Raw genomic sequence first — 138087 nt, forward strand, 5'->3', positions numbered from 1 at the left:
GTCTCTCTGTCTCAGAAATAAACATTAAAAATAAATAAATGCTTCCAAAATGAGCACTTCACGTGTCTTTTGACTTCAAGCCAGGTTTCTTTCAATAACAACAGCAGCAGCAATAAGTTAAACAGTTGTGGAGGACTTATGATGTGCCATGCACTGTTCTAAACAAGTTACATACATTAAGGAGTGTAATCCACAGCTCTATGGCCTAGATGCTGTTATTATTCCCATTTTACAGTAGAAGAAATGGAGGCACAGAGAGGATAAATAACTTCCCCAGGGCCACAGAACTGGAAAGTGGCAGAGTCCGGATTCAAACTCAGGCAGTCTGTCTCCAAAATCTAGACTCTGGGAGGTAATTAGTGTTGGATGCAGTCACGATGGGGGGACCCACTGATGGAATGAATGTTCTTAAAAGAGACACCAGAGAGCTTCTCTCTCTCCCCCTCCAGGTGCAGAAGAGGTCATGAGCACACAGCAAGATGGCAGCTTTCTAGAAGCCAAGAGGAGGCCTCAGAAGGAAACCTACCTCTCCTGCAACTTTGTCTGATTTCCCTGTTTCCAGAAATGAGAAATTAAATTCTATTGCTTAAGCCATTTAGTCTCTGGTATTGTTATGGTAGCCTGAGCTGATTAAAACGTGCTGAAATTAAATAGTGTAGGAGCAAGGGTTTGGATTTAGGTCTGCCTATCCTTTCTACTACAAGTATCTATATTAAATGTATAGGGTAAATGGGAGAACAACTTAACATCACCAGCTGGGGAACACAATGTTTCTAATGAGCTCAGTCTGCAGGTGAACAAATGCTTAAGAAAGAACCAATAAATAAAAAGTAAGTTGTTTAGGAAGACACTGATGTAATGAGTTTTTTACCAATCTTCAGACATTGGTACTGTTACAGTGCTTTACACATGGTAGGTAATCACCAAAAATATATTAAACAAAAATTATTTTGGGGTGCCTGGATGGCTCAGTTGGTTGATCGCCTGACTTTGGCTCAGGTCACGATCTCACAGCTCGTGGGTTCGAGCCCTGTGTCAGGCTCCGTGCTGACGGCTGAGAGCCTGGAGCCTGCTTCAGATTCTGTCTCTCTCTCTCTCTCTCTCTGCCCCTCCCCTGCTCATGCTCTCTCTCTCTCTCTCTCTCTCAAAAATAAATAAAAATTTAAAAAAATTTTAAATTAAACAATTTCATAGAAGTATGAAAATTAGAAAAATGAAAGTTGAGTTTAGTGCTTGGTTACATATCTGGTGATATAATTCATGTCTAACATGAAAGTCAACTTCTAAGTAGGACTTTCTGATATCAATCCCTGTCTCAGCAAACAGCTACTGAGACCTGAGAGAAGATTCTATTTTATCCTGTGCATATGCACACAGAAGATACAACTGGTTACCTACCCAATATCCTTTCACTGCTAGTCCTGGCCCCGAGCCTTCCTTCTTAACTCATAACTTTAATTTTGTCTAAGTATTGTGTGCCCCCACAAAGCTGTGTGCTCTAAGAGGTGCCACCCAGTCACTCACCATACCCTAGGGGCAAATCGCGATTAGCTAAGACAATCTCTGTGGCCTTTTTCCCTTTGATGCTAACTGGTTTGCCAGTAAATGGGTCTGCCAGCCAATTCTGGCCATGAGACAGGAAGATACAAACTGAGTTAAGGATCTGAATACCAATTCTGCTTTAAATGCCATTCTGCTCCACATCAGTCATTGTCATAGGTTTCGACTGTCAAACTCATAAGTTACCTTAGGCTTTATTCTAATACTTCATTTTTTGACTTTACAGAGGGATACAAACAGGAAGACAACTGCACAGTAAGGCTCAGGGACTATCCAAGTGTTCAGCTACTCATATACAACTGCTAAGGAAGTTCAAGGTGCGTAGGTTCACTTGACTGATTATCTGGGTCCCAATTTACCACTCGTCCTGTGCAGGTACAGTTCTGCAGACTGGGATTTCACAGCAAACAAGGCAGCCAGCAGTCAGCACAGAGCATTGCTCTCTAGCTTAACTTGGTAGTTGTGAAGGAAATAGTGCTGTGAGAAGGCAGATCCAAGGTCACTCTCCCAGGTAGGCTTAAATCAGTTCTGAGACCCAGACCCTTACAGGACATTGCATGGAGGCTTCAAAGGAAAGGTTTCCAGGCTATTAAGAGACGCAGAAGAAGATAAAGTCTTATTCCTCTGGGCATTTTTGTGTCTGAAGTTGATGCTCAGAACTACATTTTCCTGGTCCATTTAGTTTCCCAAGCTCCACTCTAAGACATCTCTTTTCCCAATTCCTCCACTTTACTCAAACCTCTTCCACTGTTATTTCCAATTGATTTCTTGCTTCCTATTTAGCTGAGAAGACAGAAGCAATCAGAAGAGAGCTTTTACACATCCCCAGCACCTACCAAACATTACTTTTTTTTTTTACCCACCCATCGTCCACCTCCCCTCTTCTTACAATGGAAATATTGTCCACACTCCACTGCAAGGCCACCCCCTCCACTTATGCTTCAGACTCTGTCCCCACTCATCCATTCAAGGACATCACTGTAGCAACTGTAAACCCTCCCATTCCCTGGTTACTTCCATCAGCATACAGCCTTTAGTATTTTCTATTTTAAAAAGTCTCCCTCACTTGATCCTAAACCCTAGTGCAGCTATGGCCCATTTCTCTACTGCCCATTGTTATCAATACTTCCCAAGAGTTTTCTAGGTCTGTTGTCTCCAACTCTTCTAGTCTTTTCTAATTGAGTTTCCTATTACTTGTAACCCAAGCCACCTTAAATATTATAACTTCATACACTCAGTAAATTATTTTTCCATTGAATAATGGTAGTTACTATGACTCAAGATTATTAAATTGGGAGAGAAGAGTCCTTCAATGAGAAATCCATTGAAATAGCAATGGATGGAATAAACTTCAAATATGATTAAACGGATTAAACAAACACATCCAAACTTGAATAGAGCAAACACTTGAGAAGAGCCAAGGACTGAATAATGGCAAAATGGAAGAAAATGGACAGAAATGAGAACTTCTTAGGCATTAAAACCAAAGTTGAGAGGCAGGTATTAAGGATGAGTCTGAAATTTCATTTGTACAATCAGGTCAAAGGATGGTGCTGTTCACCTGGGATGAGCCTACAAGAGGACCAGATTTGGGGAAAGGAGGAACGTGGATTTGGTTTTTAATATGTTGGGTTTGAGGTGTTCTTGTAATACCAGTCAAAGACAGTAAAGCCCAGAGAAGAGAATTGGCCTGAAGACACACATACGTGATACAAACATCTGAACTGTGGTTGGTAGCTTCATACTGTTATATCATTGACCAATGTGATCGTTACTCTGATCTATTTTGTCCATTTGCAAAGATCCCAGCCTGGAATTAAATAAGATAGGGTTTCATACAAACATCTGCTATCAAATTTACTACCCCCTTCCAAAGGTAGCGCCCCTCCCACCTTATTCTGAGAATATTTGACAGATTAAGAATTAAGGTTCAAGAAGGTAAAAGTATGTGGCATCCCATAAGCTCCACCTCCCATTCATTCCTTTGTTTAATTCCTTCCCACACACGGGCAGGACCTGACTTGCCTTTAGCCAATAGAATATGCCAAAGTAATGGATGCTGCTCTGTGATTACAGTATTTTGTATTGAGACTCAGCCTGGCCACCTGACTGGAGCTACAGATTCCCCTTGCTGGTCTGATAAAGTTAAGTGAGCATGCTGAAGGATCCCATGAGGCAAGGAACTACGAGTGACCATTAGTTGCTGAGGGAAGACTCTAGCCAACTGCCCAGCAAGAAACTGAAGCCATCAGTTCTAAAGCTATAAAGACATGAATTCCACCATCAATGTGAATGAGCTTTGGAAGCCGGTTCTCCCCCCTCCCCCCCCGCCCCCCAGAGGAGCCTGCAGATGAGAACACAGCCTGGCAGAACCCTGATCGCAGCCTTGTGATCCGGAGCAGAGGACCCTGTTAAGCTGTGTCCAGACTCCTGACCCAAAGACTGTGAGACGATGTGTGTAGTTTTTAAGTTGCTAAATTTGTGGTAATTTGTAATGTGGTACAGAAACCTAAGTAATACTTAAGCTTTTATTCAGCGCATCCTACTTTTAAACATGCTGACAGAAAGTGCACCCGAAGGCCACCACAGCAACTAACTGGCATCTGTCTCACCGTCTCTGTGATGAGGAAACAAGCTGTTTGACAGGGGCCGGAGAAGCATGAAATGTCACAGAGAAAGTGAAAAAACTTTAAGTGAGGAGCCACAAAATGGCAAGCTTCACCACTATACATATTTCTCTAGATTTAGAGAATAAATTTGTATATGTATGTACTTATTTATTTATTTGAGTAAATCTAGAATTAAAAGCCAGAACTGGAAAATGAGAAGTAAACCCGATATTAGAAATTCATGTGCTTACACCCTCATAGGTGGAAAAATGTAATTATAGAGTGGTCTTGTGTTGCAGTGAGTGAAATCAAAAGTAGTATGTAATTGTACCAAGGTCAGTGTGTAAAAGTTTTTTCAAGCTAAAACAACTGGTCACAATTGCTTATGGTGTGTATGGAGAAAACCTCTGTCTAGACAAAATTAGTTAATTTGCAGGAAGGGAAACCACATCTTAAGATAGATATATGTGTCACACCTTAATGTTTTCCCTCTGGCTTAATTTGCATTTTGAAAGATTACAGAAAATCCTAAAGTTTCTGAGTTGTAGACAGAAAAATTGGAACCATCACTTCTCTTCAGGGTTTCTGGTAGAGAGGCAAGTCAATAATCCACTAAGGGGGCAATCTGATAAAATAACGTGCATTAAAAAACACACACCTTTCAAATGATATCATGCAATTAAAGAATATTTTCGGATACTTATCTTCTATTTGGTTAGCAGGGCAGATTTCTGCATCAACAGAATGTCTCATTAAAGCAGTTCTGAAATGAATTAAGTTTTTATTTTCCAAAAGACAGTAGGAAATCGATTTAAAGCTCACAGGTTTCTCAGTTTTCCCTTTAGTTCCAAGGCTCAAATTTGCTCTGGGTTAAGATTACCACACAGTGCACTGAACATTAAAGATTCCTTCCTTACCACTAAAGACTGAGTTGCCCAAAGCCTCAGCTCTTGGCTGCCTTCTCTCTACACTCATCCCCTGCAAGAACTTATCCTGCTGGATGGACTTAAATATCATCCATATGCTATTTTTGCAGTCCTAATGAACTCCAAATTTCTCTATCCATCTGATACAACCCTTCTACTTGTGTAAATCTATCTACCTGTGTGTCTCAGATTTAGCAAGCCTCAGAACACAATTCTGGATCAGCACTCGGAACCGGCTCCTCCAGTGTTCTTGAGCTCAGCAAGAGCCACCACCTTTCTCTGGGGGTTACTCTTGACTTCTCTTACGCCCCTGCTCCCCACACATGCAATTCAACAAGTCCTCTCAGCCCGACCTGTAAAACATATGCCCAATCCTACCGCTTTAGATACCTCCACTCCTACCATGTAGCCTGAACTACATCTGCTCTTGCTTAGACAGGGGCAACGGTCTCCTCCCACAGGCAGTTTGCGACAGAACGTAATCTACGAACCAGAAGTCAGACCTGATCACTCCTCTGGCTTCCCATCAAACTCAGAAGAAAATGCAAACTCCTTTCCGGAAGCCACACAGCACTTGACACTGTCTTAGGTACTTGTTTACTGCCGTTGACTCCTCCATGATGTAAGTTATATGGGAAAGGGACTTCGCCTTATTCACTGCTATATCCCCAGTGCCTGCAGAGGTACCCAGCACGTTACACACTCAAATTCACTGAATTTTGCTCTAATGGTACAGATTTTTGGTTTTAATGAGCATTATGCGGCCCTTACCTGGCCGCAACAAAACTTTGAAACTTAAGGCTTTGATATTCTATCAGCAGAATTTCAGACTAGTAACTTAAACCTGTCAAATGTGAGTAGTTACTTTAGCTCTTATAGTAACTTTGGGTGATTATTCTTTTCTTTCAGAGGCGCTAGAGGTATACGCCACACTTGAATAAAATTTCAAGCCATCAGGACAAATGTGTGTTGCACTTTATGACAAATGCTCCACTACTGTAGCTCTCTGTACATGGAAACTGTCTTTACTGAGTGGGCTCGCACATGGGCGGGGGAGAGAACATGTGCAAAAGCACAGTTAGAAATGAAAAAGCAGCAAATATCTTTGTGTGATTGTAAAATATACTCAAAGGGAAATTTAGCGAGCAGCGGAGTACAGAGGGGCTTATCCACCTGGCTAAGGGCTGTGACAGTAGACAACTGTGGTCTTTTCTCCATTTTGGAAAGTGTAAAAGAGAGGATGGTGGGAGCGAGGGGTAGAGAGGCAACAACCAGCCTGGAGGCAGACACTTTAGGAGGCTCTAGAAGGAATCCAGGCAAAAAAAACCTGTGGCTACAGTTAGGAAGATATCCCTTTGGGCTCCAGTCTAAACTGCTACGAAGCCTCCACGCATCTTCTCTACTCCGGGCCTGCCTGAATGACTGAATTTTGGTAAACGATCACTGATTTTGCAGAGGTTTCTTTCTGAAGATCTTTGGTATTGTTATCTATAGGAGTCTTATTCATACTCCTGACCTATTTTTCTTTATCCTTGTAACAAAAGCGTAAAATACAGTCATTAACCATTTGTTCATTTCGTGGTGTCAACTTTAGGAAGATTTTATGGTCCAGTAATAGTCATGTGGTTCTCGGATGGCAAGGGGTAAGAAGCACAGTGGGGCCCTCTCAGGTGCTCTGTATCACACAGCCATCTCCCTTTTCAGGACACAGGAAGACACTTCTCCTCTTTCAAAAGTCTGTGCCCCTCAGTGTACTGCTCAAACTATTCCTGAGGTCAGGAGGCAGATGAATCACGTTATCCCCCAACTCTTGCCGTCTTGCCTTTAAGTAAACCTCCTTCTTTAAATGGAAATCATTGCAAAGAACTCCATTGATCAATTTAGAAATATCCAAACCCTTCTCCAACCTCTTCTGCTTCTGCTTCAATTAGTACCTCCAGTTTTACAGAATCCTCATTAGTTCTGAACAGTAAGACTCCTCAGTTATAACGTACTTTTAGTAAGAGAATTCCTCTTACCACTTCCACCTGCTTCAACTTTTATTAAGAATAAAATACTTTCCTCAAAATCTAAAAAAGGGAACCATGACCAGGGATTAAGTGAACATAGTATCTATTTTTATTATGAAACATTAAATTTTGACACATTGCTTCATTTGCTTTTTAAAAATCTATTATCTGACTTAAACCTATTCAGCAAAAATGCCAATAAATTATATAAATCATAGTTTGGGTCTTTTTAAAACTAGGACCATACTATGTTTTATGATAATCAGACAACAATACTAAATCTGAGTTGTATGAGCTGTTATTTTGTAATGTTTTAAAGTTTAGCTTAAAATAAAACCCAACCCAACCCAATGGCATGCTAATACACTGTTGCAAAACGTTCTGAGAAACACCCTCCTCATCTGTGAGTGTCCTTCGGTGTCTTCCCTGAAAAACAATACAGAGTGCAGCCATATCAGGTGTCAAGGCACTCATTCTAAACGGTCCTATCCTGCCCATCTTAGGAGTCACACTGGATGGAGGGCTGACGATCTATATTATGCCCCAGCCCATGCTATCTTGCCTTTCAGTAAATCCATTTCTTTAAAGGGAAATCATTACCTAAGAAGCCCAATGCTGAATTTAGAAACAATGATTCCAATACACATTAAATCAAATGTGTTAGTACTTAAAGTCACGTATTCTGAAAAGTGAAAATAATAGACTAATACAGAACATAGGTAAACAACCAATAAACTAAGGCAAATAGCACTGCCACCACATGCTTTAAAATGGTGTATTTTTAGTGTCTGAAGCTCTTCGCAAATTATCATTCGGAACAATTCAGATGAATTTCAATAAAAGATGTGTGTTCTGCAGGAAGTTAGTTTTAGGGTGTTCAACATGGGTGGCATCATTAAAAAATACATCAATAGTCTTATTAGTGAGTATTTGCCATTTGGGTTTCTAAATCTTTATTTTCTGTGGAGGCAAACCAAAGCACTGTCTTAAGACTCCATCTTCAAAGTTACAATATAGTCTCTACCATTCCTAGAGATTTAAAGCTAGATAGGACCCTGGTCCTTGCCATTATCTTCATCTTCGTCTTCCTCATCATCCTGGTCTCCGGATTCAAGTTCATCCTCTTCTTCAACCTAAAGGGAATATGTACATTTGAACACTGTTAAGATTTGTTCACTTCATTTTCAACATGTAATGACACGTACCACTTGATAAATTCTTTATTCCAGTAACTGTAGCAGATTACAAGCCATCTGATTTCCTTGATGATGATAATATGAGAGGAGATATACAGCTTAACAGGTCATACCTGTCTACACACAAATCTGGACCAAACATGACAAAAGAGAATGGCACATCTGGATAATGAGAGTCTTATGACCACAGGACCAAATCAATTCATTACTAGGCTCAAAGCCCAAAAGAGAGCCAGTTAACAAATACTGGAAACTGTGCCTGTATGGTTTACATCAATTCACTGAACACCATGAAAGCAATGCACATGATACCTCATTCGTGTACCTACATATTTACGCCTGTAATAATGGATATCTAGGCACAACACTTCCATGCTACAGTACAATTTTTAAAAATATAGGGGCACCTAGGTGGCACAGTCAGTTAAGCATCCGACTATTGATTTCGGCTCAGGTCATGATCTCACAGTTTGTGAGTTCAAGCCCTGCATCAGGCTCTGTGCTGATAGTGTGGCGCCTGCCTGGGGATTCTGTCTCTCCTCTCTGCCCTTCCCCTGCTTGTACATGGTCTCTCTCTCTCTCTCAGAATAAACTTAAAAAAACACATACATATATACATATGTATGTACAGATATAATTTTTGGAAAGATTTCAATCTTACCGGGTGACCAAGTTCCTTGAGTTTATTCTTTAATGAAAATATTTTCTGATCCTGATCAGCCAACAGCACCAACAGATCATCTTGCTCTTTTTTAGAATCTGTAACATCCACCTCAAGTTTGTTTTTCTCATTTTGTAAAATGGCAATGGTGCTGTTAGATGCATCCAGCTGCTCTTTAATAGCAGCTCTTTCCTCAGACAAAGCTTTAATTTCATTCTGGGAAAAGAAAGGTGAAAATCAACTGATCTAAGATTAGCATTCATTCTCACAGGATTTTTAACAAATAGGCTCATTCTTTTTCTTTTTTTAGGTTCATTCTTTCTGTGATGATCTGAGGAGTTTGGCGGTGGAGGTTTTAGGAATAGAACACACACACACACACTCATCCAGTAACAAGAGAATTTATGTTAGGCTATATACATCAAAGATGGTTATTATGAAAAGATACAGTTTAATATCCAAAAACTAGTTTTAATGAGCTATTTTTCAAAAATCCTAAGAGATAATACCATTTCAGATAACTGTAAGAATAAAGACACAAAACATTTTACAGCAGAGGCCTGATCAGCATCAGAAATTAGAACTCGGGTTAAAATTTTTTTTAGCCCAACTTCATGCATACAATCTACAGCTTAAAGATAAAGTAATTTGATCACTATCCAAAAGGCACAATCACACATTACCTTCCCTTTTGCATTTTTTTATATGAATAAAAAATTCCCTTTTAGTTTTATTATTTCTACCTCATTCCTCTCTTTATGTTATTTATTCTGATTTCTCTGTCACACTAAATAGGCTGGCAGGATTTAATGTGCCCGTGTCCTTAGCTTGAAGAGAAGCCCACATGTGGCTTGGGTTTTAGCCCAAGCTGTGCTCTTTATTTCTTATTGTGATTAGACATTGACAAGAAAACTAAACTTTAAATGATTTCCACTTTCAAAGTACATCATATACAGTCTTACTTTATATATATGATGTCATCATTTGAAATGGCATTTAAAAAGGCTTCACTTGTGCCATCTTTACTCATCCAAATAGCAATGGCCATGCTGTGAGATAAAATTATACCCCATTAGCTTTCCTCATAAATCGAAGAATTGGGGACGTTAAATGAAATACAATCAAATTTCCTGGAGTCATTTCCTAGAATACGCAACAAGCAAGAGTTTCACCAAAAAGCAACCTTTAATTCTTTCGTTTCCTGTAATAATGCTGATAGTCTTCCTTCCACGTCCGTCGTCTTTGCAGCTGCTACAGCTTCACTCTCTCCTGGTACAGGGGCTGGTTTTGCCTGAAGGTAGAAATTGGCGGGGGGGGGGGGGGGGGGGAGTTCCTTTAAAGTTACAGGCAACAGGCAATTCCAAAGGTTATTGAATTTTCTCACTATTTGGAAACTATGCCCAATAGCAGAAATACAATTCCTGTACTGCAGAACTGTAGAATTCCTTATGTATACTGACACGCACTGAAGCGCTCTCCCCGGAAAGACGGGCAGTCCCTACAGCAGAGCAGGAGGCTGGGTCAGGATCGGGTGCAGCATTGGACCTCCATGGAGCATGAGGAGAGCTGGGTTAAGCAGCCTCAAGGTCAGACTACAGCTATAACATAGCATTTAATAGGCAGAGAAAAATTTTCAAAGCCCTTTCCTCAGGAAATTTCTAGAACTTAAGTCCACATTATCTTCTCAGAGAGACAGGTGAGGAAAGAGAGCTAAATGACATAAATTGATAAAATGCTAAGATTTTCTTAAGTGCTAATAGGAAGTGTTCTTAAATCATAATGTTTTTTTTTTAGTGTTTATTTATTTATTTTTGAGAGGTAGAGCAGGGGTCGGGGCAGAGAGAGAATCCCAAGCAGGCTCTGTGCTGTGGGGCTGTCACCCATGAACCATGAGATCATGACTCACGACCTGAGCCTAAATCAAGAGTCGGATGCTTAACCAACTGAGCCACCCAGGCGCCCCATTAAATGATAGTTTTCTAATCTTTCGCCACCTTTTTTTTTTTTTTTTTTTAAAGTACTGGGAAGGAGGGTGCTGATGTAACAAATACCTGAAAAATGTGGAAGGGTCTTCAGAACTGGTAGCAGCTAGAAGAGTTTTGAGATGCATGTCAGACAAAGCCTAAACTGCCCCAAAGAGACTGTCACTAGAAATATGGACATTAAGGGCAATTCTGGTGAGGGCTCAGAAAGAAAGGGGAGCTAGAGAGAAAGCTTCTATGGCCTTGGAGAAAACATCATTGTGAAGAGAATATTGGTAGAAATACGGATGGAAAGGTTGTTTGCCTGAGATGGAAATGAAGAACATGTTACTGGAAAGTAGAAGAAAGAGATCCTTGTTATAAAGTGTCAAAGAAACTGGCTGAATTATGTTTTAGTGCTTTGTAGAAAGTAGAATTTGTAAGTGATGAACTTGGATATTTCATGGAGATTTCTAAGCAAAGTGTTAAAGAAAGGCATGGCCTGGTTTCTCCTTGCTGCTTACAATAAAATGTGACAGGAGATACATTTTTTTTTTAATCTTAGAGAATATGCAAGCAGGGGAGAGGGGCAGTGGGGTGGGGCGGGGGGGGGGGGAGAGAGGGAGAGGGAGAGGGGGCGGGGGAGAGAGACAGAGAGAGAGAGAGAGAGAGAGAGAGAGAGAGAACGAGCCTGACATGGGGCTTGATCCCACAATTCTGGGATCATGGTCTGAGCCCAAATCAAGAGTCAATTGACTAAGCCACCCAGGCTCCCTGAGAGAGATACATTTCAGAAGGAACTGTTAAGCAAAAGGGATCAGAACATGAAGATTTAGAAAATAGCCTATTCCTATTGTAATAAATGACAAAGTGTGTTGTGCTGAAATATCAAGGATGTGGCTGGACTCCCATTTGTAAAGAAGTTACTTTTGTGACTCATGGACGCAATCAACCATTTGAGTAGAAGCTGAAATAGAGATGCGATTATCTAGGAAAGATCCAGAGGGCCTTCTTATCCAATGGCTTGGATCCCTGTGTATTGCATGGGGTTTTTAAGAATTTTATACCAGCAGAAAACCTGTCAGCTTGGACTGAAGGGGACACAGATGGGATAAAATATAAAATACCAGCAAAATGAACCATCAAATAATGGATTATACTGATATGGTGAGTCTGACTCTAATATGGCTGTCACCATGGCCAAGAAGCTTATGTGACCAGAACTCTGGCTAGTAAGCAACCTAAAAGGGAAGGTGCAGTCTGACACATTTGCTTCTTTTACATAGTGGCTGAGAAATAACATCCTAACCTTGTGTTAACTATTTTTCAGGGAAAAAAAAGTAATAATTAACTCACAAACGTTTCTGTTTTCTGTAACAGCTCCTGCTTTTCTGTCTGCAGTTTGGTGATCTCCACAGATTGTGAGTTTAACTGAGACTTTAATGTTGCCAGTTCCTAAGAGACAAAAATAGTTGAGTTGTAACATTAAATAGCATTAATTGCATCAAGGAAATATCTAGTTACAGGAAGAAATTTAAAATTATTTCCTTTCTTGACCTTTCTAAAATCACAACTTCCAAGTTTGAAAATCTAATTCTAAAAAACCATTCCTGAACTTTGGCGTCAAGCTAGAGAATTAAGCAAGTTTGTGATACATATTCACCTCTGACTTCTCCTGAGAGTCCATGTAAAAAATCACAAAGTAGGGGATGAAGGGAAAGAGGAAGGAAGGGAGGGAGGAAGGAAGGATGGATAAAAGGAAGAGAGAGAGGGAGGGAGAAACCCACAAGGTGAAAGAGAATGAAAGAAAAAAGAGCAATAAAATTGAGGAATTTCAGTAAACAAATGACAGCGGTAACTGAGACAGCACACCTGAGAAAGACAACTTAACTGACACTTGAGAAAGCCCAGCTGCTACCTGACTTACAAGGCACAACTGTTAAAGGCTTGGGAACTGGTACCATCAGATATCTCTGAAAGTGTGGGTAAAAATGGGGTCAAAACCAGCAGGGCTGGTCGAGGCGTGCCTGGGTGGCTCACTTTGGTTGAGTGTCCAACTTTGGCTCCGGTCGTGACATAGAGGTTCTTGAGTTTGAGCCCCGCGTCGGGTTCTGTGCTGACAGCTTGGAGCCTGAAGCCTGCTTTGGATTCAGTGTCTCCCTCTCTCTCTGCCCTTCCCCTGTGCTCTCTCTCTCAAAAAATGAATAGACATTAAAAACAAAACAAAAAACAAAAAACCAAACAGCAGGACTGGTTCAAAGTCTGCTTAGGAAGACCACCAGATCCCTGTCCCAATCTCATGTATCAAGCAACTGTTCTTCTCTTGGCCAAAGACTGGGGTTTATTATTTGCAAAGGGAAAATAGGATATTTTTAGACCCCAGACCACAAAAGATAGATGAAAGAAGTCAGTACTGTAGTGAAAAGGAGGGAATTAATTCAAAGTTTACATGTCATTAATAATGAAATTCCCAACTTTCTTGCCCTCTCCCCACCAGAAATGCACAGGGAAAGAAAGGCGATTATAACCATGGTTCTCAATGAAGGGAATCCCCCTCACAATATTTGGCAACACCTGTAGACGTTGGGTAAGTGGTGGGATGCTGTCATGTAAAAAGCTAATTTATTCTCTTAAACCTTTCTATCATGTACATATGTGGCTTTCCTTGGATTTTTTTTTTTTCAGTTAAATGAGTTACATAGACACTAAGATTATGGACAATTTTAGTTTTCTTTTTATACAGTATTTTACTATGTAAGAAACAAAACTGTCAAAAAAAGAAACAAAACTATAATTTAAAATACATCTTTTAAAAATATGTATCCTTTTTAACAATGTAAAATTGAAAAAGAAAATAAATTGCAGAAAGGGGGTGCCTGGGTGGCTCAGTCGGTTAAGTGTCCAACTCTTGATTTTGGCTCAGGTCATGGTCTCATGGTTCGTGAAATTGAACCCCACGTCAGGCTCTGTGCCAACAACGCACAGAAATATCTAGCTAAAGTTTCACTGGGAAACACAAAGAGTAAAAATTTTTACTTGGGATTTATAAACTAAGATCATTTATTAATAACTAATTCCCTTTAATTTTAATATAGCTCTAGTGTAGGTAGACTTAATAAAACCCAAACAGTATATTAATTTTCCTCACAAGAATAAAACACTGTGGACAAATATTGTAAATATTGTAAATCCTTAATGACAAATTATTATTATTATTTTTAAAGCCTGACTGTAGAATCTACTCTGGGGTACATGGATTTTATCAAAATATGACACAGTTTCTCTGTGTACGGTCACTCCTCTCTTGGATCAGCCATGTCAGTGGGCTAGGACCAGATGACTAGAAGAGGAGAAGGAAGTGAATTTAGGTTGTCTGGGCCGTTGACTTCTTCCTTTAGTATTACTTTTTGTTTTTTAAAAGAAAAAAACATACATTCTTTTTATAAGAAAGGAAGGAAGAAGGGTAGGATAGAATAAAAAAGAGGAAAGAAAGAAAAATTTAAAAGGAAAAAACTCAACTTGTTTAGGGATAGTATACTAAGGAGCAATCTGATACTTTTCTAGACTTTTCTTCCAATATTTAATTCTATACATAAGTAATTCCTTTCTCCCTTTTCTAGTTCTTATTAAACAAATACATTTAATATTATATATTCTATTAATAAAGTTAGATCTGCATACCTACTTTCATTTTTTTTTTTAAGTTTATTTATTTTGAGAGAGAGTGTGTGTGCACAAGTAGGGGAGGGGCAGAGAAAGAGGGAGAGAGAGAATCCCTAGCAGGCTCCTGGCTGGAGCCCAAAAAGAGGCTCGATCTCACGAACCATGAGATCAGGACCTAAGCCAAAATCAAGAACTAGATGCTTAACCAACTGAGCCACCCAGGCGCCCCTACACTAGAATTATAAATATTATGATAACCAAGTAGGAAAAAGTTTAATTTGCTCTTCTAGATATTATAAATTACTCTAGCAGAAAATTTTTGTTTTTCTTTTTTTTAGCTAGTCATCTGAGATATACACAAGTTTATTCCCTTTCCAACTCTAAAAACCAACATTTTTCTGGAGAAAATGGTCTAAACACTGAATACATTCAAGTATGCAATTGTCATGGTCAATAGTAAATGAAAATTGGGCATAAGATTTTATATCTTCATATTTGCAGCTTATAAATATACTTAAATTTTCCTTAATTGTTAGTTCACTGATCATCTACAAATAACCGGGGTGAGATATTCAGATCTGTTAAAAAGAACACAATTAAAAAATAAAAATACTTAACAAAAAGCAAAATACCATTACCATACAATGTTTTTTACCTTTATTTATTTATTTTGAGACAGAAAGAGCTGGGGAGGGGCAGAGAGAGAGGGAGACAGAGAATCCTAAGCAGGCTCCATGCTATCAGTGCAGAGCCTGACACGGAGCTTGATCTCATGATCTCACGAACCGTGAGAAATCAAGCTGAAATTAAGACTTAGATGCTTGACTGAGCCACCCAGGTGCCCCCAATTACCATATAATTTAAAAAGCTCTTGGACTTTCAAATAACTATCTTCACTATCAAATTTTGCTTGGGGCGCCTGGGTGGCTCAGTCGGTTAAGCGTCCGACCTCGGCTCAGGTCACGATCTCACAGTCCGTGAGTTCGAGCCCTGCGCCAGGCTCTGGGCTGATGGCTCAGAGCCTGGAGCCTGTTTCCGATTCTGTGTCTCCCTCTCTCTCTGCCCCTCCCCCGTTCATGCTCTGTCTCTCTCTGTCTCAAAAATAAATAAACGTTAAAAAAAAAAAAAATTTTGCTTACATTAGCAAAAGTAGTTCCAGATTAGTGAAACTACAGAGCTGTTACTCTATTATAATTAAAACAACACAAAATAGAACTTGGATCAAGCCAGAAAATTACCTGTTTTAATTCTGCAATTTGTTCAGAATCTTGAGCAGAAGCTGTTGCTGAAGACTGTTCATTTGTGCCAGGTGATGCTTGGGAAGATTTCTACAAATATCATAGAAATAAACTATGAAATAAATTTAGTCTAAAGAGATAGGAAACAAAACAGAACTATACACGTATAAGCTATGCCTTACAGAGGCTTACCAAAAATTTCACATCAACATTTTAGTTTTTATATCCAAGATAAAATTTCAACATAGCACACGCTGTCTACAATAGCTAATAAATTTATACTTATACCAAGTATTTATTAAATCTAAGCACTTATCTGAAGTTATATGGAGAAAGAGCATAAACCCAAGTATTTATTAAGTGATTTCCATGTATTAAAAGAGTTTTATACACAGTAGCTCATTTAATCCTCTCAACACCAAAACAGATATGACCACTACCAATTTACAGATCAGTAAAAAAGTTTAAAGAGGTTAACTAAGTTGCTTAACTTCAACGAGCTGGGGAGTGTTGAAGCTTTAGGCAGTTTGACACCAAAGCTCATAATCTAATTTTTTAAACGTAAACTCTATGCTGAATGTGGGGCTCAAACTCATGGCTCTGAGAGCATGTTCTACGAACTGAGCCAGCCAGGAACCCTCCCAAAGCTCATATTCTAAAGCCTTATGATGATATTTTGGCTTAAAGGATCCAGAAAAATAAACAAACAGGATAATGAGAATTGCTCTTGACCTCTTAAAATTTTTTTAACATTTACTCACCAAATTTTCAATCAGAGAGTCCTTTTCAGCCAGCTGGCTTTGTAAAAGCTCCTGATTACTTTTTAATTCTTCTATCTCTTCTCGTAACCTCCCAACTTCTTCTGGCTGAATGCCATTCATCTGAGTCGCGTCACTGTAAGAACCTTGATGCGGATTATCTTTTCCTATTAAAACAGGAATAAAGTTTGAAAAGCCAGCATGAAACTTAGGTTTTTCATTTCTTGAATGAGAAGATTTAAATATAAAAATATAAAATTTCCTTAATTCAATTACTTTGGTGGCACTTTTGTAATAAGCACATTTCATTTTTGCAGAACAGTGTACTGATAAAAATAGTAAAGTGATGATATTTTCAGGTTTCTGGGGAGAAACACAGCATAGTCTTATTAAGACTAAACTGCATGGTTTGGTGATCTACAATTAAGAATTACAGTAGTTTCAATTCCAATTTGGTCAATTAATATAAGAAAACAAAATCCCTTTTAAAATCTTCGCAAAGGAATAGTATTCTATGTGGACTACAATAACTGACAGATTATTGTTATAAATAAAGGAAGTAAAAGAGGTAATTTTTTCTGAAAATTTTAGTCACCTTCATATAAATAAAACAAACTGTATTTCTAAATAGCTAGCATTCCAATCATAAGCACTACAGGATGATGCTATTTTATAAGCATTTGACTTACCTGTGCCAGGCACTGAACTAGAATTCTATATATTAATTCATCTGATTCTCAGATGACACAGATGCTATTCTCAGTTCCATTGCGCAGATGAGGAAACAGAAAGATTAGAGCAGTCATGCTCAGTTGGCGATACATCAGAATCACCCAGGAAGCTTGTAATAATTATTAATGCTTGGCTCCAACCCAACTAATTAAAATCAAACATTTGAGTGGGGTCTCAGTATTGGTGGTATTAAAAAAAGAAAAAAAATATCTCAGGATATTCTAATGTGCAGCCAAGGCTGAGAATCAACGGAAAAGATACTGAAATAGGTAGCAAGAAACCTGTGCTATAAACTCTGATTTACACATTTGTTATAGTGATTAAGGTTAGAGAAAGACTAGTCCGCAAGAATAACCTGTTAGATTCAGTCCAGCTTTTGAGGACACAACAGTTACAACCAGTTATACCTACCTAGCTGTACTTTAAGAAGATTATACTGATCTTTGTGTTGCTGAATCTGAGATACTTGCTGTGTGACTGCTGTCTGGAGCTGTTCATTTTGACATTTTAACGTAGAAATTTGCTGCTTTAATTCCTCAAGCTGCAGATCCTGTAAAACAAAACATAATTCAAGTGTTTAAATTTATACTAATTAGCATTAAGAAGATGAGCAAACTAAAAATCAGAGATCATTCTGGGTCATGATGTTAAAGTACTCAACAATTCCAGAATCACTCAACCATTAATAATACATTAATGTATGCACAAAGGTCAACTAACATGTAGCAGAACCATAAAATTTCCAGTAAGGCCCCGTTAATAATAAGCACAATAGCACAGCCTGCAATCTCACTGCAATTACTGGAGTGGGGAATGGTCAGTTTTAAAAACTCCATTCTATGGTCCATCAAACCATTTAAGAAATTCATACCAAACTATTTAAGAAACTCAGTATATGTATACATGCATCTATATTACTTTTAACGTAAAAGATAATTTCTAGAATAGAACATTTAGAAAACCAAAAAAAAAAAAAGAACTTCCAACTCTCACCACCCTAATGTAACTAGTTGGATATGATCTGTTTCTTTACTTTCTTCTAATTTTTTTCCAATCCAAGTGTTTTAAACTTGTCACACTCAGTCCATATGTCATTCTGTAGCCTTTACTTACTATTCAATTGTAAGTCCCCATATTACTAGTTTTTTGCAATCATAACTTTTAATGTTTACTGAATATCAGTAGATGCAATATAATTTATATTCAAAAGCAACACCGAGGATGCTTTCCATTTTTCTAGATAATAATTATCATTACAATAAATATCATAGTCATATTTTCATTTCCCTGTATTCTGAAGAATTTCCTTAGGATGGATTCTCAAATGTCATTCAGTTTATATAAATATTTTATAGCTCTTAATGCTTATTGCCTAATTGTCAAATGGCATTTTAAATGATGAGAATATTTAAAATTAACATTTCTAAAGCACAGTCATTATAGTAATTGTGTCAAATCACTCTTTTCTTCTTCCAAATTAACCATATTTATCAGCCCCAAGTGTAGGCTGTAACATCACATTCCAAGTATTTATTTTCCATTGCTCTAAAGATATTACATCTTACCATCTGGAAGTGACTCCATATTTGTACTAAAATATAGATGAGAAACCCTAATAACCATGGGTGGGTTAATGATTTAAGTTTGAATCATCCAAAGAAGATTCTAATTTACTGATTGCTTATAAACTGAAAAGCTCAGACTGAGTGCTAAATATACCACTATATTTTTATTCTTTCTCAGAATTCCAATCTCAACAATATAGACTGTGGGGAAGAACACACAGCGGTTCTCGTTTAGAGGGCTCTACCCAAGCTTGCACTTGCCACACGGGCCTCAAACTGTGTACAATCAGCAGGGGGTGGAGGGCAGTGCAGGGCAGAGGGCACAACCTGCTTCACTGGACTGTCACCAGTATATTGTTTCTAAATGACACTGGCATTTTAATAACATCAGTACTGTCATCTTCCAGGTAATACTGCAGCACTGTTTAGGATTCCAATCAAGGTATATACCATGATGAGGAATTAAATGAGAGAAAGAAACAAGAAATACACTCTGAAGAAATGTAATAGAAAGTTTAAGGTGCTCAAGATAATGCAAGAGTGGAATTCTCTGGTGTTCTGAAGAGAAAATGTCAGCTGATGATTCTGAGAACGCAGTTTTGACTTTCATCATCACTCTCCACTCTCAATCAACTCCTTCTGCTATTCTCAGCATCATCTATTCAGATGTGAAAGGCAGAGCTCTAAGGATTGTATCCGACCCTTTATGCTCCCTACACATACATCCAGTCAGTACCAGGTCCTGCCAGTTTCATCTGCTTTGGTCACCACATTTCTCAGATCTGCCCCCTCTACACTACATAGCATGAGTTTTAGGGTCCCAGTAACACACATGTTTTTGAATTCTGTTCCACCAATCACTGAGTGACTCTGGAGAAGTTTAAATTCTGTAAGTGTTAGATTCCTCATTGATTTTTATATGAAGGTATTAATTATGTTGTAGGGACGACATGAAAATTAAGCAAAACAGTGTTTAAAATGTGCTTTGTGAGCACCCAAAACACAATAAACAAAAAACAGCAGCCATTATCATCACTGGCACCATCAATGCCCCAATATCCTCCCCAATGCCTGCCATACCACCTCCCTCTCTCCAACTTTGCCTTTCAAGTTTCTACTTGGTGCAGCCACTAAGTGTCCCAAGTACATATAATAACACGTCCTGCCCCTCTCCCCTATTTCTCCTTTTGCCCAGCTTATTCCTAGTTATGCTTTTAGGACTCATGTTCTGTTTTCTCCAAGGCCCTGCTCTCACCTAGCTAAATGAGGTGCCTCTCAGTGCTGCCACATACCTTCAATTATCTGTATCACTAGACTTAATACGTTATGTATGTCACAAAAACCTATTTATAGTTCTCTCTCCCCATGAGACTGTGACAGGGGAACGTGCCTGATTTATGCCTTCATCCACAACATCCTGCACAATCTTAACATGAGCTCTCAATTTGTTGAATACTCAGGTAGTTCTAGATTATTTAGGAAAATAATGAGCTCTACTTTCTGTATCTTCTTGTATATGAAATGCCAGGAAAAACTCTTCCTCAAAGTAGAAAAGTATCAGTGCCCTAGAAAGTGTTTACAATCTGTCAATACATACTTGCTCTCGAATCATGTTTTTGTAGTGAGTCACAATACTGTCATGCTGTTCTAATGTTTTCTTCACTTCTTCTTCTTTTTTATCCTCTTCACTGGACTTATAAATAGCCTTAGTTATCACACCTATAAAAGAAAGCTTATTAAAAAAATATTTTAAAAATTTAAAATGTTATTTTATTAAGACTTAATCAGTAAAAACATATGGCCTAAATGCATGACAGAGAAGATATAGTCTTTCCAATCTTACTGAATGCCAAAAGTCCTTCAATGAACTATAGACCAAGAGCTAGGAGGAAGCCCCTACTTTTAGGCTTACCATGTAATCTACATGTGTCCAGAATATACGTATACAAAATAATCATAGGCACTTTCTAATGAAAATCAATATAAACTTTGTCTTACCTTCAAGTTCTTTTACCAGCTTCGTAAACTCATGATCAAATATCATGTATTCTGGACTGGGGAAGTTTGGCTGCGGTTTCTGAGATGCTCTGGAATACAACTCATGTTTGCTAATAAATCCTAGTTTCTCTATGAAGTTTTCTTTGCCAATCCTCTTCTCTATTAGTTGTTTTAGTTTCTCTCTACAGAGACAAGGACATTGAGATGCTTTTAAAAAAAGTCATAACAAGGGGCGCCTGAGTGGCTCAGTCAGTATAGCATCCGACTCTTGATTTCAGCTCAGGTCATGATCTCACGGTTTATGAGACTGAGCCCCATGTGGCTCAGGATTCTCTCTCTGCCTCTCCCTTGCACACCTGTGCACACACACACACACACACACACTCTCTCTCTCTCTCTCAAAATAAATAAATAAATAAACATTTTTTAAAAAGTCATAACAAAACACAAAAGCTTGGTCTACATTATGTTTTGGCAGAAAAAAATGTATCATTATCACTTGATGCATTAGCAGTCATTTTCCCCTAGCATCTTCCCCCCACTTACTTCATGTAGCTCTCAAGTGAGTTATCATTGAAGTAAATCGAAATGCCCAACAGAAGGGCACATAAGCCTTGTACCAACTGCTCTTCCTCACCAAGATTTTCTGCAATTTGTCCCGTAAGCTGAAATTTTTGTTAAGGAAACTAATGGTTCATAATATCTAGCGTATTTTATTTTACAGTTTGAATTTGACATACATTTCATGTAAGAATTTCTACAAAAATTCTATGTATAGTCTAGGCAAGCATAAAACAAACAATGGTACACACACACACACACACACACACACACACACACACACAGACACACAGATACACAGCATAAGCAAGCATCATTACCACCATAACAGTTTGAAAAGCTGCAACACAGCTGAAGAGAATTCAAATATTTAGAACACAGAGCTACCTCTAATGCAGAGGAAGAAATAAGCATACTTACATGTATCTTACTAAAATATAAAGGATACAAATGGAACATTGGCTGAATTGTGAAGAAAATGCGTTACAGCAATGGGGCAGTTGCTTAACCAGGTACAAAGCAACATTAGTAACCCAACTCTTGTCTGTATTTTGCTTCCCTGCAATAGACAAGTTGGCAGAAATCTCATTTACTTCTTTTAAACTTAATGTTGCCCTAAGACCCCCTCCACTTGCATTAAAAGATCTTTAACATCTTATAAAAGATGTATTAAGAATTTAGACATAAAAAAAAAAAACACCTGAACAAGAGAATTCATTCTTTTGTCCTTTATGGGTCATATTTCCCAAAATGAACAGAAGGCAGAAATTAGAATTGATTCAGGTTCATAAACATATACCAGGTTATCCAAAATACTATCAGTGGAAAAACCTGATCTGCTAAGGAAGATGCATGATGTGAATGTTTGAAAAAATTTATCAGTCTGAAACACTTTATAATAACATAAACTTGCCAGGCAAATTTATGATGTTCCAATTAGAATTTTAGAAACAAGTTTCTGATGAGAGGACAATTTCTACCTTCTTCAAAAATATTAGGAAAAATAAAAAGAAATCATCTCCTGAATTATTTAGTCAAATTCCATTAGAATAATAAACCATGTTGCAAACTCACTGACAACATGCCAAATAATGAGAATCACAAACATAACGAAGAAGAAAAAGATTTATTTAAATTAGCTAACTGCCCCAAACCACTAATTATACTGCTGCCAACTACAGTTAGACAATATTGAAAACTAGCACATCCATCAAAATTACAGTTTCCTAGATTTTTATGCAACACATTTGTATCTCCTATGTGGGACAGTCTCTTAGCTTCTAATGTTGCCACTGCCCATATTACATTATATAACCTATATTTTTGTTTAAGAAAACAAAACTTGTTTGAAACAAGTGGAAATTAGCACAGTAATGCATTACTTTGAGATAGTCTCAGAAAATATCCAAAATACAATTATTCAAAGCTAGGCAAAGAATGGATTTAAAGTAACCATCATTATGTTTTGAAAAACCATTCAGACTATTCCAATTTCATGAACCTTGATGTCAGTACCCTGGCCTTTTTATAATCTATTTTCAAGTATATTTAATATTTAATTAAACAAATTCAAAATAGACTTCTTCAAAGTGATTTGCCACCAAAGAAGCATTAATTAGCATGAATCTGGCTTTTACATGATGCATTATTCTTATGCTTTCCTTGCTCTATGTCATTACCATGCTCATGATGTATCTTCATGTTACCCAAGTAAATTTAAAAGTTAAAAAATATAGTTAATCTCAATCGACTATGTGCCACAGAGAACTTTAATTACTCAAGTAAATAAATGAAAATACTTCATTGACTGCCCCTAAGTATATATAAAAGATTTATTATTATTTGGAATACCATTTGCACGTACCAAATATACCTACGTTGTATATATAAGGGCATCCTATCAAATCACTGGCTCATATATGAATAAGCAAAAATGGAACTAGATTCAAATGTGGCTCTTCTAAACGTATATACCTTTTGGGGTCTAACTGAAGCATAAGAACAGCAAAGTTAAATAAAACTAGTTAGAATCAGATGGAACATCCCACTTAAACTATGGCAACAAAAGAAGATATTCAGGAATGAGCCTAACCAAAACTACAAAACCTAAAGGAGGAAAATTTAAAAGCACTTCAAAAGAGCACAAAAGTAGATCCAAATCAATAGAAAGACACCATGTCTTTAGACAGAAAAACCCAAGATCATAAAGACACTAACGCTATTTAAAATTTATTACATTATGGGGCGCCTGGGTGGCGCAGTCGGTTAAGCGTCTGACTTCAGCCAGGTCACGATCTCGCGGTCCGTGAGTTCGAGCCCCGCATCAGGCTCTGGGCTGATGGCTCGGAGCCTGGAGCCTGTTTCCGATTCTGTGTCTCCCTCTCTCTCTGCCCCTCCCCCGTTCATGCTCTGTCTCTCTCTGTCCCAAAAATAAATCAAAAACGTTGAAAAAAAAATTATTTTTTAAATAAAATTTATTACATTAATGTAATCCAAACAAAAATACCAGAAGGTTTTTCTCTCCACAGAACTAAAAAAATCTGGTTCTCAAGTTCATATGGAGAAATAAACAAGCAAGAATGACTAGAGACCCTGTAAATTAAAAAAAAAAAAAAAAAATGAAAAAGAGCAACAAGGAGATACTAGGTCATAAACAGACAGGAATCAAAGGATAGACAGAATGAAAAGTCCGGAGATGATCCATCTACAATTGGGAATTAGTTTATGAAAAAGATAGCATATAAGCATTAGTGGGATACAGGAGGACTTACAAAATGTTGGGACAACTAGGCAGCTATCTAAAAAAAAGATCAAAGGATCTATAACTCATACTGTTCATCAAGAAAAATGGAACAAAAATTTAAATGCAAAAAATGAAACCAGAAACTGTGAGATGAAAATATGGGTAAGTCTGTTAAAATCTTGAAGTGGGGAAGGCCTTTCTAAAAAGTATGATATAAAATGTAGAAGTGATAAAGGTCTCATTAAAAAAATCCAAAACAGGGGCGCCTGGGTGGCTCAGTCAGTTAAGCGTCTGACTTCGGCTCAGGTCATGATCTCACGGTTCGTGGGTTTGAGCCCTGCATCGGGCTCTGTGCTGACAGCTCAGAGCCTGGAGCCTGCTTTGGATTCTGTGTCTCCCTCTCTCTCTGCCCCTCCCCCAGTCATGCTCTGTCTCCCTCTGTCTCAAAAATAAACAAACATTAAAAAAAAATTTAGAAAAAAATCCAAAACAAAACACCAAGTCAAAAGACCAGGAAAAATGTATTTGTAACTTATCACAGATAAGGGTTGAATTCCTTAATAAAAAATGAGTTCCTATAAAATTAGAAATTATTTAACCCAATACAAAAATGGGCAGATGATATGAAATATAAAAAATGAGAATTCATGGGAAAACTTTAAGTGGTGTATAAATATACAGAAAGCTATTCAACCTTTTATAATCAGAAATGCAAATTAAAACTCACTAAGATAATATTTTTCACCTCTCAACCGACTGGCAAAAATACAAATCTGTTAATACACTGTTGGTGAGGCTGTGGGGAATATAGCTCACTGCAATCTTATTTTGCACTTTGCTAGTGGTTCAAAATGGGATTAGGTAGGGAAAAAACAAGGAACAGAACAGTGAATATGCATAAAAAACACCTAAAGACACCAGAAGAAATAAGAGGCAGGGACCCAGGACAGGGGTGAGGCCATGACTTCTTATTGTATACTTTTTATAACATTTGATTTCTAAATCATGTATATACGTATATATGTATTTTAAAGTGTGTGTACACACACACATACACACACACACACACTTTTAAAGGACTAAATTTAATTCTAATAGTGGCAGTGTGGTGTCAGTGAAAACATTTGGTTGAGAATTAGAAGAATCAAATCTTCTATTGTCCTACCTTGTGGAAGTTCAACATGCTATGTGGACCCCAATTTCCTCATTTAGTGAACCAAGGCCTTTGGACTAAATAATCTCAAACACAGAAGTTAAAAGGATAGGCTCTGAATACCAGGATTTGTATCTTGGTTCTAAAACTCAACATCCTGAAACTTTATCACTATCCTTCAATAGCAGTAATAATTAATACCCATTTCATAGAGTTGTGGAGTGGATTAAATGGGTTAATACACATTAAGAACTTAGAACAGCACATGGTACATAATAATAAGTGTTTCATGAGTGCTGTAAACTATGAACCATCCCTTCTAGTTATACAATTCTATGCTACCTACTACTGTATTAAAAGTAGAATAATGCACCAAATTTAAAATAGATGGCACAGGGGCGCCTGGGTGGCTCAGTCAGTTGAGCGTCTGACTGTGGCTCAGGTCATGATCTCACGGTTCGTGGGTTCAAGCCCCATGTTGGGCTCTGTGCTACCAGCTCGGAGCCTGGAGCCTGCTTAGGATTCTATGTCTCCCTCTCTCTCTCTCTGCCCCTCCCCTGCTCATATTCTCTCTCTCTCAAAAATAAAGATTTTTAAAAAATTTTTTTAAATAAAGTAGATGGCACAACAAAGTTTGAACTAGGAAAAGGAAAAAACAGTAAAATTGCTAGGATAAACTTTTTTTTAAACCTCAATGAAATACAGGTGGTCCTTACTTTTTTGCTAGGTTAATAGAAACCTATGAATATTGGAAACATGCACAGTGAGGACTGTGTAATAATACTTTTTTTGTGCAGACTGTATTATTATGATGTTCATCAAACCATGATTTATAATAAAGAAAATGGAAGATAATTAAGTATACAAAAATAAGGAGATGGTTAACTAACCAATGGTATATTTATTTGGTGAAATATTATGCAACCATATAAAGTTATATTTATTTAGTGTTTAAGAACATGGAAGATATCTGTAAGGAAAGAGGCAGCATACTCAATGGAATCTAATGTATGATCACCCCTATGTAAGTAAATAGTATAGAAGAAAAAAGACTGAAATTTAACCAATAGTTACTTTTGGGTAGAAGTCCCACTTTCTACTTTTTTATTTTTCTAAACTTTCCAAAATGAAAAGAAACTCAACAATTAATGAGTGTAAAAATGCTATAGTGTTTGTCCAGCGTACAATCACAAAATGTTAGTAAGATCAACCCAACAAAATCCTGATGAAGCTGCTCTATCATCCAAAAAATAAAATTAGAGATTAGACCTTAAAGGCTATCAAAACATTCTATGTCATTGCACTCTGATCTTCTGATGGATTCTTTAGAAGATAAAACACCAAGAATAGCTAAAAAAAAAAAAAAAAAAAAAAAAAAAGAAAAAAAAAAAGTCCACACTCCACTTCATAGAATAGTTTCATAGAACTCTTCATTTTGTTTATATGTTTATGTGTGTTTATGATTGTTTATAGGTTCAAGTCAAGAAAAAGTAAGTATCTCTTTAGCACTCCAGAGCATATGAACCACTGAGATGTGGAGAAACAAATGGATGCTGAAATTGTAATTTCAGAGCATTCTGAGGGTTTAGTTACTAGAAATCACAGATTTTACAGGCTGCAGTGGAACCACAAACAAAATAAATGAAGCTGAATTACCTTTAAGATAGACTATTATGTTTTCCTTATTATTTTCTATCTAAATAGTTCCTCTTGTTCCTACTTTGTGGATTTCAAGTGTAGTATTTTACACTGTGTATAGAAATATGACAAGCTAACATTTTAAATTTCTACTCTTCCAAGTACTGAAATGAGGTTCTAGAGTGTTATGATTAGACTCACTTTCAAGCAGTGGCCTCTGGCAATAGAGATTTAATAAGAAAGGGGCACGATGGAACTTTCTGAGATTACAAATATGTTTTATATCTTGTATTTGGGTGGTGATTACAGAAGTATATTAACCCATCAAAAATCATCAAATCGAACATTTAAAGTCTGTGAATTTTACTGTGTATAAAATTAGTGCGGTAATGCATTACTCTCAGGTGCCTCCAAAAACTCCTTTTTAAATGACTGACATGTATACTTTTAAAATATCTAGTATCAAAAATTCTGGAAGCTAAAACTGCTGAATATATCTGTGTTATTAACATGTGTCATATCATACTCATACACAAAGATATAACTCCTAACAGCACCTCAGTTATTACTAGCAATACTGCACAATTGAACATATGAACGTAAATATTAAGGTACACTCCCTTTTTGCCAAAGACTGCACAAAAAAAAATCAAAACCAATACAAATCACACTCCCCACACACATCAAAAACTAACCCCCAATGGTAATTGTACCATATGGGTTATATCCAGAATAACCCACAATATCCAATTTAAAAATTTTTCAAATTACAAAATTATACTTACTATTGTACATTTTCAATAATCTAAGTAATAAAAAAGTCATCACATTCTTTCATATACTGACTAAAGACAAACTTCTTAACCCTAAATTTTACTAGCTTTGAAATAGTTTCAGGGGGGATAGAGAAGCAAGCTTAGGTGAGGAGACACACAAAACCAACCAAAAAAACCCAAACCAAGCTATTCCAGAAAGTGCAAGCATACCCGGAGGAAGCACAGGTACAGCTTCAGACTTTCATTCCCACAGCTCTTAGTAACACCACTACATGGAGAAAATGCCCCATGGAGAAAAATTGGAGAGCCACTTATGATAGAGATAAACTTGCTGACACATGAAAGTGTGAGTAGAATGTAACTTCAAACAAGCAGTTAAAAAAACCATCAGCAAAACCCAAGACAAAGGAAAGCCTTGCTGTAAGAGGGAAATGCCTAAGCTTAAACAAGCGATACATACCCGTCTGTCGATCTTATCACCCTGTAAATTACACATTAAAAATTATTTATAAATATTACTGCTGTAGAAAAATTTAAATCCAGAAAAATCCCTCACAGATGGTCTCTCTACAAACCCACACCAATAATTTGGGACAGGATAGTTCTAATATTTTATTATGTAACATTATGTAATTATCTAATATTTTATTGTAACAGGATAGTTCTAATATTTTATTATGTAATATTTATTATGTAACATATATATTATGTAACATATTTTATTATGTATTTTATTATGTAACATAATATTATGCATATTATTAATATGCATTTTGGAGGAGAAAGGATCATTTTACAGCACTGTGCTGTGAGGGGGAAGACACCACTATCTTGAGAATTTCTCATAATGCATTAATTGTGACTACAATGTTAGAGCGAAGTCTCTGGTGGTGGTGGTCCGTTAACTGCTGTTTGGCTTAAGAAAAGCTATTTTCAACAAACAGCAACATGAGAATGAGAAGTATTAAACACACATGGATATGAATATTTAGGGGTAGTTTTTTCAAATCACTAAGAAATAAATGATAAAGATGCAACAAGCTTTCAATTTAAATAAACAGATTTTAAACAATAAAGAGAATGTCTGATCCCCTTTTCACTAGTTAATTTTTAACCGTAATTTATAACTTCCTATGGATGATGGCATTGATGTCTCTTTAAAAGCTCACAATAAAACAATTCAATGAGTGTGTCAAAATTAAAAATTAAGAAGGACACAACACATTATCACCGGGAGGGAGAGAGGAAAATTCTAGGGGACAGCACAATTTTAGACTTAAGTATATTTTTACTCTAAGTGACTCTGAATGTTAATGACTATAGTTTTGCTAAACAGTGAACCTGAACTGTTCAACAGCAACAGAAGTCCATGTGGACAAATCATCCAACTGTAAGTGACCTTCGTAAAGACCTTATCATCCACACTTCAGTGAAGCTTTGTTGTTCTCATTAGGTGTCTAGAGGAATGCAAACAGTTCCATTTTTGTCTGTATTACTAGATAAATTATATGCCTTGGGGTTTTGAGGGTTGGAGAGCTCTCAAACATCAAGGAGTACAATGTTTAGTAAGCGATGGACTGGTATTGTTTTCTGAAAGGAAAATCAACTGGTCTGGGAAGAGAAAGAGGGAGGTACATAGCTATGAACCACTTTATTCTATTCTCTCTCATAAACAGACCCAAATTCGGCTACTGAGCAGAAAGAGAAAAGGACATGCAAGAACACTGGATGATAGAAAAAGGAAACAGAAAGAGAAACAAAACACCTTTCTGTCCAGAAGATGTGTTTCATGAAGCAGATCTTACTATTTGGCAAAACCATTCTTGTAAGAGTATGTATTTCTTTCTCTCCACACCCTGTTTCAGGTTACAATGAGTTAATGAGCAGGTAAGTCCATGCCTCTTTCCTTTTTCATCTGCATCTACGAAGGATACCCTTAAATCTTTGTATCACTGACACAAAAACGTATAGCTGAGATTTTTTCCCCCTTAGAGCAGTTCCACTCGCCAGCCACGTTACCTGTGAAAGGATGTTGGTGCACTGTTGCAATAAAGAAACTGGAGGGTTGCCGATACTTGTAGCAAGTTGAACCCTGAGCAACTGTTCTTTCTGGGTAGCATTTTCTTGCAAAGCATGGGCAAGGGCCACAGCAGCACACCAGTTTGAAAGTGAATCAGTAGAAAATAAACCTCCGCATAATAACTGACCAGCTGAGACTGAATTACCTGTTGCTACAAAGATGGCAGGCAGATGATGATAAAAAATTAATTGTTGTTTTACACACACACAAAAATAGTATGAAATACGATTTTAAAATCTGTTAATTAGGGGTATTAAGTTACATTTTTAAAAGTCTGCTTTTCAAGACAAAAATGAAAGATGACAAAATGACCCTGGAAGAAGAGTAGCAGAACAAAGAAATAATTACATTTCAGGCATCAAATCGATGAGATAATATTCCAGAAAATTACTGTCGTAATTAAAAACTGCATTTCTAAAGCAAATCCAAGGAAATGCCATATTTTAAATATTCCACTACATCCAGGGTCTTTTATCATTTACAATATAACTTATCATTAAAAGCTGGAAAGACTATGTACTTCTCAGAACAGAAATTAGAACTAAATTATTTACCATCAATAGTGGAAGGTAGAAGCGTTGACACAATTTCTCCTTGTCCTTTTTGGTTTTTATATAAGAAACATTGGAAACAGTAGAGAACGGCACAGCGCAATACAAACGGCTGCCTTTCATTAACCATGGACATGAGAAGTACCACGATTGCCGGTCTGTTGCATTCAGAAAGAAAAGAGCAAAAGAAAAATTGCAACCCAAGGACACAGATCAGTAACTAGTCGCTTCTGCTGACTGAAACACCATAAGCAGAACACCAGCGAGGTAAGTATTCCACCTCCATTGCACAGGACAGACAACTGCCGCTCGGACAAGCAAGCGATCGGGTCTGCGTAAGGCACGGAGAAGTGCGAGGGTGATAGCTGAGCCCAAATACCGAAGCTCCAAGGACCACAGACTCTTTTAAAACACCAACATGTTTATCTTGTCAGATAATTTCTAGTTTCAAACATACGGGTGAACTTCTTAAAAGATGTGTACATGAGATATACTAAAAACCCAAAGTAAATTCTGACTTCCTCAGAGAAATAGCAGTATTTCCCTTTTCCTACCTTGGTGGGTTTGAAGGTGCATTTACAGAAGCAAAGTAGTCTTGGTTTACTTGGTAGCCTCGAATAACTTCTGACACAGTATTAATGGTCTATTTAGGGGGAAAAATAAAAATTGAGAGAGAGTAAGTCAAGGAAGAAAACCTGTTTTCAAAACAAAATGTTATATCCTTCTGTGGTTTGCTTTTAAATGCTAAAATTCAGATACCAAAAAATAGGAGTGACAGCATTATAATCCTGTTAACACTTTTTCAAAATAACGCTTTAAAACATTAAGCATAGGGCTCTAATTACAAATAACACTTGACCATAAGGATTTAAAAGTCTCAAAAAATTAAAATCAATAGTATCCTCTAAAATACAGAATCTATTTCTACAAAACAAGGGTGCTTCAAACTAAAATCAGCAAACACATTTAAAATATAACAAAATTAAAACTTCAATTTAAGGATGAAGTTGAAAATACCTCCAAGAAAATAGAATAAAAAGGCAAACTAGATACACAGAAAGTCTAACAAATCTATTAGTGGAGTTGCAGAAATAGAACATAAAAATAATTATCAAGAAAGATAAAAAACATTCTCAGGACTGAAGGACACAGGTCTACAGCTTGAAAGGGTCCAGTGGGTGTCAACAATAATTGGGGAGGGTTAAAAAAAAAAGAAAGTCTGTAGTACTGCACATTATCAGTATATTTCAGGAAACCAGAAAGGAAGAGAAGATCCCAAAAGTTTCTAGAGAAAAAAGTTACATGAAAAGGATTAAGATTAAAAATGGCTTCAGATTTCTTAACAGCAGCTCTGAAATAATGTTCAGAAAGTTGAGTGTTATGATTTCTAACCCTGAATCTATACCTAGCCAAACATTAGAGTAACTCTGAAAATAAAGGAATGACATGTAAAAGATAAAAACAAGTTCTCTTGCCATTTACTTTTTTTAGGAAGTGAAGTAAACTAAGATAATGAGTCAAAACGTGGGGAGTAAAGACATGGAATCCTGGTAACTAAGGGATTTAACTCCAGAGAGGAGTAAAGGGAGATCCTAGGAGGATGGTGAAAGTCCTGGGGCTAGAGATGTGCACAGAAGTAGACCAGCCTATATTGGAGCAGGAGGATGGAAGGGGCTTCTAGAAAAGAAGAAAAAATGTCTAGGAAAAAAATGTCTGGGATGGGAAATGGCATGTTAATCATATTGATAGTATTAATATGCAGATACACAGAAAAACAGTAAGATGAAAAGAGAATACTATTACAACTTAGGAAAGAGAGATATTTAAAAATGATACAGGGCTTTGGCTTGGCAGGGAACAGTATTTGTACAGTCATTAAATTATAAACCCTGATTACTGATTTAAATGCAAATTACTGGGGTGACAGGAGGAAGTAAAGTGAGAGGGTTATGCAGAGGGGAAGCAAGACTTAAGGCAAGGGAGGAGTGAGGCTGCAGATAGCTAGCTGCTTTTGTTACAAAACTTTTATTATTACCTATTCTTTTAATGTGCATGTGTTAATTTGAGAAAGATTTTATGAAAGTTTAAATAAACTAAACCTTTCTTTTCTTCAAACTAACCTCTTTTTCTTAATAGGTAGGAAACAAGAAACGCCAAACATCAGGGAAAAAGAATTTACTGTTCTAGGACTCTGTAAGACTACTTAAGTCTCAAGTCTTATTTGACTAAGTCATACTGTTCTCAACATTAAAAACTTAAATCATACTGTGCACTCCTGTTGAATACAATAAAATTAATGAAAGTCCTGTAAGCTTGAACAGTATTTATATATTATTAAACTTGAGGGATGAGTACACCTTTTGGAATTAATACTGTCATCATTATGCAAATTATATTTTAGTAGGATCAATAAGGAATTTAACATATAAAAATGGTTAACTATTACTGTTTTGCCTTCAGCTGACATCTAATTCTTCTTAGGATTCCTGATTTCAACTTCCGCAAGAGTAGCCTCTGCCTCCATTTGGTTTACCTCAGTCAGGATATCAGCAGGCACTCCAGTGGCCATTAGGATAGTGCAAAGTTGCTGCAGTAAGCCACACTGGAACATAGCTTTCTGGCAGCTACTGGTAGCACCCGGAGGGTTGGTGGGAGATACCAGCACACGAACCAGCTGTGAAAGAAAGAGAAAGCAAAAGTGGTCTTTTAAAGATGTGAAAAGTCTTGAGGCAAATTATCTGTATGAACAAGAACGTCTATATAAAGGATTCCCCTCACCTATTCAGCCAGATCTAGATGCTCTTTCCTTCACGCTCTCATGGCAATAGTTCTGTTATAGTACATAGCACATTACGCCAGTTTGTCTCCTTCAGGTGATTGTGAACTCCCAGAGTAGAAACTGCCTCAGTCATTTTTGTATTCCAAAGAAAAGGCCCAGTATTTATAACATAGTGTATAGTCAATAAATGAATGAATAAGTAACAGGGTGGTATATTTCTTACCAAAGTAAAGATGAACTACCTAATTATGGAGAAGGTCTGAAAATAGAATGGCTTGGGGTGAAATAAAGTCCCCCTAAACTGGAGATACTTAAAGAGAGACCAAAACTAACCCCTGAAGACATGGTAGAAGATTTATGCGTTAGGCAAGGGGCTGGCCTCATTGATTGTTAATGCTAATGAAACCTTTATGGTTCTGTGATTAGTCTGAACTTGAACATGAAGTCTGAGAAACATAAAAAATGTCATCCCAAACAAATGTTCAGCAGTTACGTCTTCAAAATAATTTCACATATAGCTTGTATTTTACAACTAGACTTACCAGTCTATGTGTGTACAAAACCTTGTATATTAAGATCAAATGGGATTTTATAATATTTTTATTAAGAGGGTTGATTAATACATTGATGTCACTAGAGAGAAGCTTTAGAATTACATAATGGCTCAAATCTTTAGACCTTTCTGGTTAGACCTCCATGGCTTTTTGTTTTGGTTTTTGTTTTATTCTCCTCTTATCCCTAATTGAAACATATATATATATATATATATATATATATATTTAAAGCAATACCAAGCTATTTGTCACTTCTCCCATAAATATTTCTACATATGCCTCTAACTAAAAAGAATTTTAAAAAACATGATCATCATGCCATTACTGTAGCTAACAAAATCAACAATAATTCCTTAGTATCATCTAATAGCAGTTGGGTATCTTTATTGATGAGGTAAATAAAGAAAAAGTAATTATCAATCTTCTAGATGACAGAGAAATAGGAAAAGGTGATTGAAGAAAGAGGGAATATTTATTATAAGGATAACAACATAAGGGAAGACTTAGTAACAACATTCAAATACGTAAAATACCGTAAGGAATGGACTTATATTTTCCCTGAGAGCAAAACAGGGGGAAGTTTGTAGAAGGCAGATTTTGACTCATTATATGAAGTTTTTAAGAGCTAGAATTACCCAACAATGAAAAGGATTCTCTCATAAGGTAATGAGCTTTCTGGGAACTGCTGGCAGTATCTGTCCAAAAAATGATATATAAGGGTATATTCCTATAGGAATAGGAGGCAGAACTAGTCATAACACTATCATTCCAAGAAAAATTAAAGTGTTTTAGGACTAAAAAACTTTTCAAAAAGATGCTTCCCCAAAATTTAATCTGTAAAATTTGAATGAATACCCTCAAACACATCGATTTCAATTTATAGAATTTTTAAAATCAATCATGATTTCAACACAATGATGAATAATTCCAGTTAGGAAGTTATCTGTCCAAATAGGACTGTTTATCCTCATTTTTGATGCATTTTCATTTGGTGCATAACAGAGAACTGGAAATACAAGCAACCCTAAATAAAGCTATAAGGAAACAGCACAGTAATAGGCTGAAAAGCAGAAGATAACCTGTGGCCTGCGAAGTCATGAATGCATTAACTACTCAATCTTTGAGATGGAGAATATATTAAAGTGAATTAAATTCAGTTTATTTTGAAGTTTACATTCTTTAAGATTTTATTTACTTTTTAAAAGTAAAAAAAACTTAACCAATTTACTACATATGTAAAAATAATGTATTTTTTTGTTTATATGCAGCACCCTAGTCTAATTTTTTTTTTCTTTTGGTAAAGTAGTACTTTTTAAACAGCGGCTTTCTTCAAAAATGATTCTTTGCTTAGTACTCTAAGCCATAAAACATGAGTGGACTCCTCTAGCAGTTTAAATTTTCCCTGCTTGGTAGGATATATATAAGCTTTTGCACATCACCAGATCCCTTCGCTCTGTCTAATCATGTTTTGAAAGGTATTTTTCTACAGGAATTTCTTTTATTAAGAAAGTGGTGTTGGGGGCGCCTGGGTGGCGCAGTCGGTTAAGCGTCCGACTTCAGCCAGGTCACGATCTTGCGGTCCGTGAGTTCGAGCCCCGCGTCAGGCTCTGGGCTGATGGCTCGGAGCCTGGAGCCTGTTTCCGATTCTGTGTCTCCCTCTCTCTCTGCCCCTCCCCCGTTCATGGTCTGTCTCTCTCTGTCCCAAAAAAATAAATAAAAAACGTTGAAAAAAAAAATTAAAAAAAAAAAAAAAAAGAAAGTGGTGTTGGGCAAAATATCAAGCTTATACTTGGAATGCTATTTCTAAGGTGCAAAAAACATGTTGAAAAACTAAGTCTTGAAATGTGTAATATTGACATGTGAAAGTAGAAAGGATGAAGTGGGGAGTATAAAATAGAAATATTCTACCCATGTTCTCCTGTAAAATATTTTCCTGACAGGTTTGAGGCATATTCTATATAAGGTAACTATAATTTATTATCTAAATTGGGACACTTTAGAAGTGAAAGAGGACACTGTTCGTAATTACAAAACGATTATTAGCCTGGCAAAATGGGGCATCTGGTCACCTTAATTACCAATTAACCCTACACAGGCAACTCCCAGGGCATGCAACGATATTCAGACTCTAATTACTAGAGAAACTATCCATCTAGTTTTGAGGAAAACAATTTCAGAGACGCAGGAACAATTCAGAGATATTCAAAGACCCACAAGAATCACCAGAGAGCCAGTAAGCTGGGAAGCTAGTATATAAACTTAAGGGTTTGGAGAGGGAATAATAAAAGGAATAAGTAAGTAAAATACTTCAAAGAACTTCATATTTTCTCTGATGCAGAAATCATTTGGGATCCTATTGTCTTCACTTTTACCATTCATCAACAGTAAGCTAAAATAAAATTGCAGGTGACTTGTCATTTTAACTTATATCAGACTTACAACAGATTATTAATCTTTGGAGGCAGGGACATTATCATTCATTTCCTAGCAGTCACTGCCTAGCTCTCAGTAAATGTCTACTGAGTGAATTTATTTGCTGAACGCAGTATTCCGTACATTAAAATTTACATTAGAACCTTAACTGAAGAAAGTAGATTTAAAAAATTCAAATCAACAATCTAACCTATTATTCTCTGGGTGCAAAACCCATCAGGAAACTATACGTTTGGATTTGCTTTAAAATAATCCAGCAGGGCAGGGTGCCTGAGTGGCTCAATCAGTTAGGCATCTGACTCTTGGATTTGGCTCAGGTCAGGACTTCACGGTTCCTGAGTTCGAGCCCTGAGTCAGGCTCTGTAGCACAGACTACTTGGGATTCTCTCTCTTCCCCCCGCCCCACCCTCCCCTGCTCACTCTCTCTCTCTCTCTCAAAATAAATAAACCTTAAAAATAAATAAAATAAAATAATAAAATAAAATAAAACACAAATAATCCAGCAGGGCAAGAGAAGGGAATAAAAGATGAAACAAAATTGCCACATGTTAATAATTATTGAAGTTGAGTCATGGGCATATGTACTGGGGGTTGGAGGGAGCAGTTAATGGCAGTGGATCTCTATCTCTGAGCATAACTGCAAATCTTCATATTAAAAGGTTTTCTTTTAGGCCCATCTGAAACCAACTCAATATCCTAGATTTATCAAATACAAGCAATTTTCTTTTCTTTGAAAGGAATGTTGTCAAAATTCTTGTCACATTTATGTCTAACTATAGTGTACCTGTAGCATTACGTGCAGATTAGTCACTTTCTGTGCAGACCAGCCAGAATTTTCATCGCCAACATCAAACCAAGGTTTCATACGTTGAATATATGAGCCTTCTTTAAAAAAATTTTGATTGGAATTGTTGTTTTTTAACAAGTTTTGGAGCAAAATCAGACAATCTTCCACTACTATGCCTGAGAAAAGAATGTAAAATGGAAGTGTTAAGGCTGATAAAACCTGAAGGAAAATTCACTCCCCAAACACTTAAATAAGACAAAACTTCAAACTCAGCATTTCTTCAGTACAGCAAGGCAAAAAGCCTGTTCTGACTCCTGATGGTCACAGGCCACAATCTGCGTGCTCTTTCTTAGGTTTCCAGTGATCTCTTGACCTCTCTGTTCAACTACCCCTCACCTCAATAACTCAGATTTTTTCTTCAGATCCCAGATTAAATATCAAGACCTGATGACTAGGTTGGCATCACCAGCCACATGCTTTCACAAGAAACTGCTCCTTTTATTATTATGTAGTATCTGTCTTCTCTACTAGATTATAATTCATAAAGACAGGAATGTGAATGTCCTACTAGGATACAGTGACCTACTCTATATCCTCACCAGAGACAGAAACAAGATATCAGGTCTATACATATCAGCTCACTATTAAATATTTGTTGAATGAATAAATCATATCTTATTTAGTCACTAAGAAGCACTGGACATTGTTGTCTTGAGTCTCTTCCTTGAAACTTCCTCTTCCCTTGGTTTCTAATAACTACTCTCTCATGATTTTCCTTACAGATCTCTGGCCACTCCTCACGCTTCCTATCTTTCCTGGTTCCTCTTCTCCATTTACTTCTATCTTTGCTTACAACATACTATTCTATAGGGTAGTTCCATCCACACTACAGCATATACTATCATCACGGCTTAAAGCTCATCAACTGATCTCTATCATGTGTTAGTCTAACCAAGGATCTGTCTCCTCTGTTCAGAATGACTAATGTTGGGGTGCCTGGGTGGCTCAGTCGGTTGAGCATCTGACTTCAGCTCAGGTCATGATGTCGCAGTTGACGAGTTCGAGCCCTGCGTTGGGCTCTGTACTGATAGCTCAGAGCCTGGAGCCTGCTTCCGATTCCGTGTCTCCCTCTCTCTCTGCCTCTCCCCCACTCATGCTCTGTCTCTGTCTCAAAAATAAAGATAAACATTAAAACAAACAAAAAAAAAGAATATGACTAATGTTAGATGTTCACAGCTAGTAAGTTCCTCTGCAAGGTACACTCACACATTTACTCCTAGTAGTTGAGGTCTGTGTTTATAAAAATCAGTTTTTTAAATTTTTTTAATGTTTTATTTTTGAGACAGAGAGAGACAGAGCATGAGCAGGGGAAGGGCAGAGAGAGAGGGAGACACAGAATCCGAAGCAGACTCCAGGCTCTGAGCTGTCAGCACAGAGCCCAATGTGGGGCTTGAACTCACAAACCGCGAGATCATGACCCGAGCTGAAGTCGGATGCTTAACTGACTGAGCCACCCAGGAGCCCCAGTTTCTTTTTTAAATAGACTTTATTTTTGGGGCACCTGGCTGGCTCAGTGAGAAGAGCACATGACCCTTGATCTCAGTTGGGGTTGTTTGAGTTTGAGCCCTACAATGAGTGTAGAGATTAAATAAAACTTTAGGGATGCCTGGGTGGCTGAGTCGGCTGGGCGTCTGTCTGACTCTTAATTTTGACTTAGGTCATGATCTCACAGTTCATGGGTTTGAGGCCTGCATTGGGCTCTGTGCTGACAGCATGGAGTCTGCTTGGGATTCTTTCTCTCTCAGAATAAAATTAAAAACTTAAAAAAAACCCACTTTATATCTTAGAGCAGCTTTAGGTTTACAGAAAAAATGAGCAACAAATAAAAGGAATCCCCATATACTCTCTCCCTCCGTTTCCCCTTTTATTAGTAGCTAGCATTAGTGTGGTACATTTGTTAGACTGATGAATGAAAACTGATACATTATTAAAGTCCATGGTTTACATTAGGGTTTACTCTGTGTTGTGTGGGGTTTAGCATATTAGTTTTGACACACATATAATATCATTTATCTACCATTACAGGATAGGATAACTTCACTGCTCTAAAATCCTCTGTTACACCTACTCATTTCTCTTTTCTCCCACCCCAAATGCCTGGCAATCATTCATCTTTTTGCTGTGTGTATATAGTTTTGTCTTTTCCAGATATTATACAGTTGGAATCACAGAGTATATAGTCTTTCAGGCTGGCTTATTTCACTGAGCAATACGCATTTAAGGTTCCTCCATGTCTTTTCATGGCTTGATGCTGTTTTATTGTTGAATAATATTGGATCGTCTGGATGTACCACAGTTTACCCATACACCTACTGAAGGACATTTTGATTGCTTTTAAGTTTTAACAATTATAAATAGAGCCACTATAAACATTCGAGGGCAAGATTTTGTATGGATATAATTTTTCCACTCATTTGGAGAAATACCAAGGAGTGTGATTGTTGGCTCATATGGTAAGAGTATGTTTAGTCTGGTAACAAAGTGCCAAACTGCCTTCCAAAGTGTCATTTTGCATCCCACCAGCAACGAATGAAAGCATCTGTAGTCCCTGTTTTAGTTTGCATTTCCCTAATGACATATGATGTTGAGCATCTTTTCATATGCTATCTGCCATCTATATATCTTCTTTGGTGTTATTTTTTCCCATTGTTTATTGTTGAATTTTAAGAGTCCTTTGAGTATTTGGGATACAACTTCCTTCTGAGATATAATATGCCAATATTTTCTTCCAGCCTTTGGTTTATTCTTTTCATTCTCTTAACAGTGTCTTGTAGAGAAATTTTCAACATTAATGAAGCCCCACTTATCAATTTTCTCTTTCATGGATCATGCCTTTGGTATTGTATCTAAAAGTAAATTACTTTCGTAATTTACAAATCCACCATGCTATTTGCACTAGTTATTAACTATTATTCACGTAACTTTAATTACAGCATATTGTTACAATTGTCCTATTTTATTATTAGTTGTTGTTGATCTCTTATTGTACCTGATTTATAAATTAAACATTATCATAGGTATGTATGCACAGCAGAAAACATAATATACATAGGATTTGGCACTATCTGCGGTTTCAGGCATCCACTGGGCGTCCTGGAATGTATTCCCTATACATACGAGGGGACTATATAATAACACAGCTATTTTTATAAAAACTAAGTTTAAGTCTTTGGCAAAACTTAATGAAAGCAAGTCATTAAGAACAGCTGTTGTTATATATGGGCAATACAAGTCTAAAAAACAAGAAAAGTAACTGTAAAAACCCAGAAAGATCTTGCATTCCACTGTAAAGAAATAAAAAAGCAAATCCTACATGATGTATTATAGATATGATATATGAAACATGCAGAAAGATGGAAAAACTCCAATGAGTGGACCCATATTCAAAGAAAAGGTTTTGGCCCTAACTCAAAAGATCAGTATAGCAATGCACGTTAGAAAAAAATGTATTACATTGAACTTGAAATAAAATCTTTAACGTGCATATTTTAAGTCCTTTTAAAAATCTCTGATTTAGGGGCGCCTGGGTGGCTCGGTCGGTTAAGTGTCCGACTTCGGCTCAGGTCATGATCTCGCGGTCTGTGAGTTCGAGCCCCGCGTCGGGCTCTGTGCTGACAGCTCAGAGCCTGGAGCCTGTTTCGGATTCTCTGTCTCCCTCTCTCTCTGCCCCTCCCCTGTTCATGCTCTGTCTCTCTCTGTCTCAAAAATAAATAAACGTTAAAAAAAAAAAATTAAAAAAAAAAAAAAAATCTCTGATTTAACCAATCCTGATCTCTCCAAATTAGAGGCTTCCTCATCTCATACTGCTGAACCATGTGGATCCTCACCTCCTGAAGAGGAACCACTATATCCCTTACGAAGGACCATATATCTCCATTAAATAAGATCTGCCACCAGAAGCATCTGAACGCTCTGGAGGAAACAGAATGTCAAAGCCCTCACTATAACTGGCAGCCTTCCCTCCACTGTGTGAAGGCCACCATCAGTTACAAGGAGCCACTGGGACTTATCTTAGCAATCCTAAAGACAAGCTAATTCTATGTTGCCTTAAAATCCCTGTTTTCCTTGGTCATCTCTGAAAATATGCACCTTGCTAATCACCTATGCTCTTTTATGTTCTCATTTTAAAATACTTTTTTTTCCTCTACTTAATCTCCTTTCAAACTCTTTTATATGTTACCTCCAACTCCCAAATATTAGTTAACAAAACCCTCAATCACTTCATGAAATGCTTTTTTTCTTTAAAGAAGCTACCTTACCTTGTAACATTCTGAAGTGAAAGCAGATCATGCTCTCAATCCCATGTACCTCAGAGTCAGGATATGGATTCTGTGATCCTACTGGCCCAGTGTACTTTCCAGAGACCAAAGTTCCTCTACCCTCTCACAAAATCTCCCGTTCCTTTGAGGATCAGGCCACCTGCCTATACCATCCATCTCTTACCATTCCTAATTGCATTTAAGTAAAAAAACGTGGTCACTACTCTTTGTTCACTGAAAACATCGCCAGCATCTTGCTCCAAATCTTCTTTCTCTACTTACTGCTGTCACTCTTGATTCCAAAGACAATCCATCTAATACCTGGACTTCTAAGTTCCTTGTCCTCATCTTCAGAGAGAATTCTCATTCCATTACTAAAACCTCCCATCTTTCCAGCTCAATATTCTCAACATATCTGTTCTATGACTTCCCTGAGACTTTCAACCCATCAATAAGTTTTTGAAACTCCCATTTTAGAAACCCCATCTTTACTTCCTTCCCTATCTAGCTTAGATTATATAGATCTTCCTTTCTTACACTCTATAGGTAATATACTAAGTTCTCTTGCCTTACTATCTTTTCATGGTACCTTCCTGGAAAAGACACAACCCTGTGAAAAACTAACTGCTTGGCTTTTTCTCTATCTTGCAGCTTGGCAGCTGAGTACTGGAAGGGAGTGGGGGGATGCAATCACATAATCAAGCAGTCTGCAGTGCTAGAAAATCCCAGTGAAAATCCTTAATGGCACCTTTATCCCTGACTGGAAATCTTCCTAATTTCAACAGTCAACTAGCTCTCCTCTATTTTCCAAAAGACTTTTTAACCTTCTCCATAATTCTCAACTGTGTCCTCCTCTTTCACTCTTAGCATATTACTCTGTCTTCAACTCAACACCCTACCCCCCTCCCCATCTTTACTTCTTCAAGTCTGAAAAAGGAGCTATATCTCCACCTGTGCCTTCCCCATTATGATGGAAGATGTACTTCTCCTATCTTAAAAGCCAATTCCTGCCCTTGCTCTGGATTCCATTCCTTCTTCTTCTTCTTCTTTTTTTTTGGTATTGTGTACCACTGATCATCCTCCCTCTCTCCTGTATCCTCCCTCTTTTCTACTTGCTTATGTTGGTTGTAGCCTCTCTTTTTCAAGAAAACACCCTCATAGATTAAAGAAGAATAATATGATAATCTCCATAGATATAAAAAAAATTCACTACAGTTTAAGATTCATTCATGATTAAAAAAACTCTTAGCAAAAGTCAAACTTAATGGTGAGACATCAGCATTCTCATTAAAGTCAGCAACATTCAACTGTACTAAAGATTCTAACTAGTGCAAGACAAAAAAGAAAGGTAGTGCAAGAACTGAAAAGGAAGAAAAACAATTAGTGTTATTAGTAGAAAATAGGATCATCTGCACAGAAAGCCCAATTACAACTACTGGCTTAATAAGGTGGTTAGACACAAGATCAACAAAGAAAAATCAAGTAGTGATCAGTTTGAGAATGTAGTAGAAAAACATCCCATGCATATGGTTAAGAAAAACTGTAAGTAAGATGCCTAGAAATGAATCTAAAAAAACAAAAAAAGAAAAGGTGTAACATCCTTTTGCTCAAAATTATAAAACATGACTCAAAGACATAAAAGAAGATCTTTACAAATTAAGAGATAGACCTGGGTTCATGAATGGGAAAAGTCAATTCAGTAGAGATGAAAATTCTCCTTAATCTCTAAGTCCAATATACTTCCAATCAAAATTGGAAGTGCCTGACAGAGGGCACCTGAATGGCTCAGTTGGTAGAGCATGTGACTCTTGATCTTGGGGTTGTGAGTTCAACCCCCACACTGGGTATAGAGATTACTTTAGGGGAAAAAATTTCCAACAGGGATTTTCATAGATCTGGACTAGCAAACAAGTTTCATTCAAATAAAAGAACAAAAGGAAAAGGCGTGCTAATTCTGAGAATTCAGAATTCATTCAGATGACCAAAATATATTTCTCAGATATATCTGGTCTTCAGCCACAGTTCCTGAAACCTCCTCAGGGTCATAAAGGTGAAATGGGTATCTTGCTATTAATGAAGGTGATTTGAGGATGTCACCCAAGGGTAGGGACTAGTTGCCAGGAAGAACAACCATGTGACTAGAGGGTTGGAATTTTCAGTACACTACCCCCCTCTGGCAACTCCCCCACCTCCAGGGAAGGGAGAGAGGCTGGAGGTTGAATCAGCTAATGGCCAATGACTTAGTCAATTATGAATTCGTAATGAAGACTCCATAAAAATCCGAGAGCACAGTTTTTTCACTTCTTTTCAGAGAGCCTCCACACTTGGGAAAACAAATTGCTTCTATGCGTCACTGAGCTGGGCTCCAAGCTTTGTAAGAACAGAAGCTCCTTTCTTTGGGACCTCCCTCTATATATTTCTTCATATGGTTGTTGATTTATATCCTTTAACAAACCAGTAAACATAAAAAAAAAATAAGATAAAATAAACCAGTAAACATAAGTGTTTCCCTGCATTCTGTGAGGTGGGTCGGAAGCACAGGAAAACAGCCTAAGGCTTATGATTGGCATCTGAAGGGAGATGTGGAGGGCAGCCTTGTAGGACTAAAGCCTAAACCTATGGAATCCGATGCTATCTCTGGGTAGAATCTGATACTATCTCTGGGTAGACAGTGTCAGAATTGAGTTGAATTCTCAAATACTCTGCTGGTATCTAACACTGGGATTGGATCTGGGAAGCTTAGGAGAGCCAAAATAAAAGGTTTTTCCTATATTCTAATAGATAAGAGATTATTATGAGGTTTAGTAATTAAGAAAGTGTGGTTTTAGTATAGAGTGAGACAAAAAGACAAATGGAACAGAACAGAGAACTCAGAAGCAGACCTTCACACATATAGGTATTTGATTACAAATCTCATACCATCTTTCAAATGCAAAATCCATATTAATTAAATGCAAAAGATAAAATTGCAAAGCCTTTAGTAGAAGAAAATGTTGAAAATGCTCTTTACAACCTTGAGGTAGAGAGAAAAATTTTAAACAAGACACAAAAGCATAAACTATTTTTAAAAGCCTATATGGGGCACCTGGGCGGTTCAGTTGGTAAAGCGTCCAACTCTTGATTTTGGCTCAGATCATAATCTCATGGTTTGTGAGACTAAGCCCCATGTCGGGCTGTGCACTGGGTGTGGAACCTGCTTGGGATTCTCTCTTTCCATCTCTCTCTGCCTCTCTCCCTCTCTCTCTCAAAAATAAATAAATAAATAAATATTTATTTATATATAAATTTACTTATTTATATATATTTATATATTTATATTTTTATTTATTTATTTATTTATTTATTATAACAGGGCACTCTAGTTTAAATGTGTTACTTACATTTTGGACAACTAAAAGGGATCAAATGTAGGCAAGTTATAGATTACATAAAAAAGAGGAGAAAGTAATCCTAGATCCAGAAAGTAAATCAGATGAACCTTGGTGGCTTCTCATAAATGTTATTCAAATAGGTTTTATTAAATTCTGATCAGATAATAAGAAGACACAGATCACTTGCTTTGGGGTCAGACCTATGTGGAATCAAATTCTGACTCCATATGTGAGAGACTTCATTTCCTCAACTACAAATCAGAGATGATAATAATACATCACAAAGTGGTATAAGATTAAATAAGCTAGGGGTGCCTGGTTGGCTCAGCTGGTTGAGCATCCAACTTTGGTTCAGGTCATGAACTCACAGTTTGTGGGCATGAGCCCCATGTGGGGCTCTGTGCTGACAGCTCAGAGCCTGGAGTCTGCTTTGGATTCTGTGTGTCTCTCTCTTTCTCTGCTCCTCCCCTACTTGTGTTCTCTCTCTCTCTCTCTCTCTCTCTCTCTCTCTCTCTCTCTCAGAAACATTAAAGAAAAAGATTAAATAAGCTAACATATGTAAAGTACCTGGCTCATGGTTACCAAAATAACATTTTTTAAAAAAGCCAATATATGTGAGTAAAAATTTAAACTTTAATAGAAATAGTATAAATAGACTAGAAGAAGATAACTGAAACATGTATAATTAACAAAGGACTAGTATCCAGAATACATAAAGAACTCTCAGTAATCAACTGGAAAAGGAAAAATGATCTTACACTAACATGGGTAAGCAGGTAATTGAGATGGGTAAAAGACAAATCAACAAAAATGGATGGTGAATACACCATGAAAATATGCTTAATCTCATTAGTTTACAAAATGAAAAGTGAAAATCTGAGTGAGATACCATCTCACACCTATCAAACTGGCAAGCAAGGATTGACAAGAATGTGAATCCATACATAAGTAGACACAAAAGACCATTCGTGACAACAGTTTATATTAGCAAAGATAGATACAATCTGTCAACTCAATTAAAAAAATAGATCACAGAATATTTATACTACTGAATAATATATAGCACTTAAAATGAATAAACTAGAGTAACATGTATCAACATGGATAAATCTCAAAACATGTTGGATAAAAGCAGCCAGTTGTAAAATTATACTCAGAAGGATACTTTTTATCTAGTTTGAGAACATGCAAAATAATGCTATATATTAACATACGATGTGCATGTGTATAGACTCACACAAACACATGTTAAAAGTATAAAAACACACTGGATGGAAAAACAAAATCAGAATACTGTTATCTTAGAGAAGGAAGGCAGAGTAATAATGGTTATACAAAGGACTTAACTATCTCTTGTGTTTTATTTCTTTAAAAAAATTACCTAAAGCATGTATAGCAAAATGTAAACATTTAATAGAATTGGATGACATGTGTACAAGTGTTTGTTACACTATCTCTTACTGTTTCCTGTATTTTTGAAATATTTCATATGTCAAGAAAAAATTTAAGAGGATAAAAAACATTCCTTGTCAACCTCCAATTCCTTTTCACCTCTCTCCCCTGACTTCTCCAAATTCTTTACATGAGTTTTCTCTACTATTCTATCTTCCCACATCTAATTCTAATTCTAATTCTGACACTGCAATATGGATTCTGAGGCAACCACTATACACAGCTGCTCTCCCCAAGGTCATCAATGATGTCCATGTTCTACATCTCAAAGGTACATTTCTGCCCTTATCTTGTTTGACAACCCAGCAGCTTCTAACAATGCTACCCACTCCCTAGACCCTCTCTACAGCGGGTTTCCTCTTGTTTCTCAGCCTGTTTCTTCTCAGTCTCTTTTGCCAATACCTGTTCCTCTGCCATCCCTTCACTATTAGTATAACTTAGGTTTTGGTTTAGCACTTCCCTTCTCACTCCTTACCCTGACTGACTCATCTCATCTTTTATCTCATTTATCTTTGCTTCATCTATCATTCATGTTCTAGACACTCAAATCTTTTTTAAATTTTTTAACGTTTTTTATTTTTGAGAGACAGAGAGAGTCAGGGTATGAGCAGGGGAGAGGTAGAGAGAGAGGGAGACACAGAATCCGAAGCAGGCTCCAGGCTCTGGGCTGTCAGCACAGAGCCCAATGTGGGGCTTGAACCCATGAACCATGAGAAGTTGGACACTCAACCAGCTGGGCCCCCCAGGTGCCCCTAGACACTCAAATCTTTATATCCAGGCTGGCCCTCCCCTCCAGGGTAATATAGCCAACTGTCAACTACACTACCACTCTACTTGCTAATCCCAGTCCAGTCAATGCAAATAAACTAATTTTCTCCTCCAACCCTAGTGCTAGGTTTTTGGATCAACCTCTCCTTAAAAACAACTAAAAATGCTGAATTAAAAACAAAAAAAGCCTCAGGAGCAATGAAGAGTTTACAGTTTAGCAGGCTAACATTGATAAGAAAATGAATATCTTAGTGAGGTAAGCAAGTATAAATACCTTTTGACTGGGAGTACATTTCTCGACCTTAGAAAATATAAAACTTTCATTGTGACAAACTTACAGGGCAGAGGGAAAATAAATCAAAGCGAAGAGCATATACAAAGTGGGAAAGAAATCTAATATAAAACTCTCCACTAATAAGGTGAGACTTTAAATGGCTATATCCTCAGGGTGAGAACAACCAAAAGTTAACTAGTCAAGATAGATCTTGTATCCTGGGTTTGAATTGCCTGAGTGGTCTAGGAACTCTCAGACCTTAAACCTCGATTAAGGTGATCCCAGATAAATTGCACTCCCAGGGCCTGGCAGAAATAAGCATGTTTTCTCTGAAAGAAATTACCTCCATCCTAGGCTTCAAATTATTATGAATTAATTCTGTTAAGTAAAACACAACACATAATCAAAGATAATCATGGACCCAGTAAATATTATACAATGCATAAGAACCAAAGCAAAACAGAGCAAAAGTTCCAAATCCACAAAGACTTAAAAATATTGGGATTATCAGACAGAGACTATAAAATAATGGTTTCCTACATTCAAAGAAATAAAAGGTAAGTTGAAAATATCTGCAAAGAAAAGGAAATTATAAAAAAAAATTACACAGCAAGTTTGCTAAAGAACGAAACAGAACCTCTAGAAAAAAGAAATTAAAAATTCAACAGCCTGGCTGGTTCTGTTGCAAAAGCATGTGACTATTGCTTTTGGAGTTGAGTTTGAGCCCCATGTTGAGTGTAGAGATTACTTAAAAAAAATAATAAAATCTTAAAAAAATTCAATGGATGGATATTAACTAATCTTATTATTTCACAGTATGTTAAGTCAAATCATGTTGTACACCTTAAACTGATAACAGTGTTGTAGGTAACTATGTTTCAATAAAAATGGGAGGGAAAATCTCTCAATAGACATGTTTAACAGCAGATTAAATACAAGTAAAGATAAAAGTCCCAATTGTTTATTTTTGCTTTTGTCATCAAAATAAAAAGCTTCTGCATAGTGAAAGAAACAATCAACAAAACTAAAAGGCAACCTACTGAATGGGAGAAGATATTTGCAAATGACATATCCGATAAGGGGTCAGTATCCAAAATAAAGAACTTATAAAACTCAATACCCAAAAAAATGAATAATCCAATTAAAAAAAGAGAAGACAGGAATAGGCATTTTTCCAAAGACATACAGATGGCTAACAGACACATGAAAAGATGCTCAACATCATTCACCATCAAGGAAATACAAATTAAAACTACAATGAGATATTAACCCACACCTGTCAGAATAGCTAAAAACAACACAAGAAACAATAGGTGTTGGTGAGGATACAGGGAAAGGGGAATCCTCCTACACTGTTGGTGGGAATGCATAGTGGTGCAGACTCTCTGGAAAATAATACGGAAGTTCCTCAAAAAAGTTAAAAACAGAACTATCTTACAACCCAGCAACTGCACTCCTAGGTATTTACCCAAAGAATACAAGAATACTAATTCAAAAGGACACCCCCCCCACCAAAGTTTACAGCAGCTTCATCTACAACAGTGAAACTACAGAAACAGCCAAAGTGTCTATCAACTGATGAATGGATAAAGGAGATATGGTATGCATGTATACATGTATGTATATATATGTGTGTGTGTGTGTGTGTGTGTATACACACACATATATACGTGCACGATGGAGTATTACTAAGCCATCAAAAAAGAATGGAATCTTGCCATTTGCAACAATGCGGATGGAGGTAGACAGTATTATGCTAACCGCAATAAGTTACAGAAAGACAAATATCATAGGACTACACTCAATTGTGGAATTTAAGAAACAAAACAAATGAGCACAGGAAAAAAACAGAGAGGCAAACCATGAAATGGACTCTTAACTATAGAGAACAAACTGGTCACCAGAAGGAAGGTGGGTGGAGGGAGTGGGTGAAACAGGTGATGGGGATGAAGGAGTGCACTTGTGATAAGCACCAGGTGTTGTATGGAAGTGTTTGAATCACTGAACTGTACACCTGAAACTAATATTCAACTGTACATTAACTAGAATTTAAATAAAAACTTAAAAATAAATAAATATAGGTGAAGAGAGAATTGATGAAACAGAAAACAGGTCAGAAGAAATAATCTGGGGGGGGCGCCTGGGTGGCTCAGTTGGTTAAGCATCTGACTTCAGCTCAGGTCATGATCTCACAGTTTGGGGGTTCAAGCCCCATGTTGGGCTCATGCTGACAGTGCAGGGCCTGGAGTCTGCTTCAGATTCTGTGTCTCCCTCTCTCTCTGCCCTTCCCCCACTTGTGTTCTGTTTCTCTCTCTTTCAAAAATAAATAGACATTAAAAAAAATTTTTTTTAAAGAAGAAATAATACAGAATAAAGATTGGAAAGACAAAAAGATGGAAAACACAAAAGAGAAAGTAAGACAGATAAAGTGAAAGCCAAATCAGATGACAGAGAATTGATTCTGAGTTTAGAAAGATAGGAGAAAATAAAGCAGTATTTGAAGAGAGAGATAGCTGAAATTTGAAATGATGAAAGATATCACCTAGATTCCAGAAGCCTAACAAATATCAAATAGAAATAGGAAGAAATCCATACTCAACAAACCATAATGAAAGAAAGAATATAAAGTATGAGTTCTCATTTTTCCCTCTAATTGCATTCCCTAGAAGTTAACAATTTTGTGAGCACAAAAGGAATCTCTTTAAATCAATCTCCTCATACTATACCTCCATCACTGTTCCCCTCCTCTGTAATAATGTCCAGTAGTCTCTCAAAAGCATTTTCAAAAGCAACAATTTTCTGGATGGCTCCATTGCTTCTTGTTAGTGCCTGTAGTAGTAACACACCCTTATGGAGAAAAAAGATAACATGTTAAGTAGAGAACAATCTTTTTAAGACATGTAAAAACCACAGAATTTTAGAAGTGCAGGAATTTCACAAGTCCAACTCTTTCACTTTATAGATAGGGAAAACAAGGACAGAGGTGAGCAAGATACCTCCCTAAGATTATAGATCTCAAAGAGACCGAGCCTAGACTGGAATCTATGTCTACCAATTCCCAATTCTTTTCACTGCACAATATAAATATACAATTCTTACACAGTCATCCATCTTTACTTAGCTTTCATTGTGGCATAAGAAAACTGAGCTTGATTATATGTCACAGGGATATCTCTGTATGTGCTTCACAATAGTAACGATATGAAATTGTGAATTCAAGAATATAAATTTACAGGGGCGCCTGAGTGGCTCCAGTTGGTTAAGCATCTGACTTCTGCCCAGGTCTTCATCTCACGACTAGTGATTGGAGCCCTGCATCAGGCTCTGTGCTGTCAGTGCAAAGCCTGCTTTGGATCCTCTGTCCTCCTCTCTCTCTGCCCCTCCCCCACTGGTTCTCTTTCTCAGAATAAAATAAACTTTAATAAACAAGAATCTAGATGTTACAACAAAAATGTAACTTAATCCCTAATCGTAAAATTAATGAAAAACAACATAAACAGAGAATTTTATCTGTTTCAAATAAAAACCGGGGTGCCTGGGTGGCTCAGTCAGTTAAGCATCTGACTTCGGCTCAGGTCATGATCTCACGGTTTGTGAGTTCAAGCCCTGCATCAGGCTCTGTGCTGACAGCTCAGAGCCTGGAGTCTGCTTCAGATTCTGTGTCTCCCTCTCTCTGTTCCTCACCACCACCACCCCCATCCCCCGCTCAAAAATAAATAAACATTGAAAAAATTTTAAAAATCAATAAATAACAACTAAGAATAAAGCTAAAAGCAGGAAAAAAGAGTAGGGAATTAAAGGAAATCTTATATTTAAGGACCAAGCTAATGCAGTTATACACATACACACAAATTCTATCTGAAAATGAAAATAAATGGTAATGATATTAATAGTGATCCACGAAGAGAGGATTTCTATTAAATGGTTTATATGATGGGGTGCCTGACTGGCTCAGTCAGTGGAGCATGTGACTCTTGATCTCGGAATTGTAAGCTCGAGCCCCATGTTGGGTCTAGAGATTACATAAAACCAAAATATTTTTTAAAAAAGGGGCAGGGAGGAGGGGCCTGAGTGGCTCAGTTGGTTAAGTGTCTGACTTCAGCTCAGGTCATGATCTCACAGTTCGTGGGTTTGAGCCCCGCATCAGGCTCTGTGCTGACAGCTCAGAGCCTGAAGCCTGTTTCAGATTCTGTGTCTCTTTCTCTCTCTGCCTCTCCCCTACTCATGCTCTGTCTCTTAAAAATAAATAAACGTTAAAAAAATTTTAAAAAGGTTTCTATGGAATCATCATATTTATACTGAGGGCCAAGAGAAGACTACAACAATAACATCAAGTTCAAGATAATAAAAAGTAATATTTTAGTGAAAGAAAGACATTTCAAATTCCTAAGTAGATGGGTATAGATTTAAATAAGACAATTCTTGAAAGAGTAATAGAGATTTAAAAATGTTCCTTCCATGAGTTACATAATTTCAGCCCTTATAATACTGCGTTGACATACATAACGCAAAATGTTAAATACAAAGCTAAAAGCACTGTGTATATGGACTAGAAGTCAACAGCACTTTTGTCTCTGCTTTGCCACTAACCGGTTATGAAGCTAAGAGCAATCCAAATGGTATTTATTTGCTAGCACTTAGGATGAGAAAGGCACAGACCAGGTACCACTAATACACAGATGAACAGACATTATTAACAAATAACAAATCATTTGGTTTCCATGAGTCTTGGGCTTCTCAGTGTCAATATGGCGACTGAATTAGATTGATATGCTCTCCTAGCTCTAGACTTTAATTTTAAAAGATTTTTCCAATTGCTGTCTAAAGTATTATAGCTTAGGGGTGCCTGGCTCGCTTAGTCAGTAGAGCATGAGGCTCCTGATCTCAGGATTGTAAGTGTGAGCCCCATGTTGGGTGTGGAGATTACTTACAGTCTTTAAAAAAAAAAAAAAAAAAAGTAAGGGCATCTAGGTGGCTCAGTCAGTTGAGTATCCGACTCTTGATTTTGACTCGGGTCATCATCTCACAGTTTCAGGGCTTAAGCCCCACGTTGGGCTCTGTGCTGACTGTGCTGAGCCTCCCTGGGATTTTCTCTCTCCCTCTCTCTCTCTCTCTCTCTCTCTGCTCCTCCCCCGCTTGTGCTCTCTTTGTCCCTCTCAAGAAGAGAATGGATAAACTTGAAAAAAAAAAAGTATTACAGTCTTGACCAAGTTATAGATAACAACCACTGAAAAATGTTTAAGCAACAGCAACAACAAAAAAACACTGCATCAATACAAAATATTCAAACATATATGCAAATAAATAAATCAGAATTGAAAATAACTCCAGAGCAAATCATGCTCTATAGTTAAATGATGATTACAAGGAAAATCCTTTGAAATGTATATTCAGTCAAATGAGGGTGAGGATTCCAAACACAAGGCTTTAAATTTACACAGTTAAATGTCTAGGGAGGTTTCCCTTACTCTTTCTGGAGGCAGAGTTTGGTGTCAATATAACCTTTGAGAAGAGGATGAAAGAAATCCTAAACTTGTGGAACACATAAATTTGCATACCAGAATCATCTAAGTCAAAATACTGGATAGGCAGGAAACAAAGAAATAATGTGGTCTTGTATACAACTTAAAAAGGTCTAAAAGATTGGCCAATACCCCAATTTTCCAAATCTAACTTACGACTCTAAAAGAGGATCAACAGATTTCACTTGCAAAGAAAAGAAAACAAGCTGCATATTCTTAGACTTCTTTTTTGAATTTAACTTACGTCATTACGTATAACTTCCCTGGAATCTGCTAATAAGTCCATCAATCTCGAAACACCTAGAACATATAATCATGTGAAAAATACGGGCAGATCAAAAATACAAATAGTGATTGAAATTATAAACCATTTATTAACACATCATTTCAGTCTCCCTCTATAGGAATGATCCTCACTTTTAAATCAAAATTATGTAAGGAAGAGGAGTCACTTACCCATGGGACTGACTAAAATGATTTGCTGCACCTGAGGCCCTAGCTGTTTTAAAAGAGAAGTAAGAAGCTTCACACCAGGCCAGCGGACATGGAAATCAAACTCCTGCAATTTAAGAATTTAAAATATTTAACATATGTAATTCACATTTTCAAGAAAAACATTTTTTTCAACTAACAGTGGTACCAAAAACAAACATAGCTTAGCAAACTTTAAAAAAGCAATGTAAGAAATAAAAAGCAATAAAAAGAAAATAGTTAATATAAATTGATTAAACTGTTCCTGACTCAGTAAAATAAAAATAGAAATAAGCAGACAATATTTTAATAGATTATATAGTCCTTAAAACAATGCACATTAATCTCTTGCAATGATACAACAAATTTCACAACCTTGAAAAGGTATATATACGTTGCTTCATCAATAATACCCAAAAAGGCAAAAAAAAAAAACCCCAAAAAAACCCCCCAAAACTTATTAAGATGACAAAAATAGCAAGATTCTTTATTTACCTCCAATAAAGATAATAGGAGAGTAACATTTTCCTGCTGCTTAATGAAAATTTCTGTAAACTGGCTTCCCAAATCTTCACTCTGTCTTGTGGAATTTTCTTCTGTAATATTCAAAGATAAAGTACTTCAATATGATGTTATGTTATTTTAAAGTATCCTTTTTGTTGAGGGAGCTAAGCAGAAATGACTTTTCTTGGAACAATGTGGCTGGTAGTGATATCACAATTATGCTGGAAAGATTATCTTTAAAATAACTTTCAATGTCATTTAAATGAATGTTACTTTTTAAATGTTTAAATATGATATTCAAAGAAAAGATATCTAAAATTTCATATCTTTTCAAAGATATTTTTAGATTAAACTTTTAATTAGGATACAGGGAGCTTAGTAGGGTGGTAGAAATATTCTATCTCAAATATGATAGTGACTACACTATTATATACATTTGCCAAAACACACAGGACTACACAACCACAAAGAGTAAATTTTACTGTGTATAAATTATACCTAAAAACCCCTCTCTCCCCAAAACATTATTGAACATACAGTCCTTATTGACTGTTAGTGTTACTGTGTTAAATAATTTAATTACAAAATTAAACCAATCACCTGTATATTTAATACACACACACAAGAAAGTTATTTGGCAATAAAATCAGAATGTGACATCCAGATTTACATTTATTCTTTATTTTTTTTTAATATATGAAATTTATTGGCAAATTGGTTTCCATACAACACCCAGTGCTCATCCCAAAAGATGCCCTCTTCAATGCCCATCACCTACCCTTCCCTCCCTCCCACCCCCCATCAACCCTCACTTTGTTCTCAGTTTTTAAGAGTCTCTTATGCTTTGGCTCTTTCCCACTCTAACCTCATTTTTTTTTTCCTTCCCCTCCCCCATGGGTTTCTGTTAAGTTTCTCAGGATCCACATAAGAGTGAAAACATATGGTATCTGTCTTTCTCTGTATGGCTTATTTCACTTAGCATCACACTCTCCAGTTCCATCCACGTTGCTACAAAGGGCCATATTTCATTCTTTCTCATTGCCACATAGTATTTCATTGTGTATATAAACCACAATTTCTTTATCCATTCCTCAGTTGATGGACATTTAGGCTTTTCCCACAATTTGGCTATTGTTGAGAGTGCTGCTATAAACATTGGGGTACAAGTGCCCCTATGCATCAGTACTCCTGTATCCCTTGGGTAAATTCCTAGCAGTGCTATTACTGGGTCATAGGGTAGATCTATTTTTAATTTTTTGAGGAACCTCCACACTGTTTTCCAGAGCGGCGGCACCAGTTTGCGTTCCCACCAACAGTACAAGAGGGTTCCCGTTTCTCCACATCCTCTCCAGCATCTTTAGTCTCCTGATTTGTTCATTTTGGCGACTCTGACCGGTGTGAGGTGATATCTGAGTGTGGTTTTGATTTGTATTTCCCTGATCAGGAGAGATGTTGAGCATCTTTTCATGTGCCTGTTGGCCATCCGGATGTCTTCTTTAGAGAAGTGTCTATTCATGTTTTCAGCCCATTTCTTCACTGGATTATTTGTTTTTTGGGTGTGGAGTTTGGTGAGCTCTTTACAGATTTTGGATACTAGCCCTTTGTCCGATATGTCATCTGCAAGTTATCTTTTCCCATTCAGTTGGTTGCCTTTTAGTTTTGTTGATTGTTTCCTTTGCTGTGCAGAAGCTTTTTATCTTCATGAGGTCCCAATGGTTTATTTTTGCTTTTAATTCCCTTGCCTTTGGGGATGTGTCAAGTAAGAAATTGCTGCGGCTGAGGTCAGAGAGGTCTTTTCCTGTTTTCTCCTCTAGGGTTTTGATGGTTTCCTGTCTCACATTCAGGTCCTTTATCCATTTTGAGTTTATTTTTGTGAATGGTGTAAGAAAATGGTCTAGTTTCATTCTTCTGCATGCTGCTGTCCAGTTCTCCCAGCACCATTTGTTAAAGAGACTGTCTTTTTTCCATTGGATATTCTTTCCTGCTTTGTCAAAGATGAGTTGGCCATACTTTTGTGGGTCTAGTTCTGGGGTTTCTATCCTATTCCATTGGTCTATGTGTCTGTTTTTGTGCCAATACCATGCTGTCTTGATGATGACAGCTTTGTAGTAGAGGCTAAAGTCTGGGATTGTGATGCCTCCTGCTTTGGTCTTTTTCTTCAAAATTACTTTGGCTATTCGGGGCCTTTTGTGGTTCCATATGAATTTTAGGATTACTTGTTCTAGCTTCAAGAATGCTGGTGCAATTTTGATTGGGATTGCATTGAATGTGTAGATAGCTTTGCGTAGTATTGACATTTTGACAATATTTATTCTTCCAACCCATGAGCACAGAATGCTTTTCCATTTCTTTATATCTTCTTCAATTTCCTTCAAAGCTTTCTATAGTTTTCACCATACAGATCTTGTACATCTTTGGTTAGATTTATTCCTATGTATTTTATGATTCTTGGTGCAATTGTCAATGGGATCAGTTTATTTGTCTTTCTGTTGCTTCATTATTAGTGTATAAGAATGCAACTGATTTCTGTACATTGATTTTGTATCCTGCAACTTTGCTGAATTCATGTATCAGTTCTAGCAGACTTTTGGTGGAGACTTTTGGTGGGTTCTCCATGTATAATATCATGTCATCTGCAAAAAGCGAAAGCTTGACTTCATCTTTGCCAATTTTGATGCCTTTGATTTCCTTTTGTTGTCTGATTGCTGATGCTAGAACTTCCAACATTATGTTAAACAACAGCAGTGAGAGTGGACATCCCTGTCGTGTTCCTGATCTCAGGGGGAAAGCTCTCAGTTTTTCCCCGTTGAGGATGATATTAGCTGTGGGCTTTTCATAAATGGCTTTTATGATGTTTAAGTATGTTCCTTCTATCCCAACTTTCTCGAGGGTTTTTATTAAGAAAGGTTGCTGAATTTTGTCAAATGCTTTTTCTGCATCGATTGACAGGATCATATGGTTCTTATCTTTTCTTTTAGTAATGTGATGTATCACGTTGATTGATTTGCCAATGTTGAACCAGCCCTGCATCCCAGGAATGAATCCCACTTGATCATGGTGAATAATTCTTTTTATAAGCCGTTGAATTCGATTTGCTAGTATCTTATTGAGAATTTTTGCATCCATATTCATCAGGGATATTGGCCTGTAGTTCTCTTTTTTTACTGGGTCTCTGTCTGGTTTAGGAATCAGAGTAATACTGGCTTCATAGAATGAGTCTGGAAGTTTTCCTTCCCTTTCTATTTCTTGGAATAGCTTGAGAAGGATAGGTATTATCTCTGCTTTAAACGTCTGGTAGAACTCCCCTGGGAAGCCATCTGGTCCTGGACTCTTATTTGTTGGGAGATTTTTGATGACTGATTCAATTTCTTCGCTGGTTATGGGTCTGTTCAAGCTTTCTATTTCCTCCTGATTGAGTCTGGAAGCGTGTGGGTGTTTAGGAATTTGTCCATTTCTTCCAGGTTGTGCAATTTGTTGCACATAATTTTTGCATATGTGCAAAATTTGCATATAATTTTTCATAGTATTCCCTGATAATTGCTTGTATTTCTAAGGGATTGGTTGTAATCATTCCATTTTCATTCATGATTTTATCTATTTGGGTCATCTCCCTTTTCTTTGTGAGAAGCTGGCTAGAGGTTTATCAATTTTGTTTATTTTTTCAAAAAACCAACTCTTGGTTTCGTTGATCTGCTCTATAGTTTTTTTAGATTCTATATTGTTTATTTCTGCTCTGATCTTTATTATTTCTCTTCTTCTGCTGGGTTTAGGGTGTCTTTGCTGCTCTGCTTCTATTTCTTTTAGGTGTGCTGTTAGATTTTGTATTTGGGATTTTTCTTGTTTCTGGAGATAGGCCTGGATTGCAATGTATTTTCCTCTCAGGACTCCCTTCGCTGCATCCCAAAGCGTTTGGATTGTTGTATTTTCATTTTCATTTGTTTCCATATATTTTTTAATTTCTTCTCTAATTGCCCGGTTGACCCATTCATTTAGTAGAGTGCTCTTTAACCTCCATGCTTTTGGAGGTTTTCCAGACTTTTTCCTGTGGTTGATTTCAAGCTCCATCGCATTGTGGTCCGAAAGTATGCATGGTATGATCTCAATTCTTGTATACTTATGAAGGGCTGTTTTGTGACCCAGTATGTGATCCATCTTGGAGAATGTTCCATGAGCACTCGAGAAAAAAGTATATTCTGTTGCTTTGGGATGCCGAGTTCTAAATATATCTGTTAAGTCCATCTGATCCAATGTATCATTCAGGGCCCTTGTTTCTTTACTGATGTGTCTAGATGATCTATCCATTGCTGTAAGTGGGGTATTAAAGTTTCCTGCAATTACCACATTCTTGTCAATAAGGTTGCTTATGTTTGTAATTGTTTTATATATTTGGGGGCTCCCGTATTCGGCGCATAGACATTTATAATTGTTAGTTCTTCTTGATGGATAGATCCTGTAATTATTATATAATGCCCTTGTTTATTTCTTGTTACAGCCTTTAATTTAAAGTCTAGTTTGTCTGATATAAGTATGGCTACTCCAGCTTTCTTTTGACTTCCAGTAGCATGATAAATAGTTCTCCATCCCCTCACTTTCAATCTGATAGTGTCCTCAGGTCTAAAATGAATCTCTTGTAGACAGCAAATAGATGGGTCTTGTTTTTTTATCCATTCTGATACCCTATGTCTTTTGGTTGGCGCATTTAGTTCATTTACATTCAGTGTTATTATAGAAAGATATGGGTTTAGAGTCATTGTGATTCTGTATGTTTTATGCTTGTAGCGATGTCTCTGGTACTTTGTCTCATAGGATCCCCCTTAGGATCTCTTGTAGGGCTGGTTTAGTGGTGACGAATTCCTTCAGTTTTTGTTTGTTTGGGAAGACCTTTATCTCTCCTTCTATTCTAAATGACAGATTTGCTGGATAGAGGATTCTCAGCTGCATATTTTTTCTGTTCATCACATTGAAGATTTTCTGCCATTCCTTTCTGGCCTGCCAAATTTCAGTAGGTCTGCCACTAGTCTTATCGGTTTCCCTTTATATGTTAGAGCGTGTTTATCCCTAGCTGCTTTCAGAATTTTGTCTTTATCCTTGTATTTTGCCAGTTTTGCTATGATATGTCGTGCAGAAGATCGATTCAAGTTACGTCTGAAGGGAGTTCTCTGTGCCTCTTGGATTTCAATGCCTTTTTTCTTCCCCAGATCAGGGAAGTTCTCAGCTATTATTTCTTCAAGTACACCTTCAGCACCTTTCCCTCTCTCTTCCTCCTCTGGAATACCACTTATGCATAGATTATTTCTCTTTAGTGCATCACTTAGTTCTCTAATTTTCCCCTCATACTCCTGCATTTTTTTCTCTCTTTTTCTCAGCTTCTTCTTTTTCCATAATTTTATCTTCTAGTTCACCTATTCTCTCCTCTGCCTCTTCAATCCGAGCTGTGGTCGTCTCCATTTTATTTTGCAGCTCATTAATAGCATTTTTTAGCTCCTCCTGGCTGTTGCTTAGTCCCTTGATCTCTGTAGCAAGAGATTCTCTGCTGTCCTTTATACTGTTTTCAAGCCCAGCGATTAATTTTATGACTATTATTCTAAATTCACTTTCTGTTATATTATTTAAATCCTTTTTGATCAGTTCATTAGCTGTCGTTATTTCCTGGAGGTTTTTTTGAGGGGAATTCTTCCGTTTGGTCATTTTGGATAGTCCCTGGAGTGGTGCAGAACTGCGGGGCACTTCCCCTGTGCTGTCTTGAATAACTTGCATTGGTGGGCGGGGCCACAGTCAGACCTGATGTCTGCCCCCAGCCCACCACTGGATCTACAGTCAGACTGGTGTGCACCTTCTCTTCCCCTCTCCTAGGGGCAGGATTCACTGCGGGGTGGCATGGCCCGTCTGTGCTACTTGCACACTGCCAGGCTTGTGGTGCTGGGGATCTGGCATATTAGCTGGGGTGGATCAGCAAGGTGCACGGGGGCGGGAGGGGCAGGCTCAGTTCGCTTATCTTTAGGTGATCTGCTTCGGGAGGGGCCCTGCGGCACCGGGGGGAGACAGACCCGACGCCGGAGGGATGGATCCACAGAAGCACAGTGTTGGGTGTTTGTGAGGTGCAAGCAAGTTCCCTGGCAGGATCTGGTTCCCTTTGGGATTTTGGCTGGGGGATGGGCAAGGGAGATGGCGCTGGCGAGTGCCTTTATGCCCCGCCAAGCTGAGCTCTGTCGTCAGGGCTCAACAACTCTCCCTCCTGTTGTCCTCCAGCACTCCCACTCTCGGAGCAGGGCTGTTAGCTTATAAGCTTCCAGATGTTAAGTCCCGCTTGCTCTCCGAACACACTCTGTCCGGCCCCTCCGCTTTTGCAAGCCAGAGTCGGGGGCTCTGCTTTGCCGGCGGGCCGCCCCTCCGCCCCGGGCTCCCTCCCGCCAGTCCATGTAGCACGCACCGCCTCTCTGCCCTTCCTAGCCTCTTCCGTGGGCCTCTCGTCTGCACTTGGCTCTGGAGAATCCGTTCTGCTAGGCTTCTGATGGTTTTCTGGGTTATTTAAGCAGGTGTAGGTGGAGTCTAAGTGATCAGCAGGATGCAGTGATCCCAGTGTCCTCCTACGCCGCCATCTTCCCCTACATTTATTCTTTAAAAGACTCTATAATTGTCCTTAAGACTTAATAATCTTTAGATTAAACTATGTATTGTTTCAATGTCAAAAAAATGTAAAAGATCTCTAAAAACTGAAGCAGTAATTGCCAAAGCAAATGATCATTTAAAATCTGCCTATGCTATCCAGGCAATTTAGACATGGTAAATATACTCCTCCCTGTTCCCTCAACCATGCCAGACACAACTAATCCTTTTCTACATATTGCTTCAGGCAGTGACTAAAAACCAATGGAACTGACAGTCAAGATCCCTCAAATAGTTCTTTTCTAATGTGAGATTTTAATGTTAATATACTTTAAAATGGAAAGAAACCAGCAGATGAAAGGAAAAACAAAGCCACTCAACAGTGACAGTGATGATCACATCTAATTATTTGTAGGAAAAGGAAGAGAGCAAAAGTAAAAGTGTTTTCAATACTTATGATTAAGTACCCAAATACGCTGGGTTCACCCTTCAAAAACTCTAGGAAATATTTCTCTGATACATCAGCTCTTGTGTCAGTAAAAGAATTAAATGTTTCTGAACCCTCAAACTACATTACTTACAAAATACTTCTGTTTTAAAAGGATTGCTTTGGCTGCGGTGCTGAGAACAAGAGAAATAGGGAGACAGGAAGCAACCAAGGAAAGCAGTAAAGATGGCTTAGACCTTAGTGGTAACAGTTTTTTACAAAATTTACCATTTACTGAGATGAAAATCACTGTGGAGAAGTAAGCTAAGAGTATATAGAGACGTTCCATTTTGGATGTGTCAAGTGTGAGACACATGATAAAGATTAGAGTGGTGATATCAAGGCAAGCAATTGGATAAACATAAGCACAGATGTCAGTGGAGAAGTTTGGGTTGGACATATACATTAGAGTGGTAAACATATATAAATGATACTTAGAGTCACAAAACTGAATGATAAAGAGCATCAAAAAAAAAACAAAAAACAAAAACTTCCAGCTGGGGTGCCTGGCAGGCTCAGTCAGTAGACCATGCAACTCCTGATCTCGGGGTTGTGAGTTCAAGCGCCACGTTGAGTGCAGAAATTACTTAAAAACAAAATCTCAAAACATACACACACACGCACACACACACCAAAAAACCAGCTCACATCATGCTTAATGGTAAAAGATTGAATGGTTTCCACTTAAGATCAGTAAAGAGGCAAAGAGTACCCTTTTTCACCGCTTCTAGTCAACATTATACTGGAGATCTTAGTGCCATAAGGCAGAAAAATAAACATACAAGGCATACAGACTGAAAAGGAAGAAATACAACTGTCTCTATTTACAGATTATAAATTTATGTTAATTTATAAAAATCTATAAAAAATCTATAAAATCTATTAGAACTAATAAGAGAGGTTAGCAAAGTTATGGGATAAAAGGTCAATATACCTACTTAACTGCATTTCTATATATAGGCAATGAACAATTAGAAATTGAAATTTAAAAAACAATACCACCTAAAACAGCACCAAAAATTATTAAAGATTTAGGAATAAATTTGATGAGACCTATAAGAACTGTGCTGTGAAAACTCCAAAATGGTACTGAAAGAAATTAAAGGAAGACCTGTATAAACATATATACTATGTTCTTATATAAGAAGGTGCAAAAGTGGGCGCCTGGGTGGCTCAGTTGGTTAAGTGTCCAACTTTGGCTCAGGTCATGATCTCACAGTTTGTGTGTTCGAGCCCCGTGTCAGGCTCTGTGCTGACAGCTCAGAGCCTGGAGCCTGCTTCGTTCGGATTCTGTGTCTCCCTCTCTCAAAAATAAATAAACATTAAATAAAAAAAAAAGAAGGTGCAAAAGTGTTGGGGAGCCTGGATGGCTCAGTTGGTTGAGTGTCCGACTTCGGCTCAGGTCACGATCTCACAACTTGTGAGTTCAAGCCCCGTGTCAGGCTCTGTATTGACAGCCTCAGAGCCTGGAGCCTGTTTCGGATTTTGTGTCCCTCCCTCGCTCTGCCCCTCCCCTGCTCATGCTCGCTCTCTCTCTCTCAATAATAAAAACATTTAAAAAAAATTTTAGAAGGTGCAAAAATGTTAAGATGTCAGTGTTCCCCAAATCAATCAACAGATTCAACAGAATCCAAATCAAAATCTCAGCCAGTCTTTTTTTAGTAGAAATTGACAAACTGATTCTAGACTGATATGGGAATGCAAAAAACCTAAAAAAGCCGAGAATTTTGAAAAAGAACAAAGTTGGAGGACTTAACACTTTATAATTTCACGATTATTATAAGGCTATAGTAATCAAGACACTACCATGTAAGGAAAAGGGTAAGTGTGCTTACCATGTACCTTACCATGTAAGGAAAAGGATAAGGTCCAGAAATAGCTCAAAATGAATCACAGACCTAAGTGTAAAACTAGAAACCATAGACCTGATCATAGGAATTAAAACTACAGACGTTTTAAAAGAGAACATAGGAGGACATCTTAGTGATTTCAGATTTGGCAAAGATTTCACAAATAGGAAACAGCCTAAATTATAAAAGAAAAAAAAAATCAATAAACTGAACTTAATCAAAACTTAAAACTTTGTTCTTCAAAACACATTGTTAGGAAAATCGCAGACTAGAAGAAGATATTAACACTGCAAAGGACTTACACCTAAAATATATAAAAAATTCTTACAACTCAAGATAAGGAAAAAAAACAATAAAAATGAACAAAAGATCTGAATAAACACTTCAAAGATGAAAGTTATATGGATGACAAAAAAAATCACATGAAAAGCTTATTATTATGAAAATACAAATAAAAATTGCCATGAGATATTATTTCATACCTATTAGAATGGCTCAAATTTTAAAAGACTGACCATATCAAGTACTGGAAAGGATGTGGAGGAACTGGAACTCACTCTCATACACATTCCACTGGGAATGTAAATGGTACAACTACTTTGAAAAAAAAAAACAGTTTTGGCAGTTTCTTATAAAGTTAAACATACACCAATTATATCACTTAGCCATTCTATTCCTAGGCATTTACTCAAAAGAAATGAAAACGTATATCCACACAAAGACATATATGTTTACAAAAGCTTTATATGTAGCAGCTAAAATCCAGAAACAACGAAAATGCCCACTAACAGGGAAATGAACAAAAAAAAAGTATATAAAAAATACTGCTTGGGGTGCCTGGGTGGCACAGTCGGTTAAGCGTCTGACTCTTGACCTCAGCTGGGGTCATGATCTCACAGTCTGCGAGTCTGAGCCCCATATCAGACTCTGCACTGATGACATGGAGCCTGCTTGAGACTGTGTCTCTCTTTCTCTCTGCCCCTCCCCAGCTTGTGCTCTCTCTCAAGATAAATAAACTTAAAAAAAATGTTTAAAAAAATACCGTTATGCTACTTACTAGATCCTACTATGTAAGTTACATGATCTCTGGGCTTTTATTTTCTCATCTTCAGAAAAGAGAAAAATACCACCTACCCCACAGGCTGCTATTAGGCTCAAATAAGACAAAAATGATACAAACTGATGAAACAATAATAGAAACAACTACTAATTTCTACTACCCAGCAAGGAAACCAGCTTATTGTCACAAGAGTAAAGGCATAATGTTTTGATATTTTCTGCTTCCAAACAAGCGGTTCAAATGTCACAAAGGGAAGGCTATGCACTTTAACAAGTTAGTTTGTTAGTTTTTGTTAAGTATAGTTAACTTTGTCATGTACCATTTTAAGCCTACTTTAGATAAGGATAGTCCCCTCCTCATTTAAAAAAGTTAAGGATCTCAGGAAAAGTAGCAAAATAATAAAATAAAACTTGCTTACTTTAATTATGAGGAAAAGAAATATTAATGTTAAAAGTAAATGGAACTTGAAGCAGACTACAAGAAAAAGACAGTATCAGTGAATTCTGTGAATTAACATAAAAAATGTCACTAACCAGACATTATTGTGCATGCATTATTTTAAAGGGACAATATCAACATGTAAGTATTCTCTAAACTGAAATACTTTCCAGTTCTTGTTGAATACATGCAAAATTAATACGTATACATATGTATGTATACACACTCAAATATTTTTATTTTTAAATAAACTGCCTCAAAAATTTTCTCCAAGAAATACCCAAAAAGTAATTTGAATAGACTGTCCTGCCAGAGAAAAAGCTATAATGTTGTTAAAAGGTGCACTAGAATATTTTGTGTTCTAGACAATAAATAGGTTTAATAACCATAGAAAAAATAGCTATATAAGATTATCAAATATTTCCCTTTAATTAAGGATTCTTATATAGTGAAACAAATCTCAATGTTGTTTACCAGCCAGAAGAAACATCACTTGACAGTGTCCTTTTCATATTACCAGAAATTATGCCTAAAAGCATCATGCATATGTAAATGCAATCTTTTACCTTCAACATCATCTGAAAAGGTAGACAAAAATAAATAAAAAGTGGGTGGTGAAGAAAACAGTTTCTATGTAGCAGTATCCACAATAAAATAAATAAGAGCTTAAAAATGTCAAATGAGCAATATAATCCCTTGGAAAGAGAGACTCATTCACTTTATTAGATATCTGAGATAGCCTAAAAGAGATATAGCATATGCTATATATTGAGGATTATGAGACAGATTTATCGATTAAGGATTCTAAACTATCCCCAAAATAAAGAACTCTAAAATGGAGTTCGTTATGTCAGCTAAGAATCACCTTTTGATGAAGCAGTAGAAAGTATCAATAATAAAACTAAAGGGCATATTTCCCAATCCAGATTTTTAATTGGCCCTTTCAGGATAAGTTAATTTCCAGAACAAAGTTTAAGTTCCTATTTTAATCTTCCCTAGAAAAAGTGATTCTACTACTGTTTCTCTGAAGAACTGTTTATGTTGTTTTATTCAAAGAATCATTTTTGGATGCTGAATTAAAAATGAGCCCAAACACACATAGACAAAAACTGACTTTAAACATGATTATATTATAAATTTATAAGAAAGAAAAACTACCTAACTAAAAATATTGCTGTACATGATTTTTTAAAACAGAAAAATTATCTGCTGTAAACTACAAAAAGAGCTAAATTTCTAATCTGAAACTAAGAGAACAAAAAAAGAAAATGTCTTTTATCATAATGTGTTCTAACAAGTGTATTGTACCTAATTTTCTCATCTGAGAAATAAATAGGAAAATAAGTATCTTTTTCTTCAAAGTGTGTTCTTATGTGTATTGTATTTAAGTGTTGTCCTGTGACTGACAGCCTCTTATTCCATGGGTACCAAATCATGTTTTCTAAAGATTTTTTCACCCCTGACAAATTAACAAAGTGAAGTTTTAAGCTAGATATCACAGAGAAATAAAAATTTAAGAAAAAGAGTATTTAAGTCCAGAAATTGTGACCATTCAACACAACCCAATCTCAAATGTTTCTAGTACTGGTATTCTGTGAAGTTAATATCTATATTTCCACTCTGTTATTATCATAATAAAATATGTACAAACTTATAATTATCTACATTTCTTTATCATTTGTCTACAGAATTTCAAGAGATCCTATAATTTTAATCTAAATTAGACTTCTAAAATGCACAAATATGTCCACCCTTCTGGCTGTCTAGAATAATGAAACACCGACTGTCCTCCTGCAACAGGTAATCTGATGTGAAGAATGCATTCAACAGCACAGTCACATGTTACTCAATGCACATTTTTTACAATACACAGAACAAAATGTGTATGGACTTCTCTTTAAGTATTTCGCATACTGACAATAAAATGAAGTAAAATGACAGACTACCTTATTTTAAATATGCAAGTAATTTGAAACAAAAGAAAAAGGAAAGATGTACCAAAAAAGTGTGTGAATTTTGAACTGATTCGTATCATTTCACACCAGACAGACAATATAAAGGAAATTCTAAATTCAGTAAGATGTTGCTCCTTATAAATTAACAAAAGTCCCATGTTAAAAGGAAAAACTCCGTAATTTCATATTGCTCACCAGATAATAACATATAAATGAAATAGCTTTTTTCAATAGCCAAAAATGATGTTTAATCCAGAAACTGCTAATATTCATACTACTTAACTAAAACAAATACAAAAGGAGGGCAAAATTTATAAAAAAGAAGAATCTAATTTCATCTCCAAATAACATACAAAGTAATCATTTTAAAGACACTTTTCTGGGACTAAGCTTATGTCTTTCCTTTATTAGTTAAAAAAGAAAACAAACCCTTATAAATAAATTTATAAATTCACCTTCAAAACCAGAAAAATTGGCACAACTCCAGGATATATAGCATATGTTATTTTACGTAGAGAAAACACAATAAAAGAAACTTACCTACTTCTTCTTCTTCATCATTAGATATTATATTATACAGTGTGTCCAAAGCATAACCTATTATTTCAGAATCCGAACTGGAAAAAAGAAATTATTACACTTATACACTGCTAGAGTATAAACTGTTAATGATCATTTTTAGACAGTTATTTAGCAAGACTGTGTAAAACATTAATCTAAAACTACCCTAAGAGGGGTGCCTGGGTGGCTCAGTTGGTTAAGCATCCTACTCTTGGTTTCAGCTCAGGTCATGATCTGACAATCATGAGGCTGAGCCCTGTGTCAGCCCTGGGTGGTGTGGACTGCTTGGGGTTCTCTCTCTCTCCCTCTCTCTCTGTCCCTACCGCCATCATACTCGCTCTCTCTCAAAATAAATAAATAACAAAAAAGTAAAATTAAAAAAGCTACCCTAAGAAAATATCAGAGTGCAAGCATAAAGAATGTATAAAGGTTTATTTGTAATAGTGGAAGATAGAAGCAACCTAAATGTATAATAATAAAAAATAGACACATACAGCAGCAATAAAAGTATTTTTAAAGCAAAAAAAGTATTTTTATTTTTTTTTTAATTTATTTGTTTAATATTTATTTATTTTTGAGACAGAGAGAGACAGAACATGAACGGGGAAGGGTCAGAGAGAGAGGGAGACACAGAATCCGAAACAGGCTCCAGGTTCTGAGCTGTCAGCACAGAGCCCTATGCGGGGCTCGAACTCACGGACCACGAGATCATGACCTGAGCTGAAGTCAGACGCTCAACCGACTGAGCCACCCAGATGCCCCAAAAAAAGTATTTTTAAAGAATGTTTAATGACATGGCAATTAAAACACCCTTGATAGGGGTGCCTGCATGGTTCAGTCGGTTAAGCGTCTGACTCTTGATTTCTGCTCAGGTCATGATCTCACAGTGGGTGAATTTGAGCCCCACCTTGGGCTCCATGGTGACAGCTTAGAGCCAGCTTGGGATTCACTCTCCTCTCTCTGGCCTTCCCCAACTTGCATGCATGCATACATACTCTCTCTCTCTTAAAATAATTAAACATAAAAAAAAATTAAAAAAAAAACACCTTTGATATAATGTCAGTAGAAAAAAAATTAAATATAAAATTAATGTACTGAATGATCCCATTTAGCAAAAGATACATACACATTCCTGTGTGTGTCTATATGTATTTTTTTTAAAACAGCTTACAAGTAAATTTGTTTTACAAAATTACACTTTAAAACTAGAAAAATTAATACAAACCAGGTAATTTTATGGGTATGTGTTTATGTTTATATATATGTTTCATGATATATATATTTAACAGTGTGATCCTTAGTTGTACTACTAGAGTTTGTTTCACTGCTCTATACTTTATTACCTAAAAACAAGCACACAAAACAAAACAAAAGTCTTATGGTAAACATAATACTATTTATAAAATCAGGGAGTATAAGATTATAGTTGTTGATAGACAAATTTTGAAAACATGATGGACGATGATGGCATTTAGTGTGGAAAGCAAGAGTGAAATACAGGTCACAAAGATTCAATAAATATGAAGAAGTAATTACGAATGATAAGTGAAAGCTAAGATGAGGGACAAAGGGGATCACAACCAGAGGATGTAAATTTCAAATGAAGTTTTAAAAATTATTATTTATAAAAAAATTATTATTCACCATTTTGCTTTTGAGAAATCTTGAGGAGCATCTTTTAAGAGAGTATTAAGGAACTGAGAACAGAAAGAAATTTCCTCAAGATAATAAAAGAGAATCTATGAAACTCCCAGATCATCATATGTAATGGTATAAAACTGAATGCTTTCAACCTAAGATCAGGAACAAGATCATGATGTTCCCTCTAGCCACCTCTATCCAACACTGAAATGGAAGTTCTAGCTAGAGCAATTGAGCAAGAAAAGGAAATGAAAGGTATACAGATTTGGAAAGGAAGAAGTAAAACTACACATATTCAAGGATGACATGATCTTGTATACAATCTTAAGGAATCCACTAAAAAGTATCAGAACTATGACTGGATAAAGAAGATGCAGTATATACATACACAATGAATTTTACTCGGCAATCAAAAAGAATGAAATCTTGACCATTTGCAACAACGTGGATGCAACTACAGTGTATAATACTAAGCCAAATAAGTCAATCAGAGAAAGATAAGTGTCATATGACTTCACTCATATGTGGATTTTAAGATACAAAACAGATGAACACAGGGAAAGGTAAGCAAAAATAATATAAAAACAGGGAGGCAGACAAACCATGAGATTCTTAAATACAGAGAACAAACCGAGTGAGGGTTGCTGGAGGGGTGATGGGTGGGGGGATGGACTAAATGGGTAAGGAGCATTAAGGAGGACACTTGCTGGGATAAGCACTGGATGTTATACGTAGGGGATGAATCACTAAATTCTATTCCTGAAATCATTATTACACTATATGTTAACTAACTTGGATGTAAATTTTAAAAAAAAGTATCAGAACTAATAAATTCAGCAAAATTGAAGAATACAAGCTCAATATAAAAAAATCAATTTATAGAAATGGCATTTCTATATACCAGCAATGAACAATGAGTAAACATAATTAGAAATTAAGAAAACAATTCAATTCAAGTAACAAAAAGAAGATTAAAATACTTTGGAATACATTTTACTAAAATTGTACAAGAATTGTACACTGGAAACTATAACACATTATTGAAAGAAATTACCCAAGACCCAAATACTTGAAAAGACATTCTGTGTTAATGGATAGAAAAGGAATATTATTAAGATGGTAATATATCCCAACTTGATTTATAGATTCACACAATCACTATAAAAATGCTAGCTGCCATCTTTGCAGAAATGGACAAGCTGATCATAAAATCTGTATGGGAATGTACAGGATCCAGAATATATCTAAACCTATCTTCAAAAAGAAGAGCAAAGTGGAAGAACTCTTATTTCCTGATTTTAATACATATCACAAATGGCAGTAAATAAGACTGTGGCGCTGGCATAAAAGATAGACATATAGACGGGGCGCCTGGGTGGCTTGGTCGGTTAAGCGTCCGACTTCGGCTCAGGTCATGATCTCACGGTCCGTGAGTTCGAGCCCTGCGTCGAGCTCTGTGCTGACGGCTCGGAGCCTGGAGCCTGTTTCAGATTCTGTGTCTCCCTCTCTGCCCCTCCCCTGTTCATGCTCTGTCTCTCTCTGTCTCAAAAATAAATAAACATGAAAAAAAAATTTAAAAAAAAAGATAGACATATAGATCAACAGAATAAAGAGTCTAGAAGTAAAGCCTAACATTCATTTTAACTGATTTTTGGCAAGAATGAAAAGAGCATTCAATGGGAAAAGAACAATTTCTTCAACAATTTGTGCTAAGACAGGTAAGTATTCACATGCAAAAGAATGAAGTTGGACCCCTACTTCATATGATATACAAAAATCAGCTCAAAAGGGATCAAAGACCTAAATGTAAGAGCTAAAGTTATAAAACCCTTAGAAGAATCATAGGTATAAATCCTCAAAACTTTGGATTAGGCAATGGTTACTTAGATATGACACCAAAAGCATAAGCAAGGAAAGACAAAACAGATAAATTGGACTTTGTCAAAATTAAAAACTTCTGTGCTTCAAAGGACACTATCAAGAAAGTAAAGGGGTACCTGGGTGGCTCAGTCAGTTAAGCGTCTGACTTCAGCTCAGGTCATGATCTCACAGTTTGTGGGTTCGAGGCCCACGCTGGGCTGAGCTGACAGCTCAGAGCCTGGAGCCTGCTTCAGATTGTGTCTCCCTCTCTCTCTGCCCCTCCCCTTCTCGTACTCTGTCTCTGTCACTCTCTCTCTCAAAAATAAACATTAAAAAATAAAAAAAAAAATTTTAAAAAAAGAGTAAAAAGACAACCCAAAGAATGTGAGAAAGTATATCCAAATCAAGTATCTGATAAGGGACTTATAACCAGAATATATATACAATCCAACAATAAAAAGACAAGTAACTCAATTAAAAACAGGCAAAGATTTGAATACACATTTCTCCAAAAAAAAGCATTTAAATGGTCAATAAGCACATGAAAAGATGTTCAAAATAATTAGTCATTAAGGAAATGCAAATCAAAACCAAAATGAGATACTAAGTTGCACTCACAAGAATGGCTGTTAAGAAGGGAAAAAAAAAAAAAGGACAACAACAAATTTGTTGGCAAGGAACAACTAAACCTTCATGTACTGCTGGTGGAAATATAGAAGAGTTTGGCAATTCCTCAGAGTTAACCACATGCCCTGACATTTGCATGCTTATGTATAAAACACATGTTCACACAAAATCTAGCAAATAAAAATTCACAGCAGCATTATTCATAACAGCTAATAAATGAAAATAGCCCAAACATCCATCAACTGACAAATTGGGTAAACAAAATGAGATATATCCCTACAATGGACTAGTATGCAGCTGTAAAAAGGGAATAAAATACTAATATATGTTACAACATGAATGATCCTTGAAATATGCTAAGTGAAAGAAGTCAGACACGAAAGTAACATATTGTATGATTCCATTTATATGAAATGTCCCAAACAGTCAAATCTATAGACACAGAAAGATTAGTGGCCAGGCACTGGGAGGAGGAGGGTATGGGGAATGATGGCTAATGGATACAGGATTTCTTCTGATGTGATGAAAATGTTCTGGATTTTGAGGTGCCTGGATGGCTGAGTCAGTGGAACGTGCAATTCTTATCTCGGGTTGTGAGTTTGAGCTTCATGTTGGGTGTAGTGATTACTTAAAAGTAAAATCTTTACCAAAAAAAAAAAAAAAGAAAATGTTATGGATTTAGACAGTGGTGATGGTCACACAACTCTGTGAATATACTAAACCCACTGAAATGTATACTTCAAAAAGGTGAACTTTATGGTAAAAAAAATTGTATCTCAATTTTTAAAATTACTATCTAGGCATCATGGTTTGGAAACAGTGAGAAATTAGAAAACTTTCAGGCTCTGAGTGTAGGACTTTGGAGAATGAGCAGTCTCTCCTCAATATGGTTGTTAAGAGAAGCAGAACCACAGACAGATGCAGAGTTTCAAGCCACATCAAGAAAGGGAACAGAGCTCTCTGTGATGCAGCCAAGGATGAAGAGGATTCAGGGGAAGAATTTTCAGAGTGTTAGTTGGAAAGGCCAGGAGAAGAAGCATAAAATAGTAATGAAGAGGGATGCATGGCTGCTTCAGTCCATAGAGCATGCATGACTCATTTGATCTCAAGGGTTGTGAGTTCAAGCCCCAAGTTGGGTGTAGAGTTTACTTAAAAAAACAAACAAATGAACAAACCCCACAAAAAACAACAGTAATGAAGATGAGATGTGGAAAGAGATGGCCTTTTCTTTCCATGAAGTTAAAAAAAATAACCCAAGGGGCGCCTGGGTGGCTCAGTCGGTTGAGCATCCAACTTCCACTCAGGTCATGATCTCGCAGTTTGTGAGTTCGAGCCCCGTGTCGGGCTCTGTGCTGACGGCTCGGAGCCTGGGGCCTGCTTTGGATTCTGTGTCTCCCCTTCTCTCTGGCCCTTCCATGTTCATGCTCTGTCTCTCTCTGTTTCTCAATAATAAATAAACGTTTAAAAAAAATAATAACCCAAAACACTTTGGAAACAGAAGGCAATTGACGGGTATCAGAGGCAAATGGAAAGGGAATTTATTTTGACACAAGAAAGGGAGTGAAACACAAGAAGGCTCATAGAAATTTAGCTTTGTTTCTGTCTAAAAGGCAGAATAAAACAAGCAGTCTCTAACATGATACAATTATGAGTTCATACATTCACAGGCTAATGGTACACCCTTCTTCTAAGCATGGTACCTGGCACATAGTAAATGTGCAGTAAATGTTTTAAAAACTCAACTTCTTAACCTTTATATCAAGAATTTCTAATATCTACACATTTATTTTCTGCTGTGTGCTTAAAATGACAATAAAAGCCACTTTACATAAGAGGTAACATTCTATTTTCCATACTGAGATGTTAGTCATTCATTACTAACTTTGTAAGACTCAATGAGAAAATGTGCACATGGAATAAAGACACATGGAATAATATAAAAGAAAAATTACAGATTGTATGTATGCGTAGTCATCACACTAAAGTTTTTTTGATCTAGGCTCCATTTTCTCTAACTTGGAATATTATTTAAAGCAGGTAACTAACTTTAGATTACTTTATTTATAGTTTTCCACTAACGCTATAACAAGTTACCACAAACTTAAGCAATACAAATATATCACCTTACTGTTCAGAAGTCTGAAATGGGTCTCAATGGGCCAAAATCAAGGTCTCAGCAGGGCTGCCTTCCCTTCTATAGGCTCTAAGGGAAAATCTGTTTCCGTGCCTTTTGAAGTTCTAGAGGCCCAGTTCCTCTACCTTTGAAGCCAGCAACCACACATCAAGATCTTATCCTATCACCTCATTCTGACCTTCTCTTTTGCGTTCCTGTTCCACTTTTAAGAAACGTTGGGATTACACTGGGCCCACCAGGATAACCTAGGATAATCTCCCCATCTCAAAGTCCTTAATTTAATCACATCTGCAAAGTCCCTTTGGCCGTATAAGGTAACATCCAGAGGTGGTGGTAATTAGGATGTGAACATCCTTAGGGGCGTCTATTATTCTGTCTACTATAGTTACTCACTATGCTGTTAATAGAACAGTCCAGGAACACCTGGGTGGCTCAGTCGGTTAAGTGTCCGACTCTTAATTCCAGCTCAGGTCTTGATCTCAGGGTGTTGAGTTCAAGCCCCACACTGGGTCCCACACTGGGTTCCACACTGGACGTGGAGCCTACTTAAGAACAAACAAACAAAAAAACAGTCCTGGGGTGCCTGGGTGGCTCGGTTGGTTAAGCATCCAACTCTTGGTTTCAGCTCAGGTCATGATCTCACAGTTTCATGAGTTAATGCCCCACATTGGGCTTTGTGCTGGCAACATGGAGCCTGCTTGGGATTCTCTTTCCCCTCTTTCTGCCCCTATCCCGCTTGTGCTGTCTCTGTCTCTCTCAGAATAAAACTTAAAACAAACAAAAAAACAAAGGCCAGATAGTCCTGACATATCCAGTGTATTTATTCAAATGCATTAGAATTAGTTGGTTTTGAAAAGATAGCCAATGTGGGTTGTACCATCTGACAGGAGGAAAGAATCTAACTGGTATGAATAAGCAGCTAGGCATTGCTAAAATATAACTGAAATAAGAGGCTATGAGGTTAGACAGGCAATACCAAAACCTTCAAAAAGTTTATATGCTTTGCTTGTTTAAGAACTTAGATTAGGGGCGCCTGGGTGGCTCAGTTAAGTGTCTGACTTCGACTCAGGTCATGATCCCACGGTTCATGATTTTGAATTCTGTCAGTGCAGAGCTCGTTTCGGATCCTCTGTCCTCCCTCTCTCTGCACCTCCCCAACTCATGCTTGCACTTGCACTCGCTCTCTCTGTCTCTCTCTCTCTCTCAAAAATAAATATTAAAAAGAAGAAAGAACTTAGACTTCACATTGCACTGAGCTGGTGAAATGCATGAAGTGAAAAAAGATTTATACATCAGATAGGTAATTCTTATAATGCACAGACTGAATGGAGGGACAAAAAGATCAGAGGCAAAGAATACAGTCTGGAGGTAGTAGTTGTTTAAAACTATGTCCAAAAATTCCTTGGTACAGATCCCTTCAAAAGATGGAACCTAATCTTCCTCCTCTTAAGTGTATGCTGTATTTATTAACTTGCTTCTAACAAACAGAGAGCGGTAGAATTGATGGTATGCAACTTCTGAGACTAGGTCCCAAAAGGCATTTTAGCTTTCTCTTTGCTTTCTCTCTAAAAGTGCTTGTTCTGGGAGAAGCCAGTTACCATACCATAAAAATGCTCAAGCAGTCCTATAGAGAGAGCAACATGGTGAGGTAGTGAAGCCTCCTGCCATCAGCAAAGTAAGTGAGCCATTTTGGAATCACATCTTCCCAATCAAGCCTTCAGATGACTACCATCCTGGCTGACATCTTGGTTGCAACCTCATGAGAGACCCTGAGCCAGAACCACTTAGCTAAGACACTTCTGAATTTCTCATCCACAGAAAGTGTGAGATAATAAATACTTATTATTTTGAGCCACTAAGTTTTGAGGTAATTTGTTATACAGCAAAAGTAATAATAATAATAAAGATAACTAATACAAGGGTGCCTGGGTGGCTTAGTCAGTTGAGCATCCGGACTCTTGATTTTGGCTCAGGTCATGACCTCCCAGTTTGTGAGACTGAGCCCCACGTCAGGCTCTGTGCTCACAGTGCGGAGCCTACTTGAGATTCTCTCTCTCCCAATCTCTGTCTCTCAAAATAAATAAACATTAAAAACAAACAAAAAAATACACACACACACAGAGGCTCTGAAAATTGATTCGTTGATTGATACTGAGCTAGAACTAAAAATCAACAAAGGAAATAGAAAGAAATGTATGGATTTTGGTCTGCAGGAGCATAATGGGTTAAGGAGAGGGATGAGTTCAGCATGAATCCTACAGTTTCTTGCTTGTTGGAACAGTATTACCACCTAGGTTGACCTGGGTCAAAGGCAGTTGAAGGAGATGGCGGAAGGCCACAATTAGGAGTAGATAAATTAACTCTTGAACATTCTGAACTTGAGACACCGATGAGAGATCTTGATATGGTAGAAATGTACACTGAGTAGTTAAAGGTAATATATATTTAACTAGATATAATATTTTTGAAAGCTATTCATGCATAGTTGTTAATTAAAACCAAAGATGCAAATAAAATCTCTTAAAGAGAAATTGGAAGTGATAAAAATAGGCTAGTGATCTTTCTCTTAGGACATGCTCAGATTTAACACTTCACTCTATTAGTCCAGTTTCTTTCTCCATAAAGACAAATCTAGATAAGTGATATACCATAATATGTATTTTATGTTATAGAACAGTATATTACAGTATATCTAATTAAATATCAAAACATCCAACTGACCAATTCAAACCACAAATCTTCAGCTTTTAATGAGAAGTCATGTCATTCCATTTTCACATAATGGAAAGATATCAACCCCTGAGATTCTATCTGTCTTAATGGTTAGCACAGTGGTTTGCACCTAGTATCCAATTAGTATTTATTGAAACAACTGAAAATAAAAACTTAATAACCTTAATAAGCTAATCATTTCATTTCTAAAATAGTGACTCTAAAACAAAGGAATTAAAATTGCAAGAAAATTAGGGAGAAAAATCATTAAAAACAGACTTACCGATCTGTTTGTAAAACATGGATAAGATGTTCCATAGCTTGTATACCTACTTCCAAGCGGTATTTCTGCACAAAAGAAAAATGCTGTTAAAATAACTAATATCCAACTTAATAAAATTAGTAGGTGATAAAGCATTACAAACCTTAGATAATGATTTGAGAGCACGAACAGCATTTCTTCGGTCATCCAGCAAAGTAGATGAAGCAACTCTGTCACAAAGCTTTTGAATCTGTCATGAAAAAATGAAATAGCATAAACAGAACTTAAAAAAGCAAAAAAGAAACATGAAGTTCCCCCCTAAATTTACACCATTTACTTTCGAAAACAAAAATCAACAAATGGGATGTCATGGAAATTAGGTGCTTTAAAAAAAAAAAAAAAGAAATTAGGTGCTTTTATAATCTCATTACAGACAGATTTCTCACAGAGACTTGAAAAACAGAAGTGGTGAAAGAAAAGTTAAATGAAATAAGTCATATAAGTTGAGGAATTAAGAGAAATCATTAGTATAATCAGAACTTTGTAAACATGCAGCTTACAACTGTTTGAGCCAAGAGGAAAGCAGGGTTATGGTAGAAGACGGGAACTTATTTAAAAATGTTTTTGAAATAATAATTGTTTATAACTTCACCCTAATATTTCTACTAAGTATTTGAAGAAGAAAAGATGGAATTATATACCAAAAATATTAAGTTTTTGGGTGCCTGGCTGGCTCAGTCAGAAGAGAATGCAACTGTTCATCTCAGGGTCAGGAGTTTGAGCCCCACGTTGGGTGTAGAGATTACTTAAATAAATAAATAAAAACTTAAAATTTTAAGTTTTAACTGTGCCTCAAAGTCTATAGAGATGAAATATTTCTATTATTAAAATTTTTAATAAATTTGCAGGTATTACAGTTCAAGTTGCATTTTAAAATAAACCTTCCAGGGGTAGCCAGGGTGGTTCAGCTGGTTAAGCATCCAACTCTTGATTTCGGCTTGGGTCATGATCTTACGGTTCTTGATATCACTAAGACTGCAGAGCCTGCTTGGGATTCTCTCTCTCCCTCTCTCTCTGCCCCTCCCCTGCTTGTGGACTCTTCTCAAAATAAATAAACTAAAATAAACTAAACTAAAATAAAAATAAAATAAAACAAAACCTTTGGGCATTTAATTTACAATGGGAAAAAAACTGGAGACAGCTGTCCCTCAAGAGAAGAAAAACTAGGGGTGCCTGGGTGGCTCAGTCAGTTGAGCATCTGACTTCCACTCAGGTCATGATCTTGCGGTTCATGAGTTCGAGCCCCACGTCGGGCTCTGTGCTGACAGCTCAGAGCCTGCAGCCTGCTTCGGATTCTGTGTCTCCCTCTCTCTCTGCCCCTCCCCTGCTCATGTTCTGTCTCTCTCTGTCTCAAAAATAAATATAACATTAAAAAAAATTTTTAAAGAAGAAAATAAATTATACATTCTTTGGTAGAATATTATGCAGCTACTCAAAACAATTAACTGTACTGATATGAAAATACAATGATTTAATAAACAGTGGGGAAAAAAGAAAAGCAAGTTGTAAAACTACATGTAAATTATGAGCCCACTGAAGCAAAAGTACTAAACTGTGCATGTAAAATTGCATTAAAAACAATTGGAAACTTAAAACTATAAAACTTCTAGAAGAGAGCATAAGAGAAAATCCTAGTAGCCTTTAATAAGGCAAAAACTTCTCATACATACTAAGAGCACAATCCATAAAGAAAAACTAAATAAACTGGACCTCATCACTTCTGTTCTTCAAAAGACACTCTCAAGAGAATGAAAAGATAAACCACCAACTGAATGAAAATATTTGAAAATATCTGATAAAGAATAGTTCTTAAAACCATGATACTTGGCTCCTGTTAAGTTCTAACAGTTACTATTTTAATGACTGTTACTAAGATCCTATAAATATTATGGCATATCACTCACACTTTTGTATCCTATGTATCTGAATTAGTGGTGTTTAAATACATACACTGTTTTCCAAATTATGTTCTGCAGACTTCTAGTGTCCCAGAAGATATTAATAGATTTCTTATGATCGCAGAACCAGCAGGAAACACAAGGTTATACAAAATTAAATAGGTTTCTGCACTGCAGGATTTCTAAAAGTCTTTACTATGCTGATTTGCATTTCTTCATACTGCGGACAGAGTATGATAACCAAGCATAGCCTTACTCTTTGATTTTATTCATTCTAACTGCTCACATTTAAGAATTATTTCTACCTTAAACTATATTTACTTTTGTAATAATTACATTGACTTTCCAAAACACAAATAATACAACTTTCTCTTTATTAAATAACTGGTTGACTTTTTCTACCACAATTTGTTTTTTACCATTAGAAAAACTACATAACTATCTCTTGAAAACATGAAGCTTGCTACTTTCTTTCAGCTTAAAGAATTTCATAGTCCAAAAATAGTTTTCCTAAGTATGACTATAATTTCCTTTACTTGGGTCTTGTACATCTTTTAATTTTTTCTAGGTCATTTATAACTGATACTAGGAATTGAAATCATTTATAGGCATTTTCTGCTTTTTACGAGCCCTAGACCTTAGCACCAGTCCTAGACCTCGGATTCCCAACTCTCATGGAGTACTGAGTTCTAGTACCATGCAGGGCTTGAACTCAAGCTTCAGCCTCAGACTCCTCTATGGTTAGTATATAGAAAGCCCTGTGTCAAAATATGACCTTCCATGTCTAGAAACTCTTCAATTATTTGTTGAATGTGAACACTTGAAGGCTACTTGATACTGAAGGAGAAACTCGGCTTTAGGAATTTTGGAGTGAGATGATCATAATCCTAGAGTTTGGGGGTTTGCTTTGTTTTTATTTTCAGTCTTTTATTTTGTGCTCTAAATATGCTAATATTTGAGTGTTGTCAATTTTTTTTTACAAAGCTTTGAGATATACACAAAGATAATCTCAGTTGTTATGAAGATAAATACAACCTAAAATAGCAATGAGGTTATTTTTACCTATCAGACTCACTAAGATTAAAATTGTACCAAATATTCTATGATATCAGTTCTATAAAATAAAAAAAACAAGTAACATTAATCTGTGTTAGCAGAAGTCAGGATAGTGGTTACTCATGGAGAGAGGCAGTGACTGGGAATACAAAGGGGACTTTTTGGGTCTTGATAATGTTCTGTTCCTTGATCTGGGTGCTGGTTACATAGGTGTGTTCAGGTTGTGAGGTTTACATATTTGACATGCATACTTTTCTACATACTTTAATACATTTAATAAAGTTATTTTTAATTATTTTTAAAATATTTTATTTTTAAGCAATCTCCACACCCAACATGGGGTTCGAACTCACAACCCTGAGATCAAGAGTTGCACACTCTACCGACTAAGTTCACCAGGCACCCCAATAAATTTTTTAAAATAGAAATATCTAGGATAGGCAAAGATATATTAATTAACTTGCTTATATTCTACCAAAGGGAAACTAACCTAAAAAAGTGGCAATTTGGCAAAAACAATTACAACCTAAAATATTCATACCCTTTTTTTAGCCAGGCATTCCTACTTCTAGGAATTTACTCTTTAAAAACACCCCCACAGTTACATAACGTTTTATACTAGGATGTTTTTTGTAGCAATACTTTTAATAGCTAAAAAGGAAATCCAGTTCCCGCCACATAAGAATATAATAAGAAGTCTGCAACTGGCACTCCAGAACTCAGACTTCCAGCCTTCACAACTTTGAGCAATAAATTTCTGTTAATTGGAAAAAAAAAAAAAAAAAAAAAAAAAAGGTGGAGGGGAATCTAAAGGTTCATCTATCAATCAGAGAGTAATTAACATATGGTACTCAGAAACTATGCAGTTGATCAAATGAATGAATCAGAGCCATTTTTTTTAATAGAAAAAAAGTGGACAAAAATTATAAGCAGTATGTTTGGCATTAGTTCATTTTGGTTTAATATGATACTATTAATAAACAATGTGAATATGTATAGAAAATATTAAGACAATGTACCATATTGCCATTTGGTAGGTTGCTGGAAATGTTCATTTTTTACATTATTTCTCATGTTTGAATTTTGATAAAATAGGAATTACCTTTATAAACAAAAAAGAGCAATAATGGAGTAAAGCAAAATGGTTTATGTTTTATTGGAATTTCTAAGATATTTTCATGACTGACTGAACACATCTTTTCAAATGCTATCTTCACTCTGATCAAAATAATATGAAATCAGAGGTGCCTGAGTGGCTCAGTTGGTAAAGCATCTGCCTCTTGATTTCAGCTCAGGTCATGATCTTGTGGTCGTGAGATCAAGCCCCTGCACTGGGCTCAGCGCTGACTGTGGAGCCTGCTTGGGATTCTCTCTCTCTCCCTGCCCCTCCCCTGCTCATGTCCTCCCTAATAGACTTAAAAAATTAATAGTATGAAATAAGCTCTTAATTGATAAAAAATAAACTACCATAATAAAAATATCCTCAATTGGCCCCCTGTTGCTTATCAAGTCCAAATTTTTTTAACTAGAATGCAGTCATTGCTCAGTTAATATACACACACTGAGGACACATGTATTTGTTCTTGTACTAACCAAAATAAGATATGGTCTCTAACCACAAGGAACTTGCACAGGAAGACAGTCACATAAATACAGAATAATAACAAGTTAAAGGTATATAAGTATGTGCTGAGTAAAGCTGGGGCACAAAAGAAAACAGTCAATTCTATGTGAAAGTGAAACTGTACAGACTGAATGTTTATGTCCTCCCCCCACCCCTCCCCGGGCCGCCACCCCCAATGCAAATTTAGAAATCCTAACCCCTAATGTGATGGTATGAGGAGATGGGGCTTTGGGGAAGTGATTAGGGAATGAAGATAGAGTCCTCATGAATGGAATTAGTGCCCTTATAAAAGAGACTCGAGAAAGCTCCGTCTCCCTTCCTGCCAAGTAGGACACAGTGAGTAGATATATGGAGGAACCAGAATGCAGGCCCTCAGCAGACACAGAATCTACCAGTGCCTTGATTTTGGACCTCCCACATTCCAGAACTGCGAGAAATAAATGCGTGTTGTTTAAGCCACACCCAGATTATATATCTGTTGTAGCAGCCCAAATAGATTAAGACAGATACTGTTTAAGAATGGTATATTTAACTCAGGCAACACCAGATGTTGGCAAAGATGCAGAGAAAGAGGATCTCTTTTGCACTGTTGGTGGGAATGCAAACTGGTGCAGCCACTCTGGAAAGCAGTATGGAGGTTCCTCAAAAAATTAAAACTAGAACTACCCTACGACCTAGCAACTGCACTACTAGGTATTTATCCAAGGGATACAGGTATGCTGTTTCAAAGGGACACATGCACCCCAATGTTTATAGCAGCACTATCAACAATAGCCAAAGTATGGAAAGAACCCAAATGTCCATCGATGGATGAATGGATAAAGAAGATGTGGGATATATATATATACATGTATATCTAAGTGTATATATATATATATATATATATATATATACACTTAGATATACATGTATATATACTGTATATATATACATATATATATATGTATATATATATATACATCTAAGTGTATATATATATATATATATATATACACAGTATATACATGTATATATATATATATATATATATATATATACACACACACACACACACACATACACACACACACAACGGAGTATTACTCTGGGAAAGCAAGCTGGTGCAGCCACTCTGGAAAACAGTATGGAGGTTCCTCAAAAAACTAAAAATAGAACCACCCTATGACCTAGCAATTGCACTACTAGACATTTATCCATGGGACACAAGTGTGCTGTTTCGAAGGGACACATGCACCCCCATGTTTATAGCAATACTATCAACAATAGCCAAAGTACGGAAAGAGCCCACATGTCCATCGATGGATGAATGGATAAAGAAGATGTGGTGTATACATATACAATGGAGTATTACTCCAATTACTCCAATCAAAAAGAATGAAATCTTGCCTGTTGCAACTACGTGGATGGAATGGAGGGTATTATGCTACGTGAAAAATCATATGACTTCACTCATATGAGGACTTTAAGAGACAAAACAGATGAACATAAGGGAAGGGAAATGAAAATAATATAAAAACAGGGAGGGGGACAAAACAGAAGACTGATAAATATGGAGAACAAACTGAGGGTTACTAGAGGGGTTGTGGGAGGGGAGATAGGCTAAATGGGTAAGGGGCACTAAGGAATCTACCCCTTAGAGGCGCCTGGGTGGCTCAACTGGTTAAGCATCTGACTCTTGGCTTTGCTCAGGTCATGATCTCATGGCTCGCGAGACGGAGCCCCAAGTCAGGCTTTGCACTGACAGCACAGAGCTTGATTGAGATTCTCTCTCCCTCTCTCTGTCCCGTCCCTGCTTGCAAGTGCTCTCCCTTTCTCTCTTTCTCTCAAAATAAATGACCATGTATCCTGTTATCAAGATGCTTTTATAGCCTCAGTACAGTGTAGTTAGTATGCTAACTACCTTGGACGTAAATTAAAAAAATAAAATAAAAATAAAATAAAATAAAAATCTTAATAGAAAAAAAAAAGAATGGTATAATTAAGGATGCCATTCTTGAGTCAAGAATTAAAGGATAAGTAAGTAGTTCAGGGGTGCCTGCGTGGCTCAGTTGGTTGAACATCTGACTTCAGCTCAGGTCATGATCTTGAGGTTCATGGGGTCAGGCCCCGTGACAGGCTCTGCACTGATGGCCTGGAGCCTGCTGTGGATTCTGTGTCTCCCTCTCTCTGTGCCCCTCCCCCACTTGCCCCTCTACCCCCCAAATAAACATTACAAAAAAAAAAAAGGATAAGTAGTTCATCAGACAATATGAAGGAATTTCAGGCACTGAAAATTATTTCCTTGTAATTGTTTGCACATATTTTAATGTATAAAAGAGCATTTCATATTCACAATAAAATTGGTCTAGGCAGTTCTTTCTGCCCATGGGTCCTGTCCCCATTGTATAATAAAAACACCCCCCAAAATTGGTCTAATTTGAGTTTTTAAATTGTATACATCTATGAACCAAAAAACGTAATTTTCATATCTCTCTCTCTCTCTTTCTCTCTCTCTCTCTCTCTCACACACACACACACACACACACACACACACACACACACGTTCTAGTAAAATAATACACCAAAGGAGACTTTCTAAAATTAGAAAATTTCCCCTTTTACAATAAGTTGTATCTCTGGGAATGATGGCTGATCTAAAATAACATGGGAAAAATAAGAATATATAAGATTAAAATGTTAGCTAAAAACATATTTCTTTTCTAGTAAGTTCAAAGTATCTGCTTCAATAAACTGATTAATGAGCAAATCACTATTTTTAGTTGAAAAAAGTACCTTTTCGAATATTAAAATTAATCACTATTATACTTATAGAAATAAAATCCATTCTTTCTTGAGTTTGGGTAAATAATCTATCAAGACTTTTTTTTTTTAATGTTTGTTTATTTTTGAGAGAAAGAGAGACAGAGTGTGAGCAGGGGAGGGGCAGAGAGAGACAGAGAGGGAGACACAGTCTGAAGTAGGCTCCAGGCTACGAGCTGTCAGCTCAGAGCCCAACACAGGGCTCAAACTCACGAACTGCGAGATCATGACCTGAGATGAAGTCAGACACTTAACCGACTGAGCCACCCAGGCGCCCCTCTATTAAGACTATTTTTAACAATATAAGCATGCTTCTGACTGATTAAACCTGGATTTTTACAGCAAGTACATATTCTTCCAAATTGGGGATTTTATTAATTCTTTTTTTTAACGTTTATTTTTTTTTGAGACAGAGACAGAGCATGAACGGGGGAGGGTCAGAGAGAGAGGGAGACACAGAATCTGAAAAAGGCTCCCAGCTCTGAGCTGTCAGCACAGAGCCCGACGTGGGGCTCGAACTCATGGACCGTGAGATCATGACCTGAGCCGAAGTCGGACACTTAACCGACCAAGCCACCCAGGCGCCCCCAAATTGGGGATTTTAATCAGAACTTTCTCTCTAGCAACTTAAAGATGAACTCAAAGCAGTCAACCATAGTGCAAGCCAATGAGAATCAAAGTGAATATAAGAACAACTTATTTAGAAGCATTAGACTGAGTTATTTCCGATACCTTCTGTCAGGGACCAAACTGGTCTTTTCATTTTAGCTTTTTCTGATAGTAATCTAAAATTAATTACCAGCTTCTCTGTCTTCTTAAACAACACACATAATTATAAGCTTTCTTAGCACTTAAACCTAAGTCCTCTCCAAGATATACATAAGACCAACGTCTTAGGTTTTAAATAAAGTAATGAACATAAAAGGTTTTGCCTACTACCTGGCACCTACAAATATTCAATAAATATTATTAACAAACTTTATTGTTACCAAGCTTATGACTTTTTTGTATTCGTCTATCCTATCAGGCTTTTGGCTGTCACTTCCATCATATATGTTTTTAACAGACCATTCAATTTTGCAGATTTTTTTCAATTTTGCAACTAAGTGAGAAATTTGATAATTAAGTTAGACACTAATACAATTTTTCTTAAAAAAATTTTTTATATGTTTATTTATTTTTGAGAGAGACAGAGAGCCAATTGGGGGGGGGGGCAGAAAGAGGGGGAGACACAGAATCCAAAGCAAGCTGCAGGCTCTGAGCTGCCAGCACAGAGCCTGATGTGGGGCTCGAACCCACCAACCAGGAGATCATGACCTGAGTCAAAGTCGGACACTTAACCGATTAAGCCACTCAGGTGCCCAAATACAATTTTTCTATAACAAAAAATCATTCAGGCTTAAGATCAAGATTGAGAACACGGACCTTGCAACTTCTACTTTTGCTATAGGAAAGCCTATTACCTCCTGATAATATTCCAGATGGTTGAAGTTTCTGAATAAGTGATCTCTCTGTAATAAAGCGCTACATTGCTACTCTTTACCGACCACTGAAACCAAATGAAAGGAAAATATATGTGTTCTAAACCTTACAAAGATTTAGCCATGTTTTAGGCCAAACACTGTCTATATTTTTCAGTTGATAGTTACGAAGCAAAAATTTTGTACCACAAGGATGTTTAAGTTATATTCAGAAATTGTAGCTCTCACAGACCCTTATGCCATTTATTCCTTACTTGAAAAACCAATCCAATGCAGCGTAACTGCCTCTCTTTCCATTTCCTCCTTTCAGTTATTAGAATCCTCTGTGTTTTAGCTGGGCACATAGATGTCTATCTACATAAACTACTTTCTAAGTCTTCCTTGCATCCAGGCATAGACAGTGACTATATTCTGGCCCATGCATTCTTAGTACTTATTTTACAGAAGAAACTAAGGCTCAGAAACAAAACAATACGTCTCAAAATACACTGGCAGTTTGGTGGCACAGTCCAGATTCTTTCTACCCAAGCTGTAGATGTCTCACTCCAAAGCCCACCCTCTCATAGCTTATATTGCATCCTATGCAGAAAAATGCGAATCTGAGTTACTGTTGCAAACTACATGGACTGCAGGACTTTATAGGGGGAGACTGAAATAAAGTTTCTATGAATAGGTTTTACTTGCACTATAGCTCACTATAAAGGACCCTGAGAAGCCTTCGACTTAACTGGTCAGCCAGGGTTGTCCCTTGTTCTAAGGGAGTTTGAGCTTTACTCTTTACTTTGGGAAAGCTATAATCAGAAGCTGGGGGGGTGGGGGGGTGCGGAAGGCAGCAGCTACCAAGTTAAAAAAAAAAAATCAGTACCGTATAAGTACTTCAGAAAAACTACAAAAATTAATATACTCACTCTTTCAGAATTAACCTGGCTGAGATAAGGACAAACTGGAGTGGAAAAAGAGAGAAAGAGAAAAAAATATGTCAGCTCATTACAATAGACAAGGAATAAGGTTAAGAAAAAAACGTATTACGGTGGTGGTAATGGGCAAAGGGCTGAAGGGATAAACAAAGCAAAAGAATAATTGAAAGAACTGAATTTAAGAGGCTGGGGGCTCTAAAGAATAAAACATCTGGGACAACCACTATTTGGGATTCAACTTCTACAGCTTTTCCTTAAACAAACATATGGTCAAATATTGTTTTTTAAAAGATACAATTAAAAAATCAAAAAAGCAGCAGTGATTAAAGCTAGCTGAAGTTTGAAATCATGAACCAGCAATCATTCTTCTATATCTCAGCAAACACTCTGGGTTTTCGCAAGGATAAAGGTCAAAGGAGCAATATATCTGAAGAATTCAGTACCATAATCCTAAGTGGTGGTTCATCCATTCATTCAACAAATATCAGAGTGCTGCTACCCCCATGGGGGCTGTGATCAGTGCAACCAGAAAGCAGTGGTCTGTGACAAGGTAAGTTCTGAAACTGGGACCACACATTTAGAAACTTCTACAACTGGATAACTGTATGGCTATATAAAAAAAAATAGGGCTTAACATTTTTACGCACATGAGTGTGTCTATGTGTACTGTCACTCCATCTTCCCAGCAACTCATTTTTATTGTATTTTATAGAGGTATTGATCTGTGATTAACTGGAAATTAAAAAAATAAAACTAAAGCAACTGGTCTTTCACCACAGACAGTTAGAGAAATATTAGTAAAGTGCTTAACATTTTGCAAAGCACTGCAAAATTTTATTCTGGGGGAATAGCAGTGAGCCACTGTAGAAGGTACCTATTCTAATGAAATGATAATGGCAAGGAGACCACAAATTAAAAATAATTAAGATAAAGAGAGAAAGTGATAAGTATGACAAGGGGAATAATTAGGGAAATGAGATAGTGATTAGGTGGAGAGTGCGACTTTACATAGCCTAGTTGGTCAGAGGGCCCCAAGTTAAGCACTGGTTTGGACATAGCCAGAAGTGTGGGTAATGAGTAACAACAACAAAGCAGGTGGAAAAGTAGGGAAGCAGAGTGAATGAGCATATTACCATAAGGAAAAAGGCAGTGTTTTAAAGGATAAATGTATTCAGTGTCCCAAATGGGATCCTGAGGTGAGAGACTTTGTTACTAGCAACTCACTCACTATCTCAGAAACCAAACAAGGAAGCCAACTTGTTTAAGGCAAAAGTCATAAGGGGTGCCTGGGTGGCTCAGTTGGTTGAGCGTCCAACTCTTGGTTTCAGCTCAGGTCATGATCTCACAGTACGTTGAGTTCAAACCCCACACCAGGCTCAGTGCAGACAGTGCAGAGCCTGCTTGGGATTCTCTCTCTCTCTCTCTCTCTCTCTGCCCCAACACTGCGCGCTGTCTCTCTCTCTCTCTCTCAAAATAAATAAACCTAAAAAAATTTTAAAGCAAAATTCATAATTATACTGGGTATTTAAAGTCACAAACTCTTGTCTGAATCTTCAACACTCTCATCGACATGATGGGAGAGTTGGAAAGGGAGTGAAAGGTTTAAATCCCACATATTTTAATACCATTTTCTCCTTAATTAACATTTTGCTGCCATTATTGATCTAATACAGAAGAAGGTAATCAAGTCTACTTTGTTAAAAAGTCAGAAATGTTTATACCTAGACTTTTTACCAAAATAGTCATTATCTCAGTAGACTATAAAGCACAACATTTCAGATAACCATTCTGTACCCTTGAAACAAGTAACCTTCCCAGAATTTCACTACCTGAATAAAGAGAAATATAAATACAGACAAGACATGTAAGGTTACAGAACGGAAAACTGGTAACAACAAAAGAAGATACTTCAGCCTATTTGCTTGAAACAAAGAAATTTGTAAATATTTTTTATTTTATTTATTTTTTACTTTTTTTTCATCTTATTTATTTTTGAGAGAGAGACAGACTGTGAGCGGGGGAGGAACAGAGAGAGAGGGAGACACAGAATCAGAAGCAGGCTCCAGGCTCTGAGCTGTCAGCACAGAGCCCAACACAAGGCTCGAACTCATGAACTGTGAGATCATGACCTGAGCTGAAGTCGGCCGCTTAACTGAGTGAGCCACCCAGGCGCCCCTGTAAATATTTTTTAAACTCTATGGGAATCTATGTTTACTGATTAGTTAATAGGAAAATTCTAGTACCTACTATTAAATTTTCTAACATATATATTTTTAATGTTTATTTCTGAGAGAGTGCAAGTGGCAGAGGGGCAGAGAGAGGGGGGTACAGAGGATCCAAAATGGGTTCTGTGCTGACAGCAATGAGCCTGATGTGGGGCTCAAACTCACGAACCACGAGATCATGACCTGACTCAAATTTGGATGCCCAACCAACTGAGCCACCCAGGTGCCTCATCTACTATTAAATTTTTAATTAACTCTGCCACTCTTCTTTTTTTTTTTTTTTTGGTTTATTTATTTTGAGAAAGAAAGCTATGACAATGGAGGGGAAGAGAGAGAGGGAGAGAGAGAGAATCCCAAGCAGGCTCTGCACTGTCAGCACAAGCCTAATGCAGGGTTCGAACTCATGAACCATGAGATCATGACCTGAGTTGAAGTCAAGAGCCAGATGCTTAACTGAGTCACCAGGTGCCCCATATGCCACTCTTATAAAAAAAACCTCATTTGTATCATAAACATATTGGTAACTGCAAAGAAAATATTCTGGAAGGATGTATGCCAAACTTCATTAGCAATTACCCTTGGCAATGGGAAATGAGATTGTGACAGGAAGAAGAAAGGGGAAATTTTAGACTACATAGTGATATGAATTATTTACAATAAGCATGTTTTCACTATTGCTTCAATAACTAACCAGAAAAATTTAAAGAAATTTCCAGAATTTATTAGACCTTGCTTTTATTCTCTTATGTGCTCTAACATAGCACCTGACTGACTCACTGTTTATCTACTTTCTGAATACAGTTGATTCTTGTTAGCCACAGTAGTTATGTTCTGTAAGTGACCACAGACAATGAATTAGCAGATACTGAACCTTTGCATCTAAGAGAAATACAGTGCTAGGTTCCTGTGAGCCTGTGGTCACATTTTCCCCAATCAATCCAATACATAACCTTGTTTTATGTGTATTTCTTTAAAGATATCTTTTTCAATACATGTCCTTGATTCATTAACACTGAACTCACAGTCACCGGCACTATTACTCATGCCTGAAGGAAGCTTTTATAACACACATATTTTCTCTGTGAAAACACCACAGCCTTTTTGTGCTTTAGGAACACTAGACAGCACTTTAGCACTACATGTGGGGTCATTTTTAACAGCAAAATCACCAACAAGAAGCACAAAAATGCAAAAAACATGACACTAAATAGGCTGTGAAAAGGACACTGGTTTAATATGAGAGTTGAAACAAGAAGGCAGAGTATCTCCTTGTTTGACCTTAACTGGGGACACACAGATCAGGTGACTCAAATTTTTCACTACCCTGCACATGTCCACAAACAACCTGCAAGGACTAGATGTGCTGATTTTGGAATTACAAAGAAATTTTAGCATAGATGAATTTGCAAATATGGAATAGATGAATAACAAGGATTGACTATACCTTAAATATAATCTAAGTCAGGTTCATCATCTGCAAGATGGAAGAATAAAGGATAAACTCTAAGGCTACTTAATACTCAACACTTAGAATAAGTTAAAAATACTCAGGGCGCCTGGGTGACTCAGGTTGGTTAAGCGTCTGACTTTGGCTCGAGTCATGAGCTTACTGTTTGTGAGTTCGAGCCCTGCGTCAGGCTCTGTGCTGACTGCTCAGAGCCTAGAGCCTGCTTCAGATTCTGTATTTCCCTCTCTCTCTGCCCCTCTCCTGCTCGCACTCTGTGTCTCTCTCTCAAAAATAAAAAGAAACATTGAAAAAAATAAAAATAAAAAAGTTAAAAATACTTAACCTTTCATAGTAAGTAATAACGTATTTGTTTTGTATACTATCTGAAAGATCTATTTGGCCTACACAGTATTTAAGGTGAGTTTTAAGCCAGTATCTAAAAATTGAAAGATTTTATATAGAAATCCATATTTCCACCTTTTCTGGAGGAAAATCAGCCTGATAGCTAATGATAGCTAATACTGTATTTCACACAATCTAAGAAGCCATCAATTATAAGATCCACCAGTTTTGAAAGTAATCTCTATGCTCAATGTGGGGCTCAAACTCATGACCCCCCAGATCAAGAGTTGCATGTTCTAGCAACTGGGCCACAAGATCCACCATTTTTTAATGTAACACCAAGCAAAGAGAAATATTGCCAATTATAATTACATGATACAAGGTGATTTCAGAGATGTTTACATGCTAATGTGCATCTCAGAATTGTTATAATATGGCAATGTACAGCATTTAGTATGTGCCAGTCTTTGCTAAAGATTATGTATTTAAAATTCATTTAATCTACATAAAAACGCTATACAATAGGCACTATTATTATCCACACTTTAGAGATGAAGAAACTGAGGTACGGTGGGTAAATCCAAGTTCAGAAAACTAGTAAGGAGTTGGACGGGATTCAAAGTGAAGCAGTTTGAGTGCTTAACCGTTACATTAAATTGGCTCTCTGAGCCTGCATTTCTGGAGGCACCAACTGGCTGGGGTTGAGCACTATCTATGCTCTCAAGTCAGGATACACAGGCTCCAGTTTCAGCCAGACCTCTGCTCTCCTTTAACCTGACCTGCTGGAATGAACAGTGATGTTACCCAACTGACACTATTAGGATTTGAGTTTGTGACTCTTGCATTAAACAACAGAATACTATATATTAACAAAAAACAGTTCTAAAAAAAAAAAAAACATATATCTATACGTGCATATATAATGCAAAATGCATTATATATGCACGTATAGATATATGTTTATATATGTATATATGTGTATATGTACATATATATACACGTATATATGTACATATACACATATATATGTATAGATATATGTTTATATATGTATATATGTATACATACATATATACGTGTATATACATATATACATACACATATATATATGTGTATATATATAGATATGTGTGTGTGTGTGTGTGTATATATATATATATATATATATATATATATATATATATGGATAAAATTTAACCCAGAGTTAGTTTTATTTAGAAAGACCGGAAAGGGGTAATAAGGAAAAACTCAAAAGACAAAAGTTCTTCAACTAATTTATATTATGCTAAGTATTAGGTGCTCTGAACAATAAATACAGTGATGAACTAGACATGTATCCTGGCGCCTGGGTGGCTCAACTGGTTAAACATCTGACTCTTGGCTTTCATGATCTCATGGCTCGCAAGACGGAGCCCCAAGTCAGGCTTTGCACTGACAGCACAGAGCTTTATTGAGATTCTCTCTCCCTCTCTCTGTCCTGTCCCTGCTTGCATGCGCTCTCCCTTTCTCTCTCTCTCAAAATAAATGAAGATGTATCCTGTTATCAAGATGCTTTTATAGCCTCAGTATAGTGTAGTTAACAAAGTAACTGGAAATCTGGTATTTTAAATAATTCTAATAAAGTAGCTTTATGTTTTAACATGCAAAGATCTCTAAGACCTATCAACCAATTAAAAATGTAAGCTGCAAAACACTATAAATGGTATATCATTTATGAAAAAAAGGATAAATATGATCATCCAATATATAATTCTATACTGTATAAATGTATAACTATTCATAAAACTCTGGAAGGATTTATATCACATTAAGAATCATGGTTATTTCTGGAAAGAGTACGGAAATTGGAGATGGTAGTCAAGCAGGCCTTAAACTTTACTAGTATTGTTTGCCATTTTGTGTAATAAAAAATTAAAAAGCTAATGAAAAAGACAGTATGCGTAAGATAATGTAATTCACGCAGGTGATTATGTATCAGAACTCTTCATCATTTTTAGCAATTGTCAACTGAGATTCACAATTCCACTTACCAAGACAAAACTGAAAAGGGCAAATAATCCCACTAACAATTGGTAAATTGAGCATAATCAGAATGATAACCTAATAATCTGAATTTAATATTTGTTTACGTTGCTAACCAATAGTGCCATTTACTTTTATTCAGAGATAAACAAAGGAGACCAAAAAAGAAGCAATGTGATGGGAGTGACTAGGAAAGAAGAAAGTGAGATGAGAAATGTGAAAATGAAAAGCCACTGAAAAGTAAAAGGGGAAAAAGGCAAGTAGCATAAAACTAGCATGCTGGGGTGCCTGGATGGCTCAGACGGATAAGCATCTGACTCCTGATTTCAGCTCAGGTCATGATCTCACATTTCACGAGATGGAGCCCCCTGTTGGGCTCTGTACTGATAGCTCAAGCCTGATTAGGATTCTCTCTCTCCCTCTTTCTCTCTGCCCCTCCCCAACTTGTGCACAATGGTGTGTAGTATGCTCTCTCTCAAAATAAATAAACTTGAAAAAAAAAAAAACCAGCATGCTGAAAGTATAATTTAAAGACACTGACATAATGCAGTTTGCAGTATTTTCTGACAATTCCTAGGAGAAACCCATATATTTTTTTAGTATTCAGTAACTATTTAACTGACATACAAATATGAAGGACAGGAATGCCAATTTAAAAAATCTAATTCAGGGAAGCACAGATAGCTCAGTCAGTTAAGTGTCTGACTTTGCCTCAGGTCATGATCTCATGGTTCTGGCTGTGGTTCTGGCTGCGCGTCAGGCTCGCTGCTGTCAGTGCGGAGCCCCCTTCGGATCCTCTGTCCCCTCTCTTTCTGCCCATCCCCAGCTTGTGCTCTCTCTCTCTCAAAAATAAACATTAAAAAAAATAATAATAGGGGAGCCTGGGTGGCTCAGTTGGTTGAGCGGCCGACTTCGGCTCAGGTCACGATCTCGCGGTCCGTGAGTTTGAGCCCCGTGTCGGGCTCTGTGCTGACAGCTCAGAGCCTGGAGCCTGTTTCAGATTCTGTGTCTCCCTCTCTCTGACCCTCCCCCGTTCATGCTCTGTCTCTCTCTGTCTCAAAAATAAATAAACATTAAAAAAATTAAAAAAATAAAAAATCTCATTCAACCAGTTATTCAATAAATATTTATCAAACATCTATTACCAACTTATTTGATCATATAACTGCCTCCAAGAAGTTTAAAACGTAGTTATAGCTTCCCTGGAGAGAACTTCCCTAACCATGACTATTTACTGCAGGACTAAAATAATTCATGTTAACCAATAATCAATTCATTTACAGTGTTCTAATCAAACAAACAAACAAAAAAATACTAGTGTTTCGGGGCGCCCGGCTGGCTCAGTTGGTTAAGCGTCCTACTTCAGCTCAGGTCATGATCTCGTGGTTCACAAGTTCAAGCCCAGTGTTGGGCTCTGTGCTGACAGCTTAGAGCCTGGAGCCTGCTTCGGATTCTGTGTCTCCCTCTCTCTGACCCTCCCCCTCTCACACTCTGTGTGTCTCTCTCTCTCAAAAATAAAGAATTTTAAAAATTAAAAAAAAAAAAATTAGTGTTTCAGAACACAAAAAGAACCAGAAATTTATTTTAAATATTTTTTATTGTTTATTTATTTTTGGAGAGAGAGACAGAGAGGGAGAAAGAGAAAGAGTGTAAGCAGGGGAGGGACAGAGAGAGCAGGAGGAGACACAGAATCCGAAGCAGGCTTCAGGCTCTGAGCTGTCAGCACAGAGCCAGATGCAGGCCTCGAACTCACAAACCATGAGATCGTGACCTGAGCCGAAGTTGGATGCTCAACCGACTGAACCACCCAAGTGCCCCAAGAACCAGAAATTTATTTTAAATTGAACTCTACAACTAAGAGGTTTTACGAAGGAAAAAAAAAAAAAAAAAAAAGCAAAGGTCAGTCCTATCTTCAGATGACCTAAATTATTATGATCTAAAAAAAGATGTGGGAACATTACAAAGTCAAACACCAGTCTCTTCGCAAATAAATCCAATGAATCTAATACAATCAATTTCCATTACAATTACCAGTAAATCAGCCAAGCTAATATACTGCTTCATTTATTCTCCATGTTTTCTCTAAGAAAAGAACAATGCTTTCCAAAAGAACATTTTTTCCAAGCAAGGCATCATTATGAAACTTGTCTACCAATTAACCTATCACAAATGTTAGCATCTCAAAGTCTTAACACCACCAGCTTTCAAATTAAAGGTAATTTTTTATACAAAAATGTTTATAGCATTTCTGCCTGAGGTATAAAAATATAAGCAGGCCTTTTTTAGGATATCCACAACAGACAAAAAAAAAACAATGCAGTGTAAATAAAATGAATACATAAAAAGAGCAAAATGGTATTTGCTATCAGCAAATTTACATTAAGAAAATTTTAAATTCTCTCCTAAACGATAATCAGATTCAAGAGTGATTACAATTAGTTCTCAAACCACAAAGCACCAGGACTTATTTTATCTTTTATTTATTTATTAATGTCTGTTTATTTTTGAGAGAGAAAGAGAGAGAGAGAGAGATAGCATGAGCCGGGAAGGGGCAGAGAGAGAGAGGGAGACACAGAATCTGAAGCAGGATCCAGGTTCTCAGCTGTCAGCACAGAGCCAACGTGGGGCTCGAACCCATGAATCATGAGATCATGACCTGAGCCAAAGTCCGATTAACTGACTAAGCTACCCAGGCACCCCAATCTTTTAGGTATTTAAATTGGCAACACTTCATGAGCTGCATAAAACTGACAATAGTAAAAGACTTAAAAAAAATTTTTTTTGGTTAATGTTTACTTTTCAGAGAGAGGGACAGAGTGTGAGTGGGGGAGGGGCAGAGAGGGAGGGAGACAGAATCTGAAGCAGGCTCCAGGCTCTGAGCTGTCAGCACACAGTCCGACGCAGGGCTCGAACCCATGAACCGTGAGATCATGACCTGAGCCGAAGTCAGATACTTAACCGACTGAGCCACCTAGGCACCCCTTAAAATGCAGTATCTTTTTAAAAATATATCCTCTAGGACAAGTTTTCCCAAAGTATGTTCTTCAGAACACTCAGATCTATAAGGTTTCCAGAGGAAAAAAGGATCTGGTCTAATAAAATTCATAAACACAACTTACTTTATATCTACATGTTGAATATATTTGAAAACTGCTTATTAATAAACCTTGCATAAATATTAGGCCTTTTGTTTTGTTTCTGATCATCACCCAACATACTTCTTGATAACAAATTTAAGTACATCTACTCATGTTTTTTGAAACATACCTTGCTACTGGTAGGGTGTGTAATATTTAAACAATTCTAGTTTTTTTTTTAATTTCCCTTAATAATCTACATAATAACCTTTAAAAAAATCCATATAGTTTTCAACAGACACTACTTAAAAAGAATATGAGACATCTTTGGTTGGATAGAAGTGATCAAAACACAAATCATTATTATGGTTTTCTTTGACATTGCTATTGCAAGAGAACCAAGAGAGAAAACACGTATCAGTGATGACACTGACCTCGTTATTAATATGAAACTTGAACCCAAACAGGAGTTTTAGACTATACATTTATAGTAACGAGGTATAAAACATGTTTGACCAAACCAAAACTATGTCTAAATTTAAACACACATTCCGTAACAACAATTTTTATTACAAGAAACTACAGCTGTCTCTATATTGTTAGCCCTTTTGCTTTTTAAGCCAGCTGATCAACATCTGATCTAAAAGGAGATGACCTGGGGCACATAGGTGGTTCAGTCAGTTGAGCACACAACTCTTGATTCCGGCTCAGGTCATGATCTCATAGTTGGTGAGATCAAACCTTGTGTCAGGCTCAGGCTGACAGCATGAAGCCTGGCTTGGGATTCTCTCTCTCTCTCTCTCTCCCTGTGTCTCTGACCCTCCCCCCATCCCTCAAAATAAATAAACATTAAAAACAAAAAGAGATGACTTTATCAGTACAGTAATTCCACATACTTCTTCTGGACTTAAGCAACCTTTATGCCTTGGGATACAACTTGAGAAAAGAAAATCCCCTATGATCTATCATCAAATGCAGTTAATATTTCTCTTGGGATTTTCAAGAAACTAGCTTTAAAACAAAAAAGCTATTACATGAAAAGTAGATGGAAAATTAAATGTGTTAGCATTCAAAAAAAAAAATAAGTAGGACTTTTACTATAATTAGTGTTTATTTGTACCCTGCAAAGTATGTCAAGACTAAGGGGGCTTCAATCACCAGAAATCAGTGCCTGTCTCTAAAGTTAAAAAAAAAAAAAAAAGAGAAATCAAATTTAAAAGTATTTGACTCTAAAATATGAAAGGTTTAATGTGGATGGAATTCTACACTTAAAATATTTTTTAGAATTTTATAGAATTATTGACTATCCTATGATATAACACTATGTCTCTAGAAAGCATCCTTAACACCAATCAAAAGTTACTCTTGGGGCACTTGGGTGGCTCAGTGGTTGGGCTACGGGCTCTTGATTTCAGCTCAGTTCATGATCTCAGTCTGTGAGATGGAGCCTTGCAATCGGGCTCTGTGCTGACAGCAGAGCCTGCTTGGGATAATCTCCCTCCTTCTCTCTCTGTCCCTTCCCCCACCTCTGTCCAAATAAATAAATAAATAAAAATTAAAAAAAAAAAGTCCCTTTGAAAAGTTGGGATAATATCTTGGGGATTATTTTAAAAAAAAAGTTACTCTTAACTGAGAGGATGAAGAATTAGGTATTATAAATCAGTAATGGGGCATCTGGCTGGCCTCAGTCATAAAGCACGCGACTTTTGATCTTGGGGTTGTAAGTTTAAGCCCCATGTTGGGTGTAGAGATTACCTAAAAATAAAATCTTAAAAAAAAAATCAATAATATGGGGTGCCCGGGTGGCTCAGTTGGTTAAGCATCTGGCTCTTGGTCTCAGATCAGGTGTGAGTTCGAGCCCGGCATTTGGCTCCACGCCGTCAGTGGGGAGCCTGCTTGGGATTCTCTGTCTCCCTCTTTCTCTGGCCTTCCCCTGCTTGTACTTTCTCTCTCTCTCAAAACAAATAAACAAACCTTAAAAAAATTTTTTTAAAATCAATAATGTAACTCTAACACATTTAGAAGATATTTAAGTTCAGTAAAAGAAAGCAGGAAAGCACTAAAGGCACAGTAAATTTGAAAAATCCCTTAAGTAAAAAGTTTGACAAAATCAACATCAATCATTCCAGAACTTTGATTCCAGCAGTCTTTAAAAAGTATTGTTTTACCACCTAGCAATTCATAAGCCGCTATGATTATAGATCTGGGATTTCTTTCATGTAACACTATAATTCATTCATTTAACAAATACTTACCGAGTATCTACTACTATGAAAAAACAAAGATTAAAATACGTATGAACTCTGACCGAAAGATTTTTAAGAGTCCAGAAGAGTGAAACATATACAAATGGTAGGGAAAGGTAGAAAGCATAAGAAATGCACAATCTAGTTAAAATATGAAGATTGTTCAGAGGGGAAAGAGATTATTTGCAGCTTGGTGGGGGAAAAGGGGTGGATTTAAAGGACAGGTAGACTTTAGGGGTGTCTAACTGGCTTAGTTGGTAGAGCATGCAACTCTTGATCTCAGGGTTTTAAGTCTGAGCCCCACGTTGGGTGCAGAGATTAAAATCTGTTTAAATCTTCTTTAAAAATAAATTAAAAAATTAAAAAAAACAAGATAATAAAATTAATTAAAATAAAGGACAGGTAGACTTGAGACAAAGAAAAGAGGCTTTCTGCTGGGAAAAAGAGGAGAAAAGCACAAAAGATGGAAAACCACAATGAAAACAACTTAATTTTAGAGAAATGGAAAAAATTACAAAATATTAAACAATTATGTAGAAGTTAGAGGTTCCCAACTCTGGCAACTAAAATATCCAGGCCAGATCAAATCGCCAATTAAAATATTTAATATTGTACCACTCTATGATGCTCTACAAATACGTTTTTTTTTTTAAATTTTTTAACATTTATTATTTTTGAAAGAGCACGAGCAGGAGAGGAGAGAGAGGGAGACAGAACCCGAAGCAGGCTCCAGGCTCTGAGCTGTCAGCATAGAGCCGGACACAGGGCTTGAACCCACAAACCACGAGATCATGACCTGAGCCAAAGTTGGACGCTTAACAGACTGAGCCACCCAGGAGCCCCCACAAACACCTTCAAAACTAGTGACCCATGACCCCTTTATCTGTTGAATGAGATGGTGAAACAAATTTTATTCACTGTGTAACTTGGAGTAAGCTATTAATTCTCTTCATAAGATAAATTACTTATCCAATTTTGAGTATGCATTTTTTTTTTGAGTATGCATATTTTTTTTAATTTTTTTTTTAATGTTTATTTATTTTTGAGACAGAGAGAGACAGAGCATGAATGGGGGAGGGTCAGAGAGAGGGAGACACAGAATCGGAAACAGGCTCCAGGCTCTGAGCTGTCAGCACAGAGCCCGACGCGGGGCTCGAACTCATGGACCGCAAGAGTTAAAAAGTTAGGCAAGAACAAGGGCTCTCACTTTCCTTTCAGTTTACATAAACAACATACACAAGTGATACTCAAGCTTCATTTGAAATCATGATGTAAAAATTATATTGTTCCATTCACTGGCAAGATCAGAGTTCTAGTCTCATACTGTACAACTTGCTTTAATGCTCTGTGCTTCAGTTTCCTAACTTGTAAAATGAGGGTGTTTAAGCTGGATGATCCGCAAAGGGCCTTCCAGCTTTAAAATTCTATACTCAATTGTACACTACCTTTTCTACAGAAGTTATTGTGACAAGGCCAACTATTAAAAAAAAAAGAAAAAGAAAAAGAAAAAACAGTCTTCCTCTAAAAAAAAACATGCAATTGGGGCACCTGGGTGGCTCAGTCAGTTAAGCGTCCGACTTTGGTTCAGGTCATGATCTCACGGTTCATGAGTTCAAGTCCCGAGTCAGGCTCTGTGCTGACAGCTCAGAGCCTGGAGCCTGCTTCGGATTCTGTGTCTCCCTCTCTCTCTCTGCCCCTCCCCCCGCTCATGCTCTGTCTCTTTCAATAATAAATAAATGTTAAAAAAAAAAACATGCAATAAAATCTATACTAAGTGCCAGGCTGTATTTCCTATTTCATTCAATCCTCATTTACACCAATAAGAGCAGGTGGTTCCCTTCCGTTACGCAGGGTATCCTCCAAATCTTGCTTGGTCCAATAAAATTAGGGGTGGAAGGCAAGGATTCAAATCAAGGTCTGATGCCAAAGCAAGCTCTAATAAGCCATACTTGGTGCCTCAAACAAAAAATGTCAGACATAAAATAAATGAACAAAAGCTCAACAGGTAGGCTGCGACTTTGGTAATCTGGAGGGAGCATGGTCTTATAAACGGGGCAGCTTGGGGACCTTGTAGCCATGCGAGCAGACAAAGAAGCCAAAATCAGGGATGTGTGTGTGCACACTAATATTGTACAAAATCTCCTGATTTTCAAATGAAAAAAAAAAACAGACTCACTAGCTTTCAACTTCTGCTTCAAACAGCTCTAATCCAGATCTATGAGGTTGATTTCAATAATATTACATAAATTTCCAAAATTCCCAAGAAAGTATTAAAATATGCATGGGCACCTGGGTGGCTCAGCTGGTTAAGCCTTGGACTCTTGATTTGGGCTCAGGTCATGGTCTCACTGTTGGTGAGATCAAGCCCAACACCCAGCTCTGGACTGACACCTCACAGCCTGCTTGGATTCTCTCTCCCTCTCCCCTGCTCATGCTCTTTCTCTCTCTCAAAATAAATAAACTTAAAAAAATAAAAAAAAAAAATAAAATATGGGCATCAGCAAGAAAACCTAGGCTAGGAACTAATGCAAACTATGGTTGAATCCTGGCTCTACTACTACCAGCCGTGCGACCTTGGTCAAGTTACTTTACCTCTCTAGACCTCATTTCTTCATTTGTAAAGTGAAAATACTATCATCTATCTTGCAGCGTGGTTAGAGTAAAGGAGAATATGGACTATAAAGAGCTCAGCCTCAAGGTAAGCCTCTACCTCAAGGTAAGAGCTTGACAAATGAAAGCTATTATTATCTTTCAAGATCCCAGTAACACAGAACATAGGACCTACGTTCATAGATATTCCAGTTATGTTCATGACTACTATCCAAAGTTTTCCTTTAAAATGTCATCCTCTGTCACTTTTCTGCAGATCTAAAATTACCCTCACATAGTTTATTTTAAAAGTGTCACACACACTCACTTCTAATAACACCAACCAAACTTCAAAGTAAGTTGATCCTAAACTTAACCAACTAGCAAATGCTGTTTTCAGTGTCTAACAATTTTGTAAAGTGACGCTGCAAATCGTGTTACCAAGGGTTCAGACTTCTGAATGGGGAGAGTGTAAGGGAAAGCCGGGGTATGTATCCCAAAGCGGTTTGAGCGCGAAACATCCCTGTACGTCCAATCGAGTATTTCCCAAATGGCATATAGTTGGAGGAACCCGAAAAACGAGGTCTGAACTAATAACACCTGGCAGAACGACCTTCCTCCAGTTGAAGGGACAGGAGCAGGTGGCTTTGTGCCCCCAAACTATCGTTTTATTCTTAGCCACTTGATCTCGTCAACAGCTGGGTTTTAAACCTTCTTGCAGTTTTCCCCCATGCCCCATTCCAGGCTGCGCCGGAGGAAGCAGGACTTCAGGTTCCTCTCGGTCCGGGGAAAGGAGTCAAGGGCCCACGGCCCCGAGGGGTGTACAAGACAAGTCGGGGCCCCTGTGCCCAGGATCGAGCCCTGACGGGGCGGCATCACACGAGGACCACCCTTCACGCCAGGCCTGCGGAGCTTCGGGGCGCGGCTGCTGTCAGCCGGGCCGAAGCGCCGCGGTGGGGGCTGCGCTGGGGCGTAAGGGAATAACTCGGGGGTTTCAGGAGAGAAAGGGAAGCTAAGGGAGAGGCGGCATGTGGACCCCCGGCCCACGGTGGCGCGCGGGAAGTCACCTCCAGGCCCCCGAGTCCTCCGTCCCGTTCCTGCCCGAACCCTTCCCAAGTCCCGGACCCGTCGCGCTCCTCTCACCGTCTCCGCTTCTGTGTGCTGGGGTCCGGCACTCTGACCCCCCATTACCCCGCGGAGGAAATTCATCTTGTCGCTCAGCCACCGGCTCTATCGGCACCTTCGGGAAAGAAGAGGTAACTTTCCCTGCCCTCGGCAGGGCCTGGCCCCCAAGCCCGCACTCTGCACTCTGTGGCCACTGCCACCACCGCCTCCTACTTGGCGGCCGCTCCAGCCCCCGCTAAGCCCGGAAACAGCCGCCGCCACCAGTCAAGATGCGCATGCGCGGGGACGTGGCATTACGTGGCGGCTCCAAGGGCGAAGGCAAAGGGGAAAAGTAGGAAAAAGGAGGCCGGTAGCTCGGATCCGCCCAAGCCCCGCCCACTGCGCAGGTCCCACCTCCCACGGCAGGGACACGCCTCCTACTCCCGCCCTTCTCGGGTCGCTACTGCTGGCCCCAACCACCCACGTGGTAGAAGCCCGGCCCTGCCGGCTGGAGAGGACACCAGTAGTGTACGTGTTTTGGCTTGCGGGTGTTTAGTTGTCGCCGAGGGGGACTTACTGCAAGCTATCGAATCTGGGGTCGTATTTTGTTGAGTCGAAAGTGAAATTTTACTTCGGCCGACGTGACAGGTAAGGGGTCCCGGCCCCTGGGAGGGTTCGTTTGGTTTTGTGTTTTAGCAGTACGAGCCGTGTGGCCTTCTGATCCTCGCCAATTGCATTTCTTTACAGGGCTTTGTTTAGTGGTAAAAAGGGTAGTAGAGCCCCCTCATTCCACTGCCACTGGAGGGCGCATTTCTCAGTTCTTGCTCTTCAAACCTGTTCTAAATGGAATTCCTAGATCTTAACACCAGGTACGCCGCTATTTTCAAGTAGTGTGAGGTGCAAACCGATTGAACCCTGCATTTAGCTTGTTAGACAAAATACATTGGTCTGTAGTGTCAGTTTGGCAGCTAGTAGCATAACATTTTGTTACTAACTCAGCGTCTGCATTTTCAGCGGTTTTTTTTTTAAACATGAAAAATGTCATTTTTTTCAAAATGGTATGCCCTGACCCTTTTGAAATGAAATTGCCCAGGTAGGTACACATGCTTCTGGAGTAGTCTTGTAAATTTCTTGAGGCTAAAAAGCGCAGGGTCTAGTTAGCTTACTGATTCATACACCTCTCTGCTTGGATGCCCCACAGGTCTCAAATTCAGCATTTAAAATTGAACTCATCATCTTCCCCAGCCTCCATTAAAGGGGAAAAGAAAATCAGTATGCTTCTTTGTGCCCTGCCACGCGCAACAGTACCACTAGCCAAATAATTGCCTAAGCCAGAAGAAGGATGCTGGGTGGAATCTTATATTCTGGATTTTACCTCCACGCGTCCAATATTCAAGTCCTTTCATTTCTATTTATAGACTATTTCTCAGACAGGTCCTCTGCTCTTCATCTTCTCTGCCTCTGACATAGTTTATGTTCTCATCATTTCTCACCAAGATTATAGCAGTAGCTTCCTAACTAGTTTGTCTGCATTCAAGCCCTGGCTTCCATCCAGTCCAGTCTCCGCTCCACCTTTGGGTGAGCCTAACAACAAGAAAACATCTGTCCATGTTGGTCCTCTTCTTAAGATCTGCCGGTGGTTGTCCATCTGCTCCATAATAAAATCCAGTGTCTGTAGCTTGGTATACAAGCCTGTTATGTTCTGGCTCCTATCTCTCCAGCTCCTGTCTCCCCCACATACTCTGGAATTATGCCTGGATATGCTCTTCCCCTCCCACTTCCTCATCAAGGAAACTCCTACTAGTTCCTTAAGACTTAACTCTGGCATCCTCTGAAAGCTTTCCCTGATACCCAGATACATATGTATATGCTAGCAGTTTGCAGTTGTTAATATGTGGAAAGCACTCAATAAATGCTTGTGAAGCCAAACTGTTAAGGGTGGGACTATGTTCTTCACTTTTGTATCTCCATAGGTTAGCATTGTCATAAAAGGTGATATTAATGGATAAATGAAGAAGACATTATGGATAAATGAATATTATGCTGAGGAGGAGGGTGAGGTAAAATCGTAGATAACACATATTGCAAAGGCTATGGTGAAAGTTTTTTTTCCTAGTGCCAAGGTTTTAAGCTTGGGTGACTTGGAGAACGGTTGGACTCATACTGCACAAAATAGGATGCATTCAGCATTGTCCTGCGCTTTAAAACTAGATGCTTGACATTTGCTTCAGACATTTTCCATAGGGGAATTTTGTTGCAGCCTAAAAAAAGTGACCAATAAATACTCAGCATTGTTACTACCAAGTAATGTGTGCAAAGAACCTTACCCAGTCTCTAAGCCCCACCCCTCCCTGAACCACTCTTCGCCTTCTTCCGGTGCCTCCCTCTACTCCATCTTCTGGAGTGGGACTCATGGGTATCTACTATGTGTATTCTTTTGCAGTTAAAAAAAAACACAAAAACAGTGCCTTGACATTTTAGCTAAGTTCTTTTAAGGCACCAACCTTGTCAAAGTGCCCTGGTTTGTTTTAAACTGGTGAGTATAGTAGGTCAGTAACCTCGTACTATGAGTTTTCCCTCCAGTTGACCTGTTTTCTTCCCTGACAGCATCCCCTGAGCAGAAAAGACTGAGGGCAGGAGGGATGGACAGTGGGTCCAGAGGACTTGAGGGTGGAGCCCTCATTCTCCCCCTTGACCTCGCAGTCTTGCCTCTGTCCTGGTGTCTGGAAAAGGGTGGAGCTGCTCACCACTTCCAGTCTCAAGAGGAGGCAGAGAGGATACAATGGCTAGTTTGTCCCCCACTTGGGGTCGGAAAAGGGAGCAGAGCCATCATGACTACGGAGCAGCCATGAAATGGACTCCTTATACAAGAGAAAGGGGGTTACATGTGAATGTACTTCCACTAATTTTATAGAGAAAAGCCAAGGACAATGTCTTGTTTCTATTTGTACCCTTTAATCACTTAGCATAATTCCTTTAATATGATAGATGTTCAAGAACTGTTTCTTAAATAAAGGAAGCAAAAACATGAAAAATTGTGATGCCTGACTTATGCCATTATATTTCTGACTTTCATAAATCTAAACATTCGGGAGAAGTATGCTCCAAATCATTAAAATACACATAATCAAAAATTTTAACTTGGGTGAAAGAAGTGATTTTTCTTTAAACCAAACCCGGGGGCGCCTTGGTGGCTCAGTCAGTTGAGTGTCCGATTTTGGCTCAGGTCATGATCTCTCAGTTCGTGGATTTAAGCCCGCATGGGGCTCGCTGTCAACGTAGAGCCCGCTTCAGATCCTCTGATCCCCTCGCTCTCTGCCCCTCCCGTGCTCACACTCTCTCTCTAAAAAAAAATAAATAAATAAACATTTAAACCAAAGCTGATAACAAAGTAACTAACAAATTAATTGGTTTGAAATTCATTTTTTAAATTGCTTCCTAATGATCCCCTACTTCAGTCTCTCTTCAGTGGCCCTCTTTCCCATCCTTCCTTTCTTTCTAGTGGCAAATTCAGCAAAACAATGAAATATAATTGCACAGGATTGTTTTCTGGTAGGAGTGATGGTGTTGTGGTGGAGTATTGTCTATACCTGCTCAGAAGGATGAGATGCTAATTTGTAGTTGAAATATACCATAGACAGGTCTTTAAAGACTAATTACTGAAAAATCAGTGTCCAAAAATATTGTTTTGGGTTTTTTTTTGTTTTTTTGTTTTTTTTTGAGTAAAGCCTATGCACAACATGGGGCTCAAATTCAAGAGTCGCAGGCTCTACCGACTAAGCCAGCCAGGTGCCCCCCAAAACATCGTTGATACAATTATGCAATACTATCCATTAATCAAACAACATCAGAAAAATAAATTACTAATGATGAAGCAGCAATTGAAATTCATAACCAATCAATATTAACAATATCAAACACATAGGTGGTGTTCCTTATTTGCGGGGCTCTGTGTATTCAGAGTGCTTTACATAAAATAATTTACTTAATCCTCACAACAACCTTATGAGGTGGGTATTGTTAGTAGCCCTATTTTACACATGGCAAAACAGGCAGAGAGTGATTTGCCTGATGTCATACAGCTAGGAAGTGACCTAAACCTGGGACATAAACCTGGGATCTGGCTCCAAAGCCTGTGCTCTTAGGTACTATGTTATACAGCCTCTTCTACACTCAAGGCAAGGATTATGCACTAGGTAGAAATATGGCTTGCAAGTCCTTATATAATCTGGCCCTTCTGTTATCCCTCCCACTACATTCCCTCTACTCCAGCTACGCTGGCATCGTATGTTTCTGACTTACTCTCCCCTCTCTCCTCTGTCCCCTTGTTCTTTTCCTGTATTGGGGATGATTGCTACTTCACCTATATAGAGGAATGGCTTACTCCTTCCTGTTTTTAAGTAAGTCTGCTCAAAGGTTGGGGCGCTTGGGTGGCTCAGTCTGTTAAGCATCTGTTAAGCACCTGACTTTGGCTCTGGTCATAATCTTGTGGTTCACGAGTTCAAGCCCTGCGTCAGGCTCTGCAGGTGGTGGGGAGCCTGCTTGGGATTCTCTCTCTCTTGCTTTTCATAAATAAATAAGTAAATACATACATACATACATACATACATACATACGTACATAAATAGTTAACTAGGTCTCTCCTGGCTATTCTAAGTTGCAATTTCCCCATAATCCTTCCTCTCCTCTGCTTGTTTCTCTCTGTAGCTCGTCAATCTGATACATTATTTCCCCATATATATTCTTTTCCGGTATTTCATCAGATCTAAGACACTGTTAAGTGTCCTTCAGAGAAAGAAGAAAATTAAACCCTGCCAGTTGTCAGATGCATCTACCAAAAGATGCATCTCAATTTTAGGTTTCATAAAATGTGAAAAAAATGTTCATTGTGGGACTAAGGGAATATAGTAAATATTTTACATCTTTATCTTGTTTATTGTCTATGTATCCTCATGACCAGCAGAATGTGAGCCCATAAAGGCAGTGATTTTAGTCCCTTTGTGAAATGTTCTATCCTCAGTGCTTAGCACAGTATCTGACACATAGTAAGTGTACCAATCTGACACTTGGTAACTCTAATGGATGAATGAATTCCTCAGATGAGGAAATTCCTGCTTTCAGCCTGTGTGCTTGGGAGTAGAAATTCTGCAGCGTTGCTAAGCATTGCATGGCAGCCTAACCTCCTCAATAGAGTCTGCATTGGGGTTCTCAGAAAATTTTATTAACCTGCTAATTTTAGTTTTCGAATATTTTGTTGGCCTTTAATGACTAACTTAATAATTAATGTTTAGTCATATGTAAATATAAATGTTTTGTTGGAGAAAGAATTTATATTTTTAGGACTAGATCTCAGGCCACTGGGAGAACCATCTCAACCTCCCAGTGGCCAGCTTACCTTGCTTGAGGATTCACACTGATAAAATGGTTTTCATCTTCTCCTCTCTCTTCTTTTCCTCCTCCTCCTCCTCTTTTTCTTTCCTCCTCCTTCTTGTTCTAAAACAGGTAATACATTCACATGGTTAAAATAAAAAGTGCGAAGGGATAAAAAGTTCCCCTACTATATATTCCTTGGCCCCCAAGGCAATCAAACAATTCTTGTTTATCCTTCCAGATATACAAATGTGTATATTTAATCCCTCTGTCTTTCTCTCTCTTTTTTTAAAATAACACAAATAAATGTAGCACATTGTACATACTGTTCTATACCTTTTTACATTTAGTATACCTTGGAGATGGTTCCATATGAGTATGTAGAGGGTGTATATATCTTATTCATCCTTTCTTATTGTGTCCCATGAAGTACTTTTCAACATATTTTTTTAAAGTCCTAGGAATTCCTGGGGTACCTGGGTGACTCATTTGGTTAAGCGTCTGACTCTTGGTTTCGGCTTAGGTGAGTTTGAGCCCTTCATCAGGCTCTGTGCTGACACCGTGGATCCTGCTTCGGATCCTCTGTCTCCCTCTCTCTCTCTGCCCCTCCCTGTCTCTCTGTCTCTCAAAAATAAAATTAAAAAACATTAAAAAAAAGAATAAAGTCCTAGGAATTCCTTAGGAGAGGAGAGTGCAAGAAAGAAGGTTCTGGGCCCCCATCCTGTTCCATTCAATTGATTTCATTTATTTACATTGCCTATTTAATTTGAACAAAAAGATTAAGAAGCTAGAATTTTGGACAGCCACCTCTCTTAGTGTGAAACCTGAGCAAGGTATGGACTTGCAATAGTGAAGTAGTCTCACGTGCTCTAGAGTTCAGGGTTCAAATTCCTACTCTACCTGTTTAGAAAGGAAATAAAGGTGTTAGGATTTTATTAGATATTATCTTTAACATGCTTAATACGTTAATATCTGAGACATAGTAAGTACTCCATAAAGGTTAGAGTGGAGACCCAGATCGCCTTGGTATGTATTATGAATTTCTTAAAAACTTAACATTTAAAGATATTACCCTATAATCGTACTTAACTGAAACTTTATTGGCTCATGTTACTGAAAAGTCTGTTACTTCAGATAGGGCTTGATCTAGGGTTTCAAGACAGTGTCCCCAGGTTCTGGACTTTCACTGTTTCTGGACTCTGCTCTTTTTATTGGTTTTTTTCTCTGGCTCCACTCAGGGGCAAGATGGCTGTCAGTCCCTACAATCTCCCAGGTCTAAGTTCATCAAGGAAGACTCGTAACCTCTCCTCATGATTCACTGTATCTGGTTGAGTCATGTGCCCATGCGTTGGGCCAAACCCTGTAGTCCAAAGTGTGAAATGAACTAATTGGCCTTGATTCACGTGACCACCTCTAAAGCCAGCAGTCAGAGTCCTCAGCTCATCTGAAAGCATAAAGCATAAGAATAGGGGAGCAGGGACTTTCTTCACAGGAAATCTAGAATACGTGCCAGGGGAAAGTTTATCAGGATAGAAAAAACAATAGGTGCTCACTGTATGCCCTAATGGACTTGACCACTTGCCAGTTGTTTTTGGAAAATATTTTTTCAGCAGTGCCACTAACATATTGCTAGCCTCAGTTCTGTTGTTCTGCAAAAGGTTCAAAAGATCATGCTGCATTATGTAATAAAAGTAATTTCACATTGCATTGTGTTTATGTTTACAAGCACAGCTGTATCTTTACTCTTTTTTTAAAAAAACTATGGTCCTGGTGTGTGTTCATATTTAAGAAAATACAGTAAACAGAGTTGCTTACTTATGAAACATCTAAATTGGGAACTCCCATTTTCAGTTCCAAAGGGCTTTTTATAAAACTATCTATTGAGGGACAGATTTATCAGATCCAGGCCCTGGCACTCTTGCCTGCTGTGGAGAATTTGCAGTCAGCTCTCCACCATACCCACGATCTTCCCCCTTTCTTCTAGCTAGCTGAACAAGCAGGTCTTGAATAGCCAGGATGAAGTTTTTATTGTCCCATTCCATAGTTAGACTAAATCCTTTGAAGTTCACATTACTGGCTGATACCAAGATTCCATGGAAGTTTAAGATGGTTTATTATGGAGTCACTGCTACCTCTAGCAGGAATCCATGACCCTAGAGCAAGTTGCAGCTGATCTATTTCATTTGCCTGAGTCTCTGGCCCAAGTGTGGGGGGATGGGGTGTCAGGGGACTCTGTAGATCTTCTTGAGATTAGAATACAGTCTGACAAGGTAGATCGGGCCTCCAGGACAGCAGGATAGTTAGCTGACCTAGACCACTTTTCAAAGCCAGTCTATACCTCTAAAGTCCATCTCTCCCCAATTTCAGCCCTTTAATGAAGTTGACTATAAGGTGCCAATGTCCTGTGGTCAGTAAATACACAGATAATTGGGGTGGGCTCAGTAACTTGCAGATAATTAGGTGAAGGGTTCAGAATTGGAATAGGCAGATGGCTTGAGAAAAGGAGTTGCGTGAGGATGTAATTCTCTGCCAGCAGGTCAGGTGTCCACTGTAGAGAAATGGAAGATTAGAAGGTCATGAGCACAGAGAGGGGAAAAAAGAGAAGTCTTCTCTTTGGCCTGCCCATTTCCTGATGCTGCCTTACTGGGGCCTCCTAAACACCACATTAGTTGGAGGTAGTATGAAGAGCTGGGAGAACTGACTTTGCCGTCTCCACTGTCTGCTCCCTACCTCCAATACTCCCCCACACACATGGCTTTTCCAGGGCAGGACCACAGCCTGTGAGACCTAAGCGACCCAGACTCAAGTCCTAAAACTGTTCCCTCTCTTCCAGCTATGTGAATAGTGACTCCTAAATAGCTCAGAGTCCGAGGTCCCAATAGGTCATTGCCGCAACCAGTCTCCTTCCTGTGGGGGCCCTGCTATCTAGGTCTGGTTCTAGTATCTGGGTCAGAGCAAAATGGCTATACTAGTACTGTGGTATTTATTTCATGGTATAGTAAGTTTTAGGATCTTTGTTCTTTAAAAGTTCATGATTCATGCCTTTTAAAACAAATCAATGAAACTACGTATTTAACACATTTCATTTTCACAGAAATTAGTGATTCCAAGCTCAGCTGTGTCTTTGCATGTCTTGAGCTTTAGCTCTTCTGCCTGGAGCTTTTAGAATCTGGTCCTCTGGATTGCTGCTCAGCTCTAACCAGAGTCTAGGGCTCCCCATATTTGCTTTTTCCCTGCCAGTCCAGGAAGGATGTCCTTTCTGTGGGCCAACTCCTATCTTCCCCAGCAGAATAAGCCACTTTGCTCATAGAACCTTTCTTTTGGAATCCATATGCCCCCTCCCTCTTTTTTGGGGGGTGGAATGGGGTGTGGAGGTGGGGTTGCAGGACCTGAGGAAGGGAAGGGATGATTAGAAGGGCTTCTATGAAGGAGACAGGGGGCAAAGAAGAGGAAGGCAATAGAGTGGCAAGAGAATTGAGAAACTGAATGAAACTGCTGACTAATTATCTGCAGCTAGAGTATTACACCCACATAAATACTGTTGTTGTTGTTGTTGTTGTTGTTGTTGTTGTTTCTCAGTACTTAAAATAGCTCGGTATAGCAGAATGCTGAAAACAGTTGTGCTTGGTTTCTTGAACTACTGATTCAGCAAACATTTGAGCCTCTGTCCTCAGAGACAGGCCCTGCTCTAGGTACTCTCCTGTGTGTATATCACTCTGGAATGCGAGAAATCCTTACTCCTGTTTCACAAAGAAAGAAGCCTGGGCTTCAGCATGGCATAGACCAGAAAGGCAAGTTTTTGTTTGCCAAACTAGACGGACCTCAGTTTTCATTCTAGTCTTGCCAGTTTCGGACAGCGTAGCCTTGGGCAAATTCCTTTGCTGTATCAGTTGCAATGACCATGTGCTGCAACGACAGGAAATCAAAGAGTATCTTAAATTAGGAGGTAGGAAGTACAGGACTGACACAGAGGCTCTAAGATGTCATCTGGGATCTAAGCTAGAATCTTTCTGCTCAGCCATCCTTGGCTTGAGGCTTTTATCCTTGTGGCTACAAGCTAGCTGCTTCATCTCCAGCATTGCATCCTTATTCTGAAAGGAAGAAGGGCAAGGGTGAATGGCCAAAAAAAGAGAAAAGATTCTTAAAGAAGAGAGAATAAACACTAAGTGAGAAATTTGCTAACCTAGTAGCATCATTGTAAAGATCAAATTAAATAATGTTCGGAAAACGTTTACCAAGAAGCGGTTGATTCTGAAAAATACCCCTCCCGGGGCGCCTGGGTGGCTCGGTCGGTTGGGCGTCCGACTTCGGCTCAGGTCATGATCTCACGGCCCGTGGGTTCGAGCCCCGCGTCAGGCTCTGTGCTGACAGCTCAGAGCCTGGAGCCTGTTTCGGATTCTGTGTTTCCCTCTCTCTCTGCCCCTCCCCTGTTCATGCTCTGTCTCCCTCTGTCTCAAGAATAAATAAACGTTAAAAAAAAAATTAAAAAAAAAAAAAAATACCCCTCCCTTGGTGTGCCTGGGTAGCCCAGTCAGTTGGGTGTCTGGCTCTTGGTTTCAACTCAGGTCATGATCTCACAGTTCATGGGATCAAGCCCTACATCAGGCTCTGTGCTGAAGGTGCAGAGCCTGCTTGGGATTCTCTCTCTCTCATGCCCTAGTCTGCCCCCCCTCCCCATCAAAATTAATTAATTAATTAAAAAACTACCCCTGCCCAATTTGTGGGCACAGGTATTTATTTATTTATTTAATCACTGTAGTCACAGAGGCAGTAAACAGAACAGATGATAGTCACTGCACCTTAGTTTCCTTTTATGTTTAGAAATTCTATATTTTCTTAAATCTTTTGGCATCTCTTCAGCTATACAACTAAAACTACCTCTATGCTGTGTTAATCTACACAACTGCTTGCAGAATGGTTGGTTCTAGGACCTTTTACTAAGACAGCATTACATGGGTATTATATAAGAACTTGATTCAAATTTATTTATATTTCAGCATGTTCACCTCCTTATAGTCTAAGACATTTGTTCTTTTTTGGGGCAAATGGCTATTTATTCCCCCCAGGGATCATACTTTGGAAAGACCTGGGCAGGGAAAATGGTTAGAGAATAGTGGCATTTTCTCAGCCTTATAAATAAACACAACTGTATGTTTTATTGATTCTTTGCAGTTTTTAAAATATTTAACAGAGAGAGGGAACTGTAAAACTCTTTCCACTTCTGCCCGTGAAAAGAATTGGAATTTTAAAATTCCCTTGTCACAGAATCAGTATGTAAGATCATGAAAATTTAATACCAATTGGCTGCAGAGTCTCACTTCATTTAACTGAGAATTTTACACTGAACATGAGGGAATTATAATATCAGTACAGGTCAAAAATAAAAAATGATGGTAGAAAAGTAATACATCAAGGTACAAATTATATATACTGAATGATCATAGCTAAGTTTAAAATGTAAACACAGGAAGAAGCCTAGAAGGAAATGCAGTAAGGTATGAATTTAGAGAGGTTATATTTTAGTGGGAAGATCCTAGATAATGCTTTCTTCTTTCACCTGTTCCATAATTTCCAATGGATACTTTTTTTTAAACAAGGATGCTTTTAAAAAATAATCACAAATTATAAGTAACTTAGAAAAGATACTAAATAGAAATAGTTTTGGAAGAGAAACATCTGGAACCCTGAAAACACTATTAGTTTGCTTGGGAGAAGAAGCCCAAGGGCCCCCATGTTGCAGCTGATGCCTGAGCCTGAATTTTATTTCATCTACTTTGATACCATCCCTTCTCTTCCCTTCCATTTTTCTTTTCCTTTATTTCTCATCTCTTTTCCTCTTTATATACGGTAGGTTAAAAGATTAATTATAAGAAGACCAATTTTATATAGTAGAATGAACAGTATACCTTAAAACCAGACAGATTTGGATTTGAATCCTGACATCACCATTTATTTGTTCAACAAACATTATTTGAGCAGCTACTGTGTTGCCTACTATCTTAGGCACCGAGGATTCACCAATGATTAAAAACAAACAAAAATGGGGCGCCTGGGTGGCTCAGTCAGTTAAGCGTCCAACTCTTGGTGTCAGCTCAGGTCCTGATCACACGGTTTGTGAGATCAAGCCCCATGTCAGGCTCTGTGCTGACAGCACAGAGCCTGCTTGGGATTCTCTCCCTCTCTCATTGCTCCTGCTCTGATCTCTCTCTCTCTCTCTCTCTCTCTCTCTCTCTCTTTCAAAATAAATAAACTTTAAAAACAAAGTTAAAAAAAATGTCTGTCTTTGTGCAATGTATGTTCTACTAGGGGAAGACTATGTCAGTTAAGAGGCCCTGGAAAGACCCCTGGATCAAAAAATATCTGCCCAAGCTGATGATTACAATGTGTAAAGTATGGTATGAAGGACTTAGCTTTTTGGATCAACAAATCTCTTCTTTTAAAGTGCAGATGTCCAGGGGCGCCTGGGTGGCTCAGTCAGTTGAGCGTCTGACTTCGGCTCAGGTCATGATCTCGCAGTTCGTGAGTTTGAGCCCCGCGTCGGGCTCTGTGCTGACAGCTCAGAGCCTGGAGCCTGCTTCAGATTCTGTGTCCCCCTCTCTCTCCACCCCACCCCTGCTTGTGCTCTGTCTCTCTCTGTCTTTCAAAAATGAATAAACATAAAAAAAAAAAATTTAAGTGCAGATGTCTGTGGAAAGAGTATATCATCATTAGGCTACACTGTTCTTTATATATTAGCATAAATTAATTCTATCATATATCTTAAATGCTAAATGAGAGTCATGCTTTGCAAGAATAAACATTTTAATTGAAGAGAGGACCGTTGGATAACATTCAGGAATATTGAGTGGGTTTCAGACTAGGCAGTAAGAATATCCTCTGGCAACAGGTGACTTAGGAAGGGCAAGAAAGAGGATTAAAGAACAATGTTAGGATTCTGGGAACAAATTTTACTCTTCACACATTAGTTTGTTTGGGGGGAAGATCTAAAAGGCTTCCCATATTTAGGTACTACCCATCTTCCTTCTCTTTGCAGCCAAGTCTTTTTGAGAGTGCCTTATAACCTGGAGATTCCAGATTCCAGAATATAGAGAGATATATCTGTGGCCTTCCCAAATCCTTCTCATTCTCAAATACTCCTACTAGAGTGTACCATCTCCCCCACAAAATGTATAAAGTCTAAATAAATAAAAAGTGGGGCGCTTGGGTGGCTTAGTAGGTTAAGCCTCTGACACTTGATTTAGGCTCAGGTCATGATCCTATGGTTCATAAGATTGAGCCCTACATTGGGCTCTGCGATGACAGTGCAGAGCTTGCTTGGGATTCTCTCTCTCCCTCTCTCTACTCCTTCCCCATACTCTCTCTCCCTTTCTCAAAATAAATGAACTCAAAAAAATAATAAAAAGTGGCCCCTGGGTGGCTCAGTTGGTTAAGCTTCTGACTATTGGTCTTGGCTCAGGTCATCTCACAGGTTTGTGAGTTTGAGCCCCGCCTCAGGCTCTGTTGTTAGTGCAGAGCCTGCTTGTGGGTCTCTCTCTCCCTCTCTCTCTGCCCCTCCCCTGCTTGCTCTCTCTCTCAAAATAAGTAAAGTTCAAAAAAAAAAAAAAAATAGAATAACAGTCCCACTGAGGTACAAATACCAGCCTTGTGCTTATTAGTAGCTTGCCTCTTGCTCACATTTTTAAATGAAAGTTCACTAATAAAATTTAAAATATGTAGATGCCAACATTCTGCTGTCATTTATACTTGCATCTCTATATCCTCCCTCCGGTTCACCCTTCACCTCTTCCACAGTGTTCCCTCTATTCCTATTATTCTGAAATTGTACATTGTAAAGTTGTAAAGAGGTTCTGGGTTCTGTCACAGCCTAGGGCCCCTCCTGTTTAAAGAAACAGAAAGTCTTGTAAAATAATTCAGGTCAAAGAAGATGTAAGGATATAGGGGAATCTAAAAGGAAATATTCAGGAAGTACAGCCCAGCCCCCATGAGAACTAGAGTCAACATACAGGTAGGTACTATGTGTGGAGAGAGTGTGTGTGTGTGTGTGTGTGTGTGTGTGTGTGTGTGTGTGTGGTGCATGTCAGTCAAGCTTGATAGTCTCCTTTCTGTGCTTTTTTTCCGTGAATCTGTTCTACTCCCTTCTTTCTGAGACTTGCTTTCTCTGCTGATTCATGACCCATCTGTTTCCATTATGTTAGGCTTGCATGAATGCCATGGCCCCAACCCTGGCTTTTTCCTGGCCCAAGTAGGACCCTTGTTTAAGAAATGTTTCATTATTATTACCTGTGTTTCCCTTTATCTTGGCTTACAGAGTATAGGTGGGGTGGGAGGATGGAAGATTTAGTATATCCTGTTAAGAACCATTGATCTTCGGTTACCCGAGTGTGGTAGTAGTTGGTATTATTTCCTGACAACAACAGTTAGTACCAACAAGTCCTTGCGGTAACCACTGTGTATACTGTCTCCATTAACTGTCTTAATATCACTACTTTCATCCCCTTTATGCAAGAGGACACTTGAAGGAGGGAGCTAAAGTAGCCCAGTGACTGGGATTTGATCTGAGATTTCCTACTGCGGAGGCTGAGTCCTCTCCTGCTCTCCCACATCAATCTCTAATCACTTCATTGGTTGTTCTTGGCAATTGCCATAGCTTAACCCTGGTACTTATTTCCCCAGACTACTCTGTCTCACTCTGGGGAAGTAGATAATTTGTGAGAAGGGGTACACTAATCAGTGGGTTACAGAAGTCCATCCAGTAACATTGTTTCCTAGTTATTTCCAGTCTGTGACAAAGCACTGCTCTTGCCGGAACATATGGAGACCAGGTGAGACTGCTCTGTTTCTCATGTGGAGCCATCCACCAACTCTAGCAGCCCTCCAAATGGACACTACACTTTGTCATTTATATAAGCTGTTGCTAATGTTCAATAATATTTCAGGGCTTAGCCCTGGCACAGTACCTGGTATATGGTGGGATGGATGACCAGTAAGTGTTCTTCCTGCCAGTAAACTGAACCAGCCAACTTTAGATTATATCTTCTCATAAAATTGAAGCCAAGGGTCATCAGAGTTGGTGTCTTTTTCCATTTGAGTGGCTATAACAGAATACCATAGATGGGGTGGTTTAAAACCAACAGAAATTTATTTCTTACAGTCCTGGAGACTTGGAAGTCCAAGATCAAAGTGCTGGCAGATTCATGACTGGTAAGGACCCACTCACTTCCTGGTTCATTGATGGCTGGCTTCTTACTGTGTCCTCACATGGCAGAAGGAACAAAGGAGCTTTCTTGGGACTCCTTGGTAAGGATACTAATCCCACTTGGAGGTCACATGGCCTGATAACCTCCCAAAGGCCTCATCTATAGAATCACATTGGAAGTTAGGATTTCAATATATGAATATTTATGACACAAATACTGAGACTTTAGCACCAAGTTAGTTAGTGAAGGGAATCATGATTATAGGCTAGCAACCTTTGGAGTAGATGATTCTGTTAAAAAAAAAAAATTAATGTTTATTTTTGAGACAGAGGGGGGAGGGACAGAGAGGGAGGGAGATAGATGATCTGAAACAGGCTGGGCTCAAACTCAGGAACTCACCTGGGCTCCAACTCAGCTGAGATCATGACCTCAGCTGAAGTTGGGACACTGAACTGACTGAGCCACCAGGCGGCGCCCCCCCCCCCGCAAAATGTTTTTTAAGACACTTTTTAAATAAAAAACTTTAAAGATCACAATGGAGGGGATCAATCAGCTGGACCATAATCATTCGGTTCCCCAAGATGTATGTTAGGTCCCTTTAACATTACTGCTGCCACCAACATGTTGGCCTCTAGGAGGCACTGTTTCCCCTCCAAGGTCGGGGGCCAGCGGCTATGAATCAAGTATACAGCAGAACCTAACTACAGCTGGGTTCTGTCTGCTAGAAGCTGCCACAGGGAAACAGATGGAGTAGAGTAATGCCAATCAAAGTAAACTGGTTATTAGGAGAGTTGATTGATCCTCAGCTCACAGCTCACTGGGGGTCCTGAGTTCCTGGCTTTTGGACTGTTGATGTTCCTTATTCCCAATATCCAGGAATCCTTTATTGGGCTTGGTGCTAGGAGCTAAGGCTGAACAAAATTGCAAGGTCCCTTCTCAGAGCCAAGCTTAGTGGGAAAGAGGGATAGTCCCCTAAAGTCCTCAATACCAAGCCTGAGCATGGGAGAAGTCCTGACGGCCTTCCTTAGACTCACCCTCACAGTGCCTAATTTTTTGGTTTGGAATTAAGTATACTTCTCTTCAGACAACACCTAGCACGTGGCATAGACCTAACTTAATTGTCGCTACCCTTTCTCAATAATAGAGGGTCCCGTTTGTTACATATACTTTGCCTTCACTATGAGATAATTTCTATTTTAGGTACACCTTGGCCAGAAAGCAGCTATTAATAGTAACTGTAGCTAAGAAAACCAATTAGCAAATTCATTCATTTAGGATTATGTCTACATTTTTGTTCTCAAGATTTGTTCCCAAGTTTCAATATTTAGTATTAAATAATAGAGTCTACCTTCATAAAATCCAATTCCACGCTAAACAAATGCCATAAAGCTTGAAAAATAGAAGTTGATTTTAATTTTATAAAATTTATATTTGACAAGACTAAGGTCCAATCAATGTTTTTTCTATATTGATTTGTTAAACCATAGGATTAGAATTAAACTAACCGGGGTTTTTGGGTGGCTCAGTGCATTGAGTGTCGACTTAGCTCAGGTCACGATCTTGTGGTTCGAGCCCCACGTTGGATCTGTGCTGACAGCGTGGAGCCTGGAGCCTGCTTCAGATTCTGTCTCCATCTCTTTCTCTGCTCCTCTCCTGCTCCCACTCTTGTCTCTCTCTCTCAAAAATAAATAAACATTAAAAAAAAAAAAGGAATTAAGCTAACCAATAATGATGCTTTATTTAAGAAATAATGCATCCTCATTTATCAATCTGGTAATTGTCCTAAATGTTCTGGATATATTTTCAAATATTATTGTCTGAGGTCCATTCCTTCACCCTAACCTGATTATGAATGTGTAATTTTATCTGGGAACCAGAGGGTCATTTGTTGTATACACACCTGTCTTTTATTATACTCTTCTCCCATCAAACAATTCCACTTATGTACTTGGGTATTTGTTTTCACATTTCCCTGTGGCTGTTAAGGTTATTTATTAGCTTTCGGTTTCCACTATGTGTAATAGTCCTTCCACTCTTAATTTGCTACTTGTGATCTAATATAGACTGTTAGCCATGGGCAACTTTTATTGAGCACTTACTGTGTTCCAGGCATTGTTCCCAGAACTTTGTGCATATTAGCCAATATAATCCTCATAAGCATTCTATAGAGAAAGCACTATTATTATTCCTATTCTGTGACCATTTGTCCAAAGTCCTACAACTACCAAGAGGCAGAGCTTGGGATTCAAACCAGTCCAGCTCCAGAGCTTATAACACTATAGAATATACAATACTGCCTCAATATCCAGGTTTATTAGAACAGCTTAAGAGTAAGTAGGATCTTCATAGAATTTCCAAAGTACTCACCTGTGAATTATATTTTGCTGCATATATAACCTCTTGGAGACCATTTCCTTATCCGTAAAATGGAAATAATGGAACTGGCCTGATAGGACTGCTGTGAAGATTCAAGGGGTGAGATGTGTTTCTATTATGTGTATGTAAGGGTATATGTGTGTATGATAAATTTCTGTGTTTTCTTACATGTGTACACTCATGTGCACCCTACACAGTGCCTGTTCATTATTTTAAGCACCATTCCTGTGCTTGATAAATGATAGCTATTACTGCTATTATCCATGAGTTTTAAAGACAGCAGAACTTCCTGACATCTAATGATCTGTAGATGTGGAGAAGCCTTTACACTCATCCCCTCTTCATAGCCCTCTTCCACAGGGCTCATCCACTTCCTTTTTAAGGACCCTGCCAGTGCTCATTTAGGAGCTCCCCTAAGTGGTGGTAGAAGAAACTTTCTAGGGGCTTTCGGGTCCTTAGTCTGGGGCCTCCCCCGTGCTCACACTCCTTCCCAGCCAGCCTTTCGTGCCCTCCACTCTTCTTGGGACCCCTCTCCCCCAGGCCATAGAATACCTGTGGAGCTCTGTCTGTTTTCCCTAGGAGAATAGAAAGATTTATATCAGGCTTTGGCTTCTGGCTTTCTCTGGGTGGGCCTCTACCTCCCAGGTAGCCTGAAGGTGCAGCACAGGATTTCGGGGGTGTTGTTTCCCAAGTGGGCAATTTGCATCTCAGAAGAACTCCAAGTGGGGTCATCAGGCATTTAAATGTACTACTCAAAACCCGGCCCTCCCTGAGGATTAACCCCTCTGGGCACTTCCTCTTCCAGTTTTGCAGAGTTTAGGAGATCTCAATGTAGGGCTAGAGATTAAAATAAATAAGCAAAATAGTTGTTAAGTTATGGAGGTGTATGCATTTTGCCCAAGATCCACAATTTATTAAGAGAAACATTTACTCTGAGATGGATGAGAGATGTTGCCAACAAATGAAGTTATATTTAGGTGAAAATTATCTTTAAAACTCAGAAGAAAATGAAATGACCTTGAGAACATCTTATGAATCCAATGAATAGCAGAAGAGGGGAAGAAATTTTGAATTAAAGGTAAGATACTATGCCAGCTAGTCATTAAAGGGTCTCCCTGCCTTCTGTCTTCCTCCTGACCCCTCCTTTCTTCTTGCTGTGGCCTGTGATATATTTTTTAAAATGTTTATTCATTTTTGAGAGAAAGCGTGAGTGGGGAAGGGGCAGAAAGAGAGGGGGACAGAGGATCCAAAGCGGGCTCTGTGTTGACATCAGTGAGCCCGATGAGGGGCTCGAACTCAGGAGCTGTGAGATCATGATCTGAGCTTAAGTCCAGATGCTTAACCAATTTGAGCCATTCAGGCGCCCCTGGCCTGTGATACATTTAAGAAGACTCTTCATCTGGTTTCTCTCTGGGCTAACACAACTCAGTTCCCACTCCCCCTGCCCCCCTGCATTGTGCTCAGGATAAAATCCAGAATGTTTGATTTATTATGGCCCCTCAGCCTTCAAAAGTTGCCTTGTCCCTCCCCACCTCCAGTCCTCTGCTCCTCTCCAATGCCCCTTGTAAACTCCAGTTTGTAGACTAAAGAGCTTTCACTTCCTAAATGTTCTTACCTCCCGAAGTCTCCCTGTGCTTACCCTCCTGCGGGACCACTTCCCATCCACAAAATTGGCTCCTACATGTCCTTCAGTTTTCAATTTAGAAGACACCTCCCCCACCCACTGAATCTGGTGCTTCCCTAGATCTTACCCCCAGGGCACGACACCTGTTTGCTACACCCAGTTAAGCAGACTTCAAGAGGACTCCGTCTTCATGAGGCCAAGAACCCTGTTTTGTCTGTTTCACGGGTCTACACACAGTTCAGTGTTTGGCCCTTCTGGACATTTAGTAAGTAGATGTTGAATGAAAGGATTGGGGGCAGAGGAAACTGGTGGCAGTTGCCTAACTGGGAAGTGCTGTAGATGGAGGGCTGAGAGATGGAGTCTGGTGGGCTGCTGGCTGTTTCCTCACACCTAACTGCTGTCAGAGCCTGGCCCTCATAACTGATCCGCAAATTGCTTGAAACGCTGGGAAACTGACTTCTGCCAACCGAACCTTGCACCGCCCTCAGGTTTGCTCATTTGTTAATGTGTAAGAAGAAATACTAACTGTCAGGAGGAAGAGACTCCCTGCCAACAATTTCTCACCCTATAGGAAGCTACAGGGAATCCGTATTAAAATCAGCCATTGCATGTGGGACCTTCCTCCCTTACTCCCTTCCTCTCTTCCTTACTTCCTTCCACTTCTATTGGAACAAAAGAATGTGAGTGATTTTAGGGATGACCAACCACCCTTTTCACCTACTCCTTCATCTGTAGATCAGTTTTGTATATTCATTCTGGTTATGGTCCAGGTTGATCCCGTGGAATAATTTGGAAGTCTCTTCCAGATCATTTGCTTTATCTCTGCTCTGTCTGATGTGAATCTCACTTCCAAATTCCAGGGTGGGCGGGTGTGCAGGGACATCCAGGGCCATAATTACCTTGCTGCAGCTTCTATACATAGTCCTGCTAATGAGTCCGTACATAATGCTTTCTCTTATGATATAGCACATAGGAAGATTTAAAATTCAGCATTTGTCAGGGGGTGTCTCGGTGACTCAGTCAGTTAAGCAGCTGACTCTTGCTTTCGACTCAGGTCATGGTCTCACAGTTCATGAGTTCCGACCCCACATCGGGCTCCAAGCCTGCTTGGGATTACTCTCTCTGTCTCTCTCTCAAAAGTAAATGAATAAATTTAAAAGAATACATAAAATTCAGCATTTGCAAAGAAATACTGGAAATGATAAATCATAAGGTTGTCAGGGAGAAAAAAATTTTCTACTAAGGTTTGGTTGTTGGGAGCCTTTGAGTTAAACTAACAAAAGACAGGGGTGTTTGGCTGACTCAGTCAGTAGAGCATGTGGCTCTTATTCTTGGGGTCGTTAGTTCAAGCCTCATGTTGGGTATAAGAGATTGCTTAAGTACACTTAAAGAAATCTTTAAAAAAAAAACTAACAAGAGACAAATTGTCAAGAAAAAGACAAAATTTAATCATGTTTTTATTAATGTGTCTCAGAGGGGCAATTAGAATTTGGGGGTTGTACTATACCATCTTAATGGGGAAAGAATATAGGGGGAAGGGCACTTACTGGAAAACAAAAGACTTCCTTTTTTTTTTTTAATGTTTATTTTTCAGAGAGAGAGAGACAGAGACAGAGCCGCAAGCAGGGGAGGGGCTTAGAGAGAGGGAAACACAGAATCTGAAGCAGGCTCCAGGCTCCAGCTGTCAGCGCAGAGCTTGTGGCTCAAACTTACCAACTAATGAACCTCTAGATCATGACCTCAGCCAAAGTCTGACGCTTAACCAACTGAGCCACTCAGGCGCCCCTAAAACAAAATACTTCTTAATGAGGGAAGGAGATGGGGAGAAAAGACATTATGGGAAAATGCATGAAATTTTTGGAAAGTTAATGGGCTCCCAGGAGTGCAGATGGGAGAAAGGGTAGTTTTAGGTGTGGTTTGGAGACTTCTCAAAGTCTCTGATGATAAGAATCAGTCTAACCTGGTTGATCTATGACAATTTGGGTTCTTTTGAGTTCTTTTGGGAAGCTCTGCTTTTAGGCATATAAAGGATTTCAGGAACTCAAATAGCTTCTGCTCAAATAATTTTTATGCCACAGTGGCATATTCTGGACCCCTTCATGGTCTATTTTTTTTCCCTCTGGAGTATTTTAGTGGGTAGAAGATAATTGGATAAAATTGTTTTCCAAAATTATATCAGAATTTGAATTTGAACCCCCAAAAAACTGTCTAACTGGCTAGAATATAAAAGAAATATAAACAAATACAATGACTAGATATTATTTACTGGATCCAGATGATACTGTTGTGCAAGTTTAAAATGTTGCTTACTCAACAAGATTTAGCAAATTGAGAGGCATAAGAAAAACCTGAGTGGCTAAGTCGGTTAAGTGTCCAAATATCGGTTTTCGGCTCAGGTCATGATCTCACAGTTCATGAGATCCAGCCCCGCGTCCGGCTTTGTGCTGTCAGCACAGAGCCTGCTTCGGATTCTCTCTCCCTGTCTCTCTCTCTGTGTCCCTCCCCAGCTTTGGCTCATGTTCGATCTCTCTCTCTCTCTCAAAATAAATATTTTTTAAAAGGGGTGAGGCATAAGAAAAATATTTTATTCAAACCAAATGGTTTAAAATTATTAGTCCCAATTTTATTTAATCTTTCCCCCCCTTTTTAAGGGTGGTATTTGATAAACTCTAATAGCATATTGTCAGCATGCTTTTTTTTTTTTTTTTTTTGACAATAAAAAGAAATAATCTTGGGGCACCTGGCTGAGAGTATCCAACTCCTTATCTCGGAGTCATGAGTTCAAGGCCCACGTTAGGTATAGAGATTACTTAGAAAAAAATCATTCATTCATTCAAAAAATGCTTACTGTACCAGCACCATTTTATTTGCTAGGAGTTTTATTTTAGGCCTGATTTTGTGATATACCAAAAATGGGTAAGAAAGATAAATACAGGATTAAAAAGACAGAGTGCTTACTATCCCAAGGGAGAATAAGTGAATGAAAACTCTTACCAACTAGCCATCAAAACAGACAGGGCAAAACTAGGTGTGTAGGCCAAGCAACCCTAATTCCTTAGAGTTGGTCATTTGTGGCAGAAGTTGGATTTAGGTCCAGCAAAGAGACCTACTGAATCCCTACAAAACAGTGCAGCAGAACCTATCTTTGTGAGAAATGGAACAGAGGAGGAAGTTTCCTCAGTATCTGTTGGATTTGGCAGAATAACCTCATCTTGTTGGAGCCAAAACACTGAAAGAGTAATGAGACTTTCTGGAATTGTGAGGCCAGGTTGGAAAACTTTGACCTGAGCTAGAAACAGCTAAATGTAGAGAATACAGGGTTGAGGAGATAAGCTGGGGTAAAAATAACATGTTCTCTGAGCAGTTATCTCTTATTTATACACTATATGCTTTCCATATATTATCTAATTTAATTCTTCTAACACTGCAACAAAGTAACTGGTATAATGTCAACTTTACAGAGGAGGAAACAAATTGTATAACTGCTATTTATTGAACATTTATTTCCTGTTTTATTCTATGCTAAATTAAACATTCATTTCATATTCTTAAGTATATGTGTTGTTATTTATGTTGAATTCTTTGCATATTTTAATAGATAACACAAGATTGTTCTTCCACATTTGCTATGATTATAACTAGAAAAAAAAAAAAAACACAAGGAAATTTAGAAGGAAATAAAAGTGCTCACAGTATTTGTATTTGGTCATGTAATTGCGGCACATCTCTTTTTCTTCCCGTTTTCTACATTTCCGTACTGAGCATATATTAGTTAAAATGATAAACATGAATAAAATGATACAGTATAGATTATACTAATGTAGCCTCTTAGCTTAAGGAAATATTCATGAGATCTTTCCTAAAAGCAATAACTGCAAGAGAAAACATCTCACTAGAAGCCATGACACAGACATAAAATCTGAAATATTACATATTAGGTTGTAGTACATAAACTAATTAGAATCACGTCTTATAAATGCTCTATAAGACGTAAACACAGCCAGTGTTACAGGAGGCTGCCGGGTGGTCCAATTTACAGGAGAAAATAAGAAAGTTGGCAAGCCAGGCTGAAGCAGTGACTAGTTAGAGTCAGCTGCCTACTGGTGTTTTGAACAATTTGCCCCACTTGTCTGAGACTCCATTTCCTCTTCTGTAAATGGAAAATAATGATTCCCACTGTGCTGATCTTTGCTGAGGATGGATTAACAGCCAATTGGAGTGGGTTCAAAAAGGATAGAAGAAAAATTAGAGACAGCAAGTATAGACAACTCTCGAGTTTTACTCTGAGGAAACGCAGAGAAGTGGGGTGTAGCTAGTGGGGAATATGGGAGGGGAAGTTTGTTACTGTTTTTCAGCTGGGCTATTTTAAAGCATGTTTATATGCTGATGGGAATGATCCAGTGGAGAGGGAAAAACTGGTGATGATGGATAAGTGCAGGAGGGATGTTCCTGAGTAGGTGGCAGGGGAGGCTTGACCTATAGGAGCACAGCATAGGGAAAGCAACAGGTAGGACGGAAGAGTGATGGGTGCAGACGCAGAGAACACGTGAAGGTGCCCTGATTGCCGCGCTGTGTTGTGGGCACGTGATTAAGCCCCTCGCTCCAGCAAAATGCACGGACAAAGGAGACACGTTGAGAGGGTAAATGGGGAGAAGTTGTCTGGAAACTTGAGGAGAGCAGAAAAGCTGTGACACAGTTACCTAGGAGAGTAAATTGATAAGAAGTATTGCGCCATTGCAGTGGTGGCAGACGTAGGGCTACTGGAAGTCTGTAGGCAAGAATTTGAAGTGAGACCAGAAGGCAGCCTTGTGTGTTTTCTTCCAGGCACAGTGACTGGGCTAAAGACAAGGTGTCAGCAGGGCTGTTTCCTTCTGGAAGCTCCAGGGGAGAATCGGTTTCCTTGCCTTTGCCAGTTTCTAGAGGCCACCTGCACTTCCTGGCTCATGGTCCCTCCTACATCTTCAAAGCCAGCAACTTGGCGTCTATCAGTCTCCTTCACACATTCTGGTTCTTTCCTCAGGTCACCTTCTCCAACTTTGAGCCTCTTGCCTTCTCAGAAGGACCTATGTGATTACTTTGGGCCTATTGGGATAATCCAGGATAATCTCCCCATCCCCAGATCCTTAATCAACATCTGCAAAGTCCCTTTTTGCCATGTAAAGTAACATTCACAGGTCTGCAGATTAGGACATGGGCATCCTTGGGGGGTACCATTATTCTGTCTCCCATAATTAGTAAAGTTGAATATGTTTTCATATGATTATTAGCTTTTTGTATTTCTTTTGTGAATTTTTCATTCTTGACATTTTTTTTTCTATTAGCTATTAGTCTTCTAATCCATTTGTAAGAACTCTTTATCACTTAAGGATATAAATCCTAATAATACAACATTTTGCATATTTCCTTGTTTATTGCTTGCCTTTCAATTTTGTTTACAAGATACTATCCAATTTTCAAAAATACAGTACCATTTTAAAACTTTATATTGTGGAAAATGTCAAACAAAATGGAGAGAACACTGTATTAAATCTCTACATATTCATCGCCAAGTTTAAATATTGATTTAAGGCTATTCTTATTTTACCTATATGTACCCTTACCCACATCCCCTAAATTATTTATCATTTTGAGACTAATCCCAGACATCATATATCTCATCCATAAATATATCAGCAAAATCCATTAATTTCATGATTTAAATTTTCCTAAATTATTTTCTCTAAGGTTTCTGGTTTTGGTGCCATGTAGAAGAAAGCCCAATTCACTTGTCTTTTTAGAGGGGGTGGAAAATAAACTCTGAATATAAGTTTTGGTGCCTTTTTTAAAAAAAATTTTAGAAAAAAAAATTTTTTTTTAATGTTTATTTTTGACAGAGAGAGAGAGACAGAGCATGAGCAGGGGAGGGGCAGAGAGAGAGGGAGACACAGAATCCGAAGCAGGCTCTAGGCTCCGAGGTATCAGCACAGAACCCGACCTGGGGCTCGAACTCATAGACTGTGAGATCATGACCTGAGCCAAAGTCAGACGCTCAACCAACTGAGCCACCCAGGCACCCCAAGTTTTTGTGCCTTTTGAGGAAGTTATATTTCCTTTAAATTGTTCTTATTAGCAATGACTATTTTCTGGCTGTTTAAACAAGTGTATTTGAGCACCTACCATGTGGAAAATGCTGTGAATTTAATTTTGTTACCCTTGCGTGCATGTGAACAGGGAACTGTATAAAAAGGATTACAATTATAAAATTAGCAGGCTGCCCACTGATGTCTGCACTCCTGATTTAGTCTTCTTTCCGTGACGACACTGATGATTGGGAACAACTGTTGGCAATTGTCTGTTGTGCTTGCATCATTTACACGTTTAAATGTTTTTGTTTTTGTTTTGCCAAGGCCACGGGGCACTGTGTGGAAGTAAAGACAAATATGCAAAACAAAGGGAAGAACATATTCCCTCCGTCATAGTCCGTTTGCTGCGTGACCCCTCCATGTTCCCAGAGAGATGAGCTCCATGGTCTTTCGTTTAACACAGCCCAGACTGTAATGGACTGTTGGCAACCACAGATGTAACTGGAGAGCTGTTGGCTTCCATTTTGAAAAAGAAGAAATATAACAAGTACAGGACTCAGTAAGCATAGATGATCTACGTGATTTCTTCTTTCTTTCCAGACAGAAAAGGGGGTGGCCTGGCTGGAGTGCAGTGTGCACTTGTCATAGCCTAGCAACTCCACAGCCAAAACAAACACAGCTCAGACCTTACTGCCATAAATACCAACGGATTGGTTGGCACCCACTAATTTCCTACTCTTAACCCCTTGCAACCCAGTTTCCACCCATTTCTGTGGAAACTCTTCTTTCGAAGGTTGGCCAGTGAGAACCTGGACATTATTTCAGTCTCTGTCCTGTGTGTCCTTTCTTTAGGAAGTGACTGTTAACAGCCCCCCTGTTTTTAAACTCCTTGCTCTCTTAGCTTGTGATGCTAAATGATTCTGTTCTATGCAGGTATTTCTGTGTGAATCTTTGACTCCTATGGTGGTTGCTTCCTATCCCTTCATCCCTTAGATGTGGATGCTTTTTAGGCTGATGTGCTTCTCTCTTAGCACTGACTTCTCTTGCCCCCAAATCTCTATTTCCAGCCTTCTTTCCTGAACTCCTGACACACATTTCTGGCTAATTTCTGGGGATGTCCGAGACATCTTAGTCCTGCCTTGAACTATAGGGGTGCACCACTGGTACCCATTCCCTTAGGCTCAGACCCACCCAGTTCAGGAGACACCATGGCAGGAACTAAAGGATCACAATTTGGCGAACTTGGAATTGAGTCTCTTTGCTGTATATATCAGGTGAGCCTGAATGGAGCCGGTGGCCCCCTGCGAGGGGCTGTGGTCATACAACCTTCCCTCTTGGAGACCTGAATGATGCTTGTCTTGCCCAACCAAGAACTTTGTACTCCCTGTAGTGTGAGACCTGTTTTGCGGAGGCCCCGAAGGGTTTATTAGTTTCACCAGGTCCCTTCCCAAATAATCATATCCTGTTTTGTTTTATTTTTCCCCAGTCCCACTAGTGCTGTGTTCCCCACCTTCACTGTCAGACTCTTCTAGGAACTGTTGGGCCTTGAGTCACAGGGCCATTTTCCTGGACATTCACTAGGTCTTGACCATTACCCCTTCTGTGTCCTCCTGCCCCCATTTCCTTCATGCCTTAATTACTTCATGCTCAAAATTACTGAAAATACCCCCAACTGTTGTTTCTGGAGGTGGAGCCTCCTGCCTTCTAGTGCCGTCTTAAATCCTTCCTGGAACTTGGTGAAATATAAGAATATACTTACCTCGGAGGGCACCTGGGTGGCTCAGTTGGTTGAGTGTCTGACTTTGGCTCAGGTCATGATCTCATAGTTTATGAATTTGAGCCCTGTGTCGAGCCCTGTGCTAACAGCTCAGAGCCTCGAGCCTACTTAGGATTCAATCTCCCTTGCTGTCTGCCCCTCCCCTGCTTGTGCTCTCTCATAAAAATAAATAAAACATTTATATATATATACACATATATGTGTACATGTGTATGTATGTGTATATATATATGTGTGTGTGTGTGTGTGTGTATATATCTGTATGTATATACACCTATGTGTATATATACACGTATGTATTATACACATAGGTGTATATGTGTATATATCTATATATATATACATACATGTGTGCGTGTTTATATATATATATATACACATACATACTTGGAAGTAGATTAAAAAAATTTTTTTTAATGTTTATTTATTTTTGAGAGAGAGAGAGACAGAGCATGAGCGGGGGAGGGGCAGAGAGAGAGGGAGACACAGAATCCTAAGCAGGCTCCAGGCTTTGAGCTGTCATCGCAGAGCCTGACGTGGGGGCTCGAACTCATGAACCGCATATCATGACCTGAGCTGAAGTCAGGCGCTGAACCGACTAGCAGGTGCCCCGGAAGTAGATTTTTTAAATCAATAATTATTAGCATTCTTTTCATTATTTAATTTCAACTGTGTATCATGTGTAAGGTTGGAGGGCCTGATTTTACTAGCGTCCCATAAATTCAGGCAGGCACTCCTTTGACATATGTGCTAGCTAAAGTTGTATGTAAGATATTTTCAAGCACTCACCTTGATCATGTTGCTGCGTGGGAAAATGCCTTCAGGTAACTTTCACCCCAGGCCGTAGTCCACACTTAAATTGGCGTGCTCTTTGAGTCTTCCCCAGTTACTGTCTTTATTATTATTATTTTTTCTCTCCCCACCCCAGATTTATTGAGATATAATAGACACATAACGTTGTGTAAGCTTCAGGTGTACAGTGTGAGAATTTGATGTAACTCTTCAGTACGAATAGGGGGACTCTCTTTCTTTCTCTTCTTCCTCTTTCTCTCTCCCATTCGAATTGATTAATTAATTATTGAACACTTAAGAGAGGCAGGCCCTAAGTGAAGGGTGAAGCAGGTTGTGGTGAAGGCTGCAGAAAACTGGAGAGAGGAGGCCCCACACTGAGGGAGTGGCAGCTACTGATCTTCCCGCTGTCCACATGTGGATCGTGTGTCCAGTGCTGTCCAATCATCATCTTTTTCTTTTTAAAAAAATTTTTTTTAAATGTTTATTTATTTTTGAAGGGGAGAGAGAGAGAGAGAGAGAGAGAGAGAGAGACAGTGTGAGTGGGGGAGGGGCAGAGAGAGAGGGAGACACAGGATCCGAAGCAGGCTCCAGGCTCTGAGCTGTCAGCACAGAGCCCGACGCCGGGCTTGAACCCAGAACCGTGAGATCGTGACCTGAGCTGAAGTCGGACGCTCAACCTACTGAGCCACCCAGGCACCCCGAATCATCGTCTTTTTCTTTTTTTTTTTTTTTTTAATTTTTTTTTCAACGTTTTTTATTTATTTTTGGGACAGAGAGAGACAGAGCATGAACGGGGGAGGGGCAGAGAGAGAGGGAGACACAGAATCGGAAACAGGCTCCAGGCTCCGAGCCATCAGCCCAGAGCCTGACGCGGGGCTCGAACTCACGGACCGCGAGATCGTGACCTGGCTGAAGTCAGACGCTTAACCGACTGCGCCACCCAGGCGCCCCTCATCGTCTTTTTCAAGAGACGCTGGACATCTGAATTTTGATGTGAAATCTTCCGACTTTAAATGTGAGCAATCAATTAAAAAACCTTTTAAACACTGTGAGGGCTAAGCAGAACAACTGCGAGCCGGATTTGGCCTGCAGTCTCCCTGTTTGCAATCTCTCCTCTCCAGAAACCCCTCAAAGCCCTTCCGTGTTCCCTGATACTTTGCGCCTTCATGGCTCTTCTTTTTGTTCTTCATGTTGCATTATCTGGACTGCCCAACCCCATTCTCTCCATTGATCCAAATCCTAACTCTTGCCTGATCCTTAAGATCAAACTCAAAGATTGCTATGTGGCATGCTTGGCTTTTCAGCGGCAATAAAGACAGAGCAAACAGGGGAAGCCAAAATCAGAAACGGGTTGACAGGTGGTCTAGATACCAAATCCTGCCAGGCCAGCCAAGGCAAGGATCAGGTTCCCAATCCACAAGTCCATCTAACAGGGAGCCAGAGGACAAGAGGTTCAGTAACTTGGGTTAAGGACCCTGAGCAAGTACTAGGCATAGGACACGGAACATCGCATAGAAGTTGATAATAGTCACACATTTTTTTTCAATAGACTTCTTCAGTTTTTTTTGCTTTTTTTTTCTCCATTTCTTTTTTAAAAATTCTGTTTTTTACTAGAATTCTCTAGTTTTTGAAGGGAAAGAAAAAAAAAAAAGGAAGGACAGAGGCACCTGGCTGGTTGAGTTGGTGGAGCACACAACTCTTGCTCTCGAGGTCAGTGAGTTCAAGCCCCATGTTGGGCATAGAGTTTACTAAAAAAAAAAAAAAAAAAAAAAAAAAAAAAGGTAAAGGCAACTAACATTTTTAAAGTAAGCTCTGCGCCCAACATGGGGCTTGAACTCACTGACCCTGAGATCAAGAGACGTCCTCCACACACTGAAACAGCCAGGCCCCCTGCAACTACCATTTTTTGAAAACCTACTGTGTGCTAGGTGGGTATGTCCCGAAGTCATACCTGAAGTTTGGAGAGATCAGATAGTTCATTCGTGTCATATAGTTAATAAATGGCACAGTGAGAATTTGGATTTTCCATTCTTTGTGGAAACCACTAAACTGGTGGTTTTCAATTCAATATTGGCTGTATATTAGAATCCCCTGGGGAGGAAGTGTTTGTGCGTGTGTGTGTGTGTGTGTGTGCGCGTGCATGCTCACACATGGGTGGATGTTTAGTAGGCAATGTATCAGTGTGTCCAGATTTTGATCCCAGGAAAGCTTTAAAAGAATTCAGATGCTGGGGCACTTGGGTGGCTCAGTCTGGTGAGCATTGACTTCAGCTCATTTCATGATCTCAAGGTTTGTGAGTTTGAGCCCCACATCAGGCCCACTGCTATCAGTGCAGAGCCTGCTTCGGGTCCTCTGTTTCCCTCTTTCTCTGCTCCTCCCCCGCTCATTCTCTCTCTCTCTCTCTCTCTCTCTCTCTCTCTCTCTCTCTCTCTCTCAAAAATAAATAAAACGTTAAATAAAATTCAGATGCCTGGTGGCACCCTGCACCACTTAAATACAATCTCTTGGGATGGGACTCAGGTGATAGTGATGTGCAGCCAAGGTTGAGAACCACTGAGTCTTTCCTATAATATTGACCCCTGTTGAGCATTGCTCACAGAGGGAAGGGAAGCAGTGAATAATAAACAGGTAGATGTCAGGGAGGCCAGTGGAACTCAAGTAGTGTTATTTTAATTAGCTATTTCTTAAAGTGGAAATATATATTTGTACTCATTCCACAACCAGATAGCCCAGTCTGGAAGTCTAGGAATACATAGGGAGCTGTCAGTGGAACAAAGCAATGAAGAGTATAAAATACAGTTCTTCAGGATGCCTGGCTGGCTCAGTTGGTGGAGCATGGACTCGAGCTCAGGGGTGTGAGTTCAAGTCCTACGTTGGGTATAGAGGTTACTTAAAATCTTTAAAAAACTAGTAAGAGTTCTCCAAATATTGGTTTTGTTATTGTTTTTTAAAAATGTACAATTCAGTGCTTTTTACTATATTCACAGAGTTGTGCTACCATCACCACAGTCATTTTTAGAATGTTTTCATCACCTCAAAAAGAAACTCTGTCCCCTTTAGCCATTAACTGCCAGCCCTAAGCAACCACTAATCTACTTTCCTTTTCTAAAGATTTTTCTGTCCTGGATTCAAATGTTGAGGTTTTGGGGTTGTTGTTCCTTTTTTCTTTTCTTTTCTTTTTTTTTTTTTTCCGGAGAGAGAGAGCGGAAGTGCACATGAGCCTGGGAGAGGGGGAGAGAGAGAGAGATGTGGGACTCAGTCTCATAACTGTGAGATCATGACCTGAGTTGAAATCAAGAGTCGAATGCTTTACTGACTGAGCCACCCAGATGCCCCTCAAGTGTTGGTTTTTAACCCAGGTGCTTCATTGATGCAGGACCCATGATGATCTTTGTTATTTTTATTTATTTTTTTTACTTACGTATAGGAAAAAAAGCATAAACCATAAGTATACAGCTCAATAAAATTTTTCAGAGTTTCACAGCTTGTGAGTTCAACCCCCAGTCAGGCTCTGTGCTGACAGCTCGGAGCCTGGAGCCTGCTTCCGATTCTGTGTCTCCCTCTCTCTGACCCATCCCCTGCCCATGCTCTGTCTTTCTTTCTCTCTGTCTCAAAAATGAATAAATATTAAAAAAAATTTTTTTAATTAAAAAAAAAAAAAAAGATTGGAACCTTCCTGTATGCCTCCCTCCTTCAGGGGGGTAACCACTCTTCTTCTGCCTTCTACAACCACAGATTAGTTTCGCCTTTCTTAAAATTTGTACCAGTGGATTTACAGAATATGTCCATCCCTTTTTGTGTCTGCCTTCTTCTACTCAACATTATGTATGTGAGAGTCACCCATATTATTGCATGTAGCCATGACAATCTTTTGATGTTAAATTCACATAATTTCCTTCAGAACAAATTACCTGGAAAGGTTCATTGAGACTTCAAAATATTCTTCACATGATTTATTGAACAAGCCACCTCCCTTAGGTCAGTATGAAAATAATCTGTATCTGAAGGATTTGTTTGGGAATTTTCATTCAGAAGACTGACATTGTTGATGGCAAATGATAGCATCTCGGTATTGCAGAGCTAGTTGGCCAAGTCATTAAATTTGAACTGAATAAAAAAAAAAAGAAAAAAATTTTTTAAAGGTTTTATTTTTAAGTCATCTCTGTATCCAACTTGGGACTTGAACTCACAATCCTGAGATCAAGAGTAGCATGCTCTACTGACTGAGCCAGCCAGGTGCCCCTGAACTGAATAAATTTGAATATTTAATAACATTGAACAAGCATAAGAGATTGACTTCCTTATCTAGGTCTGTCTTTCTGGGATTTTTTTTCTGGGATCTTTTTATTTTTATTTGGGGAACTGCTTATGATTTTTCCTCCTATTTAAACTTCTTATTTTTCTCTTTCACATCTAATAATCAGTACTATAGAACAACCTCCTTCTTCACCTAAGAATGTCTCAGTGTAAGACCAAACATCTACTAAGGAGATACCTACAAGTGTTGGAAAGTGCCATATAATTTACTCCTAGTTTCCTTGGCAATTTCTTCTCTCCTTGCACATTCAAAGAAGCTAGTGGAATGCTTGCTAAACATGGCAAAGTACTTTGCACAGAAATTTGTTCTCTGTGGAATTTCTTTTTATGGGCCAACAAGGTTTGCCCTTCACAATAAAAGCACAAGGAAGATCTTTGTGAAGATCAGGCCTTCCCTAATACATTTGAATGTTCAGGTCTCTTGGGGAGTCTCTGAAAGTGGGGAAGGAAAGCTGCAGGTTTTATGCTGTGCTCTCTTCCCCAAAATAAGCCTCAATGAGTAACTAGGATATGAGGTCAGTATCCTGGCTTGAGGCCAACCAGATCAGAAGCATTGATAACAGAGGTTCTGTGACATTTAAAATACACACAACAAATGTAATAACCAATAAATAAATGTGCTCACTTCACTAGATACTACTTCCTCGTGCCCCTAAAATAGCAATGATGTTTAGGCCTTAGATCAGAAACCTCCAAAAATGATTTGCTTGAAAAATATATCCCTAAGCAAATTGTCAGGCAGCAATCAATTACTTCTGCAGGTTTCTATGACCTAAGCGTTAACTCCAGCTTCCTTAGTGATTCCCTTAAGCTCCCACATTTAACAAGAAAGGTCATCAGACCCCTGACAGTCCCCAGGGGGAACAACAAAAAAAAAAGACTGCTTTTAAATGCTTAAAAACTGTACAGTTTTCTCAGTTTGCAGAGAAAAAGAGGAAATATGGAGTTGGTTCATGGAAATTAAGGCCAGCTTTTCCGAGATGTTATGTCTTACTATCTTTGCTCATCACAGAAATACACATCCTATGCTGAAAGTTTGCACAATTATTTTTTCTAGGATTTATATACAGTGGAAAACCTAAAGGAAAAAAAATTAAATGCCATTTGCCCCCACCCCTTCCCTTCTAAGATGTCTTGCCTGGCCTTGAACTTCATGTTGTAGTTATATATACCAAACTGTTGTACCTCCTAGGACATGTCCCATCACCTTCGCTGTTGCTGTTTCCTCCTCCTGGGACAGCTCTTGTCAGCCATTGCACTTTCTTCCGTGACTCTTTCTCACTTGGCCTTCCAGACTCTGCTCAGGTGTCATGTCCTGTAGGATTCGAACCTCTGGTCTGACTTCATTGCCCCTTCTCTCTGTTCTCACTTCACCCTGTGCAGATCTCTGTCTTAAACCTTACTCTGTTACAGTGACATTAACATTCTTTGCATGCATCTCTCCCACGCTACATTCCTCAAAGGCAAGTTATTAATAAAAGTGATAAATTGTATGACCTTTCTTCTAGTTTTCTTTCAAAAAATCATAATATTAGCTCATTTCCAAACTTTAGGTTTAGTTAAATAATCCTTATGGGAAACATGCTGCTTTGTGAAATGCACGTTATCATTATTTTGTCTAGTATTAAATAGAAACCGTTTAGATGAACATTCTAACTTTAAGGGTGCTGTTGATGCTGACCAAATATGGACTGGAATACCCATTTTTTAAAAAAAATGTCTCATTCCCTGCTTTTTCTGTGTGTGTGTGTGTGTGTGTGTGTGTGTGTGTCCGTCCCTTAACTCCTCTATTAACCCTTTATTCACTGCTACACTAGATTTTCTTCCTTATTTCCAAAGAACAGGTCCTTGTTTACGATGTTCACTGTCACTTTATAGATGTGGGCTTCCAAGACTACCTCTAAAAGAGTTTATTTCCCCTTTCAGAAACACGTCTGAAGGCCATGTACCTGGCACCCAGAGAAGGGCAATGTCTGGGCCATGACCACGTGGCCTAACTGTAACCATGATGGCTTTATGTTCTATGAGATTGGAACGACAATGGTGCTTTTTCACAGAAGAGGAAACAGACTCAGAAGGCTTTATAACTTGCTCAGCATCATACAAGTTTTAAATGTAGAGCTGAGATTAAAAACCAGACACTACCAGACGGCAGAATTTATGCTTTAAAAAATGTTTTTTAATGTTTGTTTATATATTTTTGAGAGAGAGCGTGAGCAGGGGAGGGGCAGAGAGAGAGAGAGAGAGAGGGAGAGAGAGAATCCCAAGCAGGATCCACGCTGCCAGTGCAGAGCTCCACACAGGGCTCAAACCCACAAACTGTGGAATCATGACCTGAGCCAAAGAAATCAAGAGTCAGAAGCTTAACCAACTGAGCCACCCAGATGCCCCCAAAATAAATAAATATTTATTTATTTATTTATTTATTTTTATTTTTTTTTTTTTTTAATTTTTTTTAACGTTTATTTATTTTTGAGACAGAGAGAGACAGAGCATGAACGGGGGAGGGTCAGAGAGAGAGGGAGACACAGAATCGGAAGCAGGCTCCAGGCTCTGAGCCATCAGCCCAGAGCCCGACACGGGGCTCGAACTCACAGACCGCGAGATCGTGACCTGAGCTGCAGTCGGACGCTTAACCGACTGAGCCACCCAGGCACCCCAATAAATATTTTTTTAAAATACAGTACAATACCATAAAAGTATTTCCTCTTCCTTATGATTTTTTAATAACATTTTATTTTCCCTGGTTTAGTCGATTGTAAGAATATAGTACAGAATTCATATGACATATAACATCCATGTTAATCTACTGTGCATATTATTGGTAAGGCTTCCAGTCAACAGTAGGCTATTAGTAGTTAAGTTTTCAGGGAGTCAAAAGTTATATACAGATTTTTTTTTTCATTAAAAAAAATTTTTTTTTTTAACGTTTATTTATTTTTGAGACAGAGAGAGCATGAACGGGAGAGGGTCAGAGAGAGAGGGAGACACAGAATCTGAAACAGGCTTCAGGCTCTGAGCAGTCAGCACAGAGCCCGATGCGGGGCTTGAACCCACGAACCGTGAGATCATGACCTGAGCCGAAGTCGGCCGCTTAACCGACTGAGCCACCCAGGCGCCCCTATATACAGATTTTTAAAAATGTTTTTATTTATTTTTGAGAGACAGAGAGAGTGCAAGCAGAGAGGGGCAGAGAGTTGGGGGGGGGGGGGGGGACAGATCTGACGCAGGCTCCCTGCTGAGAGCACAGAGCCCCATGTGGGGCTCAACTCATGAACCGTGAAATTATGCCCTGAGCCAAAACCAAGAGTTGGGCGCTTAACCGACTGTGCCAACCAGGCGCCCCATTTATGCAGATTTTTGACTACACGTGGGTCAGCACCCCAATCCCCATGTTGTTCAAGGGGCAACTCTACACAAATACATACAAAATGTTTATGGTTTCACGAACATCCTCTATCTCCACCCCTAAAAAATGTGCAGAGAACTCAGGGTTAAAAACTGGTTTAAAACATTCAAGGAAATACAGTTACTTAAATAGATCTGGAAACTCTTTTTAAGAATTCTTATGAATGCTTTTGTATCTTTTCCCAGCTCTGCTTATAGAAAAGCCCTCAGGGCCTCTTACAACTCTTTTACTTAAGGAGCTGAAAGTTCCTTGGGTTTTCTATAGCCTTGGTTGCTTAGAGAAAAAACCTCTCCTTCCAACATTATTGCCCCTATGAACACACTTTATCAGGGACTGCTTTCTTGTGCACAAAAGGTCTTTGGTCACTAACTTTCAGTTGTCTTTCCCTTTTCAGGTCACCACAAGAACTTGGGTAATTGGGGGCCATGGCTCTGGTGCTAGTGATCAGGCCTGTTCCGCTGCAAGGGCTCACTCAGCGAGTCTGAGTCAACAAGGCATAGGTCAGAGTGGCAATCTGAAAGAAGGAAGGTAGAGATGTTTTTAAAAACCAGGCTTCTGGCCTGACCAGAAGGATAGGACAGATGTTGATTCTGAGGAGGAGTCTTGCCTTAGTCATAAACCTCAGAAGCTGAGGGAAGGTTTAGAGAAGTATTCCACTGCCATAGCCAGAATCCAGAGAATTAGGTAGCCTAAGTGGTTATACCTGGAAACATGTGGGTAGAAAATAAGGGCTGGGACTGATCCTTTGTGTGTTGCACTCAACTGGTCAAGGTAGAAGAAAGCCAAAATGCTTTTACCGTGTATCAGCTGTATAATTTCTTATGACGATCTTTCCCCAGTTGGAAGAAGTTTCACAACTGCTCTCCTATCTTTTAAGTTTTTGGTCTGCTGATGAATGCTTGTATTTTGTATACAGTTGGGTTTTTTACTAGCTGGAATAGTTTCTTTTTTTTTTTTGTCTTTAGATTTTATTTGTTTTTAACTAATCTCTAGGAGCGTCTGGGTGGCTCAGTCGCTTGAGTGTCTGACTTTGGCTCAGGTCATGATCTCACGGTTTGTGAGTTCAAGCCCCACATCAGGCTCTCTGCTGGTAGAATGGAACCCGCATCAGTCCTCTGTTCCCTTCTCTCTCTATCCCTTCTCCTCTCGTGCTCTCTTTCTCAAAAATAAATAAACATTTTTAAAATATTTAAAATAAATAAACAAATAAATACATGAAATAATCTCTACACCCAAGGTGGGGCTCAGACTTAACAACCCCGAGGTCAAGAGTCACATGCTCCACCGACTGAGCCAGACAGGCACCCCACTACTTGGAATAATTTTATGGCCTGGTTACAAGAAGAGACTTGAGTGTTTTACTAGAGTGAAACAAATTTGCTTTTAAAGGTACCATATGCTTTTCCCGCTCCTGGATTTGACTGTCTATTTAAGACAAAGACTCAGGCCATGGTTTCTCTGTACTATCAAACCATACTTGACCCAAGAGGAGAATGGAGAGCGAAAGGATGGAAGGTGGTAGACCTAGGCTAATGTCTATTTATAACTTTATGTAGCATTGTATTTCAGTCCCCAGATACTGAAGGTCTGTCTCCGTTTCGTAACAGGAACCAGACCTATATACCCTCTATGCCAGAAACTGTGCCAGACACTGTCACTAACCCTCCCAACAACCCTAAAGTTGGCTGTTTATCCATGAAGAAATTAAAGGGCAAAGAAGTGAACTAACCTGACCAGTGTCAAAAAACTAGTTAGTGAAGGGGCACCTGACTGGCTCAGTCGAAGAAGCATGTGACTCTTGATCTCCGGGCTGTGAGTTCAAGCCCCACATTGGGTGTAAAGATTACTTTAAAAAAAAAAACCAAAAGCTAATCAGTGAGGAAAATAGGATTTCATCCCTTTTTTCCTACTCCTATGTTTAAGTGGAGAATTGTTCCCCTGCTTTGGCTTCTCCCAGTACGACTTCCCTTCTCTCCCACACAAGGAAGTCTGGCTCAGGGACACTGGTTGACACAAAGTTAACCCATTGGAGACTGATTAACGACCCACCAGAATACTATTTCACAAAGGGAGATATGCCTTTTCAATTAATAGGTTATCTGCTGACCAGGGCCCCTCCTCTGGGTTTAGAGTGCTTGGTGAGCATTCAGTCCAAGAGGAGAGAATTGGATGACCTCAAATTATCTCACATCCAGACAATAAAGCACACTTTGTAGCCAATTAGTGACAAGAATATTTGTGGCTGCCAAACATAATCTACCCTGAGCAGTAAGAGATCAACTCTGGTGAAATTTTGCCCCTTTCGAAAATCATCATTTTCTGGACTCCAGGCAACTCAGGGCAGATGACTCCTCTTTTTATTGACATTATCTTTAGTTGTTGTACTTCCCAGGATTACTGTATCTCTTAGATCACTCAGCCTGAGGTGATTTTAGCTGTCATCGTAACTTCAGAAGCATTGGATAGAGAAT

At 38.4% G+C, this 138087-nt stretch overlaps 1 protein-coding gene across 4 annotated transcripts; it reads right to left on the reverse strand.

Moving 5' to 3' along the window:
• Positions 1-3960: 3960 nt before the first annotated feature.
• Positions 3961-101004, reverse strand: USO1 (USO1 vesicle transport factor). Of its 4 annotated transcripts, none has more exons than XM_042936178.1 (25): positions 100732-101002; positions 75969-76055; positions 75827-75891; positions 66549-66625; positions 53604-53704; positions 53094-53196; positions 52882-52937; positions 49842-49962; positions 36929-37107; positions 32912-33052; positions 30933-31021; positions 30382-30536; positions 29767-29972; positions 28208-28228; positions 21886-21996; positions 21423-21541; positions 20877-21058; positions 20476-20597; positions 17725-17863; positions 16585-16748; positions 15824-15913; positions 12279-12377; positions 10145-10252; positions 8962-9177; positions 3965-8237 (listed from the first exon to the last, which is right to left on the reverse strand). In XM_042936178.1, the coding sequence occupies exons 1-25, from the start codon at positions 100795-100797 to the stop codon at positions 8148-8150; spliced, it is 2907 nt and encodes a 968-aa protein (XP_042792112.1). In that variant the 5' UTR covers positions 100798-101002; the 3' UTR covers positions 3965-8147. The 4 variants fall into 4 exon arrangements, with proteins under 4 accessions (XP_042792114.1, XP_042792112.1, XP_042792111.1 ...); XM_042936177.1 differs by having other exon boundaries at positions 29767-29978; XM_042936179.1 differs by lacking the exon at positions 28208-28228 and having other exon boundaries at positions 29767-29978; positions 100732-101001.
• Positions 101005-138087: the final 37083 nt, after the last annotated feature.

Source organism: Panthera leo, chromosome B1, assembly GCF_018350215.1.
Source record: "Panthera leo isolate Ple1 chromosome B1, P.leo_Ple1_pat1.1, whole genome shotgun sequence".
NCBI lineage: Eukaryota > Metazoa > Chordata > Mammalia > Carnivora > Felidae > Panthera > Panthera leo.

What these genes read in the sequence shown, in the direction of transcription:
- USO1 (XM_042936177.1), bottom strand. Translation starts at nt 100,797, where the DNA reads ATGAATTTCCTCCGCGGGGTAATGGGGGGTCAGAGTGCCGGACCCCAG. An exon ending in GTGATAAGATCGACAGACGG is followed by an intron (nt 21,997 to 28,207) that starts GTATGTATCGCT and finishes TGTCTATTGCAG; the next exon opens with GGAAGCAAAATACAGACAAG. An exon ending in AAATTGCAGAATTAAAACAG is followed by an intron (nt 12,378 to 15,823) that starts GTAATTTTCTGG and finishes TTTGTCTCTTAG; the next exon opens with GAACTGGCAACATTAAAGTC.